This window comes from Phocoena phocoena, chromosome 7 (genome assembly GCF_963924675.1).
Source record: "Phocoena phocoena chromosome 7, mPhoPho1.1, whole genome shotgun sequence".
Taxonomy (NCBI): domain Eukaryota; kingdom Metazoa; phylum Chordata; class Mammalia; order Artiodactyla; family Phocoenidae; genus Phocoena; species Phocoena phocoena.
Genome location: NC_089225.1, coordinates 49,627,406 through 49,771,584, shown reverse-complemented (window position 1 = coordinate 49,771,584; position 144,179 = coordinate 49,627,406). Strand labels below are relative to the sequence as shown.

Here is a 144,179-nt window from a genome sequence, read left to right as displayed (position 1 = left end):
TCACATGGTCTATGCCCTTACTTTGTTTTTTCTTGATATTTCCTCAAATGTCACTTTCTCGGTCAAGCTTTTTCATTGCAACTGCCTGACTCTGATACTTCATAAGTGTCCTTTCCATGTATTATTCCTCTTTTGCACATATCCCTATCTAAAATACTACATATTTTACTTAATTCTCTGGTTTCATTTTTCTCTCCTCTGTTAAAATGTAAACCACAGAAGTGTGGGAGTTTTTGTTTGTTTTATTCATTTCTGTATCCCAGCACCTAGAATAGTGCTTGGCCAATAAGTAAATGAATGAATAAATAAATAACATAAAAAATGCTGAATAAATATTTATTGTGTTAAGGTACGATTTTGAAAAGATTTCCATTTGCAGTGATGAAAAAGTTCTGGAACTAGATACTGGTAATGACTATACAACATTTTGAATGTATTTAATGCTACTTTATTGTACAGTACAAGATGGTTAAAATGGTAAATGTTATGTGTATTTTACCACAACTAACACAATGTATATCATAAAGAAACCGTGACTCTTATACATATATAAAATAACCATATGTCAAAAATATTATTCAACTCATTGATTAGTGAGAGAAACTGAATTGAAGAAGTTATAACTGGTTCAAAAAGCATTTCAGAAAAAAAAAAGCATTTCAGAATATATATATGTTATATATATATATATACACATACACACACATACAAACATACATATATACACACACAATCAATAAATAAATGTCAGAATAAGGTTTCTAGGTGAGATGCAAACTTACTTAATAATCAACAGGATCCAAAAACTCATAACCTTTTAGGTTATATGTTCCATTAATCAGAATTTATTTGCATCTCTGTAGAAAGAAAATCTACAAGTTATCCTCTCTCCTATAGAGTTGAATATTGTCCAGACAGCAAGGGTATTGACAACAACCCAGGATCCTTCATATAAAGTTCACACTCTTTAAAACATTATGTCAATTGTATTTTACCTAGAAAAACCTAAGGAAGATGGATCAATTCTTCTGATTTGACGTTTCTCCCATGTTAACCAGGGAAGGCTGTGTATCTCATCAGATTTGATAACAGTTTTGAGCTAATTAAGAAATATGGAGCATATCAACCAACCTAAATATTTCTAGCATACCCCTTTTTATAAGAAAAACACCAAATTTATGGTTTTCCAGGAGTTCTCTAGGTAATTTCAAAAATAATTTTACTTGTGAAAAATATTGGGAAATTTTAATTTTTTTTTTTTAATTTAGGGTTGAAACTTGAAAGTCAAAAGTGAAGAGTTTATCAAAGAAGATTTGTAACTGGGTTATACTGTATTATGACTGACAGAGAAACAATACTCTATTACCTATTTAATTAAAGGCACCATAAAATATTTTATTTTATTGTCGTAGAAGGGAGAGACATTATTTTCTGGAAACAGCACATTCATAAGCAAAGAAATAAGTGTTTTTAATAATTGAGGACATGATAAAGTCAACATAAAAACAAACAATTATACTGGAAGAATACAAAGCCTCTGCTAATGGACACATTGTATAGAGGATAAAGAGTAACTCTGTACTATCCCGTGTTAAGACTCTAAGACAAATTTTCATTTTAACAGAGAGAAAGCATTAACATAATATTTACATTAATATAATAATTGACAGTAAAAGTTTAAACTCTTTTTTTTAAAAAAAAAGAAGTTGGGCTTCCCTGGTGGCGCAGTGGTTAAGAATCCGCCTGCTAATGCAGGGGACACGGGTTTGAGCCCTGGTCCGGGAAGATCCCATATGTCGTGGAGCAACTAAGCCCGTGTGCCACAACTACTGAGCTTGCGTGACACGACTACCGAAGCCCACGTGCCTAGAGCCTGTGCTCCACAACAAGAGAAGCCACCGCAATGAGAAGCCCGCCCACCACAAGGAAGAGTAGCCCCCGCTCACTGCAACTAGATAAAGCCGGCGCACAACAACAAAGAGCCAACGCAGCCAAAAATAAATAAATAAATAAAATAAGTTTAAACAAAAACCAAGAAGTTATATTTCTGTCATTATTGTTCCTAGTATAATTTCACCCACCCGTGTTAACTGTAATTTTTCACCGAAGTAATTTCTATTCATAGAGAATACCGAGAGGCAGACAAGTGAAAACTGTCATATACAAGTATGTCAGCACACAAGCAAAGCTTATAAGTACACATAACACAACGTTCTATAGACTCACCTTCTCACAGTAGCAAAATTGATGAACACATTGATAAACATTATTCAACATTGTTGCCATTCAATCGAGTATAAGACTAAGAAGCAAAAGTATATAATCTTAAATTTATCTTTAATGCATAGTCCATGTTTCAGGATTCAATCTTAAGTAATTACTATCTAGGTATGGAAAATTTATCCATTAATTACTTTTATTAAATATCAGACAAAGATTTTAAATTACCAAAGAACTCAGCAGTTGTAGTTAAGCTAAGAAATGCAAAACAATCACTGTTATATACAAGCCTCTGTCAGTATTGTGATTCAATTTAATTGAACTCAAATTTACATTTTTAATAAGCTTAAACATCAATAGAAATGCCAGCTTATTTGATCAGTAAGTCAGGAAAAGCAGTGCAGATTCACTTACTAGTCACTTACAAACCTAAATCTTGTAAAAAATAATTTGTACCTTTGTATTATAGTTCACACTGATAAATCAGAGAAAAATAGATATAGCATTTTTTCTTAAATCAAAATTATAAATCAGAGTGATTTGCTATAGATTCATTTTCATTTTGAGACTTAGATTCTTTAAATGTTTCTGAATTAACAATATCTGTAAGAAGGATTATTATTTTTGTGGGAGAGGGAACCACAACTTTTAAAGTATTAGAAGACAAGTTTATTTCCTGTGAATTTAAAAAATACATAATATCTGTAAGTACTTTTTTGTTCTTGAAAAATCAATCAAAACGGAACTCCATTAATTAAAGAGACATTATAATGTAACCTATTTACATCTGGCAAAGATAGGAAAATACTTCACACCTGTCAAACAGATGTAAATACTTTTAGGAATTACGGACACAGAAACATAAACACAGATAAAAAGGGAACTTACAGCTTCAGTTCTGCAACTTTGGCCATAGATCAAAAATAAAAAGAAGCACAAAACTCACCAGTTCAGAATCAAGGAGTTATTCTCCTTCCCAATAGGCACAAAATTTTAATTGTTTTAAGCTCACAAATAGACAAAGAAACAAAGACTGATGAATCAAGTTCTCTGCTATATTATCACCCAACAGAGGACAGATCATCATCCATAGAACAGAGATCTCTCACTAAACAAACTACAGAGCCAAATTTCTATCCATTGCTACCACTAATGGGGAATCAATTATCAACTGTGCATGAACTAAAAATAAAAACAGTAGAAACAAAACGAGAGAGACAAGTCAAAAAAGTTAAAATTCATTGCCATTTGAAATTTACTGTAAGCATGTCAAGAAAAGACATGCCTGAATTTAAACAGCCATGGGGTAATGTTGCCTACAATACAGTTTACTTGGCTCTGTCATGAGTCCACTTGGGCATCTCAATGAATGATCTCCAAAACAAAGGATAATTTTCAAAAGGTGAAAAACGTCATTCTCATACAATATAAAATGAACCCATCAAAGATTTTTATTTGATCATTAGTTAATAAAGAAATCAATAAGCATTATGACTGGTTCACAGATCCTTTAAGAAGCTAGGTAAACACAAGGATTTAAACAAAGAAATGTTAGAATAAGATTTCTGTGTTACATATGAAACTTCTTAGATCCAACAGGTCCACAGATGTTAATCTTTAGTCTTATCTGTTCTACTGACAGACATTAATTGTTTCTCAAGTAATCTACAAGTTAACATCTGATCCCTTCAGAATTGAAAAAGCCTAGTCAATAGTAAAGTCCAGCACTACACTGAAAGAATACCAATAATCTTTGTTGACTTTTTCGAATTTGAAATAATTTTTTGGCAGTTATACGTAATCAATTTCTGGATTTTATCAGGCCTCTATTTACTTACAGTAGTGCCAACTATCTGTATATTTACTGCTGGGTTGTCATTCACATAGCTTTAGCTCCTATTTAGCACAGAGTCCCAAGACCTTATGTAGAAGAAAAAAATCCCACAGGAGTTAAAGTATATTTGACACTCTATGGTGGTGAAACAGACTCACATCTTTTATAATATGGTCAGTTTATGAAACTATCAAAAATGTTGGTTCCAAAGCCAATTAGGCTTGTATTTAGGGAATCCTGAGTAGTTTGTCTAGATTCACACATGGTGTTTTTCATCATTTGGATAATGGCAAAACAAAATGAATGTGCTAAAAAATTGCTTCACAAGACAGGTTAAAATAATAGTTACGAGTTCTGTTATATTCAAGCTATAGAATTTCATTTCTAGAGTACATTTTTCCTGTAGTAATCTAACTTCAGGGATTTTGCTTAAATGACTATAGCTGCCATAAGATCTCAATGAAACCTTATGCAAGGATTAGATAAAATGAAAGAAATTATTCCAGATGATTACAGTTTTCAAATGGTCCATTCTTAGTATATATTTTCCTTATCATCATATCATTTATATTGATATTATCACTACATTACATGTTAAGTAATAATTTAGTTCAATTTATTGGACACTAATTACTTCTATTAATATTCTTAAGCCTACATTTTGTTCTAACACCAGCAAATATTGAACATTATAATGCTTAAAGACCTCTTTCTATTCTGTGTAATGAATTTATCTTTATCCAATTTCCTCTTATCCTTGGTCTTAATGTGAATATCATAGGAAAGTCTGATGTTTTTACCTTTGTTCTTGAAACAGTATGGAATCGTATGGGTACTTCCAACACACTGATCGCCACCTAATCCATAATATGTTTTCTCTTTCCAGTTAATAGGCTCTCACTCTACCTGGGGAATAAACTGAAAATACAATGGTCAGGCCCCAGCTGTATGACTCCTTTCTGGATAGACGCCCATACTTTATAACTTTCCTTATCCTCATCAAAAATGTATCTGATTTTGGTTTCAGAGAACATGTTTTTCAGAAGATATGTTAACAGTTGCTAATATGTTTATTCATTGTCTTTTCAAAAAAACACTTATTTAAATAAAGACCTCCTTTTGCCCAATGGAAAGGAGGACCTCTCATAGACTTTCAGGTTTATTAGTGTCAGGGCTGCTGTAACAAATTACCATTAACCGGGTGGTTTAAAAAACCAGAAATTTATTCTCGCAGTTCTGGACAGTAGAAGGTGTCAGCAGAACCATACTGTCTCTGAGGCTCTAAGGAAAACATTCCATGCCTTTCTTTTGCTTCTGGTGTTGCCAGCAATTCTTGGTGTTCCTTGACTTATTGATGTATCATTCTAAGCTCAGCTTCCACCATCACATGGCAGTCTCCCTGCGTGTCTTCTGTGTCTTTTCTCTTCTTCTTGTAAGGACACCAGTCAAATAGAATTAGGGCCCACCCTAATTCAGTGTGACCTTATCCTAACTTGATTACAGCCACAGTTATCCTAATTTCAAGTAAGATCACATTCACAGGTACCAGGGGTAGGACTTTGACACATATTTTGGGGGGACACGATTCAACCCACAATACTAGATGTTGCACCACAATCTTCCAATTCTTCCCAGATGGTTACAGAGGCTCTAGCCAAAAACATTGGCAGGCATGCAGTTTAAGTCATCATCAACTGTACTAGTCATGTTATAAGGTGATTATCTTTTCACATCTTTTTTGTGTGAATGTAGACATGCTTGGCTTTTGCTCTCAAAATTAAAGCCATAATGGTGAAGGAAAACTAAGGGAGTCATGCTGGTCTGCCTCATGCATCATCTGCAAAATTGGCAGCTCAATTCTGACTACACAATTTATGTTTCAGTGTTAGAAACTAGAAGCAGAATAAACATGGTTTGATTTGCAGTCAGCATACTATGGTTGTGACATTAGAGCATTAGAAAAAATACTGTTGGGAAGCATAAACTAAGAATATTTAATATGGAAGTCACTGATGCAGTCTTAGGAGAAACACTTTTTCAAACAACAGATGCATTTTATTGTTGCTTTTAACATTCACTACATTTTTCAGCAGTCTTTCCATATAAATATTAAAAATAACTTAAAGTAATTTATATGTAAATATATGTATATTAATTTATCACATGATTGTAAAGCTATTAGATACTGTTTTTAAGGGTACAGGAAAAATTAATTTGGGCCCGACTAATTCACATTTTTGATATTTTAATAAGAGTTCAGTTTAATTTTACTTTTGCTTTATAAGAAAATAATTTGCTAAGCATATTTATCTTGTGAAGAAATTACCCTGCTTATGTGACAAATCGTATACATATTCCAAGTAGCCTGGAAACATTTACATATGAATAATTAATACACTAATTATAAATCATTCTTAAGATGTTAGTTTAATCAAGTTTTCTAAGTTCCACTTCCACAAGTTTTCTAAAGTTCAGTGTACCTCAAGGCTGAATATAGCATGGTTGAGGGTATTATAAAAAGACACTTCTATATAAGAGAAAGCTTTTTAATCCATAATTTTACTTATTCAAATAAACCTGTCTTTTTTAAGATGAAGCAGTTTAGAAAATAATGTTTATTTTATTACATGCTATTCCTGATTGCTAATTTGTTCACATTCTGAGATAGAGAGTAAAATTTGAGTGCATTGATATTAAGATTGATGGTTTCTGCAAATGAATGAAAGATGGAACCTAGAATACTAGGGAGTTTTCCTTGTACAATGTGGAACCAAATTTGGTTCATTTGTTATTATAAAACTAATCAAGTAATGGCACCAGACTGAATTCTTTTAGCACAATGAGGGTACTGAAGATGTATTATGTCTAATACCGCTCAACAGGATTTAGGAGACTGGGGAGTCTCACTGAATCTATTACAGAAATTTACAGAGGAAAAATCTTAAGACATTCTGATTTTGTACCATGAGTCCTCATGGAGTCAAAGAGCTTGTGATGATTATAGAGAATTCATTCACAAAATGGCAGGAGGAAAACTGAGTTTGTGGTTCAGGTATTTCAGAGAGAAGCAGAGCAGATTACAGAACTAAGGCTCAGACAAATTGCACTGAATTTATGGTTGCTATTTCACGCAACCTTTGCCTATTTCCTCACCTGTGCATTCAGTATCTTCAAGTCTCAAGATCCATATTGGGCTTAAAAGACTTCAAACAATTTGGAGAAAATACCAACAACCAACACCACATTAGATTGGTCATGTATCAGCATGTTATTTTATGTCCACCTCACATAATTATATGAGGTCCATTTTAATGTGGTTATGTCACGTATTCCTCAGATTACACATTAGGAAGTTGATTAAATGTCTATTACCTGTATTTTATTTTTATTTATGCTTTTTTATTATTTTAATTTTATTTTTTTTATACAGCAGGTTCTTATTAGTTATCTATTTTATACATATTAGTGTATATATGTCAATCCCAATCTCCCTATTCATCCCACCACCACCACCCCCTCCAGGTTTCCCCCCTTGGGGTCTATAAGTTTGTTCTCTACATCTGTGCCTCGATTGTTGCCTTGCAAACTGGTTCATCTGTACCGTTTTTCTACATTCCACATATATGCACTAATACGCGATATTTGTTTTTCTCATTCTGACTTAATTCACTCTGTATGACATTCTCTAGGTCCATTCATGTCTCTCGAAATGACCCAATTTCGTTCCTTTTTATGGCTGAGTAATATTCCATTATATATATATGTACCACATTTTCTTTATCCATTCATCTATCAATGGGCATTTAGGTTGCGTCCGTGACCTGGCTATTGTAAATAGTGCTGCAATGAACATTGGGGTGCATCAGGATTTTTTTTTTTAACATCTTTATTGGAGTATAATTGCTTTACAATGGTGTGTTAGTTTCTGCTGTATAACAAAGTGAAGCAGCTATACGTATACATATATCCTCCATCCCCTCACCATTGCGTCTCCCTCCCACCCTCCCTATCCAACCCCTCTAGGTGGTCACAAAGCAAAAAGTTGATCTTCCTGTGCTATGCAACTGCTTCCCACTAGCTATCTATTTTACATTTGGTAGTGTATATATGCCCATGTGACTCTCTCACTTGGTCCCAGCTTACCCTTCCTCCACTGGGTCCTCAAGTTCATTCTCTACATCTGCATCTTTATTCCTGTCCTATCCCTAGGTTCTTCAGAACCTTTTTCTTTTTTCTTAAGATTCCATATATATGTGTTAGCATACAGTATTTGTTTTTCTCTTTCTGACTTACTTCACTCTGTATGACATTCTCTAGGTCCATCCACCTCACTAAAAAAAACTCAATTTCGTTTCTTTTTATGGTTGAGTAATATTCAATTGTATATATGTGCCACATCTTCTTTATCCATTCATCTGTTGATGGACACTTAGGTTGCTTCCATGTCCTGGCTACTATAAATAGAGCTGCAATGAACATTGTGGTACATGACTCTTTTTGAATTATGGTTTTCTCAGGGTATATGCCCAGTAGTGGGATTTCTGGGTCATACTGTAATTCTATTTTGAGGGTTTTTTTTTTTTTTTTTTTGCGGTACGCGGGCCTCTCACTGTTGTGGCCTCTCCCGTTGCGGAGCATAGGCTCCGTACGCGCAGGCTTAGCAGCCATGGCTCACAGGCCCAGCTGCTCTACAGCATGTGGGGTCTTCCAGGACCAGGGCACAAACCCATCTCCCCTGCATCGGCAGGCGGACTCTCAACCACTGCGCCACCAGGGAAGCCCATCCCAAAGTTTTTATAGCAAGATGCAAGGAGAAAAGAACAGAATCTTGGTCAGGTAATCAAGGCATGAGAAATTATATGCCACAGTTGATACATAACATGAATCTACTGGAAAAATTTTAAGCAGAACTAAGGTCATTAGGACAAAACAAAGGGAATATCATGGATGCCAAGTCTGAGTAGGCAAATGAAGGACAGCCTTCTAGAGTAGAAGGTCACAAGAAGACCATACAGTGTCATAGACAAGAATAAATTGGGGTTATGGAATGAAATATAGAGACATGAAAGCCAGAAACATTGAGATCTGTCACAAAAAATAGGGTATCAAGTAGGAGCATGTTGAAAGGGAACCCATTCCATGTACGAGGTATAAAGTAGGTAATTAATTACCAAGCTTAATTTCAGATACATAGGAAGGTCCTATACTATATAAAACAAAAAGAAAAAAAAAGACTCTTATTCACTGATTGTTGAAATAATATTTAACACCTCAATCATTTGGCTTAAAGTTTTGACCCTCTATAGAAGAGAAATCTGTTGTCAATTCTTTTCATCTTATCAAGGTGATGTTAGGATTTATGGTGAACCTCCAGTCTTCATACATCTGGAACCTATGAGTGAACCACTCTCTGGTTTATACACTGGTAGTTTCAACATACCTTTCTTCATATTATTTTTGTACTGTATACATGCTTCCATCATTTTGAAAGTAACAGTGAATTAATAATTGTGTGTATTCATGTCTTCCTCATCTGATACCCTCATTTAAAATCCCTAAAGGAAAGCATCATAACTTTTATTAATTCTTGATCCTCAAAATCTTGTATGGAATCTTATGTATGGTGGGCATTCAGTAATGGTTGACCTGAACTTTACTAAAGGTAATTTTGTGCAAGAAAAAAAGTGAGTTTCAGCCATGTAAATCATATATTATTAATTTTCCTTATCAACACACTGAGAATTTTTTTTTAATTTAAATAAGCTCTCCTCTCTAAGTTGGTTGCCATGTTTTAAATTTCACTGTCCTCACTACAGAAATGGTGTTAAGAATTTATGTTAAGAATCCAAATTATGTCTCTACTTCTGTCTGACTTACACTTTGTCCTTGTATATCACAACTTCCTTTTCTCTAGATCTAAATTCCAGATAATACTATCGATTTTTTTGTGTGTATAATGTAGAGAGGTGCCCTTTATCCATTTTTAGTAGGGCATGCTGTTTGAAATACTTTTCAAGTAAAGTAATATTTTTTGATGCAATATTGAATGAGCTACCATAAATCCTTTCTCAGATATTGTTGTGTAAACATATATATTTAAATATACATACATACAGAGTTTCACCTGTTCATCATTCAGATCAATAGATTCTATTTGGATGGGGTTTGGCAGACAATTTGTATCAATGGAGTAGAATGAAGCCAAATGTTTGTGTCCCTGGTCACATCAGCAAGTTGACTGAAGAAAACGAGTTCACGAATAAATGTGGTTTATAAAGGTGTCTAAGAAGGTTTTGTACAATTATAACATTTTATCATACAATTATAACATTTTATCAAGATACCAAAAGTCCTCACCAGGGAATGCTTGGTTTCATGTAACAGTTTCTTCAACTCTCATAAATGTTTCTCTTTTGGTCACTGCATTGTAATAAGATATTCTGATGTGGAAAAATTTAGATGAAATCAGATATGACATAATGATCTTATTTCAATCAGCCTACACTAGCTTTCTTTTTTAAAGTTCCTTTTCTCTGAGTAATATATTTTCTCTTCTTAAGAATATTTACCAATAGCTAGAAACGAACCTATTCCAGTCTGTACAGACCACAACCTTAAATCCTGGATTTTCTCAGCTTCTTTTGAGTAAGCAGCCTACTCCATGACCTTGCCACCTGCCACAGCCAACTGGACTAGGTGGACAGTCAACCAAAACTGGTCCAGTTGGAATGTGTCTCCAAGGAATGTGGAGTCACTACGCAGAGAGATTAGAAGATGCAGTCTCTGCTCTGAGAGACTCTTATGTGACTATCACTGAGCTATGAGGAAGAACTTGAACAAAGAAATCTGATGTGCCAGAAGAAAGATGAAAGAAGCTGACTCACAAAGAGAAGCAGGGATGAAATGAAATATGAATCCGGAAAGAGAGACAGAGAGCAAGAAATAAGGGTAATAGCTTTCTTAGTGTCTATTTTATGGTTCTTGTTCCCCTGACTAAATGCCATTAGGAATTAGGAAAGTTAGCATAATTATAATTGTTCTTCCTCACCAGAGCAGAATTCAAGCTCACGTTTGCACTGCCAACAACTAGGACTATACAGGCCTCATAGTGAGTACTCAAAAAATGGTTATTGATTTTTAAAACTATATATAATATATAAAGTTTTAAAGACATTAGTTTGTTTAGATGTTTTGGTTCCAAGGAATCAAAAAGATAATTTAGGATTCTCATAGCTCAGAGAATCATCACTGACAGAGTCCCTGATACGGGGTATGTGTTGGGCCAATGGTTTTACATTACCTTATTTTATCCTCCAACAAACCTGCGAGTTATGTGCTATTTCCAGCATTTTACAGAAGATGAAACTTAGACTTAAATAACTTTCCTAAGGTCATAGAGACACTAAGTGGTGAAGCCGGAATACAAATTCAGGTCTCCAACTACAGAACCCATGTTCTTTTCATATTTTATTTATGTAAAGTTGGTCAACTTTGTTTATATGTACCCAGTTTTTGACTAGGCTGTTCTTCCAGTGTAATGGTAGATTAAAACACTAAGCTAAAAACTACTGAAGATGGCTTAGAATATTTGTAATTCTAAACCTGTTAAATTAATAAAGTGAATGAAGTTGGGATTAAAGGACATATGAAGTCAAAACTAGCTAACTGCTCAAGAGTAAGAGAACTAAAATCACTCAAATGCCATAATTTAATACAGGAATCTATTTTGATTGTGCCTCATAGGGAGTAAAATGACATATTTTTAATATCTTTAATTTCAACATTATTACCTTTTATGAAGATAAAGTTAGCAACTTACTTGTTGAAAAAAATATGTACTTAGTATTTTCTAAACATATCAGGCACAAATGGATGGATAAATACCTTTATGACAAATAAATATCTGAAAAAGATGATTCATAGAAATGAATATTTTTACAGCATTATTGAAAAAATCCACACTCAAGTCACTACTACACATTTGAGTAGATGTTTCTTACTAATATTAAAATAGGTTTATCTCTCTGTCACCAAAATATTCATGCAAAATTACAGGTACTTCATTATTTTTAATGCACTTTCAAAATTTTATTTTTACAAGGGTTGGTGTGAAATTTCACTTTCAATGAAGAGACTGGCCCAAATTAATGACTCAGATAAAGTACATTCAATCCCTAAATTTGATTTTTACAAAATAAATATATGAAAATAAGTTCGACTAAGCTACTAAAATAAGTCTACTACACAATATTATTTGTAATTATGTCATTTAAAACTTTAAAAGTCTTGACTAGCAACTAGAAAATTAAAAATAATTTGCACAACTTGAGGAAAGTAATTTTTAACACATCACTTCTGAAAGATTTTAGAATAGAGACTAGAATATAATTATACACTTTAAGCCTTTGAGAAAATAATCTCTTTTACATGACTTTAAAAGAATCCTTTTTCTTGCAGTTATTTTTTGTTTTGTTTTTAATGAAAAAGGAGATTGAAAGACCAGTTCACTCTTCGAGACAACCTCTGTAGATCAAACAGATTTCAATTACAGAGAAAATCTGGAAAAAAGAAGGTTTTCTAAGTGCAGCAATCTTCAAAAATAAGATAAACATCTATGGAACCAAAAGTGGAATCAGATGTGAAAAGCAGGAAGCAGAGTTGAAGCTTCAGATCTCCTGGGCTTCACCTCCAGCAGCAAGCAGAGTAGATGGGGAGAAGAAGAGATTAAAAATGTCTCATAGAAGTAGGCATTAAATCCACGTTCACTATTTGAACCCAAGGCTACAAAGCAGGGCAAAGAAAAGTGGTACCTCTTCCCAAGGAAATGACATATAAAGAGGCATACCTAGAGACATGGGGAAGAAATTGAAAAATTGTCCCACTGAGAAGAGGAACCCAGCTCCTTGCTAGGCAATGACTCAATCTGAGGTTTCCCAGTATCCCCAAAAGATTAAAGTGCTAAATTGATAACATAAGACCTGGTCACATACACAGGACTATAATGGCCAAATTAAGAAACACAAAATTACAGACAAGGAAAACTGCATAGAAAGGGGATGGGAGGAAGCAAATGCCATCATAGACAGGCCTGCAAACTAAATTCTAAAACAAATGAGGAAAAAATGCTAATAGCAACAGCTTTAAAACATCAAAATTCAAGAGATCTGTCACTTCAGATATAGCACAAAATAATATTTCTAAGATGACCTTAAAATAAGTATGTTGCAGATTCTCAAAGGCATACGAGAAAGGAAATCATGAAACACAGGAGCAGGACAATATGAAAACAACTAGTTCCAAATATCAGGTATTAAAAAGGTAGTGACTGAAATTTTAAAAATTGGGGATTGTTTAGGTTGAAAAGGACATAGTCAAAAAAAGGACTAGAGTATTTCCTTATTATTGTAAAGAATGCACATAGGACATAGAAGAGCCAGTAAAATAGAGAGTAAAAATACAAAAAACAAGTTCAGAGACAGATGTCAAATGACAGATTTATTGACAGGTTCTAATATACCTATCATAGGAATGCACAAGAAAGACACTGAGGAAGTACTGGAGAAACAATACCCAAAGTTGTAAGGCTGAGACTATTCTAGTACAGTTAGAAAACCTGAATCTTCAATTGGAAAGTACACAAGGAACAACAAGCAGGATAAACAAGAATTAATCACCATACCAATGCATTGTAGTGACATAACAGTTGTAGTGCAGTAATAAGCAATAGTAACAATAAAAAAATTAGTGAAAGAATAAGTAATGAAAAAAGACCTTCACATTTAGAAATGTATCAGGGCAGACTCTCTTCTACCAGGCCCAATAACTTAAAATGTTCAATGTGTTCCTTTTTTAAATGTTTATTAAATAAAACAGTCAGAACTCCAAGTAGCAAACACCAAATATTAGGGTTTTTTTTCCTTCCTTTCTCCCCCCACTCCTTTTTTGTCTTTCTAATGGAGATCAGTTTGAAAGAATTGATCATACTTTACCACCATCGATCCTGCCAGTAATCTTTCGTATTTTATATTTTCCATTCTTTCAAGATCACTATTCTTATTCCCCTCATCCCATAGCTAATGTGATTGATCTATGCCCTTAAATATAAGGTTATAAAATATGTAGTATGTTTTGTGGATATTTCCAATTTACTTATATGGTATAAATCTCTATTTTTTACTTCTCTTATCCAAATCTATGATTAGAGGTCTTTTTGTGTTGCTGGAACATGCTCATTTATTCTTAATATTTCATAGTGAATTTTAGTAGATATCCACCGCATTTAAACATCCATCATATCTCTTACTGACGGACACTGAGGTTGCCACCAACTCCATCACCACAAACAATACCACGATCAATACCCTTGTCTTTATCTATGTATGGATGCTTCTTAGAATTTCTGTATGATATATATCATATAGATCATGTGATCATAGGATATTATTAATATTTAATTTAGAAAAAATTACTTTCCAGATTACTTTCCACTGTGAGTGAAAGTTAGCACTCCATACACATTCACCAACACTTTATATTTCCATCCTTTTGAAATATAATCTTTCTGACATGAGCAAAGTGATTTGTCACTGCTTTAATTTGTATTTATATGAGAGTTTCCCTGTGTACTGTTTAGTTGTGCAGAAGTCTGATCTATGGTAGTCTGTCTCTTCCATTTGTCCATTTTTTTCAATGGATTTTCAGTCTTTTCCTTGATTAACAAAAGTTATTGCTATATAACAGATAACAATCCCTTGTTAGTTTTATTTTTGTTGTTGTTGTTTTCTGTTTGTTTTTCATTTTTTTTGTTTTTTTGGCCACTCCATGTGGCACATGGGATCTTAGTTCCCCGACCAGGGATCAAACCCACATCCCTTGCATTGGAAGCATGGAGCCTTAACCACTGGACCGCCAGGGAAGTTCCCCTTGTTCTTTTTAAATTTAGCCAATAGCTTACCATTTATCAATGGTATCTTTCACTGACAGAAAATCTTACTGTTGATAACATCATAACAACTGGCTTTTTCATCTCATAGTTTGTGCTTTGAAGGTCTTGCAAAAATCTTTTCATACCTATGGCCCACAAATTATTCTACTAATTTTCTTCTAAATATAAGAAATAATTTTCTTCTACATAGAAGAACAGTAGAAGAATAACCTTGTGGTCTATGATACTTATGGTGCAAATTCCACATCATTTATCTATAACATATTTGAAATCTGCCTTTGTATCAGAGATAAGGAGTACCCATGCTTTATTTTTCTCCAATTAGAGAAGTTGTTTTCCCTCATATCTTTTAACGATTGATTTTGGTGCCATTTCATAATATATCATGTTTCCATAAATGCATGTATCTATTTCTAAAGTTTCTTTTCTGTTTGACTTATATATTTGTCTCTTCTGGCATAAGGATAATATTGGTTTTATAACTATAGCTTTGCAGAATGTCTTAAATCTGGTCAGTATTCTCATTTACCTTCTTAAAGTGAACCTAGCAACCTCTAGGTGTTTATTTAGTCTCCAACATAAATTTTTGAATGAATCTGTTCAGTTATACCACAGATCCAGCTTAATTATTTTTGAGATTACATTGGATTTGTAAAGTAATTTGGAGAAAATTGGTAATATTTGACACATTTAGTATGTTATGTCATTCCATGAATATGATATACCTTTTTATTCATTAAAAGTTGTTTAATAAACTTAATACAACAACCTTTTACTTTTTCTTTTATTTTTTTTCTGTGAGTGGCAGCAGTTTTAATAAGAAAGGGAGCTTACACATGAGGCTTGTCTTGGGCAACCACAAGGCAAGTAGATTTCTGCCCCCCACTTGCCAGAATCTTAAGAATTTAAATAGAGGCCTTAACAAGGTTCAGTCACATATACAGTCCAGATGGGCTCAATAACACATTACTCTGTCAAAGCTGCATCCTTGAACTGGCTTCTAGTATGAGAACAGAAGATGGAACATTTATTCCAAGGCAGGGGGTGGGGGGAGATGGTAAGGAGCTTGTGGGTCAAGAGGCATTCATGTCCTCTCAATAACTTCCTCCAACAATTACTGAGAGAAGAATAGAGTATAAAATATCCTATGACATATGGTATTTTTTAAAGATGTATATTTCATTAGAAAAAGCCTAAGTGTAAGCTCATCTTGCTGATTATCTCTGCATAGCATAATAATATCTGTTATTTTTGTGTGTGATTTACTAAATTTAAAATTTTTCTACAGTAAACATGCATTATTTCTGTAAGTAGACCAAACACACACACACACACACACACACACACACACACACAATTCATTTATTTGTTGGTTTGTTTATAACCAAGTCATAATCGAACAAAGATTTTTAACATGGCTAAACTGTAAAATGCTTATCCCCTGCATTCTTTGGGTTGATCCTCACAGGACCCCTATCTGGTACATAAGGCAAAAATTATTATCACACCACTTAATAAATGGGTGTTTATTAAGCACTTATTATGTTTTACACTCTGGGCTGAAACATAATAATGGACAAGATAGACATGGTCCAGGCCCTCATATAACTTACAGGTAAGGAAAAAAGTCCCACTGAGGGATTAAAATACTTATCTGAGGTCACGCAAGCAGAGTGCCAGGAGCCATGCTAGATTTCATGTCTTTTTTTTTTTTTTGCGGTACGCGGGCCTCTCACTGCTGCGGCCTCTCCCACTGCGGAGCACAGGATCCGGACGCGCAGGCCCAGCGGCCACGGCTCACGGGCCCATCCGCTCCGCGGCACGAACCCGCGTACCCTGCATCGGCAGGCGGACTCTTAACCACTGCGCCACCAGGGAAGCCTCATGTCTTCTTTAAATCACTTTACTACAAGTTTCAGGCGCACTTTTAAACAGTTTAGGAAATGATTATATTCGAAGAGTGAGGTTAAAATCTGGGTGTCGGGCTTCCCTGGTGGCGCAGTGGTTGGGAGTCTGCCTGCCGATGCAGGGGACACGGGTTCGTGCCCCGGTCCGGGAGGATCCCACGTGCCGCGGAGCGGCTGGGCCCGTGAGCCATGGCCACTGGGCCTGTGCATCCGGAGCCTGTGCTCTGCAGCGGAAGAGGCCGCAACGGTGAGAGGCCCGCGTACCGCAAAAAAAAAAAAAATGTGGGTGTCATTAATGCCAGGTAGATTTGAGGCTTTCACCAGTGGAAAATGAGCCATGATAGATTCCTGAACACGGGAGTAACTTTAACTGACTGAAAGGAAATTAGTTTACCATTGGTATAGGACCTTCTTTTCTTTAGCTGAGGAAACCTCCCGGCTGATTACATTTTCTCTAGTGTCCTCTTGCTCTCTGTTTCAATTCAGCTTTGATTCCATTGCCATAATTATATTTTTAAAATACAATTCTGGTCATGCCATTTAACTTTTGTAAAAGCCTTCCATATGCCCCAACAATAGTAGGCTAAAATTTATAGTAATAATATTTACAGTTTGGCTCCAGTATATCTGTATAGTTTTGCATCCATTCGTCTACACAGCCATGTGCTCTAAACTCTGTTCACTCCAATCTGCTTATCTTGTCCCAACAAGTTCTGAGTTTTATTTATGCAAATTTGTTTAATACATTTAATACAACTATTTTCTTAATAAAATTACATATTCTTGCCAAGTTAGCTCCTGTTTTATAGCTTTTGTTGACTTTAAGTTGATTTAGTAAGTATTGCTGGATTTAAACATATATTAAATATAACATATTTATACACTATATAAATATGTCATACACTTATATACATATATTATATGTATCATATGTACCATATATGAGGTGGAAGGCTTCACGGAGGAATTAGTGTTCTTCTAGGAAGAGACACCAGGGAGCTTGTTTGCTCTCACTCTGCCATACGAGGCCCCAGCAAAAAGGCAGTTATCTGCAAGCCAGAAGAGAGCCCTCAATGGAGAACTTGGACTTCCCAGTGTCCAGAATGGTAAGAAATAAATTCCTGTTTAAGTCTATGGTTACAGTAGCCTGAGCTGACTAATATAAATTTGATACCAAGAAGTAAGGTGCTGCTACAACAAATATCTATAAATGTGGAAGCAGCTTTGGAACTGGGTAATGGGTAAAGACCTGCCTGATGAGTTCTGAGCTATACGCTAGAAATACGGACATTAAGAGTGATTCTGAGGAGCTCAGGAAAATAAAAAAAAAAGAAGAGAGCTGGAGAGAAAACTTCCATCTTGTTAGAAAATACATAGATAGGGCTTCCCTAGTGGCGCAGTGGTTGAGAGTCTGCCTGCAGATGCGGGGGACACGGGTTCATGCCCCGGTCTGGGAAGATCCCACATGCTGCGGAGCAGCTGGGCCCGTGAGCCATGGCCGCTGAGCCTGCGCATCCAGAGCCTGTACTCCGCAACGGGAGAGGCCACAGCAGTGAGAGGCCCGTGTACCGCAAAAAAAAAAAAAAAGAAAGAAAAGAAAATACATAGATAATCATAAGCAGAATACTGGCAAAAATATGGATGTTAAAGGCCATTTTGAGGTCTCAGATGGAAATGAGGAACATGCTATTAGAAACCAAAGGAAAGGTAATCCTTGTTATAAAGCAGCAAAGAACTTGGCTGAATGTGTTTGTGTGCTAGTGTTTTGTAGAAGGTAAAACTTGCAAGTGATGAAACTGGATATTTAGCTGAGGACATTGCTAAGCAAAACATTGAAGGAGCAGCTTGTTTCCTCTTGCCTCCTTATAGTAAAATTCAAGAAGAGATGAACTGAAGAAGGAATTGTTAAGCAAAAAGGAAACAAACTTTAAAGATCTGGAAAATTCTCAGCCTGTCCATATTTCAAAAAATGAGAAAGTGTATTCAGAAGATAACACCAAGGATATGGCTGGACCATCACTTGATAAAGAGATTATGAGATTATATAAGCAGAAACACTGCCAGCTTGAATAGAAGGGGATCAAGACAGGATGAAATAAAGAAAGGTTATTGGACTCCTTAGATTCTACATGACAGGACAATAAAGATTTTCGGCTGCAAACATGCACTATTCTTCAAGAAAAGAAAAGAATGACAGTGAAAGAAAACAAGCTTATAGGTACAGAGAAGAACAGATTGGTGGTTGCTGGAGGCTGGGGGTGGGGGTGGGTGATGGTGGACAGAATGGGTGAATGGGGTCAAAATGTACAAACTTCCAGTATGGGCTTCCCTGGTGGCGCAGTGGTTGAGAGTGCGCCTGCCAATGCTGGCGGTGCAGGTTCAGGCCCTAGTCCAGGAGGATCCCGTGTGCCGCAGAGCGGCTGGGCCCATGAGCCATGGCTGCTGAGGCCCGTGTACCTGGAGCCCATGCTCCACAGCGGAAGGGGCCACCGTGGTGAGGGGCCAGCGCACCGCAACGAAGAGTAGCCCCCCCACTCGCCACAACTAGAGAAAGCCCACACGCAGCGAGGACCCAATGCAGCCAAAAATAAATAAATAAAATTTTTAAATAAAATAAATAAGTCATGAGGGTGTAATGTACAGCATGGTAACTACAGTTAACACTGTATTGCATACTTTAAAGTTGCTAAGAGAGTAGATCTTAAAATTTTTCATCACAATAAAAAAAAATTTTGTAATTGCAGATGCTGAGGGATCTTAACTAGACTTACTGTGGTGATCATTTCACTATATATACAAATATCAAATCATGTTGTACACCTGAAACTAATATTATCTTGTATATCAGTTATACCTCAATTTAAAAAAAAGGAAAGAATGGCCCTGCATACAATTCAGAGATCATTAAGGCCACCACTTCGGTTTCAACAGGCCGTATGGCTCCCAACTGAAGCTGTGGGGCTGGGGTCACCCAGAACCTTCAAGGCTAGATGCTCACCTGGAAGAGCCTTGGGGAAATGGCCTCCACCTGACAGAGTTTTGAGAGCATGACCCCTGCCCTGCACAGCTGCAGGAGCAGAACTGTTGCCTCAATGATTCCAGAAGGATTATTCTGAGACATAATCTGATGGAATTCACCATGCTAGTTTTTGACCTGCTTGTGACTCATCACCGCTTCCTTCTTTCCTACTTCTGCCTTTTGGAATGGGGGTGTCTGTACTATGCTCGTCCCACAATTGTATTTTGGAAGCACAGAGCTTGTCTGGTTTCAAACTTTACAGCTGGAGAGGAATTTTTGCCTCAGATAAATCATACCTCGATTAACACTCATATCTGATTTTCTATTTAGATGAGACTTTCGACTTTGAATTTAGAATTAATTCTCAAAAGATTTAAAGCTTAGGGCTACTGGAGTGGTGTGAATATATTTTGCATGTGAGAATGGCATGAATTTTGTGGAGCCAGGAGTGGAACAGTGTGGACTGAACCGTGTCTTTCCAAAATTCACATGTTGAAGTCCAAACCACAAATGTGATGGCAGCTGGAGGTGGAGACAGATTTCAATGAGGTCATGAAGGTGTGACCCTTATGATTAAGGCCCTTATAAGAGACATCAGAGAGCTTGCTTCCTCTCTCTCCACCATGTGAGAACAGTGAGAAGGTAGCCTTCTGCAACCCAGGAAGAGAGCCTTTACCAGGGAACTGAATCCTCATAGTGGACTTCCCAACCTCCAGAAATGTGAGAAATAAAAGCGTGTTGTTTAAGCCACTCAGTCTATGGTATTTTGTTACGACACCCAGTGCTCATTAATACAAGTTTTGTCCAAGTTTCTTTGTATTTCCTTCTTTGTTTGTATTTCTTTCTTTATTTTGTCCAAGTTTCTCTGTATATCTTTTATTTATATTTTTTCCATTTTTCCTTTCCTGCCCTGCACTTGACAGATCAGATTTCCTTTGATGGGTTTAAATTCATACATCCTTCAATTTTTTTCTGGTTGCTGCCTCTCCTTTCATTTTTTAAAAATTTAACAATATATCTTCCTGAAATACAGAATAGATACTTAAATATATTCTACCTTCCATGGTACCCAAGCCCTTCCATGGCCTTCTCCCCCAACAAGTTCTTTTTTTCACTAGACTTAAAAAAAAAATGCATAACAGACTAATAAAGAACTATTCTTAAAGAAAACATAGGAGCATATATTTATGGTCTTAGGATAGGGAAAAATACTCTTAAGCCAGTTCCTCTCCCCAAAATGTGAGTAATGCTAACTTTTTGCATTATTTTAGATAGTCAATGAACCAGAGTCAAGTACCAGTTGAGTGGTTTCTTTTTCTCACTGTTTTGAAATTTAGATAACCAGGTCTGAAAGAATCAACTGAAGCTTTACTCAGACAGAAACCATGTCTTATTTTGGCCAATTTCTAAACCATTTTGGCCTTGAAGTTTTGGAGACTAATAAGCAAATTCTGAACTCCATCTCAAGTTAATTCATACTCTGCGGAGCTCAGACTCCTGGCAGCAGTTCCACCTGAGCAGAGAGAGCAAATAAGCTTACCCTTCCCCCTCTATTTCAACCTCCGCGTCCTCAGGCATACACGGGTTTTGGGGGGTTTGCAGCAGGCAAGTCGTAGTGTACTGAAAATCACTCTGGGAGCTTCCGGGTTGGTGAACAGAGCGGAGATTCGGGAGGAGGGGCATGCCTGGGGAGTACCTGGGACATCCTGCCCCTTCCCACACACCTCGCCCTGCCTCACGTATCTCTTCACCGGGCTGCTGATTCTTAATATGCTCAAGGACTCACCTTGCCGCAGAAGAACTTCTTTCTGGAATAGGCATGGCCTCCTTCTCTCCATCTGAGCTTTGGACCCACTGTCAGAGAGGATAGGCGGAGATGCTGCAGAGCCTCCGGGCGCCAGGCCATCTCCCAAGCAGGAGCTACAACTCCCAGGGGCGGCTGCAGACGGCCGCTGACGCCGGCGACGCGCCTGCGCAGTGGCCGAGGCTGCGGTTGAGGTTCCCGCCAATTCTCTGGGCCATCCGGCCTGGGACGAGTGCAGCGCTCTGTGGAGGCGTTGGACGCCGCCCAGCTGCCCAAGCTGCTTAAGCTTTATTACCAGAGGCTCTTTCCATGGGCCCAGTACTGTCGCTGGCTCAACTTTGGTGGAGTGATAAAGAATTACTTTCGGCACCGTGAGTATTCATTTACGTTGGAAGGATATTTACGTTCACTACCAATCCTTCAACAACCAGAGTGATCTGGAAAAGAGGATGTAGACAAATGTTCTAAGTGCTGGGCTCTCATGACATCGGTCATATGCACCATCGACAGAGACCTGAAGGAGGATTTGGGATTTTTTTTTTTTTTTTTTGCGGTACGCGGGCCTCTCACTGTTGTGGCCTCTCCCGTTGCGGAGCACGGGCTCCGGAAGCACAGGCTCAGCAGCCATGGCTCACGGGCCCAGCCGCTCTGCGGCATGTGGGATCTTCCCGGACCGGGGCACAAACCCGTGTCCCCTGCATCGGCAGGCGGGCTCTCAACCACTGCGCCACCAGGGAAGCCCGAGGATTTGGGATTTAAGCATCGTCTCTGGGTATATTCTGGAAGGAGAGGTGTTCATTGCTGGGTCTGGGATGAATCCTAAAATTGCCCTCTGAAGTACTTTCTGGGGTAGTTGAGTATTTGAGGCTTGTTAAGGGTGGCCAAGACGTTACAAAGAAAGTTCACCTAAGTGAAAAAATTAACCCTTTTGTCAGAAAATCTATAAACATAATAAAAAATACATTGACGAATATGTCTTGATCAAGATATACTTGAAAATAAAGCTGGAATAAGATTGTAGGCCTTGTTTCTGAAACAATTCATGATGAACATCAACAAAGCTTCCAAAATCATCACCGTTCGCTTCAGGGTTGGGAGCATTTGAAGAAGGTAGCCAGAAGGTGTCAGAATAACATCGAAAATGACAAATGTGGACCCTGGCTGTAGTGAGAGAGCGCGCTCCAGTACTGTTTTCCACAGCTGGATATCAGTGTTAGCAAAGGAATCAACCATTGACTGAAGAGGCCTTTTAGTGGTCAACCTAAACCAGATTGCACTGTGCTTACTGATTTACAGAAAGTAGATCAGTTTGATCCATTTACTGTACCAACCATAAGTGCCATGTGCCATGAATTGGATACTATTTCCACTAGTGAATAGGAAAAAGAGAAGGAAGCTGAATCTGGTATTAAGCATAGAATCAGAGATTATAAGAAGACCAGCCTAGCTCCTTATGTAAAAGTTTCTGAACAGTTTCTTGAAAGTTTAAGTAAATCAACAAAAGGAGAAATTGAGAAGAGTGATTTACAAAAACACTTCTGAAGATAACAACTCCCTTAAAACCAGTGTGGCTATCTTCTACCTTCAACCAAGAATCAAATACTTCAAGATCCATTTAATAAATATGGCAGAGCCACATATGCATTTTATGCTCAAAGCAATCTTTTTTTTTTAAAGAAATAATTATGTTGAAAAGATTCCTGAGACCACCAAAGGAGAGTGTCAAGTTTCCTGGAAGGAGCCATAATGGGAAGAATAAGTGGATTGCAGATAAATTTGTAAAATTTAATATTGTACAAAGATAATACTAAGATTTCTGATATGAATACACAGTTCTCCTGGTTGCCATATACAGAGGTAAGTGAGCAGTAATATGTCTAAAACTTTAATCTCAGTTCACTGGATACACCCTCCATATTTCTGGAATGGATGTTCTAGGTGAATGAGGGCTTTGTCCTTAAGTCTTAGACACTTAAGTTAATTGTATGTGGAGCGTGTCACTTCCTAATTTTGCTCACTAATATTTTTATTGGTCAGAGCATAGCCCACTGACCATCTTTTAAAAGTTATTTTGAACTAGACATCTAAACCTACCAAAACTTCAAAAGATATGAGTTACTAGATTACAATATTAGGGTCCAGTAGAGTATTTTTTACAGCTATTGCAATTGTAGCTCCTAACTTCTTCCCTCAGAGAACAATTGGATTAGTCTACCTTAAAGAAGCAGCTTAGAAAAAATAACCAACTTCATTTCACCAACATAAAACTTGTTGTATTTGTTAAAACACTTGGACTTTCCATATATCTAGATACTTAAACTGAATTTTAAAGGTTTTGTTTCTTCCATGTTTGATTTTGTGTGATACATTTTGAAGTGTCAGATTTATTTTGCTTGGTTTTACAACCAATCTGAACAAAGCAGTTGTTCTGGTTTACATTCTATCTTCTGAGAAACATTGAGAAACCGGCTTTTGGGCTAGTGCTTTCCGTGACAATGAAATTTTTCTTTCCTTTAACATTGTTTTCTCTATAGGCACACAGTCTTTTTTTTTTTTTTTTTAATCTTTTGGTTTATATACAACAGATGCTATAATGTAGTCAACACATTTAAATGCCTTGCATTTCTTTCTTTTCTAATTTTTTTAAAGAAATATTAAAGACTGTACAAAAACCATATACTCTGGATTGTAGTCTGTATATGAGAATCAAGAAAGTGGCTCAGTAAGAAACAATCTAAATTAGAGTTTATCTGGGAGAAAAACCCAGATCAGTGTTCCTTATGAGAAGCATTGAGGTTTTAGTCCCACCTACTGTCCTAAACATGGAATCACATCTTGGAAATAAATTTTTTTTTTTTTTTTTTTTTTTTTTTTTTTTCTGTACACGGGCCTCTCACTGTTGTGGCCTCTCCCGTTGCGGAGCACAGGCTTCGGACGCACAGTCTCAGTGGTCATGGCTCACGGGCCCAACCGCTCCGCGGCATGTGGGATCTTCGCGGACCGCAGCATGAACCCGCATCCCCTGCATCAGCAGGCGGACTCTCAATCACTGCGCCACCAGGGAAGCCCGGAAATAAAATCTTATATGTCATGGGCAAGACTCAAAGACTAGGCAGCTAGCATGAGGCTGGGCACTGACTCAAACCAGGTACAGTCAAAGGGATGTTTCTTGGTGTTTCTTCATTACTATCCTGAAAAACAACCATGCTAAAGAAGCTATTCTTAGATCTAAGGAATTTGCCAAATATTTACAGGGCCAGTCTATAGAAGTACTCACTGATATATCAACTTTAAAAAATAGGAAGGTTTGATATGATAGAAACCCTGATCTGGTAGAAATAAGAATGGATGGTGATGGCAGTCAGGTGGCAGTAACACCTGGGAATAAGAAAGTTCATACACATCTAAGGGTAATTTTACATATACATGAATGAGGTCATATTGTGTGGTTTTTTTTCTTTCTTTTAGTGCAAGTGGAAGATTTTAATACACCCATATTGGATTTGGATTGAGATAGTACACAAAAAACAGGTAAAGACATACAGGCTATAAATAGTGCAATTGGTATATCTGATTACATAACTATGGCTATATGTGAGGGGTCTTAAATTCACCAAATCAAGAATAATCTTTTGGAAATTTAAAAAAAATCGTGCACTTAGCTAAAATGAATATCTTAAATCCAAAAAATAAAATATTTATATATCATATTCTCATAATATAATAAAACTAGAAAGAATTTTAATATCATAGTTATTGGGGAGTTAAGCAGCACACCCATCTCTTGAATCAAAGGAAACAGAGAAATAAAATTATTAACTAAAAATCAATGAAAAGGAGAATACTTTATAACTGAACCTAGGGGTTACAGAAAAAGCAAGATTGAGGAAAGATTGTACCCTCACAATACTTTTTTATTATTAAAAAAAGATGAAAAATAGAGGAGTTGGTATTTACCTTAAGCTATTAGAAAAAGAATGACAATCTCAAATAAGGAAGAGAATTAGTAAAGGTGAAAAGGACTAATTTGCTTAAAAACATTTTATTAAGAAAAAATAATATAAAACAAAAACATGCCTATTTGTGTCTGGTTGGAGTGGCCAAACACAGTATTATTTCAAAGTCATTGCAGCAAAGTTTTCAAAGTCTGACTGCCTCATAAACCCAAATCAGAGGCATTTTCACATTTTTAATCATTACCTTTATCAAAATGTATCAATGCTCTAATTTTGAATTGCCGTGTTTCTTACCACCCAAGTTGGGCCCATTTTGATGTTTCACATATTCCTGCATAGGGGTTAGGAGTGATTGCCAAACATTTTTTGTATAGGGCGCCAAAGTAAATATCTTCGACTTTGTGAGCTGGTGGTGTCTGGCATCTGTCTCAACCACTCAACCTGCCATTGTTGCTCAAAAGCAGCCATAATCAATATATAAATGAAAACAATGTGGCTGTTTTCCAATACAAATTTGTTTATAAGTAAAAAAAGAGGGATTTGGGGATGAATTTGGCCTATGGACTGTGTTTGCTGACTCTGGGTTAGAGTTACTGATTTCAATAAGTGAACAGGAACCATTTATATGCATGTGAATATATAAGCAAGTTCAATTCACAAAGAAGAAGATATTCAGTTGAGAATAATAATAGTGATAATAATAATTACAATTACTGTTATAGTTATCATTCTGGTGGGGCCCTTCTATAGGTCAGGCCCTTTATATAGTGTTTTACATGTAATTTCTCGCTTAATATCCACATCAACCTGTGAAGTAGGTACTGATATCATTGTGCTATGGCAGATGAAGAAATAGGGGTCTAGACACTTAATATATTTATCCAATGTTCTAGCTGAAAGGTAGTAGTTTGATATTTAAAGTCAGCTCTGCTGAGTCCAAGTTCTAAACAGCTCCACAGAAATACTTGGAAGTCAGGGTGTCATATACCTGACAAGTCAGGGTATTTTTCCTGGGTGCAGGGAGCTATTTCTCCATGTTCATTTTTCTATGAAGGAACTTTCACTGCATTTCTCAGGAAGGAACACTTCATCACATCCTCCTTTCCCACCCTATTCCAGTATTGAGCTCTCCCCATGGTAGAAGAAGTGAGCATTCTGATTGAGTCTGCCCTTCCCTGAATCACATAATCATGAGGTTAGGACCCAGGCATTATGATTTAGGCAGCATGAACCCAATTACCTCTTGTCTTTTGGGAGAGAACAGTGTCTAGGAAAAGCTAATGCTTGTTCTTGTAAATTCCATGGAGTATGCAGAAGAAGCAGGGCTTCTTTTAGGCCCAGCTCATCCACCTGCAATGAGACAGACAGGTCAGTGACCTGAGGGTCTCAAGTCCTAGGATCAAAATAAAGGTAGAAAGACCCTGCTATACTCTTCACTCCAGCTTTACTGGTAAAAATTCTGAGCCTATTTTAATACTTACTTGCTTTTTGTCTGACTTAAATTGGTTAAGTTCCCAAAGATGGGAAGAATGATTAATTAGGCTCCCTCAAACCTCTTGACAATAGGAACCATAGAGATTACAATACATGTCTGAGACTACTTAAGAACAAGTCCGGATTGTTTCTGGAATGTTATCATCTACCTAGAGTGTACCCAAAGGCAGAGTAACTCTAAAATCTGCTGATTTTCTCTCCATTTGACAACTCTTTAAGAAAGTTTCTTAAATAATTGCCTATAATGAAGTTAATGGAAAATGAACAAATTACAGCCTGATAATGAAATGGGCTAGAACTGAACCTAATGAGACAATATGAAATTGCAAAAGACTGTGGAATGAATTACAAGGGTCAGTGGTCATCATTACGTAGATGAACTGTTTGACATGATGAAGTTCAACTGTGAAGTGATGATTGATGCAAGAAGAAGTATGTAAGAGGAAGGATAGTCACCAGCCTCTGTTTTCATGGAGTTTTAATGTTCATCCTTAATGTAAGAAGAATTTAATTCAGGCCCAAAGATAAAGTCTTTAACTGAAAAAATGGTGGCAAGGCCAATAAGTTACTGAGCTGAGGAAAAAACTCATTTGTCTATGACATTTTAAATGGCTTCTTCTTTTAGATTCTAGAGATATTACCTAAGCCTATGACTCAGGACACTCATCAGAACTATGCTTTCATGCAATCAAACAGAAATAACAGATTCTCTTGGCATCATTTAGTGAGATCACAGCCTGTCAGTTTGCACTCTGCACCTACTGGGAAAGCAAAACTTTGTTTGGGTTGTGAGAATTCTCCCTGAGCAAGTGTAACTGAGGAGAGAGGGATGTCTGGCAGGTAGAAAGTTTTTTCTTAAATTACTTTGAGGACTAAAACTCGTTAATCACACATCATTTAAGAAGCACAGTCAGAAGATACTTTGGAATTATTCCTGGTTTATCTACATAGCATCAGTAATAATATATAAAGAATATAGGTATTTTTCCCCAGTCTGTTGTGTTTGAGTATAAGATTATACCAAGATATGAATTCTTCCCACTGTTATTTAAATATAAATTCAATCAGCCTCGGAAAGCTTCTGACCAGCAGATAGATAGCATAGATGTACAACAAATGGGAAAAGATAAACATGTATTAATTGGAAATAATGAAGAAATTGAGTTTTGGATTATGGGTAAATTAATGAAAGACTGTACTATAGTGGAAAATATACTACTTGAAATGTAAGTTATAGTTTAGGATATGGATGAAGGGAGTAATTAACACAGAGGAAAATGTAAACATTGCTTCTAGAAAAGTTTGTTTCAAACAATATAATTCCAGAATGCCTTTTATGTAATAAAGTTTATATATAAAAATGATATATGCTTGGATTTATATCATTAGTTCTCAGGAGCTAATGTTTTTTTTTCCTCTGATAATCTTAAACAATGGAATAAAAAAATTGGTACTTTATAGATTAAGCACATAACATGTTTTTACATCTACTTTGCCTCTCTCCCTTCTCTCACTATCAATCTTTTACTCCTCCAGGGGTAATCCAGTTTTGAAAAACTAAGATACTATATTGAAGCCACTTAAAGCATCTCTGAAAACAAAACAAAACTGAATGACGTTAACTTTATAATGTTCCAAGAATTAATTTGTCTCTGTCCTCAGCAATAGCAAAATAATTGACTCTTGAGGTGAGTCAATACTAGTCCTTTTGCTCCTTTGCTAACCTTGAAATTTAAAAAAATAATAAGTTATGGGTATACTGTAGGGGTATTACATTCCTATTGCTGTTGTAGCAAATTATCACAAACACAGTGGCTTAAAACAATACAAATTCATTACCTTATAGTATGGAAGGTCAGAAACCTTAAAATCCAGGTGTCATAGGGGCTACATGTTTTCTGGAGGCTATAGAGAGAAATCTGTTTCCTTGCCTTTTCCAGCTTCTAGAGCCCTCCTGCACTCTTTGGCTTATGGCCCCTCATTCCATCTTCAAAACTATCTCTGACTCTGATATCCCTGACGCCCTCTTATAAGGACCCTTGTGATTACATTGGACCCACTCAGGTAATCCAGGATAGTCTCCCTAATCAGAGGATCCTTAACTATCACATTTTCAAAGTCTCTTTTGCCAGGCAAGTTAACATTGATATTCTGAGGATTGGGATATGGACATCTTTGGCAGGAGAGGAGAAAGATAGTGTTCTGTCTACTTCAGTAGCATTTACAAACCTGAGTCTAAATTTAATGTGGTCTAGGGAAGAGAAAGAAAAGAATACAGATGAAAAAGAAAAAGACCTTTTTGGAAACAGTTTAAGTTCCTTCCTTATCACTAAAACTATAATACAATGAAAGAGGTTAATATAATCCCTATGGGATATTAAATAGGAAATAAGTTCTGTTAAGGCAGAAGCTGGTCTTTTTTTGGAGAGTAATTTTTAAAATTTGGACTGTAATGTATTTAAACAATTTATAGATGTGAATTGCCTTCCCTTCCCCATTATCTGCCTTATCTGTCCTTCTGCAGATATGTAAATGGAAGTCAGAGAAAAAATAGAAAAAAAACTTCACATTCAAGAAATTTTATAAAAAGTATCTATTTGACCAGCTTCATGATTATATTCTAGTCCAAGTCCTACCATTTCCTATGTAAATGATTATGTGTCTAGTTACTGGTGTTTCTTCAAGGCTATTTCCTACAATCTATCCTACAGATTATTCTTCTTAACACAAGCTGCTTGTACATCATTTTGTTGCTTCAACACCTTAAGTCATACCGCTTGACAGACTGATTCATCGGTTAATCATTCTTTCATTCATTAGTTCATTCTACTGATATTTTATTGGCCATTTTCTAGAGTTTATGCTAGACACTGGATGGGGGTGTGTGTGTGTGACAAGCACAAAATAATATAAATGCGTGAGCTTTTACAGCCTTTTCCAAGCTCACCACCACTGAGAATTATTTTGTTACTTGAGGGAGACAGTAGCCTACTGCTTACTGATAGACAGTGGACGCAGATTTTCTAAGTTCAGACAGGGCTCAACCATTTATCATCCCTCTGATCTTGATAGATTACTAACTCCTTTGTGCCTCATATCTTTTCTCAATAAAATGAGAATTGTTTTAGCCTTTACATAGTGGGGTTTTTGAAGTTTGAGCCAATCCATGTAAAGTACTGAAATCAGCACCTGACACATTAAGAAGCCCTTAGTAGATGTTAACCATTAATATTTCCCAGTCCTCACTTATTTCTTTAAGGATTTCCTACTAACCAGAGATCCCCACACTTATCCTAATAGTGAGTAAAAGGAAAAGCTGGAGAAGAAGAGAGGCTAGTGGGATTTGCTACGGCTAAATCACAGGATTTCTCTTGGGAGAGAGAAGAGGAAAGGGAAAAGAAACAGATGACTAGGAGGTATAAGAAATATTGAAAGTGAAAAAAATGGGGAAATTATTTTTAAGAACATGCCTTAGTAAGATACTGAAGTTTGAGAATTGTTAAGAGAATATAGTAGAGACTAAAATTGCTTTTATTTAAGGCTGCCAGATCATTTTTTCATTCATTTCCATTCAACAAATTATTAATGAGCCAACACTATGTGTCATATCCTGTGCTAGATGGTCATGATAGTCATGAAGAGAAAAAACAAACTAGGTTTCTGTCTGCATTTAGTTTTTGTAGAAGCAGGATGACAAACATTGAATAATCAGACATGCAGATGTTAAATTATTAATGTTGTAATTGCTACAATTGTAAAAGTAGAGCAGCTTAATATACTCAGGATTGTCAATGAAGCTTTCCCTGGAATCCGAAGGATGAGTAAGTGAAGTAGTATAGCCTTTTCTAGGAACTAAAGGAAGAAGTGTGGCTGAGGTGCATTCAGTGAGGTGGTGCTTGGAGTGAAAGGAGACTGAATGGGTAGAAAGATGTCAGACCATGTGGGGTCCTGAGGATCTTAATAATGATTTTGATCTTGTCTTTAGGAGAAATGGGTTGATATAATCACTTTTACATTGTGAGAGGGTTTTTCTTCAGAGACTGCTTGGAATAGAAGAGGATATATGAATAGGCCAGTAGGTGGCTATTGCATTAGTACTGGTTAGAGCTGATAGTGGCTAGGAACAGCATAGTGATGTCATAAATGTGGAGAGTATATGGATTTAAAAGCTGTTTAAAAGTGTTTCCATAGGTTTCACTAATAATGAAGGAGTGGGTGGAGGATCAATAAGAAAGTGTCACGGATGACTCCTAATTTCTGGCTTGAGTAACTAGTTGGACAGACAGCAGCTGTTTCCTGGGAAGACTGGAGGGGACTAGAAACTGTGTAAGATTTATTTTTGACTCACTGAAAACTCTCTCCTCAAAATGAATGCAGAGTTTATCTAGAATTAAAATCATCACCCTAGAGATGAGTCAAGAGTACTGATTAACTACGAACATATGATATTGAAATTTACTGTTGAAAGGCATGCAAGCTGACCAGACTAGAGTTGTGATTTGGAGGAAAAAGTTGTTTATCCAATCAGAAGATATAAAATATTCTTCACAATGGTTTTTTTATTTTTTTTTTTTGGTTTGTTTGTTTTCATTTTACAGAGAAATCCAGGGAAACTTCTCTGTAAGATTGCAAACTAAACAAAATTTTCAACCCAACCTGCATGAAAACCCAATTTCTAAACAGTAGGACTCTTCTTGGCTGGAAGGTGATGGTCATTATTATACATGCCTGAATGAATTTAAATCCCTTGCATTGCCTTTCTGGCTGAGGCTGAAGACTTTGGCTACTGCTATAAAATTTGAAAATAGTAAGGGTTGTTTTCTACCAGAAACTGAAGAAGTTCTGTGCAAAGAAGAGGAGAATATGACTTTGTTTAAAAGAACAATATTCTCTTGTTACAGATGAGAGATGGAAACCATTGAAGAAACACAAAAATGCTGTCAATTGTGTGAAGGGTCAGGCACTAGTAGACAATATTTCAGCAGAGGATGACCTCATTACACTAGAGGTAGTGCAGTAACTTGGATTCACATGCAGAATTTATAACAACTCTTTTAACAAGAAGGGTAGAAATAATCTGCCTATGGGTTTAAAGAGAAGAAGTTCTACTCTGAGTGACAAGTCAAAGAGCCAGTATTTGGAAGATCGCTACAAGTTGAACAAGATGAAGGAATCTTTCTTCAAGAAGAGGTCTGTCTTAATCACACACCTAGCACACGTCTTGATTACTTGGTAAAGTCAGTGAAGAGCAAAGAGAAAAAGGAAGATAATTGTGGCAGGATTCTAGGACTTAGAAAAAAGAAGCAGGCAGATTTGAGGAACTAGATGTCATGCAGGTGAACCTTAACTTCTTGAAGAAAGACATCCCAAGCCCCTCATGGGCTATTTTGCCAATCCCCTCTAAGATCAGCAGAGCAAGCCTACGGCAGAACTGAAGAAAACATTACTTACAATATTTGTTTCTGAAATCAAGGTTGATTACAAAATGGATTACTATGACCACTTAAAGACCCATGCCCTTACATTTCCCAGAACCCTCCTTGAAAAATGAATGATTTTATTATTAATCTGCTGAGTACACTTGCACATTTCAATCTGGTAGCTATATGAGTGTTCAAAAACATGTGAGTAATGTGTTATGAGCACAAAGGAGTGATTCACCCTGTCTGGACAACTTATACAAGTTAGCCCCAAGGCTAACTTTTTAAAAAAATTTTTTTAATTGTGGTAAAAAAAACACAAAATTTTTAATTTTTTTTAAATTAAAAAAAATTTTAATTGTGGTAAAAAAACGTAAAATTTACTATCTTAATAATTTTTAAGTGTATAGGTCAGTAGTGTTAAGTATATTCACATTGTTGCACAAACAGATCTCGAACATTTTCATCTTGCAAAACTCAAGCTCTATAACTCATTAAACAACAACTCTCCATTTCCCCCTTCCCTCAGCCCTTGGCAACCACCATTCTACTTTCTGTTTTTATGAATTTAATTACTTTAGGTACTCATATAAGTGGAATCATACAGTATCTGTCTTTTTGTGACTGGCTTATTTCACTTAGCATAATGTCCTTAAGATTCATCCATGTTGTAGCATGCTTAAGGATTTCCTTCCTTTTTAAGACTGAATAATATTCCATAGTATATATGTACAACATTTGGTTTATCCTTTTATCTGTTGATAAACATTTGGGTTGCTTCCACTTCTTGGCTATTGTGAATAGCACTGCAGTGAACACAGGAGTGCAAATATCTTTTTAAGATCCTGCTTTCGATTCTTTTGGATACATACCAAGAAATGGGATTGCTGGATCATATGGCAGTTCTATTTTTAATTTTTTGAGAAACCACCATACTGTTTTCCATAGCAGTTGAACTACTTTACAATCTCACTGACAGTGCAAAAGGATTCCAATTTCTCCAAGGAGTGTTTTTAAAAGTAGATTTTTTATTTTATATTTATTAAAGGTTAATATATATATATTAATATTGCACATATATTAATATATCTATAGAAGAGTACATATGTAAGTGTATACCTCAGTGAATTTTCATAACATGGTTATAGTACGACCATACAATCAACACATAGATAAAAATATAGAAAATACTAGCACCCAAGAAGTTCCCTCTGTGCCCCATCTCTGCCACTTTCCTCCAAAAAAACCATTATCCTGACTTTTATCACCATAAATTATTTTGGCAGATTGCAGTATTTTATAGCAATAGAATCCTAAAGCATGTACTCTTTTGTATATATCTTCTTTAGCTGAATATTATGATTTTGAGATTTCATCCAAATTGCTGTATACAGCAGTGATTGGAATATACCATAATATGTATCCATTTGTACTACCTTGATAAAGTATTCATTTAAGGTAGAGACTCAATAAATCAAGGATCCACTGTGTAATCTCTGGGAAATTCATCCTTCCTCCTCCCAAAATAATAACACAATCTATACTTAATAAAAGGAAAAATAGAAATATTAAAAATGCATTTGATTAATTCATAATAAGTCAAGAAAGAAGGAAAAGGAAATGAGCAAAAGGGAAAAATGGAAAAAAGTAAGCTGATAGATCTAGATCCAAATATACCAGTGATACCATTAAAAGATGAAGATGTTCATTCTGGATCAAAATAGATCTAACTATTTTCTGATTACAATAAACATACTTTAAATGTAAGAAAGGTTGAAAGTAAAATATAAAAGATTATGCCATGCAATATCAACCAAAAGAAAGAATGTGTAGTTTTACTAAGGTAATACAAAAATACTTTAAAGCAAAAAGCATCACTAGAAATCAAGATGATATTTCATAATGATAAAAGGTTGAACATACTGAGGAGATATCACAATATTATATCTTTGTATACCCAAAATATAGCTTTAAAATATAGAGAGCAAATATTGACAACATCATATGAAAAATCCACAAATCCACAATCATAATAGGATATTTTGCCATACCTCTTTCACTAACTCATAAAAGAAAGCCACAAAAATCAGGAAGCATATAACGTATTTGAACAACACTGTTAACAAAAATGACTGACATATAGAACATTCTACCCATTAACAACAGAATACACTTTTCCCCCAAGCGCACATGAAACATTTAACAAAATAGACCATGTCTTGAATCATAAAGCCCAAGGTTTAAATATCATACAGAATATTTATCTGACCACAATGAAATTAAGCAAGTAGAAAATAAGAAATAACAACACAACAACAAAAAGAGATCTCTAACTTTAGTGATTAAATAACACACTTCTAAATAGCCCATTGGACAAATTGTGAAGAAAATCAGGCAATATTTTGAGCTAAATGAAAAATGAAAACAAACAGAAATTTATAGAATGCAGCTAAAGTGGTGCTATGTGAAATTTATAGACTTAAATGCATATTGTGGAAAGAAGAAAGCCTAAACATTAAAAATTGGAGAGGCCTTCCTTGGTGGCCTTCCTTGGTGGTTGAGAGTCCGCCTGCTGATGCAGGGGACATGGGTTCGTGCCCCGGTCCGGGAAGATCCCACATCCCACATGCCACGGAGTGGCTGGGCCCGTGAGCCATGGCTGCTGAGCCTACGCATCCGGAGCCTGTGCTCCGCAGCAGGAGAGGCCACAGCAGTGAAAGGCCCGCGCTATGGCAAAAAAAAAAGAATTGGAGAATCCATCTAAAGAAGCTAGGAAATAACAGCAAATCAAACCAAAATACAAGAGAAGAAAATAAAGATAATATGCACAAACAATGAAATAGAAAACGAATTAACAATAGAGGACTCAACAGAACTAAATTTAGTTCTTTAAAAAGACTAAGAAAAAAATTTTTTAAATAACAAAACTGATCAAGAAAAAATGAAATTACCAAATCAAGAATTTAAAAAATGGAACATCATTACATATTCTAGTATACAAAGATAAGAGCGAGTATAATGGACAACTCTGTTCCAGTAAGTTAAACATTTAGATGAAGTAGACAAATTTCTTAAAAATGTAATTTTCCAAATTTGTCTTGGGAAGAAATGGAAAATGTGAATAATTCTATACTTATTTAAAAATTTGAATAAGGCATTAAAGCCATGGTTTCTCATGTGAACTTTTCTAGATGTATACATAAACTCTTTCAGAAAATAGAAAAGTGATTGCTGGTATAAGGTCAGCATAACCATGGATCCAATATCTGACAAGGATATTATAAGAAGGACAAATTGTATACTAATGTCTCTCATGATCATAGATGCAAAAACCCTAAACAAAATATTAGCGTATCAAATCCAATAATAAGTAAAAAGGATAATATACCATGATCATACTGATATATCTTCAAGAATGGAAAGCTGATGGGACATTAGTAAAGCATTTTATTCTAGACTCCCTTTTCCAAGGCGGGGCTCCTTCTCAGCTGAATTCTGAATGATTTGCCTCTTTTGCTTCTTGATTTTTCCAATTTCCTCTTTTTATATTATCATATTTCCTTTCCCTTGCCTTTCAGAAGTCTTCTTAATCTTAAAGTCTGTAACTGTGCCTACCAACCACAATTCCAAATCTCCTTTAGGAATACTCAGGCAGCCTTGAGTAAACAGTTTCGGGCATACAACTCTCCCTGTTGGAGCAATTTCTGAGTTCCCTAACTCAGCCTGTTCTAGTGAAGTATATTTCTGTATGGCTTCCTATGTTCCCTCCAACTGCAGCTGAACAAACTCATAAACCTTTTGAAACTTGCATTAGGACTGAAATTATGTTATAAAAACTGCCCAGCCAGCTACATTGTCTTCAGTAGGGTTACATAGAAAACAGAATCTGAAGTAAAAGCTTATGTGCCTGCTTTTTATTGGTGATTGCAACACCACAGGAGCTGAGGTCTGAGGTACCGCAGTCACCCTAAAGCAACTATACTCCGATAAATTTTTTTTAAAAAAAAGCATGAACAAATAGCTTTTGCTTCAGGTTCTGAGTTTTTAAAGGGGGAGAACAGATATACAGGAGTGAGGCAGCCACAGCTTTGTAACAAGGATAAGTTTTTGCTTTGGCTTGCTGGATGTTTTCATAGAAGCAGTATGGAGCTGCTGCATCTCAAATAGTCCAAACCAGGAGGACATTGAGAGAGAATTTATTCTGGTTCCCTCTGACCCCTTATCTCTCATTGGTCAAAGATTTCCCCATGGGGGATTAATTTGCCTTCACTTCTAGGTGTCTCACCTGACTGTCTTAGCTCCCATCAGGAAGCCAAATTCCTCCACCTGTTGCATGGAACTTTTTTTGAGTCAGAGGTAGTGGGATGATTAAGCATCACAGAATTTAGCATTAGGTTGTTCTGCTATAGTTGGGACAAGGTCCACCTAAAGTCAGTGGATTTACAGTAGCTGGGACCAAAGAATTGGTCTAGGAACTGTAGGTGAGCTTGAGATCTGTGGTGACAGTAAGCGGTACCCCATATATGCATATAGCCTGACTCTGCCTGTTAAACTCCAGAAGTACATTCCATGCTTCCAGTGTTGCCTTTCTAATGAACAAAATTATTTGCTGATCTATAATTTGATGCTCAAGAACACTGTTAGATAGACTCTGTTTTCTTGCCTATTCCATACTACTACATTTTTAAAATCTGAGACATACCTCCTAGCAGAGCACCTTCAAGTTAATATCCCCAAGTAATTTATCATTCAAAAAACAAATCACACATTGAAATTCAGAATGTATTAATAAGACCGATGCTAATAGCAAGATTTATCAAAACCAGAAATTCTACCCCAACACATTTGGTTTCATATTTTATAGCACTTCTTAGAGTACACTGGCTAGTTTTGTTAACCTATCTTGAGTGCCCTATGCACTTCTCAGACACTGTAAAACTTGGTGTGGTGACTAAAACTGGATAAAGTTTATATGATTATAAATAATAGTCTCTGTAAAATGAAATACCTTTAAAAAAGAGTGGAAACAGAGAATCGGTAGTTAGAAGTAAGGAATAAAAATGACCAATATGCTAGTTGGTTTTCATGTTGTTTAACGCTTCTCTTTTACAGACAAGTTACAATGGAACTAGAAATTATGTTATTACATAAGAGATGGCTACTTCTGTTCCTTTTAGCATCTCCATTAACTGTGTTTAGAAAATGGATTAGAATTTAACTTGTCACTGATGGCTCTTAGTAAAGCTGGGAAAGAGTTGCTTTTTAACACTTTCCATGCAGCAGTCCCAGTGGGCCTGTGAAGAGTATTATATTTTTCCAACACTTGGCATAATATTCTAAGAAGATGCCAATGCTTAGCCAAAACAGTTACATTAGGAAAAGTGAATGTCTGAAAGAAGCCAGTGCCACTTTTCTTGGGTAAGCAGAGCACCCCTAGAAGGGAGCTTGCCTCGTGCTGGGCAGTGATGTGTGCGGGCAGCTGATGGTGAGTAAAGGGTACTGAGTAAAGAAGCTGGCTCCTCCACCTTTTACAAACCAAATACCTGATGCTCACATGTACAAAATAACTCCATTTTTATATTCATGATCCCTGCCAAACTAGTATATCCCACTACTTTAGTATATCTACACTTGTAATCTGGGCTGCAGTTAAAATGTTGATCCCTATACCTCACTCCATATCTATTAAATTTGCAATAATTTCTTTAAGCTATTTTTTTTTCATGTAAACCAAAGTTTGGGGACTATAAATTGGCTTAGAATATAGAGGTTAAGAGGTTATCCCCTAGGGGTTAAGAACATGGACCCTGGATTAAGTCTACCTGGACTCATTATGTATGTTGAGATGATAATCTTACTTCCTTTATGAGCCTTTAGCTCAGCATATTATGTGTGCTGAATGATGCTGGCTGTAACGACAATTGTCAAAGCATAGCTCCATACTGTCAGTGCCTTTGCTCCTTGTGTGTTACCTTTTAATAAGTTTGTTTCCACTTTAATAATACCCTGAATGACCATTTTAAATGGATTTCAAACCTGCAGAATTGGGAGTGTTTTTAACTGAAAAAAAAAATTAGTATTCTGCATTTTTCTGGAGTCAAGGGCCTATTTATTATAGTCTAGTTACATCTCTACACATGGGAAAGCATAGAATTACTTAAATAGAAACATCATTGTTCAGCTCTGTTAAATGTCAGAGGAACATAGACTGAGTTGTCCCCAAATAACTGGGACTCAGTAAGCAGTTCAGGATTCTTTGAAGTTTCAAAACAAGTGAAGAATAACTTAGGTGGAAGGAAACTGGGTGAGGAATGAGGAGCCCTACTAAAAAGAGAATCTGGGCTATTTTCAAGCAAACAAATTATTGGAGAGTACAATATACTACATTATTCACAAACTCCATTATGCCTCTGACTTCAATAAGTAATTGACCCTCCATAAAATGAAAACCTACCATAAGTTTCAGTCTGAGCTGAAGAATGTATTGTATATAATGTTCTCAATAAAATTTTCAACTCTAAATGATTTTAACTGATTTAAAGTAAAATGAAACCGTGGTGTTTTAGATGCAATTGTGAGTTCTCAGATAATCACAATATTCTTAGTCTCAAGGTCCCCAAAACTCCAAGAAATGCCTAAGCAGTAATATATTTCTTACTTATCTTCACACTGTAAATGCATTTTGTTATCCTTCCCTGCTCTTGGACTATTGAAAATCATTACCATTGCAGCAAAACTAATTTTTGTGCCATTACAAATACCGACATTTATTCTTAATGACTACAAGGGTGGAAGCCAAAAAGCAATTGCAATAGATTATACACAGAAAGTTCTTTTAGTCACAATTATGGTATTTGTGTAAATTTTAAAATCTGTAATTGTGGATGTCTCAAAAGACAAATTCTCAATGATCATTAAAATACAAATAATTTCCTAAAACAAATGTTTTTCTAAAACAAGATCTGGAACTTGCAACTAATTCTGGCCCTCAAAATGTTGTTCTTTTCCTAGATCCCAATGTAAATGGTCACCTTTTGGCAGCTACCCTCCCCCAAAATGTAGCAAAAATTTCCTTGCATTCTGAGTCCTTGAAACAAATTATCTTATTAAAATAAAGTTTGAGCACTGATTTCATATAAACTCCCTACGGTCTACCTAGAATTTCAAATGTGGTTCTCTTCTGAAGCACTTTGGTGCTATTATGTTTTACTGAACTGATTGTAAAATCTTCTAATGGCCTTCCTGCCAGCTTACTTGTTTCTCTCTCTTCTTTCCTTACCTTTCCCTTTGCCTGGGTTACGGGAGACTCAGGTATTTAATCAGGAAGAGAATGGGTTCTGAGTTTGTTTTTGTTTTCTCTTTATAAATCAATCCCTATTTCTAAACAAACTTAGCCTGTAGAAAGATAAGCTCCTTGCTCTTATACCTCATGGCCAAATTTCTTATAGAAATTGACAAATTGACTACTATGGGGTTATTGGAATTGCAACATTGGTCAAAGCTTAGCCACCACTTCTGATGGGAAGTGTTTTTGATCCTTGCCATCTAGATTCGGAACAATTTTTCTTGATCCTCCATAGTACCTTGTATTTGTTCTTTTAATGCAGTTGTATCACATTGTACTGTAAATCCTAACTATTTATCTGTAGTCTCTATTAGGCTATAATTTTCATAAGGGAAAGAAGGGTCTGCCTTGCGCTTGGTACAAAATCTGGCACAAAATTTACCAATATTTGTGTATAAAATTAATAATGCCATCCCTGTCTGCTTGACTTTAAGGCAATTGAGAAGGTAACTAAGAAGGAAACAGAAGGAAAAGTCCTGAGTGGTGGGCAGGACATTTAACATCATTATTTACACTGTTAGCTTAAATGTCCCTTGTGAAATACATCTTAACTTCTACAATGAGAGATTTGAACTAGAGATCATTGGCAGCTCTGAATGTCTAATAATAATTTTTCTGTTCCTTACAGTTAATTTGAAAAGGAGGGGCAAAGGCAAGCTAAGTGAATGTGCAGTCTTGCAAATGTGCATGGATGTATTATTAATGAGAGGAAGGGAGGAGGAAAGGAGCAGGGGAAGCAAAGAGAAGAGAGAGCAGACACAGACTTTGAAATTTGGATTTGGGGCAGGAATTATTTCATATATAGCAATTGAATCAGCTCAGACATGCCAGGTATAATTATTAATCTCACAAAAATCACAGCTGAAATGAAAATAGATCTGAACCAACACCCTACCTCTGATAAAAAAAAAAAAAGCTTGAATAAAACAATGGGAAAGTTGGGTAGGAGGTAGACTGTGTAGCATATAAGGCTTAATTTGACCACCAGGGGGCAATAGGGTATTTTCTTATTTAAAATATAATGTATCTAAAGGAAAAACTTAATTTAAAATTGTTTTTCAATCAGTCACTTTTATTCAATGCCCACTGTGTGCAGACCCTTGAAAAATATGTTGAGGAAATTCCTTAAGAAATAATGTACACCGTTCATAGGCATTTAAATTGGAATAATTATTAAATCCATCATCAGTTCTATGTTACCTCATTTAAGTCAATGACTCCTAATTCAATTTAAACCAATATGAATGCCTCTTATAACAGCAATCCATAATTTCTTTTTTTTAAATTGAGATATCATTGGCATATAACATTATGTTAGTTCCAGGTGTACAACAATGATTCAATATATGTATATATTGTGAAATGTTTACCACAATAAATCTAGTTAACATCCATCACCACAAACAGTTACAATTTTTTTTCTTCATGAGAACTTTCATGATCTACTCTCTTAGCAACTAAACTATAATTCCTTAAGTGACATTCTACTTTCTTTGTGCAAATGCTCTCTGAATAAATGCCAATAACTAAGGGCTGATTCTCTTCTCCAGTATTCAAACTGCTTCTGCTTCAAATCATAAAAAGGAAAATCTTTGGGGTTTATGTTTTCAGGAAATCATGATCTTTTTCATGTGGAGGAGCACAATCAAAATTTAGACCTGGAAGTAGAAAGAATCATTGAAACCAGCTGTTCTGACCCCCTTTTTTTTCAAATGAAGCAACTGAGAAGAAAAATGTCTTCTCCAAGATCACACTATTTTCTAGCGCTGTACTGCCCGGTGTGGTAGCCACTAGCCACACATCATTTTTTGAGTTTAAATCAATTTTAAGAGAATAAAAATTTGTAAAGCCATTCCTCAATTTCACTAGCCGTATTTCAAATGCTCAATAGCGCCATATAGCTGATGACTATTGTATTAGGCAGATATGGAACATTTCTATCACTGCAGAGAATTCTTTTGGAGAGCTCTGGATTACAGAAAGAGCTGGAATAAAACCAGGTCTCTTGAGATGATGGGCCAGAGAAATTGAATTAGAAAAGTGTGGGATGAGCAAACACAAAGAAAACTATAGCTTCCAGAAGGAAATAATACAGCAGAGGTGTTAGGCAGATGGAAACTGAAAAGGGTCCATTAATTCTGACATTTAGCAAATCATTTTTCACAGTTCTATACAGTGCCTGCTCACTTCCCAGAATCCTAACGTAACATGATTTTCCAGAGAGGGAAGGCAATTGTAACAAAATGAAATTACTGAATTATAAGACATGATAATACATAATTTCAGTTAATCGGCATTGAAACGTACAATTTTAATTTTTGTCGTGTAAACTTTGCAAAATACTTGTGAAAATATACACTGAAAGAAAGGTAAACTAATAGAGCAACTTATGGGGACAGCCACCACAGCCTGTGTGTCCTTTGCACAGTACTTTATTCATATAAGAAGCTCTAATAGTGACTCTGACAAGAGTATGTCAGTGGGAAATTCCAGAGTAGAATGAAAAAACGAATGGGGAGGAAGTGAGACATCACGTAGAAGCTGTTCTTTTAAGGTGGTAGAGAAAAGAAAGAAAGAACGGTAGCCTACGGAAGACCAGGAGTTTGTTTCCCTGCACTGTCTACTTTAAGATTAACAAATGACCTTCAGACTTGTTCACAAATCTTATGAAACTAAGTGTAAAACTTTCTAGGTTTATGCATATGTACTTTTTTCTGTAAATGGAATGTGTAGCATATCTACAGTTTAGTCTAATGAGAGAATTTGAGGATAAAGAAAAAGCAGAAAACTGAGCAAAGTCCCTGAGGAAGGAGATAACAAAAGGAATCAGGAAGAGAGGGGAAAAGTAGATCTTAAGGAAGAGTAAAAAAGTCTCAATTTGGTCATCTTAGGGAAGAAAGGCTGTATATGCAGAGACAGTCTTGAATAATCATATTGAGAAGTCCTGCAAAACTGTTTACAGAGCTTTAAATTTCTTCTTGGTTTCACCTAGGGGTTCTCCAAATATTTTTGCCTCTACACAGAGAAATGTTTCTGTTAAACAATGTATTACATTTCATGGCAAATGTCTAAAAACACTAATTGTAAACTAATTTATCAACAAATACTAATTAAGCACTTAATATAAGCTGATAACACTCGGTACTATGTTTTAATTTCTTACATATGTTTACTTGTACCAAGGCCAGAACTATGCAAAGAAAGACCACATGCAGTATGACTTTAATAATTTATACATTTAGTACACTTGGGAATCTTACCATTCTTTCCTACTCATCTTGCATAATTTATTTTCTGCCTTTCTCTAGCGTGTACAAAATCCTCATTATACTTTACATTAAGTAGCCACAGTTCCTAGGAAGCCTGTCTGCTTACAATGTGATACTATTTCCTTTAACCACTCTATATTTATTCTATTCTAAAGTAGGTGTCTGGAAATTGCGTTCTTGTTGTTATTGTTCTGATTGTTCCTTAATAATCTGTAATAAAAAATCTAGTAACAATAAAACATAACATTTATTAAGTAGTAACTGTAAGTCAATGGGCTTTATATACATTGTAGCATTTAATCACCCCAATGACTTTAGACATTGGTACATTATTATTTTGTTTTACAGATAACATATAGGACAGTTCTTGAATCTCCAGAGCTCATACTGAGACACCGTGGTAAGAACAATACATTCACTGACCCCTTGGGTGTTACATTCTGAGAAGAAGATATAAATTAAACAAGTAGTGACATAATTAATCACTAAATTAGAACCCCATAGCTGGGGTAATTAACTTGATCTGGTAGAAGGCAGCAGAGGGTTTCCTAAGGATTTTTAAAATAAACCGTTGAAGGGAAAATAAAGCAAGAGGCAAAATGGCTTGACAAACATTGGAGAAGAATCTGACTCAGAAAGAAGAATGAAACAATAGTTAATTCTTTCAGTTTTCTATAACATGGTTGAAGGGAAAAAAAGTTAATTTATTTGCCATTCATGAACATTTCAGAATGTTGGATTTAGATGATTAGGTATTTACCTTAGCTGATGTTTGTTATGCATTAGAAGAGATGGTGTTGGCAAGATATGAACCCTCCTGTACTATTGGTTCATTCAAGATTTGCTTCCTCCGTCACCTGTAATACTGGGGGCATGGGGAGGTCGGGGTCCTGAAGGACAATTACATTCTGTTTCTGGAAGGGATGCAGTTACTTCTGGAAGAGAGTTGCCGGCAGAGGGGATGTTGACTCAAAGTAAAACACACAACTTAAGAGTTGTGAGTTTAAGTTTTATTCAGGGATCTTAGGGAGGACGATAGCCCAGGAGACAACTACTCAGTAGCTCTGAGGAAATTGCTCCCAAGAGGTAGAGAAGAAGCCAGTTTACATAAGATTTTTGGCTAGGGAATACATGCAGTCAAGCACACATTTTGGTAAAAGATTACTGCTAGTCACAAAGAACAGATATCTCAAGTTAATGATTTTAGTGCTTTTTGATGTATGGGAAGATGCAAGAATCTGGGTTCATTAAAATTCTTCCTGAGATATACATCTAACTATCTGTGGGACCTGTTTACCCAAAGCACAGAGTGCCTCATCCTGGTTTTCACCCTGAATTCCTCTCAGGGTGTGTTGTTGGTCAGAGACTGCAGTGGCTAACAACTTAATCCTTGTAGAACCTGGTGGTGAACAACACACTTTGTTTTTCTTTGTTTACAGGGGTTTACAAGATGGAGCCTGCAGGTAGACTTCCTTGAATGTGAGAATGGAGTTTGGAAGGATGTGTAGGTCAATTTCTCAGGCTATCGCTATAAATGCAGTATTCACTTAAGAGAAGAGCCAATTGAATATTGGGTGACTATGTGGAAATTTCTCTCATTTCAGGTGATGTGAAAAGATAGGGATGCCAGCCATCTCTTTGCAGAGTCATCTCTTGAATAGTTGTTTTGTGAAATCTCTCACTCCAAGTCTGTCTTTTCTTCAGATGGGATAAAGGGATAAAGCAGCAGTCAGGGGGAGAGGTGGGACATTATTTATATCTTCATATTGGTATGATGACTTCCTGGGAAATTATGTATTAACTTTATTTTCAATTAATTTTATGTTTTATTAAAGTAAAACATAAACATGGATTAAAAAGTTAAATATTCCTAAAAGGCATGTATCAAAACTCTCTCATTTTCTTGACTTTAGGCAGGCAACCCTTTAAATCATTTTAGCTGTTTCATCTATAATCTTCTTCCAAATTTACAAATAGTATGTGGATACTGCTTTTTTTTTTGATTCATCAATTTTAGATATTATGTATCACATTTCTACTATGGGAAATTAGCATTTTCCCTCTCTCTCACGCCCTTGCCCATGCAAACATCCTGCCAATGTTGCTATATGACACTGACTAGACCCACATTGGTTGCTTTGATAATAAGATTCTGCTAAGTCAAGGAGAGTACCATAATCATATTTCCTTATATATATGTGATTTTGTTTTTTCTTGGGTTAATATTTAAATAACTTTTAAATTTTCTTATTTTTTTAACTGTTGACTAAATGTTCTCGTACTCTTCAAAATTTCTGTAGACTACCACATGTACCTCCACCTCCAGTCTGAACTGGTCCTCTTGGGGCCTGCAGTGTATCTCTCATTCTGGCGCTTTGTTCTATTTTGAAACCCTGTTTATTAGATCCCAGGCACATTTTTGTATTGTTCTTTCCTTGGAAAAATCACATTTTCCAATAATTTCTTAAGTAAGAATACATTGATGGAAAATAAAGTTTTGAAAACTCCCATGTCTGAAAATTATTTATATACTTTTCTTATATTTACTGATGGCTTAGCTGTGTCTAAAATACTAGATTGGAGTTCATTCTTCTCTAGACATTTGAAACTTACCACCCATTGCCTTCTGGATTCCAATGCAGCAACTGATAAATCCTATATAATTTATAGCCCAGTTCTTTGTTGTGTTGTGCTTTTAATCTACAGATTTTATTAGAATTTCACTAGTTTTTCCACCAATGTCACATTTCTGATTCAGGATACAATCCAGAATTCCACATTATACATACTTGTCAAGCCTCCTTGGTCTCTATATTCTATGACAATCCCTTGGTCTTTCTTTGCCTTTAGTGACTTTGACACCTTTGATGAGTATGGACCAGTTATCTTGTAGATTACCCCTCTATTTGAGTTTTGTGTGTTCTCCTGACTAAATTGAATTTATGAATTTGGGGGCAAAATATTACATGTCTTATTATTGGTGATGTTAATTTTGATCATTTCATTATGTTGGCCTCTGTCAGGATACTCCACTGTAAAGTTGCTAGTTTTTCTTTTGTAATTAATACCTATTTTGTGACTAGATTCTTTGAGAATATGGGAATATCCTGTTTCTCATTATAATAATACTTTATTTCTTATACAGCACTTGGGGATTTATAAACAATTTTTTGAAAAGATAATACAGAGAGTCCTATATAACTTCCCCCAGCCCCACAAACATACACACACACACAGTTGCCCCTACTATTTACATCTTACATTAGTATGGCACATTTGTTACCATTAATGAACCAATGTTGATATAGTTATTAACTAAAGTCCATAGTTAATCCAAATGTCTTTAGTTTTTAACTTAATGTCCTTTTTTTCTGTTCCAGGATCTCATCCAACTTACCATATTTACGTTTAGTTGTCATATCCTTAGGCTTCTTTTGGATGTGACAGTTTCTTAGACTTTTCCTTGTTTTGATGTCCTAAACAGTTTTGAGGAGTACTGGTCAGGTAAATTGTAGGTTGTTCCTCTATTGGAATTTGTCTGATGTTTTCCTCTTAGTCTGCAGGTATGAGATTTGGGAGGAAGATCACAGAGATAAAGTGCTATTTCCATCAAGTCATTTCAAGAGTGCCTACTATCAGCATGATTTATGACGGTTGATGTTGACCTTGATCACCTGGCTGAGGTAGGATTGTCAGGTTTCTACACTGTAAAGTTACTCTTTTTCCCCTTTTCCATACTGTACACTTTGGAAGGAAGAATCTATGTGTAACCCATACTTAAGGGGTAAGGAATAATGCTCCCTCTCCTTCAGTATGGAGAATCTATATAAATTATTTAAAATTCTTCTGCATGGGAGATTTGTCTCTTCTCCCACATTTATTAATTTATTGAATCATCATGAGTATGGACTCATGGATATTTTATACTTTGGGTTATAATCCAGCACTACTTTACTTATTTTGTAGCTCAAATTGTTCCAGATTCGGTCATTATTGGCTTTCAGTTGGCTCTCATGTCCCTTTGTTTTGACATACCCCCATTACTGTGAAGTTTTTTTGAGCTTTCTTACTTTCTGGCACTGCAAGATGCTCCAGACTCATCTTATATTTTTCCTGCCCCAGACCTACAATCAACCATCTCTCAAAGGAATCCTGGTTGATCTTATTGGAGAATGATATTACACCCAAGATTTGGGCAAATGGTATGTAACTCAATTTTCTTCAGTCTGGGAGCTTTAAAATCTTATCTTTATCTAAAAATTCTAACATTTCATGGTGATTTTCTTTGTTGAGGACCTATTTCCACTTAAACTGCTTGGCCCTTTCTGGGCCCATTCACTTGGGAGACTTGGGTCCTTCAATTCTGAGAAATTTTCTTGTATTATTTATTTGATGATTTATGCTCACTTGCTCTCTATTCTGTCTTTCTGGAAACTGAAGGTTGGACCTTTGGAATTTAGTCTCTTATTTTATCTTTAATATGCTGTTGTCTCTTTCTTTGTGTATACTGGGTCATTTCCACAATTTTATTATACAAACTCTTCCATCATCATCATCATCATCATCATCATCATCATCATCTATCATAGATTAAGATTCCAAGAGCTCTTTCATATATTGTTCCTTTAAAAGAGTACATCCTATCTTTGTTCCATGGATATATCACTCACTCTTATTTCCCACATTAATTATATTTTCTTTGAATTTTCTTCTGTGCCTTACTCTGTCTCTACCTTCACAAAGTTACTCTGTTCAATAGACTTGTTTCAGTTCCTCTCTCCCATGATGAAATCATTCCTCACATGTCCAGTGATTCTTGTTTAGTGATCACTAAGTAAATAACCAGATACACTATACATTTATACATGTGTTTGAGGGTTGGGGAAGTAAATCTTGTGGACTAGAAGACTTTATTCTAGGATGATCCAGTAATCAGTTAACTATTTTGTTGAAGACATGAATATACCAGTATCAATGGGTCTGTCCTGGGATAGGTCAGATTTTCCAGGAGAAGATCCCAGAATCTCCCTTCTGAAATATAAAATCTGACTACCAGAATACTGGGTGTTGATTAAGGGAAATTACCTGGAGCAAAGGGGAGAGAGTCTCATCATTTAGAATACAAACTTTTATTAAAGGTCTTCTTTTCAGTCTAGCACCTCTCTGTATTCTTCTCTGTGTTTAATAATCCAGATTTCAAGACTTTACAATCCAAATCTTCTAGAGAATGTATTTCCTACCATGAGTTGAGGAAGGGACAGTTAGCAGGGTGGGCTAGATTTAGACCTCTGGTGGCCTACAGATTTTCAGACAACTTCCTGTTTTCAGCACACAACCTAGCCCAGTTGCAAGATAACCAGGTCTCCCTAATTCCTGAGATTTTCCTAGCTGCCTGCAGAGATGATTATCTTGACTTTCACCAGTATTACTCTTGATAGGCAAGAAATCTAATGCATTTGAGGAAACAAATTAGAATCTAATACTGTAACTGTTCAAATGGTTGTTCTTCAATCTGAATTTCTTGCCTGGTAATTCTAATTTAGGTGGGGAGAAATGTTTATTGATAAATTTAGTTTTGCTTTTGTAAGTTCTTAAATCTTTAGAAGTTACACATTTTTCTTCTAATTTGCTGTGTGGTGAGGGCATCCAGTCTAATTAGAATGTCAATTGCAGATGCAGACAGGGCATGGCAGAAGTTGCTGATCATCCCCCAATATTCATTCTTACTTTTCTACATTAGTAGAAACCTCAACTTTTGGCTCACAGACTAGACATCAGAATAAACTCGACATTCCCCAGCCTTCCTTGCAGCCAGTTGTGTCTATGGGGTTAAGTTTTGGCCAACATGATATGAACTCAAGAATGTGTAAAGTAAAACTTTTGGATTGTAACCTTTATGGAATGGGCATGAACTCCATTTTCTCTATTCCCTTTTACTGCTATCTGGACTACAAATGTGTTGGTGAGCCATCTTGAATCATGCAAACAATTGTATAACACAGTAGAGATGGCAGATCAACAAAATTGAAAGAGCCTGATTTGGTGATATTTTGTAGCCCTGAACTCCTTATGCCTAGGTTATTAGGTTTGAGAGAAATAGATTTCTGCCATGCTTAAGCTACAATTTTTTTAGCTTTCTGTTACAGCAGTCAAATCCTACTTTTACATATGGCACACATATATTCAACTGTTTCACATGTGGGCACACAAATTATAATGGAACATTCAGATAAATGACAACAAATTGTGATTTTGTATTTTTCTCTGTTTTGTGTTTATTATTTTACTTGAAAATATTCTGGATTTCTGCCAAGACTGATTAGAAATTACTTGATAGATGAATGTTGGATTCAAAATTGCAAAATGCAATGCATTGTGATCAGGAACATTTTGAACACAAACTCCAGATGTGTCTACGATTTGTCTAATCTGATTCTTGGTACCACAGAAAACTATGAAATAAATATAGGCACAAAAGGGTCCACCTTATACTATATGAATGTGTTTTCCAAATGAGAAGTTTGACATATGGTTCCTTGCTGATTTCCTATATTTAATTTGGCTTTTCACTGATAGTCTTTGTTGACTATGCCTACCTTTGGAATATTTTGGGGAAGAGTCAAACTGGGACATTATGTACATATGCATATATTCCAAGGAATCTGAGAAATTGGAACTGGTTTAGTAATTTATCAACTGATAATTAAAGCTCTAAAAGAATTTTTGTCCACTTTTTTATACAGGACCTCAATTGACTCTTACCATCTATGGCCTGTTCCTTCAATTCTGAGAATCCTTAAGAATCAAGACATTTATTTGGTTCCTCTGCAACTGTTTAAACAACTTTTTACAGTTTTATTCACTGTCCAAATTCTTATAGTTCTGGAAATTGGGACAGAATTGAAGACTGTGGCAAGGTTTTCTTGGAACAGTTCTAGGTAATTCAAACATATAGTCAGAACCATAAGTAGAATGCTATACAAACAAAAATAATGATAAGAAACTGATTTTGGCTTTGCAGCACTGTCTTTTTTTTTCTGGCTGCATTGTTCTTCGTTGCTGCTCATGGGCTTTCTCTAGTGCGGCAAGTGGGGGCTTCTCTTCTTTGCGGTGCACAGGGTTCTCATTGCGGTGGCTTCTCTTGTTGCAGAGCATGGGCTCTAGGCTCACAGGCTTCAGTAGTTGCAGCACACGGGCTCAGTAGTTACAGCACGTGGGCTCTAGGGCATGTGAGCTTCAGTAGTTGTGGTGTGCAGGCTCAGTAGTTGTGGCTCACGGGCTCTAGAGCACAGGCTCAGTAGTTGTGGAGCACAGGCTTAGTTGCTCCATGGCATGTGGGATCTTCCCAGACCAGGGATCAAACCCGTGTCCCCTGCATTGGCAGGTGGGTTCTTAACCACTGCACCACCAGGGAAGTCCCTGAAGTACTGTTTTGATGTAGGTAGGTGAGGATGATAAAAACTGAAAAGAAAGTATTATTGATGGAATGTTCGTGTCCTCCTCCAAAAAAAAAAAAAAATCATACGTTGAAACTCTACTCCCCAATGTGATAGCATTAGGAGACAAGGCCTTTGGGAAGTGATTAGGATTAGATGAGGTCTTAAGGGTGGAGCCCTCATGAATGGGTTTAGTGACTTTATAAGAATCATAAGAGACTTTTCTTCTTCTCTCAGTTCTTCACCATGGGAGGATACAATGATAAACCTGCAATCTGCAATCCAGAAGAGGGCTCTCACCACAACCTGACTATGCTGTCACCTTCCAGCCGCCAAAATTGTGAGAAATAATTTTCTGTTATTTATAAGCTGCCAAGTTTCTGTTATTTATAAGCCACCAGTTAGCAGCCCTAACTGACTAAGACAAAAAGGATCATAAGCATTTGCTTGTGATATTATACATGACATGTGGAAAGTTAACTACCATTTGCTAAAGAAGATACGGTCTTTTTAAAAAAATTTTTTTCCTTGTGATGAGAACTCTTAGGATTTATTCTTTTTTAAAATTTATTTATTTATTTAGTTTTGGCTGTGTTGGGTCTTCATTGCTGTGCGTGGGCTTTCTCTAGTTGGAGCGAGCAGGGGCTACTCTTTGTTGCGTTATGCGGACTTCACTGCAGTGGCTTCTCTTGTTGCAGAACGTGGGCTCTAGGTGCACGGGCTTCAGTAGTTGTGGCACGCGGGCTCAGTAGTTGTGGCTTACGGGATCCAGAGCGCAGGCTCAGTAGTTGTGGCGCACGGGCTTAGTTCCTCCACAGCATGTGGGATCTTCCTGGACCAGGGCTCGAACCTGTGTCCTCTGCATTAGCAGGCGGATTCTCAACCACTGCACCACCAGGGACATCCCAATATGAAGTCTTAAAAATCATAAAATTCAAGTGATTCAGAAACATGTTTCTACAATACATTTTATTTTATATTCATCCTTAAAAATATCTAGGCCTGGATTTTGACAACAATCCCACACCAATGTTTATTTCTTAGTATTGTAGAATAAGGTTATAGTTTTTTGGTTGTTTCTTGTTTTGTTTTAATGCTGAGTGTTTTATTTCGCTGAGTGCCTTGGCATTCCCTATAGACAAAATTGGACTTTCTTATTTGTACCACTTCTTTTCAGACAGACCTGTGCTTTGTATCAAGATTCTGCAGCCAGAGGAAATTTTCACATCTGTGTATACAGAAGCATTAAAGTATATAAGTATCATAGATGAAGCAGAATAAAAGCAGATCAACAAACAATTTTCATGTTCTTCATATTACATGTGCCCTATGATCTGTTTCTTTTTTTTTTAGAAGATGTTGGGGGTAGGAGTTAATTAATTTATTTATTTATTTTTGCTGTGTTGGGTCTTCGTTTCTGTGCGAGGGCTTTCTCTAGTTGTGGCAAGCGGGGTCCACTCTTCATCGCGGTGCACGGGCCTCACTATTGCGGCCTATCTTGTTGCGGAACACAGGCTCCAGACGCGCAGGCTCAGTAGTTGTGGCTCATGGGCCTAGTTGCTCCGCGGCATGTGGGATCCTCCCAGACCAGGGCTCGAACCCGTGTCCCCTGCATTGGCAGGCAGATTCTCAACCACTGCGCCACCAGGGAAGCCCCCTATGATCTGTTTCTATGGTGAATCACCACATTCTTCCAAGAAGCACACGTGGACTGGGGGCATGCTTGGTGTTCATTCCTTTAACAAATTTACTGGGTATCTACTATATTACAACCTCTGTTCTAAGCACCTTATAACAGGGGATAAACAAGTCTCCCTTGTCATGTAGCATGCATTCTGGTGGTACAAGACAGAAAAAAAAAACAAAAAAAAAAACACCAACTGACGTTTAGCAGGTCAGATAAACGTTACAGAGAAAAACAAGCAGTTGCTAGCTATGACAAGATTCAAAATGTGAGTGTGGGAATTAGTAGCTGAGGTAGAGTGGAAAAAAATCATCTATTAGGGAGGAAAGTAGAAACTAGGCTACTGAAATGGTTATCGGTACCAAATGAATGAGAAAGTTGTTAAGAGTAGAAAGTTGTAAGAGTCCAGATGGAAGGGAAGACTGTCGACCAGAAAATAAATCCTTAATAAATAAGAATATTTATAAAGTCAGAAGATGAATGCTAGACCAGTAGAAGGAAAGGATGATACAGCTAGTGGACATACGTTCAAAGGAAGGTATGTTTTTGATTTGTTTGTATTTTGGGAGAATTGTTTTAAGGTTTTACTGACCTCGGATGTGGTGATATGGAGTCAGAATCAAAACACCAGACCCGTCCACACACCTGACACTGATATATTTGAGGTTAGAAATAAACAACTTCTACTTAAGCAGGCTGCAAGGGAAATAATTCCTCCAGGGGCTTATCTGGTTCAAGTGTAGTGTGATAGAAAAAGTTTCTCTTGACGAGGTAGGGCAAGCAGGTCTAGAGCTTCTGCCTCCTGGGTACATACTTAGGAAACACAGCTTAAAATATATGATTATAAGGTTCTTAAGGCAGAAGCATGGAAAACAAACAGCAAGTGACCCCTCTTACCCATACACTTCCCCAGCCGGGCAACCCAAAAGGGTCTCATAAGCTCTTATTAGGATCATAATAATTGCTAAAATTTGTCAGATTAATTTAGTAATATTATCTAATAGTAGTGACAAAATATTTGCTCCAGAATAAAAACAACAAAAAATTATTGTCCAACTCAGAAGGTTAATCCAATATCATTGGTTTCCCTTCCATTTACCACTTGTTTCTATTTTTGGTTTGCACAATGTCTTGGGATTAGTTACCTGTTATAGTTGTTCATTATACAAAGCAGAATTTCTCTTTATTTATGTCAGATATCTTATTTAAACTTTAAAATATTTGATATTTTTAAGTTTGTTAACTTTATATTATGTTATTTCTATTATGTTTGTACAGAAAGATGCATAGAATTTTACTGGGTATGAAGGAATGCTCCAAGAAAAGTCCTATGCAATAGACAATCCACTTGTAGGGTTACCTCAAAGTGTGAGCAAGAGAAGCTGGAAATCCACACATTGTCTATTAAAAATAGATCAAGGAGGGGCTTCTCTGGTAGCGCAGTAGTTAAGAGTCTGCTGGCCAATGCAGGGGACACAGGTTCGAGCCCTGGTCTGGGAAGATCCCACATGCTGCGGAGTAACTAAGCCCGTTACTCCGCAGCTACTGAGCCTGCTCTCTAGAGCCTGTGAGCCACAACTACTGAGCCTGCGTGCCACAGCTACTGAAGCCAGTGCGCCTAGAGCCCATGCTCCGCAACAAAGAGAAGCCACCACAATGAGAAGCCCGTGCACCACAACAAAGAGTAGCCCCCGCTCGCCGCAACTAGAGAAAGCCCACGCACAGCAATGAAGACACAGCACAGCCAAAAATAAAAATAAATAAATTTATTTTAAAAACTAGATCAAGTGGATGTTTGACTACAAAATAACGATTATTAATTTTTAGGTATGATAATTGAATTGGGTTGTATTTTTTAGAAGTTCTTATCATTCAGAGACATATATGCTGATTTTTCTTTTGGATAAAATGATATGATATCTGAACTAGTTTTAAGTTAACCCAAGGTGAGAGGATGGGTATAGACAAAATAAAATTGGCTACATGTTGACAATAGTTGAGGCTGAGTGATGAGTACATAGGAGTTTATTATAGTTTCTTTGTATTTTTGTATATATTTGAAATTTTTCATAACAAATGTTATGATTTAAACAAACAAACAAAATACATGTAACAAGACCTTTTCTGTGAATCATGGATGAAACATGCTGTTTCTGACATGGTTTGCACAGAACTAATGTTAGCTTAGTTCTACTTTATTCTTCTGTCCGATGCCTTGGAATGTAAAATTTGAGCCTTTTATAAATATACATGATTTCTTTTCCCTTTTCCTCATTTTTATTGTCTTTCTGACATGTGTTGTAGGGATCCTTTTTTTTTTTTTTTTTGCGGTGCGCGGGCCTCTCACTGTTGTGGTCTCTCCCGTTGCGGAGCACAGGCTCCGGACGCGCAGGCTCAGCAGCCATGGCTCACGGGCCCAGCCGCTCCGCGGCATGTGGGATCTTCCCGGACCGGGGCACGAACCCGTCCGTGTCCCCTGCATCGGCAGGCGGATTCTCAACCACTGCGCCACCAGGGAAGCCCAGGGATCCTTATTTTTGAACAGAATCGGATTATAAAATGAATGTTCTATGATGTAACAAAATTTTCCAAACTCCCTTTGGGAAAGAAGGTCAAACACTTCCTTCTTTCACCCCCAAACCACCCTGTTGTGCACTAGTTTTCCAAGATATGCATAACTGTTCCTCTTTGTGTCTCAAATCGCCAGAGTGGGAAAGAAATCCCGAGTGAGAAGGTATAGTGGCTCCAATCCATTCTTTCCTAAACATCTGCACCCCCCCACACACATACACCCACACACACACCCACACGCACCTACAGCACTGTCCAGATTTGAATGCTGCAGGCTAATAATTGCCTCTCACGGCCTCCATGGGGGCAACTAGGCAAGGAGGGAGAGCGAGCTCCTAGACCTAAAGACCTGAGTTTGCTGCCTTCTTCTCTTCCTCTCCCGCTCCTGTCCCTCCTGTTTACGACTCTTCCCCCACCCCCAGCTGCATCCCATCTGCATCCCCGCTCTTCCTCTATTCTCCATTCCTTCCCGCTCCTGCAGTCTTCTCCCCGCTCCCCTCCTCCCCCATCCCGCTCCTCTCGCCCCCTCCCTTCCCAGGCAGCTAGTAGAGGGACACCGCAGCCGCCGCTGTCTCCGTCAACATCACCCCGCCCACGCCCGGTCTGGAGGCCGAAGTCGCGCACCATCCTGGGGAGGAGGGCGGGGGACAGGGTGGCGTGGCTGGGAGAGGGGAGGGAGGAGTGAGAAGGACTCAGAAACAGCTTCCAGGCGGCGGGCGGAGCTCCACTGCGCACCTGGGCAGGAGGGGTCTTTGGGTCAGCGGCTGAGCAGCCGCCCCAGAAACTCTTTCCAGCCGACAATTCGGTGGGGTCCGTTTACTGCTGAGCTGTCGTGGCCTGGGTGGCATCCGCTGGTGAGGGCCGACGCCAGCCTAGCAACACCTGCTGAGCAACGAGAGCTCAGGAGACCAGAGGTCCTGGAGGAAAGAGAAGCCCAGGAGGAGAAAGGGGCTGCAAGGAAGCCCAGCTTCGCTTTAGGTGCTGGTGGAGACCCGTCACATGGTAGCAAGTAAGTGCCTTTTTCTTGCTGAGTGCCCAGTCCTGGGATGGTGATAGCTGTCATCTGCTGCCAGCCTTTCCCACCCACCCTGCCTGCCTCACCCCATACACACCCTTAGGGTCCCCAGTAGGAAATTCTGGACTTGAATTAAGAGAGCTACTTCAAGAGCAGCAACTGTCTGTGAATGTTTGCTCTGCACTGTATGTATGTGTGGTCAGTTTTCTCATCCCACCAGGTAAGCTTGTGAAAGCAAGATGCTCTGTTAGTGTAAAATTTCTAAAAACTCTATATGGCAATGACTTTTAGGTTACATGACACAATGATAGAACAGAAGGAATAAAAGCTTATGCGAGATGGAGTATACTTCTAAGGAATCTTACCTTCTACGCCAAGTAACTTAGTGATTTCAAGATTGATGCTTTTCATGTAAGAATCAACAGATAAAATTAGCGGCACAGATGTGATGGGAAATGATGTGCCAGTTTAAACAGTTGGGCATTTTGGTATTGTTTGGATCAACAGGTTTTTGGTTTTGTTTTTCCATTGTTTAGTTCTGTAATATGCATACCTTCTGAAGGTTTTCTTTTAAAAGTGATCATTGTGACTGTAGTTATATGTTGCTTCCAATATTTAGGATATCGGTCTAAGAAGGACAAATGATGAACACATGTGGAATGACACACTGATGGGTTCCTTTCATTAATGGAAATGATGGAGTCAAGTTTGGATATTGGCCAGAAAAATCTCTTGAAATGAAGAGGAGTTTGGGTGGTGCTTTTTGTGGATATTTTTTTCCTGGCTATTGGGTACTCTATAGCAAAATATAAGGAAGCTAGGCCCTATGATAAACAGAGTCCTGAGCACCATACCTGCTATAACCAGCCCTAATTAAAGTTTCTATAATCCAGCCTCTAGTTTTACAAGTAAAGAAGATAAGGACCACGAGGAATAATTTGATGATGGTACCTGGCTAATCAATGATGAGCTGGAATTCCAATGAAGAAAACTTTGAATTTTATATGATAAAATGATTTCTGTTTTTGTGAAATTGCAGTTATTGAACTTTTGATTAAGCTTTATTTTTCTTATCTGTAAATGACATAAAAAACTTACAGATCCTGACAAGGACCAAATGACAGAGATTACATGAAGGGTTTTGTAAAGGTAATACCATGGGTAACTATTGCTTATATAAGGAATTGTTCTGTATTTTTATCCACTTCACTCTCTAGCTCTCATTTAAAGTCCACTTCATTATAAGAATAAAAGAGGTTTTGACAGACCTCACTAGAATGCACTAGAGGAAGTGAAATTCAAATCCATGTCATGATCTACTGCCACCAGTACAATTTAAAGTATATTCTAACCTGTGAGCCTCCATCCTCACAAAATTGTGTACTTTGGTTAACAATTCATATTTAAACCTTTTGAATATTCTCATAATATACTTTACTCTCTTTCTCTTTTTAGTTTTAAATTTTGTTTTAGGTATATGCTCTTACTTCCTTGGGATGAAACCATCAGTATATTGGATATTGCTGAATTTATTTGATCCACTAATTAACATAGGAGAAATCAAAGTTTAGGCATAAATATGCTACTCTTGTCTTCTGGGATTTATTAAAATTCTGCACTGAGAGGAGAGGTACTGTGAGCTCCCTTTTTACCATCAATGTGTATAAAGCAATAAGAGAAGAACCTAAAATTGGATGTAGGCTCAGGAAAAGGAACCAACAGATTCCAAAGGACATGATACACATGTTGCTGTGTGTCAGTCTCTACTGCAGAGGGGGCCGAAGAGCTAAGCACCTAGGAACTGGGCATTCTGTCTCACAGCCTCCTGTGGGAAAGGCTCTGGGAGGGTAGTTGATTTACACTCCCACTAATTTTGCACAGGTAGGATGAATACAGGTCTAAAGCACACTGAAAATGGAAACAACAGTATTGTGCTCAATCCCTCACTTAGGGAAGAAGTATCCCAATATGCCCCAGGCCTAGATCTCATTATGACAGTATCTGTAACACAACTGGGGTATTCAGAGACTGACCCACAACCCTAAACTTACCACCATAGACTCTTTCTTGAAAGCTTATGGTAGAGGCATTAGCATAAGAGAGACAGTCTTGATACCTGGAAGTCTGGTCCCATTATTTCTACTAACCCATATCGCGACTGGTCCATTGTAAGAGGACATCTGTAAACTCTGCCCACCCTGACTAGCTATCAGTAATGCACAGTCACCCACCACCATATGACACTAACTTGTATGGACAGATCTCATTTTTCCCTGAGTTGGTCCCCTTCTTTTCTATTAATGTGGGCTAACCAAGGCCATGCAAGCAAGGTCTCACCTCTGCAACACTGAAAAAGGAAACCTTTAAGGCTGAAGAGAAAGTTTTCATTGGAGAGCTTCTAGGGATGTTTCTTCAGCTCTTCTGTATCTCTTTGCCCAGCTGGGATCATGATTTCCATGTGTTTGTTCATTTATTGTTATTTATAAACCAGGCTTATTCTGGTCATGCGCTATGCTGATAGGGGAACCCCCGTGTCTGGCTAACAGGTATCCCTATTGTATACACAGAATTTCTGACTGGATTGACTCAGCTTTTGCTGACTGAGGATAGCCAACTTTGTTGACAGTTTTGATTGTGGTGACAGCCAGGTGCCAGACTGACTGTATCAGCATCAAACAGGAGCTTGACGAAAATGTTGAAGCCCCACCCAAGGAAATTCTGATTTTAAAAGTCAGAGATTAGTCCAGGACACTTGGTTTTAAACTGGAATGTAAGAAGATGCTGATTTGAGGGCCATAGTCCCTGGTTGAATATATAGTGTTGAATGGAATATTCCTTCCCTTCTGCTTTAAATGCCAGAGTGAGTCTCCCCATCCACCAGCTTCTCATTCTCTGAGTTCTCCCAGAGGCTGCATGGTCTAAGAACCTAATTATAGGCTATAATTTTGGCACTGGTCCATATCCTGCCTCACCCTAATATGTTTAAAGGCTCCTCTCTAGTTGCTCTTACTCTCCAATTTGAGAAAAACCTGGTGTCTGTGTATTTAGTTCCACATTTGAAAAGCTAGAGTACTTTTGGGGGTGGTACAAGTAGATCCTGGAAAAACAGACCAACTGTTTAGATGATCGGGAGCAGAGGTAAATAGCCAATTCTAAGAGGCGTCTAGGGTTCCAGTGAATATGCCAGTCCCGGAATTTTTTTTTAATTTAGCATTCCACAGATTCAGTGTCATCTAAAGCCATAGGCCAGAAGGTCTCAGGATTGCTGATGAACATAGAAGTTACATGCATAACAAGCTCCCTTTTGTGTTACTCTAGCAGAGGCAAGAATACATTCCTCTGTCTTGAGCTCTTAAGTGGCTTCTGGCCAGATTCCTCTGGTCAAGGGTCTGACTGACTTGGGTCACAAGAATAGTTAGTTCTGGAAAGATGCTGGCCTTTCCCCAACATGCTTATTTTGGTGGGCTGGACAGGCACAGCTTGGAAGTTATTATCATATCCATAGAAACAAGGGACCCTGCTTGTGAACCATGAGGTTGCCATAGGGAAGCTCAAGGGGGCATACTTAAAACCCAGGCAACTTTCCTTCATGTTCTAGAAGCCTTCTCTGCCTCCATTGCCAGTCATAATGGTTCACCCTAGTGAGACTCCATCTCCCATAGACTTACCGTCCTGCATCTTGTCAAGGCATTCAAACATGCACTGACCTTTCCTTGGGCTCATTCTTCGAAATGAATGTGAAAAGAGACCAGGTGCTAAGACTTTGTCACGTGACACTCTTGTCCGGATTTCTTCTCCTCAGTATAAGTCGTACTACTCTGTATGTGTGACATGAACTCCTCCCCCCTAGAAATATGACACAAAGACCTCAGATCCTGATTATGTTAATGAACCATCACTAGAATTTGAGTTTACGAGATTTGGGGGGAGTTCAGTTCTCAAAGGATAACTTTTTACTTGGGGAGAGATAGCACCTGTCCCTTTGGATTTTTGCTGATACTTGTTTATTTCGAAGGCTGCTTTCTGAGTTTTTGAATATAGAAGAATGCCTGGAATAAAAAAATTATTAAGGAATAAAATCAAAGTAAAATGGCAATGCATGCTTATGTTTTTGAGAAAATTATTAATTTACAGTTTTCTTCTGCAGAATGACATATTCTAGGAACATGTTGGCTGAAATTGTCACAGTGAGGGAGTTGAGTCCAGAATTAAGTGGATATATAGAAGCCAAAATTGGCTGACCTGGTTGCAGAACACAGCTGCAGGCAGAATCCAGGTCCAGGGACAAAGGAGAAAAAGTCAATTAAGCCAGGTGAGATAAACTGCATACCAGAGAGAAGTAAAAGTGTAGGAGTCAGATAATCAAAGCTAAACAGGAAGTAAGCAGTTGAAGTGAAAAAATAATCCAGAAGCAGAAAACCAGGTAGGTTGAAGTCAAGGGGAACAGACACTGCAAAATTCCAGGTGGATTGGCATTATTCTGGTCAATCTGTCCTTTATTCCCAAGCCTTCAGTATGTAAATTTTCTATTTTTGGATTTTAGTAATACAGATACGTGGTAAATTATGTTCAAGTAGTATAGAAATACTAACCAGAAAGCAACAGAGTCCTCTGACACCTTTTCAGTCCCTCTGTCTAGATATAGCAGTTTACTTCCTTTCAGAGGGAAAACGCCTTGCATGTGCTAGCATATAGGCCACTGTGTGTATAATCCTCATAAAACATTTTATTCAAAGCCACTCTTTGAATGCAGTGCAAGCTGTTCTCAACATTTTGTTTTTCACTAAATAATTTATTTGGAGAATCATTCCATATGAACACAGAACTCAAACTTTAGCAAAATATTCATAGGGCAGTTTAATTGCAGGGTGAAAGAGTTCATGCAACTTTATTTTAGGAAGTATTGCCAAGCAGTCCTTCAGAAAAAAATGCATTTATTTACATTCTTTCCTGAACTATGAGAGAGGGCCCATTACTTCCATTCCTAGCCTGCCAAAGACTGCATCCATTGAGAAGAGTCTGAAGTATGTCTCTAGAGATTTACTGTTAAGATTATTGGTTGTTTTAATCTTATTTATATCTTTCAAAATTTCGTGAGACATCTTTCCTTATGCTTCCTAAAAGAAAATGATAATATTTTTGTATCCTTCATAAGAAAAAAGCAATATATATAATATAATTTGAGTTCTAAACCCTGGAGAAGAAAAAATTATAGAGAACACTTGGTGAAAAGGCTTTGCATCAGAGAATTTAGCTGTGAGTCATTACAGAATTGGGTAAGATGAAATATAAGCCATAATATATCTATGTAGTGCAGTCAAGAGGCTCCAATGAACAAAAATATAATCTAAATTGGTTACTTCACTAAAGCAGGTATGGTTCCTACATTCTCAACAATATAGATTCCAGTTAATCATCACATTAGCTCTGTCTCTGTCAGTTATGCACGCAGTACCTTCTAGTCTCCAAATGTTTATCAGCCTTGTTATTACTATCATTACTTTTTTTTTTTTTTTGCAATTATCTGAATGTAATTGGTACAAGAGGCTTGTTGCATTGTCCATGTCCAATAGAGAGTATAATTGTTTCAAAATAGCTTGGAAACTAAGTAAGAAGTCATTTTACCCTTTATTTCCTATTTCCTGTCAGAGTGAAATTGACATTTGCTAAGTTATCCTTACCCTATGGATCTACTGTCCTAATTTTTGCTTCATTTTTCTTAACTTATATTATCTTGCTCTATGGCCTACACCTTTGTATACTACCCCAAACCTTTTGGTAAATGTATTAAGAGAATAAATATTTATTATCTGTTATAATAAGTGAACATTTCATAATTCTCTTTGGCAAAGCTACACTAGCATCTGTTTCTCACATCTAAGATCAACTCCAGCTTCCCAGAATGCATATAGGTTGATTATTTAGATGCTGTAGTTTTAATTCCCTAAGGTGGGAAAAATGAAAGTGAGAAGGCGATGACTGCTCTGGGGAGTCACCTCCTACATGTGCAGAATCTATCTGCACAGTTTGACTGCATTACTGGCAGGCTGTGCTCTAGGAATCAAACTGAGGGGCAAGGGAAGCAATAAGGAATGGGAGAAGGAGGGAGAGGAAAAACATCGACTTCCGGCATCCCCTTTCTTCCCTGACCTTCTTCATCTCTAAGAAATACAGCTGCAGTTGCTGATAGAGAATGCTATCTATACACACAGCCTCTTCCCGGAAACTAAACTACAGAGAGGCCGAGCACTGGCCCACTGATTGAGTGGCTGTGTCATTCATCATCTAACACAGAGGTTTTTGAAAAGGAAAGAGAATGCCGTTAATAATTAATTCTCAGCAACAGGCATAAACCCAAACTGTCCCCCAGAATGCTGTGACTTATGGTCATGCTACTTAACTATGAGATTGAGTGGGTTGGAAACAAAAGGAAAGAGTGGAAGGAAAAAGCTAGATTCATTATCTTGAGGGAACTGGGAGCAACAGGATAAGGTGGATATCCCAGTTGCATTTTTCATTTCAAACTTTAGACCTGTTTTGCACCAGAACCTCTGTGGCAGAATGGCAACATCTGGTAAGGTCAAGGCACCCACGGAATAAGGAAAATTGTAGAGCTGAGGGAGATAAGGTGCCCAGAGAGGTGAAAAGAATGTGATCTTTTGGAGAAGTGATATTCTAAAGCGAGTGTTTGCAATTCTGGTATAAGCTTCGTCTCTCATACTTAGGATATCAGATAAGAGAAACAACGAAAGAAAATGTAATGATGTCTCTGCTTGCTTTTTGAAGGTGGTTGAATGAAACATGGCTATCAGCCAAAGGAATCTTTCTGTCTAGCAGGCTGCATTAGATTTATCCCAAGGGACCCCAGCCCAAGATACTCTGAAATTGTCTGTCTGGGTTGGGCTGCCAACTCCTAGATATTCAACATTAGCGCCAGGAGATTTCTAACATGCAGTCAAGAGCTGGTATAATTCAAATCAGTTGTACTGAGAGGGTTTTCTTTCCCTACAACTCTCAGTACCAGGATATTGATCAGGGGGCCACACCCTCTTCCCTTCTCCCTCCTCTCAGAGGCCCCAGGATTCATAAACTGCAGATTTGACACTATCACATCTAGTCAGCTGCCCAAGGTCTAGTACAATGTCGAAGGTTTTGTGCCTATCTCAAGCTAACCCAGAGCCAGAGTAGGTGCTAATGGTTGGTCTTTTATGACAACTGGTTCAGAGCTCTTCCATCTGACTGCAGATTTAGGAAATGGTTTGTGGTCCTATGAGCTTAGCTCCACTGCTCAGAAGCTGGGCAACAGTGAAGATCTGAGAAAATTCACAGTCTCTCTGCAGATTAAGAGGATGCTTAAGGAGGTCACCTCTTTGTGAAGAATGGTCCCCAAGAGCTCCAAGGTATAGTTCCAGTTCTGGATTTTTTAAACAGATGTTGAGATCAGGTCTTACATCTCAGGGGAACCAGTTGCATCAAGGACATTAGGACTGAAGATAACTTGTAGAATCACGTTGCGTGACAGAGCCCCTTTGCATTCCTCTGGGAAGTGGCAAAGAGTACTTTTCTTTCACTTGTTAACCCCAAATGAGGCCACTGGCCAGAAATTTTTGGCCAAGGATCTGACAGATTCTTGGGTTCACGAGAAATACAATTCTAGGAAGATCCTGGCTCCTTTAAAACTTGTTTATTTTTTTCAGAGTAACAGGGATAATTCAGAAATCCTAGAGGCCAATTTCACAAAGCAGTAGAAGTTTTGAGAACATCTAGAGAAACTGGGAACATTGAGAGGTTTGGAATGTTGAGTTAGACCACTTTCCCAGACTCACCAGTAGGGAATCAACACATTTGTTGTCTTAGAATATTCAAGTAGGACTATTTAAGGCAGAATCAGCTTTACCTTTTGTGTTCCTGGCAACCTGGCTTTCTACTGTCTTTATCACTGTCATAGCGGCATTTGTTAGTCAGGTGGGAGACCCTCATTGGGATCCTATCCCCAGTGATCTGCATCCCTTCCTAATATTTCAACTGCCACTAAGCTTCCTGTTCATTGTTCTTAGAAAATTTGCAATCAGATGCAGATAGACTTTGTTATCTGACACTGGTTATGATCTTCTAATCCTATTGTGTATGTTGACTGTGTCATTCTGAATCTTAATGTCCTGACTGCTCCCTCCCTCAAGAAGAGGAGGGAAAATCTGACTAACACTGTAGAATCCAGGCCCACCAGTGTTGGAAATGATTTTAATTTCAGTCTCTGTTGATCTTGAAACTTAATAATTTTCAGAGATGACCAAGATAACTTGGTTCTTATTTGTTTACAAGTCTGTCTCCCATTGTCCTTAAATCCAGTGACTATATTTTATTACTATTTCCAGCACTGATACCTAGCACGGTGCTTGACACTTAATATATGCTCCACAAATGATTGCTAAATAAATGAATGTCCAAAGCAAAAACCATGGTTCAACTTATGGCCCTATATTATATATCAAACTGCAATATTTATATATATTTTAAAAATATATCTGAAATTAAAATGCTAAAATATAGAATTATAAATAAAAATAAGTGTATATGATTATAAATATATTTTTGAGAAACTTATTTTATAACCACTTTCTGCAAGATAGCATATTCCAGTAATGTGTTCCAAGGGGTCTCAGATGGGTTTTAGGACATCTCAGGAAGGATAGAGTTGAGCAATCAGGAAATCTGAAGCCACCAGAAAGTCCAGAACTGGGACCCAAAGTAGGTCAATCCTAAGTTAGTCACACATAGTGAGGAGCGTTAGCCAAAACTGGCTAAACCCTGGGCAGAATACAATTGCAGAAAATGTAAAGACAAGAGCCCAAAATCAAAAGTCATTTAAGTCAGAAAGAGTAAAACAATCTCAGGGGCAAGAAAAAAAGTTGGAATAAAGAAAATGTTAGCACACTGGAGTAAAGAGATGCAAATACAAGAAGAATCCAAGAATATATATTAGTTATGTAGTAAATGGAGTGAAGCCTGAGCCAGTTTTTGGAGGCTAGAACGTATATACCCACAGGAGTACGATGGCTGTTTTCATCAGATGTTTGATCTGTCCCGATAGCTGCCTTTCAATCAGTCCTCCCACGTAGAAATATTTCTACCTGTGGGACTTTAAATGGTCAGGCGATAAATGTGACTTGTTTTGGATTATACTTATAATATAAAGAAATATCATCAGCTTCTTCTAAACCTGACAGGAATCTTGGAATCTAAGAGAAGTACATTCTGCCTATTAACCCGGGAGTCATTATTCATCAATCTCAACCCTTTAAGATATATCTCAGGACAAGAAAATAATGGTTGATTATTTTTTTTCATTGAAGGTCTTGGACTGCCACTCATGGCCTATTATTATGGTGTTTACACTTAGCAAGTTAGAGGCAGTTGTTAGAAGAAGAAGCAGATAGAAGCAAGAAACTTGAAAGCAGTAAAAATAAAATCTAAAAATCTGATGATATCATGGACATTTTACAAATGTGACAATCAACAAAAGCTTCTCAAGGGGGAAACTCTGTATAGATCCCTTTGTGTAATGAACTTGCACTTTGGCTCAGAAGGTGCCTGGGTCCTGCAATGCCTGTCCAGGACTCCTGTGCCCATGAGAAAACTATGCCAGGCATTTTCTCAAAGCATCAGGCCTCTGCATGCTCTTCTCAGCAAGTTTCATGGCAATCACTGCAATCTTTACCAAGTATCTCTGATATGACATTGTAAATTATAAGGAATCAATATACTGGGTACATGTAAAAATTTTTTTTTCCTGGGAATCAAGATGGATGTGTGGGACAAAATTGAGGCAATGCAAAGGTGGGTTTCATTGTAATTATTGCAGTAATGATTTTAATATTATTCAATTTCAATAAACTATCCTGTTTTAGATAGTGGAAAATAAATAAATAAATAAAAGTCTGGAGCTTCCCTGGTGGCGCAGTGGTTGAGAGTCCGCCTGCCGATGCAGGGGACACGGGTTCGTGCCCCGGTCCGGGAAGACCCCACATGCCGCGGAGCAGCTGGGCCCGTGAGCCATGGCCGCTGAGCCTGCGTGTCCGGAGCCTGTGCTCCGCAACGGGAGAGGCCACAACAGTGAGAGGCCCGCGTACCGCAAAAAAACAAAAACAAAAACAAAAGTCTGATGATAAATGAGATACAAATAAATAAAGCAGAAGAAAATGTAAAAAGCAGAACTCTTTGAGTTTTAAAAATTATTTAAGGGTCTTCCCTGGTGGCGCAGTGGTTGAGTCCACCTGCAGATGCAGGGGACACAGGTTCACACTCCGGTCCGGGAAGATCCCACATGCTGCGGAGCGGCTGTGCTCGTGAGCCATGGCCTCTGAGCCTGCGCGTCCGGGAGAGGCCACAACAGTGAGAGGCCCGCGTACCGCAAAAAAAAAAAAAAAAAAAAATTATTTAAGTATGTCACAGTATTGCAGCTGATTATTGTAATTGAATATTACTTTGACTTATCAGTAAGAAATTAAATTATATTTTGCATATTACCGTTATAAATTCCGAGAAATAAGGCAGTAATTTTAATTAAAAAGATTGTTAAACAAAAAAGTATTATGCTTTAAAGGATTAAAAATAACAACTAGTACTTACTGAGTGTGTAATACCTGGCAAGCACTGTTCTAGGTGCTTTATATTTATTAACTCATTCAGTGCTCATATTACCCTATGAAGTAAGTACTCTTATTCTCATTTTACAGTTGAGGAAAATGAGGCATGGAGAGGTTAAGTGCCTTGCTCAAGGTCACAGTTACAAAGTTCTAAAGCCCAGATTTGAATTCCGACAAGAGCTCCAAAACCAAACTTTTTTTTCAAATATTTATTATAAAATATTTCAAACATGTAGAAAAATTGACAGAACTGTACAATAGACACCCATACATTCAACACCTAGAATCTTCAATTGTAATTTTATAATATTTACTTTATCACATGTCTGTCTATGCATTACTCAAACCATCAATTAATTCTTCTTATTTTTTGATGCCTTTCAAAATAAGTTGCAAATACCATTAGGCCTCACCCATAAACACTTAATAGTTCATATAGTTAACTAGAATTCAGTATTTGTTTATGGGCTTTTTAAAGGTAAAGCCAAGTAAAATCCACAAACCTTAAGGGTATCATTTTATCAGTTTTGACAAACATATATACCTGTGTGCTCCAAACCTTCAGGATGTTGAACATTACTGTCACCTGAGAAAGTTCCATCATTCCTCCAATCTCCCAGTCAGTTCCTACTTCACTCCTAGAAATTAATTTTGTCTGTTCTAGCATTTCATATGAAATGGATCATGCAGTTTGTAATCTTTGGTGTAAGGCTTCTTTCACTTGGCATAATGTTTTTGGACTCTCATTTTTATGTGCATCAGTAGTTCATTCATTTTTATCACAGGATTGTATTCTGTTGTATAAATATACCACAGTTTTTATTTTTCTATCTAGTCTATGGATGGACAACTGGGCTGCTTCCAATTTGGGGTAATTATGCTTTATATTTTTTATACTCTCCTACATGTTTATCATTTCTCTTTCTCTTCATTCCTTCCTAGAGATCTAAATTTCCATCTGAAACATTTGAAAATATATTTTGCCTTCATTCTTGAAGGGTAATTTTAGTGTATGTGTAATCCCAGCCTTACATTTTTTTTTTCTTTCAACAGTTTAAAGATTGTTACATTGTCTTCTGGTTTCTGTTCTTTTAAGACTAGAAGAACAGTGATTATTGTTACCATTGTTTCCTAATATATTATTTTTTAAAGTGCTTTTACTATTTTGACCATAATATACCTTGTTAATATTTAACTGATATGATTTAAAACATTAATTAGTAGCGATATATAAAATAATTTGCTTTCTAAACTATTTTTTTCCATCAAAAAGGTTACGTTTTAGGTAGATCCTTTTCAATAGGCTGTCATTGAAATCAGTCTATAAAGAATTCCACACATTTTGCAAATGTACATAATCGTTTTTATTCTTTTCAGCTATTTATATATCATATAACTATATAACCATATATAGTATGTATATATACACACACTCATATATACACATATATTTAAGTGTATATATAAAACATATACAAACATATACAGTTTAATTTTCTTTATTAAGCTCCAGGTCCAAATTTCCAATTAATCTCTGAATTTTTACTTTTGGATATTTCAGATGGACCTCAAAGCCCCAAAATACAAAACATTATCTCTCCCTCCTATAATCTCTAAACTGGTACTTCTCCATATTCCATATTCTCTATGTGATATGGTAGTCAGTCATAAAATCCAGATGTTATAGACCTCACTGTCAGAACCTGTGATCTATGTACATAGTTAGAAATCAACTATTATTTTTTTAATTTATAAAGATATTAAGAATCACATCATTTTCTAGTTAACACTTGTCTCTATTTTCAAAATAATTCTATGTGCATATACTTTAAAATATATATATTTTAGCAGCTGTACTTGAAATACATGTTAACTGCTTCTATTCTTAGCTATCAAAATACTACTCTGAACAATCTTGTGCATGTGAATTGGTTTGAGATGTACCCATGAAGTAAGTTCCTGTTGCTCAAATTGCAGGGGTAAGGTATATACATTTTAATTTAGAGAACTAGTATCAGATTACCTTCTAAGAAATTTGTACGAATTTAACTCTACCAAAAAAGTTTATTAGAGTGCTTTATTTCCTCACATCCTAGGCAGGACTTTGCTTTATTAAACTAGGGCTTCCATTTTAAATTATTATAAACATGTTTACTTATGATTTCTTTTATAAGTTTCATAGTTTGGTGTTTTTATAAATTTTATTTTGATTTGAATCATTGAGCCATCTAACTTTTATCTGGATATAAGTGGATGGAGCCAAGGATAATGGGAACTGCCTAATTCTGATCCTTCATATATATACTACACAAGGAATACAGTCCAATAAAAGAAAAACAAATAAAACTACACAAAACCCACACCATCAGCATAACTAGAAGGCAGAGAATGCCCAAACTTCAAAATGCCTGTAAAGGAAAGTAAAACCAAATTAATTTGCACCCTCTCTGTCATACTCCAAGTCTTTATAGAAAATTGGGTATCAATTTTATTTTAAATGACTGACAGAAAGAGAATGTTCCCCCTAATTGTGAAAATGCTGGGGAAAAAAGCATTTCCACATATTTCCTTGTATAAGCTATTTAATAACCTCTATATTCCCATTCTGATCTGAAACTACAGTTTTTATGTAGATTCTATATTATACTAATGCTTCAAATTATACTTAATGACAGTAACAAAATCAGTCTCAGGGGAATGAAATCACGTGATAGATTAAAACTCAACTCTTAATAATCTTAAATCTGGGCGTCCACAGAAAAAATGGGGGAGGGGTAATGGGGGGACGAACTAAGTCACAGCCAATATCATATGACAGAACCAGTCCAGCTGACATTAATAATACCTCCGCTAAAACCACCAAAAATATAGCTCTAGTCACTGCTACTGACTCCATTGCTACTATTGCGCCCTCAACTGCTGAAAAGTTGAAGCTTCTGACTCTCTTGCAAATAGGGATTCTCCACTGCCTCTCTTATTTTGTGTCATTAAATTCATATTAGAAATCTTGAGCTAATGTCTTTGATTGGCTCAGCCAAAGTCATGTGGTCACTTCCTAGATCCATAAGATCCTGGAAAAGTCATTATCTGATCCTTTTCACTTGTATTGCAGGAGGTCTCCCACCATGATTCATACAGTAACAAATTCCCTAAATCTATGTACAGGGTCACCATGCTAGGCAGCACCTCCTCCTTCCAAATTAATGTCCACTATGCTTGCTCACCTTCTATTTTACAAAATTTTACAAAATATTTGATTTTGACAACACTTACACAAAGAAAATTTCTAGACAATCCCATCTGACATCAACCTGTTAGCTACTCAGCGAAGCAAGTTATCCTAGTAAGCCCATTGGTTTTTGGATATCTCTAAAGTAGCCATACAGAGGTATCAATTGCTTACACTTGTCTTAAAATTTTACAGCTTGTAAGCACTTTTGTGGTATAGTTTAGAGGTACCCAAATTTAGATTTAGACACAACTGCGCTAGCATCTATCTTCACTACCTATCTAGCTGTACAATGATAAAGTCATGAAACTCATCAGTCTCTCTCTCCTCATTTGTAAAATGGTGATCACAAGGGTAATACATGAAAATATGACGTAATAGAGTTAGAAACATCTAGTCGAGTGCCTTGAAATGGTACTCACTCAGGAAGTGTAACGATAACTATAATTGCCATATTTATTACAGTAAATATTGGCTCATACTCAATTGCTTAAAGTCTGTTTTAAGGAGAATATTTTTTTTTCTAAGAATGCACCTCTTAATAGCACTTCTGAATGCTTCAGAGAGGAAGACTAAAGAATTCTGTCTGGTGAGAGCCATGTGGCTGACAAGGTCTTGGTGCTCTGGCCAGATGTCAGGCCTGAGCCTCGGAGGTGGGAGAACTGAGTTCAGGACATTGGACCACCAGAGACCTCCCAACCCATGTAATATCAATCAGTGAGAGGTCTCCCAGAGATCTCTGTCTCAACGCTAAGACCCAGCTCCACTCAATGACCAGCAAGCTCCAGTACTGGGCACCCCATGCCAAACAACTAGCAAGACAGGAACATAACCACACTCATTAGCAGAGAGGCTGCCTAAAATCATAATAAGTTCACAAACACACCAAAGCACACTACTGGGCTCAGTCCTGCCCACCAGAAAGATAAGATCCAGCCTCATCCACCAGAACGCAGGCACCAGTCCCCTCCACCAGGAAGCCTACACAAGCCACTGAACCAAACTTACCCACTGGGGGAAGACACCAAAAACAACAGGAATTACAAACCTGCAGCCTGCAAAAAGGAGACCCCAAACACAGTAAGTTAAGCAAAATAAGAAGTAACAGGAATAGGCAGCAGATGAAGGAGCAAGGTAAAAACCCACCAGACCAAACAAATGAAGAGAAAATAGCAGTCTACCTAAAAAAGAATTCAGAACAATGATAGTAAAGATGATCCAAAATCTTTTAATTAGAATGGAGAAAATAAAAGAAATGTTTAACAAGGACCTAGAAGAACTAAAGAGCAAACAAACAATGATGAACAGCACAATAAATGAAATTAAAAATTCTCTAGAAGGGATCAATAGCAGAATAACTGAGCCAGAAGAAAGGATAAGTGACCTGGAAGATAAAATAGTGGAAATAGCTACTGAAGAGAAGAATAAAGAAAAAAGAATGAAAAGAATTGAGGACAGTCTCAGAGACCACTGGGACAACATTAAATGCACCAACATCTGAATTCTAGGGATCCCAGAAGAAGAAGAGAAAAAGAAAGGGGCTGAGAAAATATTTGAACAGATTATAGTTGAAAACTTCCCTAGCATGGGAAAGGAAATAGTAAATCAAGTCCAGGAGTGCAGAGAGTCCCAAAGAGGATAAATCCGAGGAGAAACATGCCAAGACACATATTAATCAAACTATCAAAAATTAAATACAAGAAAAAATATTAAAAGCAAATAACATACAAGGGAATCCCCATAAGGTTAACAGCAAATCTTTCAGCAGAAACTCTGCAAGCCAAAAGGGAGTGGCAGGACATGTTTAAAGTGATTAAAAGGACATGATTAAAAGGAAAAACCTACAACCAAGATTACTCTACCAGCAAGGATCTCATTCAGATTTGACAGAGAAATTTAAACCTTTACAGAGAAGCAAAAGCTAAAGGAATTCAGCACCATGAAACCAGTTTTACAACAAATGCTAAAGGAACTTCTCTAGGCAGGAGACACAAGAGAAGAAAAAGACCTACAATAACAAACCCCTCAAAATTAAGAAAATGGTAATAGGAACACACATATCGATAACTACTTTAAATGTAAATGGATTAAATGCTCCAACCAAAAGACATAGACTAGCTGAATGGTTACAGAAACAAGACCTGTATATATGCTGTCTACAAGAGACCCACTGCAGACCTAGGGACACATACAGACTGAAAGTGAAAGGATGGAAAAAAATATTCCATGCAAATAGAAATCAAAAGGAAGCTGGAGTAGCAATTCTCATATCAGACAAAATAGATTTAAAATAAAGACTATTACAAGAGACCAAGAAGGACACTACATAATGATCAAGGAATCATTCCAAGAAGAAGATATAACAATTGTAAATATTTATGCACCCAACATAGGAGCAACTCAATACGCAAGGCAAATGCTAACAGCCATAAAAGGGGAAATTTACAGTAACACAAACATAGTAGGGGCTTTAACACCCCACTTCCATCAATGGACAGATTATCCAAAATGAAAATAAATAAGGAAACACAAGCTTTAAATGACACATTAAACAAGATGGACTTAACTGATATTTATAGGACATTCCATCCAAAAACAACAGAATACATTTCCTTCTCAAGTGCTCATGGAACATTCTCCAGGATAGATCATATCTCGGGTCACAAATCAAGCCTTGGTAAATTTAAGAAAATTGAAATCGTATCAAGCATCTTTTCCAACCACAGTGCTATGAGACTAGATATCAATTATAGGAAAAAAACTGTAAAAAATACAAACACATGGAGACTAAACAATATGCTACTAAATAACCAAGAGATCACTGAAGACATCAAAGAGGAAATCAAAAAATACCTAGAAAAAATTACAATGAAAAAATGACAGCGCAAAACCTATGGGATGCAGCAAAAGCAGCTCTAAGAGGGAAGTTTATAGCAATACAATCCTACCTCTAAAAACAAGAAAAATCTCAAATAAACAACCTAACCATACACCTAAAGCAATTGAAGAAAGAAGACCAAAAAATACCCCAAAGTTAGCAGAAGGAAAGAAAACATAAAGTTAGAGCAGAAATAAATGAAAAAGAAATGAAGAAAACAATAACAAATATCAATACAACTTAAAGCTGGTTCTTTGAGAAGATAAACAAAATTGATAAGCCATTAGCCAGACTCTAAGAAAAAAAGTGAAAACTCTCAAATCAACAGAATTAGAAATGAAAAAGGAGAAGTAACAACTGACACTGAAGAAATACAAAGGATCATGAGAGATTACTATAAGCAACTATATGCTAATAAAATGGACAACCTGGAAGAAATGGACAAATACTGAGAAAAGCACAACCTTCTGAGACTGAACCAGGAAGAAATAGAAAATATAAACAGACAAATCACAAGCACTGAAATTGAGACTGTGATTAAAAATCTTCCAACAAACAAAAGCCCAGGACCAGATGGATTCACAGGCGAATTCTATCAAACATTTAGAGAAGAGCTGACACCTATTCTTCTCAAACACTTCCAAAATATAGCAGAGGGAGGAGCACTCCCAAACTCATTCTATGAGGCCACCATCACCCTGATACCAAAATCAGAAAAAGATGTCACAAAAAAAGAATACTACAGGCCAATACCACTGATAACATAGATGTGAAAATCCTCAATAAAATACTAGCAAACAGAATCCAGCAGCACATTAAAAGGATCATACACCATGATCAAGTGTATTCCTTTTATCCCAGGAATGCAAGGATTCTTCAATATAGGCAAATCAATCAATGTGATACACCATAATAACAAATTGAAGGATAAAAACCATATGAACATCTCAATAGATGCAGAAAAAGCTTTTCACAAAATTCAACACCAATTTATGATAAAAACTTTCCAGAAAGTAGGCATAGAGGGAACTTACCTCAAAAGAATAAAGGCCATATATGACAAACCCACAGCTAACATCGTTCTCAACTGTTAAAAACTGAAATAATTTCCATTAAGATCAGGAACAAGACAAGGTTGCCCACTCTCACCACTATTATTCAACATAGTCTTGGAAGTTTTAGCCACAGCATTCAGAGAAGAAAAATAAATTAAAGGAATCCAAATCGGAAAAGAAGAAGTAATACTGTCACTGTTTGCAGATGACATGATGCTATACACAGAGAATCCTAAAGATGCTACCAGAAAACTATGACAGCTAATCAATGAATCTGGTAAAGTAGCAGGATACAAAATTAATGCAGAGAAATCTCTTTCATTCCTATACACTAATGGTGAAAAATCTGAAAGTGAAATTAAGGAAACACTCCTATTTACCATTGCAACAAAAAGAATAAAATACCTAGGTATAAACCTACTTAAGGAGAAAAAAACCTGTATGCAGAAAACTATAAGACACTGATGAAAGAAACTAAACATGATACAAAAAGATGGAGAGATATACCATGTTCTTGGATTGGAAGAATCAACATTGTGAAAAGGACTGTACTACCCAAAGCAATCAACAGATTCAATGCAATCCCTATCAAACTACCAATGGCATTTTTCACAGAACTAGAATAAAAAATTTCACAATTTGTATGGAAATACAAAATGCCCTGAATAGCCAAAGCAATCTTGAGGGAAAAAAAAGGAGCTGGAGGAATCAGGCTCCCAGACTTCAGAGTATACTACAAAGCTACAGTAATCAAGACACTATGGTACTGGCACAAAAACAGAAATAGATCAATGGAACAGGATAGAAAGCACAGAGATATACCCATGCACATAGGGTCACCTTACCTTTGATAAAGGAGGCAAGACTATACAATGGAGAAAAGACAGCCACTTCAATAAGTGCTGCTGGGAAAAGTGGGCATCTGCCTGTAAAAGAATGAAATTAGAACACTCCCTAACACCATATACAGAAATAAACTGCAAATGGATTAAAGACCTAAATGTAAGACTAGAGACTATAAAACTCTTAGAGGAAAACTTAGGCAGAGTACTCTATGACATAAATCACAGCAAGATCCTTTTTGATCCACCTCCTAGGGAAATGGAAATAAAAATAAAAATAAACAAATGGGACCTAATGAAACTTAAAAGCTTTTGCACAGCAAAGGAAACCATAAACAAGATGAAAAAACAACCCTCAGAATGGGAGAAAATATTTGTAAATGAAGCAACTGACAAAGGATTAATCTCCAAAATATACAAGCAGCTCATGCAGCTCAATATGAAAAAGCAAACAACACAATCCAAAAAAGGACAGAAGACCTAAATAGACATTTCTCCAAAGAAGATATACAGATTGCCAACAAACACGTGAAAGGGTGCTCAACATCACTAATCATGAGAGAAATACAAATCAAAACAGTGAAGTATTACCTCACACCGATCAGAATGGCCATCATCAAAAAATCTAGAAACAATAAAGGCTGGAGAGGTTGTGGAGAAAAGGGAACCCTCGTGCACTGTTGGTGGGCATGTAAATTGATACAGCCACTATGGAGAACAGTATGGTGGTTCCTTAAGAAACTGAAAATAGAACTACCATAGGACCCAGTAATCCCACTACTGGGCATAAACCCTGAGAAAAGCATAATTCAAAAAGAGTCATGTACCACAATGTTCATTGCAGCACTATTTACAATAGCCAGGACATGGAAACAACCTAAGTGTCCATCAACAGATGAATGGATAAAGAAGATGCGGCACATATATACAATGGAATATTGCTCAGCCATAAAAAGAAATGAAATTGAGTTATTTGTCATGAGATGGATGGACCTAGAGTCTGTCATACAGAGTGAAGTAAGTCAGAAAGAGAAAAGCAAATACCATACGCTAACATATATATGGAATCAAAATAAAAGTGTTTCTGAAGAACATAGGGGCAGGACGGGAATAAAGACACATATGTAGAGAATGGAGTTGAGGACACAGCAAGAGGGAAGGATAAGCTGGGAAGATGTGAGAGTGTGGCACTGACATATGTACACTACCAACCGTAAAACAGATAGCTAGTGGGAACCAGCCGCATAGCACAGGGAGATCAGCTTGATGCTTTGTGACCACCTAGAGGGGTGGGTTAGGGAGCGTGGAGGGAGATGCAAGAGGAAGGGGATATGAGGATATATGTATAGCTGATTCACTTTGTTATACAGCAGAAACTAACACAACAATGTAAAGCAATTATACTCCAATAAAGCTGTTAAAAAAAAAAAAGATCTTTTCTCCATACTGATGCTGGTACTGCTCCTTTCATCTAATGACCAAGAGAAATGGCTTGCACTTTAATCAACAATATAAAATATTATTACACTTGGAATTTGTTAGAGTCCAAACCTGAGTTGACTTTGATACAGTTTTTGCCAAAATCTTACTTCAGCTATTCAGTTTTTAGAAAGGTGGTCTAATGGCTAGATTAACTTTTAATCTTTCTATATTTTTCAGGCATTAGTGCTATATTAAGATCACTCACCAGAAAACATAGGGCCTGCACCATATTTCATAAATTCCCCACAGAAATGCTTTTACTGAATTATGATTTAATGATTAATAATTTACAATCTGCACTCAGCCATCTAAAAGTCAGATGCAAGCCAGTTTTATCTGATTAAGTGCTTGCATTTCTCTGTCATACCACAGAAGACAAGGCCCACTACACATTTATTCACCTAGTCAACAACTGGAATAGTTTCATTCAACATCAAAATCATGACTAAAGAAGTCTTTGGGGACAGCTGACTGGATTGGGAGAGAGAATTAGCACTGATAAAGTCAGTACTGTGTAGCAAGCTTTCTGTATATGGTCTGTTTTAATGTTTGTGACCCAGTGTGATATATGAGGGGTTCCAAAATTTACCCAGGCTATGTTATAAAGATCTCTTAGCTAGTAGGTGGCAGACTGAGTAATCAAAGACTGTTGTGCTGTGAAATGATAACAGAAAGAAAAAGAAGATTATATTTGGACTATACAGTAAGAAGACTGGCTGGCAAATTAAATTTTGAGGTTTCAATGGATGGTGTTCAAAAATGTTTTCATTAATGCAATAAGGTTGCAACCTCCCTTTGTATCTACTTTTAAGGACACTATTTTTTACACACAAAAAATAATGATTTTTAGCAGTTAGAATGGATCACTAAAAATATAAAAAAGCACTTTTACTGTAATATGAAGAGATATATGTTAAAAATGCTTTTGATTTTGTTAATTCAATTATTGTTAATTCAGTGCTGCATACGTTTAGTTTAGCTAATATTTAGCCTAAACGTTTAGGTCATGTGATACTCTGAATATTCAAAGATTTTAGGATTGCAAAGTTCTAAAAATACAAGGTCGCCATCAATCATATTTGGATCCATTTAAATTATTCTGTTAATAAGTCCATGCTTCCACATTGCTAGTCAGAGGGAAGGATTAATGTCCAAGTCAACTTATTCCATTTTTCAATGGCTATTTAGAAAGTGCTTTATTATCTTGAGCCAAATCTATTCTGGCTTCAGCTCATTGCTCCTAGTTCATCTTATTTTTTTAAAGTAATACTTAAATCTAATTTCTCTTCTACATAAAATCATTCAGATACTTGGAAACAATAATGTTCTACTTCAGTCTCTTCTGCTTCAACTAATATATCCTCTATTATTTTAACTGGTCTGTAGATGGCATGATTTGAGTTTTATCATATGCTGATCCCATTTGAAGACCCTCCAGTTGACATGCATGCCTTTTAAGAGTGGTCATGGAATACAGAAGAAGAGAGAGAAATTGCCTCATTCATCTTCCTTCAATACCAATAAAGGTTATATTAGCTTTCTTGGCAGACACAAGTCAGTATTGATTTATATTGCACTTACTATTAAGTAAACCCCCTTGGCAGTTTTCTCTGCTGTAAAAACGTACTGACTGCACTTGTGCAGATAGGTTGTTTTGGTCCAAATTTCAAAACCTTACATGTATTCCTACTATACTATTATTCTGTTAGATTCAACCAATCATTCTAAGATATAAAATCATATCACAGTTAAAATTTTATGTTTAGGGCTTCTCTGGTGGCGCAGTGGTTAAGAATCTGCCTGCCAATGCAGGGGACATGGGTTGGAGCCCTGGTCCAGGAAGATCCCACATGCCGCGGAGCAACTAAGCCTGTGCGCCACAACTACTGAGCCTGCGCTCTAGAGCCCACGAGCCACAACTACTGAGCCCGAGTGCCACAACTACTGAAGCCTGCATTCCTAGAGCCCGTGCTCTGCAATGAGAAGCCCCCCAATGAGACCAACGCACCGCAACGAAGAGTAGCCCCCGCTCTCCGCTACTAGAGAAAAGCCCGTGCACAGCAACAAAGACCCAACACAGCCAAAAAATTAAAATAAATTAATTAATTTTAAAAAATTTATGTGTAGTTTGAACCTATTATGTGCCAATCACCGCACTAGGCATTTTCATTCATATTATTTTATTCCCGAGTAGGAACCCCAATTTTATGATTGACAGGTTCAAGAATATAAGTAATTTAACTGAGACCTCTAAGAATATTAATAACAGAATTTAGGATTTGATTGTAAGTCTAATTCCAAAGTTTGTGATTTCGTTTATACTAGTCTATAACCATGAATTGTTAAGAATCTATTCAAGGAACTACATGTAAGGAGTACAATTTTGAAAGCTCATTAAATATTTTAAGGGAAGAAGATTATATATGTAAGTAAGAGCAAACTTCAGTTGTCTGTAGCTTGTCTCCATAAATTGTACTTATTCAAAGCATTTTGACTCCCCTCAATAGAATTTGATATGTGAGGTATTCCTATACATGCATTTGTATGTGTGTATGGTGTATATAAATAATTCTTACTAATCCTTTAATAAGTGTTAGTTTTGTGCATGATATTGAAGCGAGATATTTGAAAAATAAGTAAATTTTATGATGAGGAATTGTTAGTTTTTATTAGTCTGGAAAGAGAGTTCCAAATAGATATATGCTGACATTCCTATTCCATATTTCTCTCTTTAAAACTGCTTCACACCCATCCTTGCAGCATCCCTTGAGGGTCTTGGGCATAAGCTGCCATTGCTATTGTGAAAATGTCCCTCTCTCTGGTCACAAATAACTGAACCAAGAGGAAATAAATCCATAGGCTGGGCTAGTCAATTAGAGTATCTTTTAATTTACATTTTTGGAGGTAGAGGTTATAGGCATATGGTGGGAACTTAAACTGAAATATCAAAGTTGAGGCAGGCGATGGCATTTTGTTCTACGTGCATTCTTAGAAGTAAGCATAGGAAGCCATTCTTTAGATAGAATGCAGTAGAAATTAAAAGAAAAGAAAAGCCGAGAAAACTGTGATGCCATGAACGGCATAAGGAGTTACCCTAGTAATTATTTTCCATTTTTATTTTTCAGGGTACAGAAATGGACTATGTGTCCTCTCCTTGGATGTCTACGAGACTGCCATTTGTGTATTTTAAATATCTCTCACACATCTCTTATTTAACCTATTAGGAGTCTGATTCTCACAATGATTGGTACTCCATTATGATTAGCAAACATATTTTTTCTTACTTTCCATTAATAGCAAGTAATGGATTCAACTATTAAACAACTCAATTTTACCCAGTAGTGGAAAATTCTGGATTAGCATATATGTGTGTATACATATGTGTGTGATTTCTGTCTTAGGAAAATATTATAGAAGAAATTCAGCTAAGACCAACACTATTACAGACAAAATATACATATAGAAAATGCTACAGTATCAAGTACAAAATTTCTTATCCTTAATTGCAATAATAAAATTACAAAGGAGGTTAAGGAGAATGTATAAAGAATAATCAGTCAGTTGTCACTGAGCAGGATCATTTGAAGTGTAGGTTTTGACAGAAATTGGACTGGGAAAAATCAGCAAAAGAACATAATTTTATGAGAGGAAAGAACCAGGTTCATAAATGGAGAATTGATGCATGAAATTGTATTTAATGAAGACTAATTGAGTGACCCATAGGACGACTTGAAGTAGATAAAGACTAGAATTGAGAGAGACCTGTAAAGACTACTAGAGCAATCCAGAGATAGAATTACAAAGATGACTATCTTGATGTAGGTATATGAACAGTGGATAATATTTAAATACCTAATGGAAAATAATTGTAAGAAAATTATTTTTTTCAGAGGAATTAATGACAAAGAAAAACATTTCATGAGTAATTTTCAAGGCAATAAATTTATATGTGTGTTTTTGTTTTTACAATGGCTAGAAGGTAAAAGAGTGATTCTAGTCTTGGGGAAAAACAACAAACTTTGTTTTTACTTGTTAAATTGCGTTATTGGTGGATTGCCACATAGATGACTGAGGGAAGGGAGTGTTTGGGGAAATGTACTTGGTAAATACCCATGTACGGTAGTTAAAATTCTGTGTTTGCCTATGTATGTACCAAAAAGATGGATATAACTAGGGGAAAAGCAGAACTTTAAAGGATATCAAAGTTAAAATTTCAGAGGAAAAACTAAGTCAAAGGAATTAATCAGAGCTATAGGAAGAGATAAAGAAGAGGGGGCCCCCAGAGCCAATGAAAACTGAGTTTAGAGAAGGAAAGTCTAGTCAGTAGTTAAATACAGCTGAGAGTGAAATAATTGGATTTGGCCTTCCAACAATCTCTAGCCACTTTAGAACTCTTTCATTACAAGGGAGAAACTGAAAGGCAGATTTCAGTAAAAGAAAGAAGATTCAATGGATGAATAAATGAAATAGAATGAGTTATTTGTGAAATTACAAATTAAGTCTAATATTAAGTGAAACAAAACCAAGTTTAATGACTCAGATTTCTCTAAAACTCAGGAATTTTCTTTGAATGCTTTTATTCAGTTTGCTCTTCTCTTTTATTCCTATCCTAGACTTTTAAAATTTTAAATTTTTCTTTATATACACAAATCTTATCTAGAACTGAAGAAAATACTTTTCAGGTGCAAAACTGGAAATGGCTTCCCCAGAACGTAAGGGCCTTGTCCCCTTCACCAGAGAGTCTCTTGAAGTTATGGAACAGCATAGTGCTAAAAAACACAGTGAGGAACACAAAGAAGATTTAAAGCCAAACACTGACTTGGAAGCTGGAAAAGAGCTGCCATTTGTTTATGGAAATCTTCCTAGAGCAATGGTGTCAGAGCCATTGGAAGATGTGGACCCATACTTCAAGAATAAAATGGTAAGGATTAATTAAACTTATGACTATATTTTTATTCATTTTCCAGACATGTGAAAAATGTAATTGAGATAGGATGAAAGAAGATGGAAGAGTAAGTGAAGAGGTAATTTTAAGTTATAGAAAACTGGATAAGAAATTTCACACATATTTGAGATTTTTATCAAAACCGAATATTTGCCTGGTAGGTTAGTTTGTTTAGGGTTACTGTACTTTGTATGTAACAGGCTATACTGTTATGCCTTGATGTAAATGATTTCTTTTATGTGAGCATAATGATTGGCTACTTAAGATTACTGATTTTAAAATAACTATCATATAAAATTTCCATACTATGTACAGCAATTTCAACTGTTCAACTTGATGAGCTTACTCGGTAGTTAGGAAAATAAAGCCAATGTATATTTCATTCATAAATTTTATTCATTCATACAGTCACAGCCTATCTATCCAGAGAATGACTTGAGGAACTTACTAAATATTTTGAACAATCCAAAAAGAAGCACAAAGTGATAAAAATAAAAATAATTATGCTTAGAAAAGCCAGAGATCTGTGTAGACTGACAAAGCTGGAAGAGTCTCTACTAAGAAAATAGAATTTGAGTTATAGCTTGGAGAACACTTCACATTTTTACAAGGCAAAGGGAAGCTCTTCAATGAACAGTCAGTCAATAGCAGATATTAATTCTGGAATAGGGAAGAGACAGGCTGATGATAGAACTAGAACCCTGTAGCTGTGTTGCAAATTGTGAGAAATACGATGAGATAACAGAGATGGCAGCATGGCTTTAATGTGGTGGCCAAAGTACTGGTGTAATGAGTGCAGTGTTTAAGTAAGATTAATCTAGAGATTCCTAAATTACTATTGCATGGAAGAGATAGGGTCAGAAAGATGAAATTAGAGAGAAAACAATTGAGGCCTGAAGTCAAGAGGTCTGGATTATCGGAGTGTCTTGGAGAGAGGTAACACACCCGAGAAGAAATAGCAGGATTTGAAGACTGATTAATAATGCCAAGGTTTCCAGCTTGAAAGAAGTGCTTCTGACAAAAATGAAGTAACTATAAAGAAAGATCAAATTTGGGAGAGATGAGGATTAGTCCCGTTGTAGACAAATGTAATTTGATATTCTTGTAGAGTGTTCAGTGATTTTACCAAATGGGTGAAATGGAAATGAATCACTTTCTAGACAGAAAGCAAAGTGAGCATTTTGTATAATCACAACTCTTTTGAATACTTTGCATGGTGGAAGCGTATTGACAATTTACAGTATAAATGTATATATTAACAAAAGATTCCAGTATCTCTGGTAGCCTCCATGGGCATTATGCATCATTCGCTATAAAACACCTGTAAAACCTTAAGAACATTTTAGTGAAAATGTAAGTCCTCATCTCAATTATCTCCGCTTTCACTTTTGCTACGCTTAAGTCATTAACAGTTGATATAACAGTAACCTTAAAGGTAACTCTATTATAGCAGAGTTCTGAGTTCTTTGTAGTGTTTACAGACATGGCAGACAAATCTAGGTGTGTTACTGAAGACAAAATCAAAGATTTTGAAAAAACAAAAACGGTAAGGATACCTTAGTATAAAAAGTATTGTTATTAGTGATAACACAAAGATACTAAAATTTTAAATTATATTTAGTTTGCTCTGTTAAAGATGGCATACAAATAAATAATTCTAAAATGAAATGAACAATTTCAGCACTTAAATATTAACTAGAAAATTATTCTATCTGGATCTACTCATTCCTTCACAAAGACATAAGTTGGTTGGCTACATCCTGTGTGAAGTTTGAAATTGTTTTGGAAAATACATGGAAAGCACATTTTAAACAATCAGATTTATTTTATTTGGCCCTTTTTACTTTCTTTTTGCTTTTAAAATGGAAAGAGGGACAATAACTACAATCAGGCCAAAATACACACAAATTGTATGTTGGAAAAGTGTTCCATTGAGGAGAATCAGAGCACGGTTTGTTTTCCATTTAGAATAGGTATTCATAAAATATCAATGAATATATATTTGTATATATAGACAAATATAAATACCAATGTATAGTCACATATACACCTCTGTATAATTATATATTAAATATATATTTTAGTATATTATAATATATTTTATCACATTGCATTATACACTATACATTACTGTTACATTATACTCTATATAATGTTTACTATGTGTAATATAGTTATGCACACACCACAACAAATGAATTTTCCAAATGGGTATGTATATATAATAAAAGTGCACATATGTATGTGTGTATATACTTATGTGTGTGTGTGTATATATATATACAGACATACACACATACATATACACTTTTACTGTGTATCCATATTTTACACACATATACACACATATACATAAGTCCTTTTTAAAATGTTTCTGATTTTTCCCTTTTTTGCTTTTATATTTCTATATGCCAACATATTAGTTTTACATGATATAAACTTCTGTTTTAAATATGTTTATGTCGGGGCTTCCCTGGTGGCGCAGTGGTTGAGAGTTCGCCTGCCGATGCGGGGGACACGGGTTCGTGCCCCGGTTCGGGAGGATCCCACATGCCGCGGAGCTGCTGGGCCCATGAACCATGGCCGCTGAGCCTGCGCGTCCAGAGCCTGTGCTCTGCAACGGGAGATGTCACAACAGTGAGAGGCCCGTGTACCTCAAAAAAAAAAAAAAAAAAAAAAAAAAAAAATATATATATATATATATATATGTTTATGTTATTGATAATTTACAAGTGGGGTTTTATACCGTAGGTAATTACTAATGATTAATGTAATGTCTGAGTGCATTCGGTCACTTTTACTACTATAATCCCATACCTTATTTGCTTCAAAATAAAATTAACTTATTTTACATTCATTGAATTTTAGTATGCTTAAATGCATACCCATGAGCCATCTGGATATAGATTTCTTTCTATTACATTAGTTTTGCAGGAAGACTTGAGGATTGGTGTGTGGCAAACAGTTTTCTTAGGTAGAACATTGTTTAAAAAAAAGTGGTAGATAAGGCTAAATATAAGTAAAAATAGTTTAAAAAAAACTTTCCATTTGATTTAGTCTGTAAAAGGATATCAAAATGTAAGAAGTATAACTGTTAGACTTCATGACAAATGATCATTGGCAATACGCTTCATAATTGATGAGATCATAATTCTCAGTTCTAATTTCAGTTGATGTTCTTTATTTTCATTTCACTTGATGTTCTTCTTTTCCTCTTACAGACTTTCATAGTATTAAATAAAAAGAGAACAGTATTCAGATTCAGTGCCAGCTGGTGTACCTTGTCTCCTTTCAATTCAGTTAGAAGAACAGCCATTAAGATTTTGGTACATCCATATCCTTTTCTGTTGGTTTTAAACTGTACTAATATCAAATGCAACTATTCTATTCAGATATTGCTGCAGTCTTTTTCTCTTTTTAATTTTCATTTTAGGTCATACTGAAATCTTGATTATAACTGCACTGTGTTCCATATTTGAAAGTACATTTAAAATATATTTTCTAGGGACTTCCCTGGTGGTCCAGCAGTTAAGACTCCGTACTTCCACTGCAGGGGGCTCGGGTTCGGTCCCTGGTCGGGGAACTAAGATCCCACATGCCTCGTGGCCAAAAAAATATATATATATTGTTTTCTTTTCTAGTACACACAACAGTAGTAAATGTTAACAAATCTTAGTAATCCTCATTGTTTTCAATATGAGGAGTATATTTTTTTGACATTTGAGAAACTATGTGATCTCATATGTGTAAATACATATAAACAGATTATAGAAACATGTATTTCCAATATTATTTTTATTAACATTATTCCTTGACAATAACTTACCTTTTTCCGACTGTTAATTTTAATTAGCATCTTGATTGACTGCATATTTATGTCCATGACTGATTTGCCAAAATGGGGGCCAGCATTACAGTAAGTTATATAATTTTATTATGTATAATTGCATATATAATTTATTTTATATTTAATACATTGTGTTACAGTACATTATATATTACATAATATAACAAATTAATATTTTTAATATATAATATACATTGTACATAATATAATATTTATACACATGCCACAATTAATTGATAGTCAAATTTCATGGTTAATGCTGTAAGACATAGCCCACTCTAGAAGCCCTAACTAAAGCCCTATCCTATGGTCGTCTGGTTGATTGGTTGGTTGGTTGCTTGGTTGCCAGATAATTATCCTCGACATAGTTCTTCAGAGTTGATGATGTATTAGTCTCACTTTTAATATGAAAAGTTATTATATGAAAACTTTTCTGCAGGAATACTTTGCTTGGAATTTATACATTTGAAATACTTGTAAAACTCATTGCAAGAGGCATCTGGGCAGGATCTTTTTATTTCTTTGGTGATCCATGGAACTGGCTCGATTTCAGTGTAACTTTGTTTGAGTGAGTATTTCTTTTAAGTTGCAAACATCTTAATACCTTGCTAAGAAAATGCTCTTCATAAAGAAACATTGAAGATGATAAAGTTTTCTGCCTGCAAAAATTCTGTGAGTAAAGAATAATTCATAAATCATAGCCATATGAGCTCTCTCAGGCAGCTCCAACTGAACTAGTCCTTAGAATATGCATTCAAAATGAAAGGAGTGGGATATTATCTCTGTAATCTACCCGAAGCAAAAACAATAGAGATTGAATTTTTGCATTTGAAGTGATTATTTTCAGTGAACAGAAAATCTCCTGGGAGTTTAAGAGAGGATCCTGGCGTATTTGATTCTTCTCTAATCTACATTGCTTAAAAACAGTAAATATTCTAGTTATCAGAATAAGACAGTTTATACGCACACATTTTTCTAGAATGATACATTAAGTTCTAATAATTTACATGTGTATTGATTTATTTAATCCTTCTACTTAGTGTACTCTATTTTATGGCTAAAGAAATTGTCACTGGCATCAAACTTCTGTTAAAATAATTTAAAATAATACTCTATTTGTGGACTTGGGGTCAATGTTTTTGAAAAAGAAATAACCTTTATAAAGAACATAATTAGTTTCTGCCATGTTGTAAGCAGTCAAAAAATAGTAGCTAATATCATTGAAATTATTATCGCTACTACTTCTACTATTACTATTATTATTTCTGCTCTTGCCATTGCTATTAGCTAACACTTAGGTAACACAGCTAACATTTAGCCCTTAGTATGTGCCAGATGCTTTGCCATGAACTTTACATATATTAACTTATTTAATCCCCCCAAATCCTCAGAATTAGGAAGTATTATTATCCTTACTTTACGTTTGAGGAAACTAAGGCAAGAAAGATTAAGTAATTTAAATAGTGGAGCCTGTATTTCTACATGGTCAGTCTGGCTACAGAGTCTGTATCGTTAACCACTATTCACCTTTACTTCTGCTGTCATCACCATCACCATTGTCATCATCATCATCACCTCATCACCATCATTATCATCACCAGAAGTTTAAATACTTAAATTTTATTCCTTTAAAAAACTGTGGATTTCCTTATTTTTAACTATTTCTTCACCAATTAGATTCAAAGTATTTATGAACATAATATAGAGTATTTGATATGGAATTATGACTACTCAGAGTGTCAAGCTTTTATAAACTCTCATAATTTGTTTGTAGATTAATATTTACTTGGATACCTTGCACTATAGCAGTCTTTCCCTTCCAAACAATTATAAAACTGTTTGCAAAATGCAATAATGAAAGCAAGTGAAACATTTGGATATATGGTTTTAAAAATAAGTTTCAAATAGTATAAAGAGCCAATATGACTTCTAAATGACTCCAATTTAATCCCACAGGCATATATCAAGATATTCACCTCCAAACTTCATTTCAATATTTCGAATTACAAGAAATTTGAGAATTTTGAAAATTATTCCTTTAAACCAAGGTAAGAAAAGGCATTGAGTTCTTCATTTTGTTTCATGTACTTCCGTGTATTCATCTGAACACCCCTATTATTGCTTGAAGAAATGTTAAATTGAACAGTGTTTTAGCTTTGGAATAAATGAATTATCTGATTTTCAAATTTATTTCAGTCACTCCTGGAACGGCAAGAAAGAAATATCACATTTTTTACTAATTTGAAGTGGGTTCAATGCTTTGATAATAAAATATAGAGCTCAATCAAAATATATTATTTTTCTATTTTTTTCTTTTTTACTTATTCTTATGTCTTAAATATGAACTTATAAAATTGTCCTTAGGGCTTCCCTGGTGGTGCAGTGGTTGGGAGTCCGCCTGCTGATGCGGGGGGCGCGGGTTCGTGCCCCGGTCTGGGAGGATCCCACATGCCGCGGAACGGCTGGGCCCGTGAGCCATGGCCGCTGAGCCTGCGCGTCCGGAGCCTGTGCTCCGCGGTGGGAGAGGCCACAGCGGTGAGAGGCCCGCGTACAGCAAAAAAAAAAAAAAAAAAAATTGTCCTTAGACTTCTGAGAGAGATAGCAGTTTAGACAGATATCTAATCTGTCCTCTTCTTTTCCTCACTGTGTCTAAAAACCAGTTGAAATGAACAAAGCAATATAAAATAAGATAAATTTCCTTTTGCTGTCAGTGCTTGGATAGGATGCATTCCACATGCCACAAAGTTTAAGAAGGTTCTGCTAAATAAAGTGGAGCTGTGACCACATTGATGGGAGAAGCTGACAACTAATTTACACCTCCCATTCCTGAAAGAGTCTTAGAGAAGCCTACCAATACCTTCTGATTTGTTGTTCTGAATGAGTAAAAACAATCAGCTAGGAAAACTTGACCCTGAGTTTTTTTTTGGCTTCTATGAGTCAGAGGTATTATGAAATATTTGAACGAATAAACCCACAGGCAAGTGTGATAATACCAAAAATAAGATCTACAGGCAACTTTCATCCACTGGAACACCATGAAAAAGGCCAGATATATTGCATACTCTGTACTTTGAGAACAGGCTGGGCAAAACAGCAAAAAAAGATTGGAGAAATATGGTAATGGATGCCTAACCTTGTGGATATACTGAAAGATTAAATAGTACACATTAAACAGGTGAATTGTATGGTTTATAAATTATATCTCTTATTTTTCTTCTAATACATTGGCAATGATATTTTTTTAAAATGTCCTAGCTTTAGTGAAGGCCTGACTATATATTTATAGTCTCTGGTTTATGCATTGGTTCAACATCTCAACAATTTGAACGTATGAACCAATACTTAAATATGGTCATATATTTTGATACAGAAATTCCATTTCTAATGTAATACTTTAAAAAGACTTGCATATGGCAAAAAAAAATTAGTAGTATTATTCCAGGTGGCAAAAGTAGCTATAAATATATATTTCGGTATGATAGCAATTAAAATTGTATATTTACTCTGGATATCACATTTCTTTAACGACAGGAATAACTTTATTTCAACCCTATTCTATTACACTCAAGAAATCTAATCATCTGAGGAGGTCATTTAAAAAATAGATTTTCAGTTCTCACAATGATATATGAAATAGGTATCACTATACCCATTTAAAAAATAATAAAACAAGCATAGAAATGTTGGTAACTTGCTCAACGTCACAGAGCTAGTATATTCTCATCCATTGTTGAGCTGAGTAGCTATTAGGATCATAAATTTAAACAGACCAACAAATAAAAAAGGAGCAAGGGAAAAAGAGAAGGAAGGAAGGAGGGAACTAACGAAGGAAGGATGGAAAGAAGGAAGGAAGCAAGGGAGGAAGGAAGGCTTATAGTAGTTTCATCAATGAAATTTAATTATGCGGTTTTTGTTGTTGTATCTTCTTGTTTTCTATGTTTTCAAAATTGAGCATGTATTATTTAATAATTAGAAAAATGAATGTTCTTAAATAAATCTAGCTTTAAAGTTGAATTCTCGATTAGTAAGTATTCTGATATAAATACAGCCACATACAATCACAGTTATGTGTTATTCTCATTTCTAATCATTAAAAGTTTTTCATGTTTTACTTAATCAGCTCTAAAACTTGAGTTCTTAAAAAGTTAATGAGATAGCCACTATGGAGAACAGTATGGAGGTTCCTTAAAAAACTAAAAATAGAACTACCATATGAACCAGCAAGCCCACTACTGGGCATATACCCTGAGAAAACCATAATTCAAAAAGAGTCATGTACCAAAATGTTCACTGCAGCTCTATTTACAATAGCCAGGACATGGAAGTAACCTAAGTGTCCATCAACAGATGAATGGATAAAGAAGATGTGGCACATATATACAATGGAATATTACTGGGCCATAAAAAGAAATGAAATTGAGTTATTTGTAGTGAGGTGGATGGACCTAGAGTCTGTCATACAGAGTGAAGTAAGTCAGAAAGAGAAAAACAAATACCATATGCTAACACATATATGGAATCTAAGAAAAAAAAATCGTCATGAAGAACCTAGGGGCAAGATGGGAATAAAGACACAGACCTGCTAGAGAATGGACTTGAGGATATGGGGAGGGGGAAGGGTAAGCTGTGACAAAGTGAGAGAGTGGCATGGACATATATACACTACCAAAAGTAAAATAGATAGCTAGTGGGAAGCAGCCGCATAGCACAGGGAGATCAGCTCAGTGGTTTGTGACCACCTAGAGGGGTGGGATAGGGAGGGTGGGAGGGAGGGAGATGCAAGAGGGAAGAGATACGGGGATATATGTATATGTATAACTGATTCACTTTGTTATAAAGCAGAAACTAACACACCATTGTAAAGCAATTATACTCCAATAAAGATGTTTAAAAAAAAAGTTAATGAAAGAATGTATAGAATACTGCTATTTCAAGCTATTTCTTGTTTCAACATTTGCAACCCATGTTGATTTTTAACTCTACGCCTTTACCTATGCTTATAAATAATGGTGATTAGTATGAAAAGCAATAGCTAAGAGAGAAGGCCTCTTCTTTATGTAGTAAAGAGAAGCAAACAAATAACTAATTTAAAAATACTAAGTTATGTCTAAATTATTGCCAGGTGTAATAAATTAGCAATCATACAGAAACCTCAAAGTTAAGGGTTTTATTCATTTTAGTCATTGGACCTAGATAATGGTGAATTAAATTATAAAACACAAAACTATTGATTTCGATGGCATCTGCATTTGCCATGGGAGAAGTTTGCTAATCCTGCTTTACTAAGATATTTTATTTTATCGAAAACAAACCTTTCTCTTTTCAGGTCTGAAGTCTTTTGTAGGGATCCTGATCCATTGTTTGAAGAAACTCACTGGGGTCATTATCCTAACTCTCTTCTTTCTGAGCATATTTTCTCTGATTGGGATGGTGCTCTTCATGGGCAACCTGAAGCATAAATGTTTGCGATGGCCCCAAGACAATGAAACTGAAACACTGCACAACAGAACTGGAAACCCTTATTATATTCGAGGTAAGAATCCCTTGCATCTATATCAAAAAAATTAAAACTTTTCTTACTGGAAAAACATTCTTCACAGAAATATTGAACATTCAATTTCAGAACAAATTTGACTTCAGAACAACCTTCATATAAATGCCATAACTATGCTCAAGTACTAATTTGGATCAGTTTCCTTTATCAGGATAATAAAGTTCCAAGTCTTCAGACAGTTAAATCAGGGAAACCTAAGTTTGGAATTGCTAACTTGCAAGTTTTATCCTTTCATAAATAAATAAATATGACCAAAGTCTTAATTGCAATTTTATCAGAGTACAATCCTCATGATACTACCTTTCTTCGATAAAGTTGTTTAAAATTTAAATGTAATTATACACATTAGAAACTTTGGGGTGATCATATAAATCAAAAAATGACCTACAATATAGAAATTCTTACTATTGTTGTATTTCAATTGCTGCTGCTCATTTTAAATGCTTTGAGTTATACTTTGATGAATAATGAAAATATTTTAGGCTAACAGAAATAATGTCAAACAAGTATTGCTTAGCCCTTATACATAAGTAATTCACATGCCTGATCACATATCTTCACCATAATCCTGCAGAAAAGACATGAATAACCCGTTACCAACAGGGAAACAGAAGTAAAGAGAAATTTTGTGAATGTTCTAGCATACTATAACCACTCGGTGGCAAAACTAGGATTCTAGCCAAACTCCATCTGGCTTTAAAACCCATTCCATTTTCACCAGGCCATACTCTCTTATTAGATTTTTCCCTCATATTAAAATCATCAGCTCCTTTCTGACAGTATTTAGAAAAAACCAAAAGCATATTGTTCAACTAATAAAAATAAAATATTGTTTAACCTTAAGTAGTCCTTCTACCTTAATTTTATTTATACTTTGGATTTAATAAGTTCTAAAACAAATCTTAATAAATTTTACTCTTTGGTTTATCCCATAATATGATATGATGCAAGTAATGCAAAATTATTAGTATATATGTGAAATGTTTCCTTATTATGTAGGTCTATTTCATGGTCTTAATTCTAGTGATAAGAACAATAGGAGATGGATGTTAAATCTTAGATTCCAAATGAAATCCCCTTTAGCTTCTTTGATGTTGTAATAAAAATATGCTAATTACTAAAAATTTTGCTACTTCACTGGTTATTGCTAAGAAAATAGAGTCCAAGTTCTTTTCTTTGTTAAAGTATGTATATTATAATGAAATCATTTTAAAGATTATCACTTTAATATTTGTCCAATTCTAGTCATTCCATTTTCTCAAATAGCATGTTAGGAATTGCTGGAAATATATTTGCAAAACATTATTTAATTTCCATGTCGTAGTCCTTGTATTTAGAAGAACACTTGGGAGTGCTCAGTTCTAATGTCAAATTTCATTTGGTTTTTGACAGTCACTCAAAAGTTTTGATTAATGGTTCCTAACTATGATTTTTAAATTCTTCTAAAATTATTTTAGGTGACAAATTAAAGTGACATTTTCTGAGATTGGTGTAATTCAATTTTGTATACACACACACACACACACACACACTCACCAGGACTGATCTCATGGGTTTGATTTGTGTGATTTGAATTCAGAACCTAAAAAGCAATGCTACTAAACCTATATGTTCCCAACCCTGGTAACTGATATCTATAAATACACAATTTACATTTTGATTGATAGCAGATAAAAATACCTGGATGAATTCTATGGGCTATGACTCAGATTAGCTCAGATTATGATTGAAACTAGGTGATATCAGGACAAGTAATTAGGCGGCACTGGACACTCATTGTAGAAAAATAAGCTGCAAAGTGGGAAGAGAATGGAAATTAAACCCAGAGGCAGAAAGCTCTGGTCTTCTGTTCAGGAAGATCATCAGGAATAAATCCTGGAAGGAATAATCCTCAATTTTCAAATAGATTAGTCTTGGGAATTTTTCTTTCAGGGTCTGGTCATACCTGGCTGGAGTAGGTGGATTGCCAGAGGTCTTTTGGCCTGTACACTGGATGCTAGGACAGCCTCCTAGATTTAAAAGAAAAGCGGGGGAGTCAGGCTCTATGCTCCTTCCTTCTCACTATACAGAAGTATGTTCATCTGTACAGATTTAACTGGGTTTCAGATATGCTGTCCACTCAAGATTAGATATGGAATATCATTTCTTTCCTATTTTTCAGAAACAGAAAACTTTTATTATTTGGAAGGAGAAAGGTATGCTCTTCTTTGTGGCAACAGAACAGATGCTGGGTAAGTGGTATTAATGTTTTCTTCTATTGTAACCAGAAGTGAGGTCTGGCTGTTCAACACTCAAAAGCCGGTAAAAAGGCCAGGTTGGTGGAAAGGAAAGTTTGCTTTATTTTGGGTGCCAGCAACCATGAGCAGGAGATGGGGTGGGGAGAGGGCGGAAGCCTGTGTCCAATGGACGACTCTGACCCCACCGCCCTGACAATCAGGGAGCAAGAGCTTTTATAGATGGAGGGAGGGGACTACAGGCAGGAACAGCGCAGTCAGCTCTGACAGACATCTTGACATTGGTCATCGGTGGTCTGACCAGCATCATCTTGATTGTTTAAAGTACAGTTAATCTTCAGTTCCAGGGTCGGTTTGTTCCCATTTCCTTGAGGCCAGTTCTTGGAATTATGGCAGCTCATGTCACGGCTACAGTCTGGTGTTCATGTAGTTAACTTCTTCCACCTGGTGGAGACTTCAGCATCTATAGACAGCTCACAGGATATGGCTCAGAATATTATCTGTAGCCCTTGAGAAGGAACTAAAGGTCCTTGACTATGTTTAATGACTAAACTATTATTATTTGGTCTCCTTTGACTGTTTTCCTTTGTTTCTACTTTTTCTCACTTCTCTGATTAAACTTATTCTTTGGTTAAAGTTTTTCCACAGACAAAAGTCAGGATGAGAACATGGGAGAGCAAGGACCATAGGGTCCTGCTCCGTTTCAGTATCCCTGATCGATAGTATTTATTTAATGATTATTGCTTTTATTAATGGTTCCCATTTGATTACATAATCTCATTTTACCATCAAAACCATGCTGAGAAGTGTACAATATGGAATACTATTAATCTGATTTTACAGAAAAAAGTATAATGGATAGACTAGCTAAATGGTTTATTCAAGGTCAAGAAGTTAGTAAATGGAAGAGCTGGGACTTAAATAAGAATCTGATTTTCTGTTTTCAGTGTGCCCCAGAGCTAATAGGAATTATCAAGAAAGAAAATATAATCTGTTCTTCAGCCCGAAGACTTTGAAGAAAAAAAAATTAAAGATATGATGTTATTTCACTTATTTTATGGCTTGTATGTCTTTAATGAATATAATTTACATTAATCACAAGCTGATTGCTCTTAAAAACAGTACTTATAAATAATTCTTCAGTGAGATGACAAAACTCTCAAGTTTTATTGTCCTATAATTTCAGATGAAGAGATAAGAAGGTAGAAATAGAGTGCTTCTCAGCAGTACTATGACTCAATTCCTTATGTTACTTCCCTAAGCCAGGATGACTTGACATCCATTTGTAAACTCAGCTCTTTCTTAGAGGCTCTGGGCACAGATTGACAAAAAAGCACACGGGAGAGGGGAACATGAGTTATGTAGTTTAGTTGTATTAAGGTGATTTAGACATATTGTTGCTTACTCAACTCTTTTTGCCACCCTACTTCTGGGCTTCCTTTCTGTTTTCAAGTCCAGATTGTGATTTCGTCGCATCGTTTCTGCCCCATCCTACTCGAGCTAACCCTTTCAATGGACATTCCAAATTAAATTTGACCTGAAATGCATGTTGGAGATATCTGGTCATGGATAGAAAGAATCACAATGATATAGTATGTCAAGGTCAGAAGAGAGAGTCATACAGCGTTTCACCTGCAGCCATCATACTTTGCTGCATGGTAAACTATCCTAAAAGTTGGTGCTTTAAGACAAGAACAAAAATTCATTTGTTCGGGCTTCCCTGGTGGCGCAGTGGTTGAGAGTCCGCCTTCCAATTCAGGGGACACGGGTTCGTGCCCCGGTCCGGGAAGATCCCACATGCCGCGGAGCGGCTGGGCCCGTGAGCCATGGCCGCTGAGCCTGCGCGGTCCGGAGCCTGTGCCCCGCAATGGGAGAGGCCACAACAGTGAGAGGCCCGCGTATTACAAAAAAAAAAAAAAAAAAAAAAAATCATTTGTTCAGATTCTGTAGGTCAGCAATTTAACAAGCCTCAACACACAAGTAAGTACTTTTTAAACCTTTGTTTGCATCACAATTGTTAACAAGTATGCAAAACAAGTCACATGGCCAAAGTTCCAATAATGTAGGAGGAACTACAGAAAGTTGTGGATGGAGGAAGCATGATTTATTGGGCCACTACTGTCATAATGGACCACAACACCCAAGCCCCAGTAGGTAAAAGTATGAAGACTCCATGAAAGGAAATGAAATAAATATTTAATCATCTTTCTACCAAACTGCCAGTTCTGCTTATAAATTATTGATAATAAAATTTTTCTCACCCTTGAATAATGGGATGTAAGGATTTGAGATGATATCACTTAAAAATTAAACCCTAAACTACTACAGTTTTATTTTTATCAGTGTTATTTTCTGTCAGTTATACTTTCACTTTGATACTGGGTAGTAAAGAAATCTTTAACAAAAGGCTTAGCAAAAACCATTTGTGAGGCCCTGTTGTCTTTTAGTTTAATTAACACTGTTCACTTATATCAACTTAAAATCTAACTCATATGCAGCTTTTTCCGCCGGGAATTTTTTGGGAGAAGACTATTTCCTGTGGAAGAGGGAGCCGTTTATTATTCATGGGCAGATGTTATATATTTATGATTTGACCATAATCTGAAAGTCACCTAAGAGTAAACAGTTTTTCTTTTCTGTGTCTTAATTAGTCAGTGTCCTGAAGGATATGTGTGTGTAAAAGCTGGTGTAAATCCTGATTATGGCTACACAAATTTTGACACTTTTGGCTGGACCTTATTAGCCTTATTTCGGTTAATGATGCAGGATTACCCTGAAGCACTTTATCACCAGGTAAGAACACAGAGAATCTGCACTGCACAGAAAAATGGTGCCATGCTCCTCCTTTCTGAAATAATGATCAAATATAATACACTGTATTAAATTTTTATGTGAAGAAGAATTTGAGGACAGAAGAAAAGAGGACGAGAATTACCTAATGTCAAACTGTATGTTAAAACTGAGCCCAAGTCTGTGTTCTTATGTATGGTATTGATATCTTATTTAATCTTTGAAACAATCCTACAAGGATATAAATATGTATATGCGCTTTTTTATGAAGACCCTAAGATCAGAGCATTTAGGTAATCTCCCCAAAGTTAAAACACATGTATCTGCCAGAGATCACTATACTGCTCTGTGCTCTCAGACATTTGACATTAACTAAGTAAAGAGCATTTCTAACTACTAATTCTTTAGACAAAAAAACTGAACCTATGAGATTACCATGTATTAAGAAATTATTTGTTGAATGCCCACAATGTACTCCTTCTCTTTAATTCTCTATTTCTTCTCATTCTCCTTTAATATTCAATCAGGCTCCAGTTGTAATAGCAGAAAGCCTGCTGTTATGAGACTTGAAATCAAAATGCTGAGAGTCCTCCTTTATAACTGATGATTTGGGTGCCATAGTGTCTCAGAAGGATATAATACGTGCTCATTAAAATAGAAATTCAATTTTTCTTTTAAGAAAAGTTCCAGTATAGTGGAATATGCAGTGTCATTTCAGCAGCATAGTTAATATGGAAGGATATTAGATAAAATAAGTAAATTACTTTAAATTCCAAAAGTATTTACAGTTGAAGAAGAGCACTCTTTTTAAACACACACACCATACTTTTTATGATTGAATAAATTATGGTGTGTGTGTATGTGTGTTTACAGGCCATTAATAATGATAAGGATAATATAATATATTTTTGGCACAAAGATTCATAATATATTATTAAATGAAAATCAAGTAAACCAAACATGCTTGTAGTATAATTATATTTCTAGTAAAAGTACATGAAAATACTACAAGTGACTTTTTCTTTATGCAAACTATATTTTTCTAATTTTGTAAGAGTAGTTATATTGTTATTTCCCAAAATTTTGACAAGCATCAATGCCTCCTCCACAACACTGTAAACTTCTTATTTCTAAAATAATCTCATCATGTTATTCTCCTTCTAACAATCCTTCAGTGATTTCCAAATTTCTGTGAGATGAAGTTCAAAGTCCATATGCATTGTCCATAGTGCCCTTTAAAATCTAGTCTCAGCATTTGTTGCCAGATTCATTTCCCAAAAATATCCCAATATATACTCTCTGCTTTATTTGAGTCAAAAAGATTTGCTGTTTCCTAAATGACCTTTGCCTGTAATTTCTTGTTTCAGTGTGTACAAATTCAAGTTTCTTCCATCTTCAGTCTCATGTCTCAGATTTTTGCCTCCAAGCTATATTTCTTTTTTGAGCTTTTCCCCAACCTCTTCTTTTAGAGCTGGACATATTCTACATCAGAATTCCATGGTACCCTGTAATTGCCTCAGGTAGTGGTTATTTTAATTGCTTGTTCAGCATTTCCTCCCACTACCTAAGAAGAAGTATTTTGTCTTATTTTAATTTTTGTATTCTCAGCATCTAACACAGAAATGTTTGATGAAATTTTAATAAACAAAAATATAAGTAAATATTCATGGGTTATGTTACTTTATATAATAGTGAATGTCTTGCCTTTTTTTTTACAGCTTTCAAAGTGCGTTAGCTAATTTTCTTGGTAACATTGGTCTAAAGGAAATCCTCTCATACAACCAGTGAAATGAGAAATCAGTTTGGGAGTGCCCTGGTGCTGGAGTCTTACAGGACCTTCATCATTATTGTACTCTAAATTTTTATTGACTAGTGTAGATAAGGTTTGCTTTGATTTGGACTTGGTTTTTACTCTGAGCATTGCCCTACGGAACTAAACTGACTGTGGCTAGGGAAATTTGGTAATTATTCCCAAAGAGTACAGCTCACGTTTTAGAGGATATCATTCTCCGTTTGTTCAACAAATATTTATTTGACCCAAGTACTCTTTGATACAGCATCAGTACGGAAATGAACAAAGCAGATTGTCAATTCTCATGGAATGGAGTTATGTTTAGCAATGGTTAACGTAATGCATACTTGCCATGAGCTAAGATCTTCTCATACATTGTTTCATTTGATTTTCATAACAAATCTATGACAAAGGGGTATAATTAGCCCCTATTTCCTGCTAAAATATAATAGAACTAGAATTTGTATACTTTTCCATTCTAATAAGATTGTATACTTTTATTCTCCATCAGCTTCATATAGGGGAAAGAGCAAAAGTTTTGAATTCAGGCATTCCCCCACAGTTGTGAGATCTTTGCCTATCTAATTTTCATCTCTTTTCTATGTGGTAAACACCACACGAATGTTTTGCCCAGAATTAATAAAATAATAACCATAAAGTATTTATTAATATACATGTCCTGCAGTGTACTCCATGATATCTATTACTAACTCCTGAATATACTGTAAATGACAGCCATTTAGTAGGGGAAAAATATTTAACCACATCCTAAATAGCTGACTCACTGAGATAATCAAGTTTATTAAAAATACCTTTAAAGAAAAACATACTATAGATTAATAAGAAATTATTTCGGACTAAATGTTAGAAGGTCGTATTAATTTGTAAACATTCTTAACTCTGTTATATCAACACAGTATTTTCTGTAAATACCTGTCTATTGATTCAAATGAATACTTAAAAATTAAAACTATTCCCATTTGTTTTCTTGAAATTTGTTCATATACTTTTAATCAATGAAGATAAATCAGTGGACTATATTTTGAATTTGTCATATCTACTTATAAATTTAAAAGTTTTCTGATATATCTTAGGTAATTATTATGAAATAAAAGCTAGTCAATGCGCAGTTTGGAAATCTACAGTTTTGTATTTTTCTATCCACAAATGGCTTCATATAAGTGAATGATATGACTTTCCTTTGTGATTTGTCTAGAGGTTCATCAACAAAGCAGGTATTCCGACAGATATAGAAATATTCCTGTTCCTCACCCCTTTGAATAGAACTGATTTTGTACCTCGTTGTGATGTTTCCATAAAGTTCAGAGGAAAGTAATCTCCAAACAGTCATTCTTTGACTTTATTACACTTCGTATAGTTAAAGATTCTACTTCAAAGTAAATAATCTTTCATATTCAGACTGTCCAGCTTTCTTTATTGAAAGATGACAGTTTTTTCCTTTCAACATGTTTACTCTGTTAATGAAGACATAAAAGTCAGATGTTCAGCCTGAATTAATTAAATTACTAAATTCTTCCCTGGTTTTGTACCATGTATTTTGTACCTTACATATATGTCTAAATTGAAGAGCTTTCATTTATTTCTCCAGGTAGAGCCAGTACTTAAGCTGTCTTGTGATTACATTCCACTTATAACTAAATTATTTTCATAACAAAATTTCATTTTTCATTTTAAAATAACAGATTGCAGGAAGACAAATAACGTTTCCTCTCTGTCCTGTTTTCCACCTTTCCTTAGATCCTTTATGCTTCTGGGAAGGTCTACATGATATTTTTTGTTGTGATAAGTTTTTGGTTTGCCTTTTATATGGCAAGTTTGTTCTTAGGCATACTTGCTATCTCCTATGAAGAAGAAAAGCAGAGAGCTGCTGAAAAAGCTAAGAAGATTGAGCTGGAGCTTCAGCAGGCTTTAACGGAACTTCAAGAAGGAAATAAAGCAGCAGAGGTACAGATTTTTTAAATGCTTTTTTGGAGTCAGAGTTTATCTTCTTGGAGCATATTGTCTTCTAATAGATGCTCAATATCTGTGTGTGGTACATAATAAGATCATAAGTGATTTTAATAGGAGGGCTCACTTTTGCTACATAACATTCTTTCCTGAGTGTGGTGTGGTAAGAGTGACCAACATGTTTAAGATTTTGTTTTTGCTCCAAAATGCATACTACTACTGCTGATAAACTATGGATATATTATACATTTTTTTGAACTTGACTTCTCTTAATGCAGGTATAATTTATTAATTTAAACTTGCTTCAGACAGCACATCAGAATTAGCTTTGGAAAATTTCAGTGTTCAACTCAAAAGTGACAGTGCCTTCCATAATTTAGAAATCAGAAAGTACTAAAAGCATGGATCGAAGTATAGTACTGAAGTTGTAAAAAGAGGAAAAAATTTTACTTTATTGACTTTCTAACTCGTTCAAGAGGAAATGCACTGTGCATCCTGACCTAAGGAGTTATTTTACCTGTGGAATAATTAAATCCATGATCAGTAAAATTTAATACAGTTTTACTCTAATTTTCAATGACCTTAGTGTTGTGTTTGAATATATTTTCAGATGTTTAGCCTCATAGCAAAAGATTTTGCCCACGAATCTAAAAGTATTGACAGAAGTAACATTAAAGAAGTAGAAAATTATCTTTAAAAATCTAAATTGTGCCATAAGTGTGCAGAAAAGAAGAACAGGACCTAGGAAAGCAACCAGAAGTAGCTTTCTTATATACCACAGGACCTAGCTAGCTCACACCTCCTCTTAGGTTTAGAGAGGGATAGGTTTAGCTCAGTCTCCTAATATCCCTACCCAGAAGCTGTCAAGGTGTGCAGTGGGCAGAAGCCAAAGCAGCCTAAGGGGGACGGAACCCATGCCTCTTCTGAGGTGTTGCTCCCTTCCTCTGTGTTGTGAGAAGTCCCCCTGCCAAGAAGCTTGTTCTTTGGAGGGTGTTTGGCCCAAAGTGATCACAAGCAAGTCCAGTGCTCCCACCCCACTGGCCTAGTTACAGGACCCTCACTTGCGGGAGGGGGGCCATGCCCTGCCTTCTTTTCCATCCTTCTGGAATATTTATTTTTGCACTCTTAACACTTGCTAATAAAGATTGTCTACATGGGAAAAATACTCGAACTATATTTTCTAGTAGATGTAAAAAGGACAGATTGCCGGAGCAAACAAAAGATAGAAAGGAGCTATATCCAGAATCCTCTCACAAAAAAAGATAAAAAGAGCTGAGGAAAAGTAAAGGGCAAAAGATTCACTCCGGCATGTGTAGTATGACTGGCTAAGAAGTTCATTAATACCAAAGGCCCCTGCTGGGCCAAAAAGAGGAAAATGCTAACTTCCCTGTTATATAACCCTTTCGTTAAGTTGTCATCAGTAAAGAAGCTCTAGAAAAGTCATTCCACTACAAAGTGGGGTCTGAATGATATGATATAGGATCATACCAAATGACAAGTTATTGATAGATATGTGTATCTATGAGGTTTCAATGCATACAATTGAAAAATGAATCAATTACAGACTGTATGAAGAAAACATGTATAAAAAGAAGCTATCAAACATAGCCATCATATCACCCATGAGGAAGTCACAGAAGAACAAATTACAAAAGCTTTCTGTCTCTAGAAATGAGTCTGAGGTCCTTCACATTGAATGATTGTAGTCTGAATGATATGTTGAATGTGTAATTTGTTTTGAAGTGGCATTTCAAATCTCAAGGGCTACACACAAATGCATTCAAGAGCACAATACTTCTCTTATTCCAGATGAGATGCCCTATTAGCTCTGCTTATGAAGAACTTAGATTATTCCCTAATTTCCCAATATCTCCATTCCTTTGGCTATTTGGATCACATAAAGCCTTTCTGGTTTTAATTAAAATCTTTCAATTATAAAAGATTTCTGTTCCTGGAAGAGTACTAGAACATTTTGTCATGCAAAAGTTTTCTGGGAAAATGAGAATAAAAGTTATTTTCACAAGATGTACTTTCTTTTCCTTTCTTATTTATAAGAAAACACTGGACAGTGAAGAATTTAAAATGGAACATACTGAGGACCCTTTAGGTGACCGACCTGATTTAACCCTAGACAGATTCTAATTCCAATGTTGGAATTACTGGGAAATTACATATGTGTTTCATATTCTCACATTATAAGAAAACAGTAGATCATATTGGCTAAAATCAGAGTTTCGCAGTCAGATAAATATAGATTTAAGTCCATTTTAGCCACTTAATAGATGTATGATATTTGCCAAGTCTGTTAACCTTTCTAAACTTCAGCTTCTTTATCTGTAAGGTGTGTATTATAATATCACACCTTACATGTAATATAATATGTGTCATAGGTTGTTGTGAGATTCAAATTAAATAAACGTTTGTAAAGCACTTAGCACTGCTTAGAATATACTAAGCAACTGAAAAAATGGTAATGGCTAATTATAGGAAAGACAAGAAGACAACTGCAAGAAGGTACTGTCGTCCATATGGAGAATACTTGTCAATATAAAATTCTTTAAGTCTTTGACTATGTCCCCCTTTTAGGGATAATTAAAGTAATAATAATAATATTGATAATAAGAGTATATAATGTTTATTGAGTGTCAACTATGTGCCAGACACATAATTAGTGTCTTAACAAATTCTCAAATTTAATCTTTATTGAGAAGTTCCAGTTACAAAGTTTGATCTATATTTATTGGTAATTGATTTCTCAACACTGAGAAAGAGAACCCATTTTTCATCACTTTACCATCATTGTTCTGGAGAATCAACACTGAAACAATATTATTTCATCAGTTACACAGTTGGTAAGTGAAACTTTCCTATGAATTGTCAGTTATTGGCAAAACCTTAGAAAAGAATGATTTATACAACTGTAGGAATATAAATATTAAAAAAAATTTTGCCCATCTAAACTGATATCCTTACAGTTCATCTGTATAATTAAACATTATTGACAATATTCTGTATGTTAGGCATTGTATTAAGCATTGGAGATTTTAAAATTAATAAATATAAATACAGTGTCTATCATCATGAAGCTAATGGTCTAATGGGGAGATAAACTATAAAAATAAATGGTAACTTTAGGACCCCCAGACATTATGTTTCCTGATGTTATGAAATAGGAAACATAAAACACCACAACATATTCTTGCCAAAATCCATGCTAAGTCTAATATGCCTCTAGATCTAACCATCTTTTTCCAGAGACTATAGGAGAGAGAAGAATGCATTAAATTAAACTAAAAAGACATAATCTGCCAAATTAAGAATGTGGAAAATTCTACAATATAAGTGATTCAGTGTCTTTAACAAATCACACAGGCTAAATAAACTTAAAAGCATGATAATCAGTAGAACTGCAAACCAAAAAAAAAATGTATATCATTTTGTATTTTGATTGGAACAAGTCAACTATAATAGAATGTTTCTGAGAAATGAAAGAAAATTGAGCATGGTCTGGGTCTTGGATAATATAAAGGAATTAATAATTTTGCTGACTGTGATAATGGTGTTGTGGTTATCTTTTTAAAAAGCTTATTCTGAAATTTTATGATATTTGAAATTTGATTTAAAATACTTCAGGAAAAAAGTAGGGTGAGTAATACATGAAAAATGGAAAGTATAATGTCATTAATGGTTGAAGCAACCTATTGGGTACCTGGTGAGTATTATTCTCCACTAAAAAATTAAATGAAAATATGGGGAGTGCTATAAAAGTGAGAAACTTAGTGCTTTGAAAACTTGTAATAAAGAATTTCTCTGAGTCAGAAAAGGTTTTTATTGAGGACTTGGCACTTGAACTGAGATCTGAAGAATGAGTCCGTTCTCTCTGACAGGACGGAACAAGATGAGTCAGAGGATTAAAAAGGCCAGTGGGGTTGCAGTAGAGAGAGGAAGTCTGGGTCCAAGATGAACACTTCAGGTGTTCATTGCTAAATGCCAGGAGTATGACTGGGTTCTTCCTTTTTCATATCTCCCCTCCAGAGAAAATTGAAACCAGCAGTGAGAAGAATCCTAGCCCGTTCTTCCAGTTTAATTTTAATGCTGGATTGTCTAAAATTCAGGCATATATCCTTTTTAGCTCTTAAACTTCCAAAAAGAAGATTTTTGAGTCATAATCCTTTCAATTTACATTGTAAACTAGGTGTATCCTTAGGAGTTGGCCAACGTATGGGCACTTATTGAGAAGTTCAATTGAGATAATTACTAGACTGATATGTGGTTTGTTCATTTTGTATCCTAAAACACATCCGTAGTTCAAGCCAAATCAGTAATGAGCATTGACTGTCTCAACAATAACGTTATCACTCTCCCTGCTCCACTGCTCCCCCCCATCACAGATGATGATCTTAACTGGATTGCTCTTTGTTGTAAATTCATCAAACATTGTCACCGTCACTACCAGAAGCAGCTCTATGAGAAGTAATTCCTCAGTATTAAGAATATAGTGGAAGATATTGTTCACGATATGACAAAGTATCATCTTTATGAAGAAACACCTGGGAAATTCCTATCAGACTTTAATAACAAAAATTATAGTTCTGTTGGTTTTTAACTCATGGAAATTTGGAATTATATAAATGATCACATATTTTATGTAGCCTTGTAAGTCAGCAAAGAAAATACTTTCTGGAATAAGCATTGGTTTAAATAAATAAATTAGCTTCACATCCTGAGCTTTTGCTTACTTTTTCAGTTTAAAAAAAAAAAGTGAGGCAACAGAGATCTGTAGACCTAAAGAATCTGTCATTTTCCTGATGGAACTCAGTATGTAGTACAGTTGGTTTTTACCTCCTCTAGCTCTAGTATTTAAATTAGAAGGACTTGACTCCTACTGAGTGAGATGAATATGATGATTCCCTTTATATCTACTCTGGGACTTCAGATAGACCACAGCAGAACCTGCCAGCCAGGGTGTTCTGGGTATGGGTATCAGTGAGCCTCAACCATGAATCCCCTCAGTGTTAGGGCAGCAGCAGGCCCATGCCAGTTATCTCTATTCAAAAGCTGCCTCACCTATTTAAATTTATTTACTATTTATTTCACCTATTAGGCTCACCTATTTACCAAATTAACAAGCATACAAATATTATTATTCTTTGTGTGTGCCAAGTGTAAAAACTGTTGGGGGCTCTATGGTGCAATGTCATCTACCCATTGCCAGTTTCTTACTGTTTAAATTCAAATACAAAATTTATACATGGTCACTAGAAACATCTGGGGCCATACTTGTGATAATCATGAATGTGTAGAACTTGTAACATCTGCATCGAAGCCGAGGAGTTTTGAGTGCCTTTCCAATGCAAGGGTTCTTTTTAACTCGGTAACCACATCAGCAAAACAGAGGTTGTCTTAAAATCGTTACTCAAGAGTCATGAGGGACAGAAAGAAGTGATTCGTTTTTGGAAGTATCAAATATGTTCTAACCAAAAATATCCTTTAAAATTCATTCTATTACCTGATATTACATGAGACATGTTTCATCATCTCAACACCAAATAATTGATTTTATCAAGAAAGTTTACAAAGTCATAGTTAACATATCCTCAAGTAAAAAATGTAAGGTGTTAGAGAAATGTAAGGTGTTATTGTCTGGTAGCATGTTTGCCAACTGCATATTCCACAATAATTCTAAACTGTACGCTGAATTCTTTGTCAAATATGGGTAATACCACTATCATTCTCTGATTTTCTCCTTTTATAGTTGACCTTATAATATAAAATGATTTTGTTGAGTTGCAAGTAGTACACATTCATTTTCCAAAAAATCCTAAGTCAGTTTAATAATATCTATAGTGTAAAGAGTGGCAAATTATGGAACACAGAAAGGCTTTTGGAAGTAAGAATCAGCATTTTAAAGAAGGTTATAAGCCGTCTTATAGTTATTGTCTTAGATATACAAAGGGGAGAAGCCAGTATTAGACTCATCAAATTTCTTTTTAGACCAAGACTACAGAAATAGAAATGAAGAAAAGATCATCAACTTCTATGATTACTTCTTTGGATATGTTGGATGATGCTACCATCAGACATAAAGAAGGTAAAGTAAAAAATATTTAGACACTATGGAAGGTACCATTCATATGATTCACTTTTTTAAAATTTTATTTATTTATTTATTTATTGGCTGTGTTGGTTCTTTGTTGCTGCCCGCGGGCTTTCTCTAGTTGCAGCAAGCGGGGGCTACTCTTCGTTGTGGTGCTCGAGCTTCTCATTATGGTGGCTTCTCTTTGTTGCGGAGCATGGGCTCTAGGTGCGCAGCCTTCAGTAGTTGTGGCACAGAGGCTCAGTAGTTGTGGCACATGGGCTTAGTTGCTCTGTGGCATGTGGGATCTTCCCAGACCAGGGCTCAAACCCGTGTCTCCTGCATTGGCAGGAGGATTCTTAACCACGGCGCCACCAGGGAAGTCCCCATATGATTCACTTTTAAGGAAATCCTCCAATTTCTTCAGAATTTTAGATGATAATAACTAAAATTTAAGGAATAACATGAGACTATTAGGGTAAACAATACTTTAAAATTTCATAAGCATAGTGTTTTAAACACTGGAAAAGGAACCAAAGAGTACCAAGGTATTTTCTTTGTTTAAAACTGAAAACAACATGAAGTATTACCTTGTAACTAAAAATACAGTTTGGTGTATATAACATTAACCTATTAAGGTCCTTTTTATACTTGTCTCTGCTTTTTAAATATATATAACTAGTAATCATTATTATAGACAATATTGAAAGACATTATTTTGTCAAGCATGTAAATCTAAAATTATAAATATACTCTCAGTTATATTCCATATTTTTTTTTCTTGAGAGGTACTCCTATGTTTTGATTCTAATACATAATTTGTCTCATTTTCATTTGTCTAACTTGAAAGCAGGAACAAAATAGAAGAAATTTACTTTGCTCAGATTTTTATTAATACAAAATATTTCTATTTGCTAATATAAAATCAGAAGTCTAGTTTCAAACCTCCCTTTGCATGCAAAAGTCAAAAATTTCTACTAGTTAGAGCTTAAATAAACAATTAGCTAATGCATAACTTTTCTATTCTTTCATTTCAGAACTTAGAAAATCCAGGAAGAGATGCCCATTTTGTTGGTATAGATTTGCTAAAACTTTCTTGATCTGGAATTGTTCTCCTTGTTGGTTAAAGTTGAAAGAGTTTGTCCATATGATTATAATGGACCCATTTACCGATCTTTTCCTTACCATATGCATAATTCTAAATGTACATTTTTTGGCCTTAGAACACTACCCAATGAGTTTAGAAACCAACAATATTCTCAACATTGAAAACCAGGTAAGGCTCTCATTGTACATTATTTTCTTTTGCAATTTCAACTTTTCTTTAGTCATCATTATCCCTGCTATTTTATTTTATAACTCCAAATTGTTGCAAATGCATTATATGAGTATGAGATGAAGTACTATGTTCATGCTTTCTCACCTCACCTCCCCCAGCCCTGCTTTGTAAATATTCTTATCATTGAATAGATTTATAGCTAGAGTCCGTTTAAATTTAATACTTCTGGCTAGCTGCATGGCAGTCAGGTTAAGTAGAAATTATTTATTTCCTCTCCCTTCTCAAATATCCCCTCTTTTGGTATGGTAGCCCCTAGATCAAGGTAGGGCAGAGGTGAAATAACAGACACAAGTCCTTCACTGACACCTGAATTTTGAATTCTGTTACAACTGCACCTAATCTTAGACTGGAGCTTATCCTTTTGGCAAGGTATTTTTGAGATTCGCCCATCTTTTCTTTCCACATACAATACAAAAGACAAAGATTTCTATGAGTTTAAAAACAAGTCACATTCAAGCAAATATATATTGTTTAATTTCGTTTGCTTTTATTGTTGTTTAGTTGCTTGATACCAATACAAACAGCCAACTGCTACCAATTTTGAACTATACATTTACTTGATACCAAAACAGTAATTTAGTTAGTTCTTCCAATGTAGTTTTCAAAGGACAATTTCCATGGGTTTGCTTTTTTTCTGGATCATATATACTTTTGGAAAATTTCTTTTACAGTTTTAAAAATTAAATATCTTAATATGTACTCTTTAGCCCAAAAGGAACTATTGAAAATGAAAAGATTTTCACTCTCAAATATTCTTTTGTTTTCTTCCAGGATGACTTTTATTAAAGTAATTGAAGATTACACGATGTTTGACATTAGATTGTCAAACAAAACCTATGAGCCTGTACTTGTAATGCAGACTCTGAAACTAATCAGATCTTGACAGAGGAAATATGAAAAAGGTGGCAGTGAAAATTTACAGTTTCTGCGTGTGAGGGTTCTGATAGAGCTACTGGAATCATATTCTCATCTCTATGTTTTGTTCTATTTAGGTGTTTATTGGAATTTTCACAGCAGAAATGATTTTTAAAATAATTGCCATGCATCCATATGGGTATTTCCAAGTAGGCTGGAACATTTATGATAGCCTAATTGTGTTCCATGGTTTAGTAGAACTTTATGTAACACATTGTCATGGACTGGCTGTTTTTCGATCATTCAGGGTGGTAAGTAGAATCCAAGACCTAAATTTTATTTTATAAAAATTCATCTCAGTTTCCTCAGACATGAAGTGGGAAGAATAGTAATACCTATCCTTTTGGTATACTGGAGGTAGTAAATGAACTAATTCATATGTAACAAGCTTAGAAAGTAACCCAGAAAAGAGTAAGTAGTCTCCAATGCTGTTGCTTGGCTCAGGCATTAAAGGAAATATGCCATATATACAGCAAATTTGAGATACAGTTTCAGAAAGCAGGGTCAGGAATACTGGGTCAGTTTTGTGAAGCAGAATAATAAAGAGTCCCAGAAGCTGAATACCAGTGTGTAACTAAAGAATCAGGTGAGTGTTTCTAAATGTAGGGTAGAAAACTTTGTAAAAGAAGAACGGTCAGGCCAATAAAATGTCATTAGAAAATTATCAAGTCAGAATCACTATATGCCTGCAATGTAGGTGGTAGTAAAAGCATCAGAAAACTAGGCAAAGAAATAATGTTATTAGAATGATATTTATAGAAATGTTGGGCATTTGATAAATAATATATTGTCTCATTCTTGGTAACAAGTTGAAGGAATGTAGCAGATATCAAGACCAATTAAGTAGATTTGATCTTATCCAAATAATTCTTCAGAATCCTATCTTAAATCTTTATCCATAGGCTTGTCTAATGAGTAAGAGAATAATATAAAAGCTGTATTTATCAAATTTATGGATGAAACAAGACTGGGAAATACAGACAATGTAATAAAAGGTAGTATCAAAATATCTGAAAGACTAGTAATGGACTGAATCTAAGATGATGACGTTTATTTATTTATTTTTTTGGCTGTGTTGGGTCTTCGTTTCTGTGCGAGGGCTTTCTCTAGTTGCGGCAAGCAGGGACTACTCTTCATCACGGTGTGTGGGCCTTTCTCTATAGCGGCCTCTCTAGTTGCGGAGCACAAACTCCAGACGCGCAGGCTCAGTAGTTGTGGCTCACGGGCCTAATTGCTCCGCGGCATGTGGGATCTTCTCAAACCAGGGCTCGAACCCGTGTCCCCTGCATTGGCAGGCAGATTCTCAACCACTGCGCCACCAGGGAAGCCCTAAGATGATTAAGTTTTACATGGATAAATGTTAAGTCCTACCCCTGAGTCCAGAAAGCCAACTATATACCAGAAAAAGTTGAGGAGGGTATAGCACATATAAAAATAATATATGGATTTTAGATGACCCAAATATTAAGGTGATTTTGTGCCATATAAATAAAAATTTTTTAATCTGGTGAAAAGAAGTGAAATATTCAGACTAAGCCTAGCATGTTATGTTTGGTCTTCCATGTTATTTTTAAAGGTAAATACACAATAGAACTGTCAATGGAATTCACTGGAAACTGAAGACTTTTCCAGCATCATCTATATGTCAAAATGTGGGAAAATATTCAATACACTGTGAAAAACAAAACAAAGAATGGATACTTGCTTTACCAGATATTAAAACATAAAACTAGAATAATTATAATAGTATAATATTGAATGGGAATTGACAGATCAATAGAAGAAAATATACATGGATTTACAGTAATAAAGTATAGAATATGTAAGATGTATTAAGAATTATACATAAACTGAATTTTCAGTGCTTAGTATTTAATAATGCTCAAAACTGAATATTACTTTAAAGACTACATATGTATATGTGTATAATGCTGATAAAATTTTTTAATGTACATCGTAATGAATAGTGACCAGATTTTTTGTTGTTTTTTTCTTATTCTGGGTTTTACATTGCTCTATCAGTTGCGAATTTTCAAATTGGGGAGATATTGGCCAACTTTCAAGATTTTGCTGCTGACTCTTGGTAACTCAATCATGGCCCTGAAAGACTTGGTCCTGCTGTTGTTCACATTCATATTCTTTTCTGCTGTGCTTGGCCTGAAGCTGTTTGGTTCAAATTACAAAATATACGTCTGCAACATAGATGAAGACTGTCAACTTCCACGCTGGCACATGCATGACTTCCTCCACTCCTTCCTGAATGTATTCCGGATTCTCTGTGGAGAGTGGATAGAAACTTTATGGGATTGCTTTAAGGTAGCAGGCCAATTCAGTTGTATTCCTTTTTACATGATGGTGATTTTAGTTGGAAACTTATTGGTAAGTAATCCATGCTTTAAAATTTTCCTTGAAAAACTGATGTATTGTAGTCTGGCATTTTCACAATGTGGACTTATGGAAGCCAGTGGTCTATAACTGTGCTGTCTGATATGGTGGCCTCTAGCCACATGTGGCCATTGATCAGTTAAAATATGAGTGGTCCACTTTGAGATGTGTCATAAGTGTAAAATACCCACTAAATTTGAAGTCTTACCTCCCAAAAAAGAATGTAAATGATTTCATTAATAATTTTTATATCGAATGTATTTTAATTATAATATTTTGATACATTTAGTTGAATAAAATATATTCGTAAAATTAATTTCACCTGTTTTTGTTTACACTTTTAGTGTGCCTACTGGAAAATTGCATATGTGATATGCATCGTATCTCCATTGGATAGCACTGGTTATAACCTGCTACTCAAAGTAGCTTTGGCTTTATGGGAGATAGTTATTAATGAAGGCTCTCAGATTCCATCCCAGACCTGTGGAATCAGAATCTATATTTTAACAATATCCCCAAGTGATCTGTATGCACATTAAATTTTAAGAAGCACTTAAATGTAGCACTGGTTGTCAAATTTGACTGCACGTTGGAATTACCAGGGGAACTAATAAAAATAAATTAATGTCTTGGATTCATTCCAGAGATTCTGATTTTATTGGTATGTGGACATAACCTGGTCATCACGATGTTTTTTTAAATCCTCATTTGATTAAATTGTGCAGCAAAGTTGGAAAACCACTGATCTATAAAACTGTTATGCGTTAACTGAGAGGAAATACTTTCACTTTTAAATTTCCAGTAATTGTAGTGATATTACCCTTTACTTCTTCAAGAAAAAAATGGCTTATAAGGCAAAATTGTTCTTACAGGAAAAAAAAGAGATTCAATATTTACTTTTTATTCCTAAGTCATAGAGGTCAAGCACATCTCCCAAAAAGTGGGGAAAAAAAATCACAGGTTAGACTCCATTGTATCAGCACACTTCCTCATTGCTTCTGTTTACCCTGGGCATACTCCTGTCATATGCACACATTGACATTATGTTTAATTGTTCATGTACTTGTCTATCTTCCTTATTAAACTGTAGGCTCCATGAAGGAAGGGATCATGAGTCCTCCTATTAATCTTTTAGGAGACTAAGCTATTTTTAATTCAGAGCGCACTTAAACAAAGCAGTAGCATTTTATAGTGTTATAAAGTTCTTTCTTTAGATCACAGTTCCAGAGCATTTTGAACTTGATTTTCAGCCTTTTAATGCTCTTATCGTATATGTATATATGCATATATATATACGTATATATACGTGTATATATATATATATATATATATATATATGGGGGGAAGTGTGTGTGTGTCTAAGATATAAGAAATCTTACATTGTAAGCTCTTAAATATACAGTTGCTGTAGCATAATTTTTCCTTCTCCAAATCCTGACACAAAAATCTATTCTCTCATTCATTCCATACTTAATTAATTTTTCAACAAATATTTTTATCATGTACTTTGTGCCTAGCATTGTGCTGGTTGTCTATTTAAGAGAAAACATGGTTTCTACTCATATGAAGCTTATAGTCATGAAATTCTTACTAAACACCCTTTTCATTTTTCTCACTGTGGACAATACTTAACCAAACAAAGGAAAAAGAAACAACCAACTACCTTAAATTATACTTGGTCTTTCCCTTTGTCCTTTGAGAATGATAGAGATGCTAATAGTCTAGTTCCTACAAGGGCCATGGAGCTCCTGCCCAGATTATCTGTAAGTAAGCCTTAATATCAAAATGGGACACTAGTGGGAGAAAATCAAACTATTCTGGGGATATTGGCATTCAATTACGGTCTTTTCAGTTTTTTTTTTTTCCCATTGAGATTCTGTAACTGTAGGTTATAGAAAATATATGTTAGTTGTTCAGATGATCTTACCTGCAAGAAATTTCCAATGCTGAGCCATCTTATACCCTCTGTTTTATTGCTACACCAAAACTATGGTTACGATTAAGATGATTTATTTGATGACTTTATTAACTGCAAAAATATTTTGATTTTTCCATGAGTGAGTCTCATTTGAGCTTTCTCTATTCCTAAGTGTTAAAAAATATCTGGGTATTGAGAAGTAAAAGTAATTCATTAGAAATGAACACGATTTGGTGGGTACTTCATAATATTTTAGGTGTATATGTGCATGAGAAACAGTAATTATCAGAGTGCTTGAGAATTCACCTCTTCGCATAGATCCAAAATTCTGAAAGATATTTTAACAAATGAACGCTGCAGATCTTCATATACTTAGCTATTTTATTTTATGTACACATAAATTTTCAGTATAAGTATTTTTAAAAGTAGATCTTAATATATGAAGAAATCAGAAATACAAGCAGGAAAATGTTATGTAAGTTATATACATATTATTACACATAATGTGTAACATTTGAACCTTTCCCTTTAAAAATAGTAGGTAAAGCATAAAGTAAATTAAGTCTTCAAAAACTCAAATATCTGAAGAGAGGAGAGAAAACTGCCAGAATAGGCAAAATGCTCAAATTGCTACTTTAAGTCTAAGAGAATAATCAATATAAATCTCCAACACTAGAATCTAAAATTATAATCTATACCCTACAACAACAAACAAAATAAAAATCTGATTCTCTGGAAAATGTACATGCCTTGATCTTATTTCTCAGTGATAGTAAAGGTCGAAATACACACTATCCTCAAATTCAAAATAGCTTGCAAATATTAGGAATGATTCTTCCATCACTCATCTCTTTCTTATTTGACCAAATTTATTATCACAGAGAATCAATTAACCTACCCAATCCCTGTGCTTGCACCTCACAAGGAAAGTTAGATGTGGGCTTCAGAACCAGGGATAGCTCTCTCCCCATGAGATTCCTCATGGGTTTGCAGACCCATGAAGATGTCATTACACATCTTCCTGGGTTAGGGCTAAAGTGAAGTCAGCCACCTGGAGTAGCAATTCATTTTCTCACTTTGGGAGAGTTAGCCTGGCTTAGTGAGAAAAACAAACTTTGGAATAAGACAGACTTATGTTCAACCTGTGTGATCTTTGATACTTAGCATCTGTAAGCTTTGTGGTTCTCATCTGTAAAAGAGAAAAAATGATATTTCATAGAATATTGTGACCTTGAGATGAGTTCTGGCTATACAAGCCACTAACACAGCACCTGGCCCACTGTAGATGAGCAAAAACTGAATAGCCTAAATAACATTGTAGTGTGTATGCTGTTTTCAAATCTCAGGTCCGCTTTTTTAGAAGATTATTTTGTCATTGTTGTTTGAAAGGAAACAGAAAAATGAGATGCATTTAACCTCATTGACTTCCTCATTCAGATACTTTACCTGTTTCTGGCATTGGTCAGCTCATTTAGTTCATACAAGGCTGCAACAACTGAAGAGAATGATGAAGCAAAAAATCTCCAGCGTGCAATGGCGAGGATTAAAAAAGGAATAAATTATGTGCTTTCTAAAATATTATGCAAAACCCAAAATGTTCCAGAGGAAACAATGGACAATGTAAGTGACATATATGTTAAAGAGAATATTTCTGACCATACTCTCTCTGAATTGAGCAACACCCAAGATTTCCTCAAGGATAAGGAAAAAAGCAGTGGCACAGAGAAAAACACAATGACCGAAAATGGGAGTCAGTCACTTAACCCCAGTCCCAGTGTCTCAGAAACTGTACCGATTGCGTCAGAAGAATCTGATATAGAAAATCTGAACAATAAGGAGATTCAGAGCAAGTCAGGTGATGGAAGCAACAAAGAAGTAAGTTGTTTTAATATCATGATTTCTTATTGTTGATTGATGGCATTGTTGATAAGGAAGTGAAGCAGTGCTGAAGTTCCCGAGTTAGATTACCCATTCAATCCTAGCTATAGCATTCCTTGCTCCTGATTTTCTGCTGCTGATCAAGTTTCTTAAACTTTCTAAGCTTCAGTTTCCTCGTCTGTAAATGAGGATAAACTTGTATCTATTTCTTAGAGGAGATAGAAAAGAAAGATTGAGAAAAATAGTTCAATAGTACATAGAATAATGCCCATATATAGTAAGCACTTAGTAAACATCAGATAATATAATTATAATAGTCTGTCCATTAATAAGCAAGCAGCATGGGGTGATGAAAAGTATATTGAAGAAAACTACATTTAAAAAATCTGTGTGTGTTATTGGAGAAATCACCAAACTCTCCTGGACTTTATCATGTTTAAAATATAAGATGGGACTAGAAGAGTGCTAAGTTACTTTCTTGCTTGCTAAAATTTTAAGATTCTTGTCAGTTCATTTCTGCAACGTATTATAGCATATATAATTGAGTTGGACTAAAAGAACAAAGGAAAAAACCACCAGTTTGAATTGTGAACATTTTGCAACTTTATAAACACAGGGTGGTGGGGGAGAAGGGTCATATTCAAAGAAGGGCAGATACTGCTGTTCACTTAGCTTTTAAAATGTATACCCTATGGGATACAGTCTTACTGTCTTCATTTGCAAGCAGCATAATGTGTTAGTAGGAGCTATCATTTAATTCAAAGCTACATCTATAGAGATCACATCTGCACTGCGAGCCACTTGCATTGGACCTCACTAGAGAATCGTTTTAGTTCATTCACTGGCATGGGGAAGGGCAGAGAATATCTTTTTCCAGGTCCCCATAGTCTCTGACACCATCTTATCTCCTAGACCTCTTCTGGCTTGGCAGCTGCTCTCTGCAATAACTTATCAAATTGGCCTTCTAAAAGGAATTGTTTCAATTATTCAAAGTCCTTCCAGTTTCTAGTGCAGGCATCTTTGTTTCCGAGAATCATTTTCACTCCTTGTCACACCCCATATTCTCAGGTTCATTTTCCTTTAATTAATACCATTGTTAGAAAATGAAAAGTATTCTTCTCCAGCACACTTCTATATCTTCACTTAAATATTTATGAATATTTATAGAGTGCTAGCTGATTTTATTTAAATTATAACAACACTATAAGGCATGTACTACCATCCATTTCTCAGTAAAATTACTATTTATCATAGCACATCATGTGGAAATGGGAAACTTCTTGCCAATCTCATTAGAAAGTTGGAGATACGAAAATACATAGGAAAGATGGAAATTAATATAACTGTAAATGTTGAAGTTTCAGAAGTTGTCATTTAAGCTGCATAATTATTTGGTCTTGTTGATTAGTTAACTACTCAAAGAAGATTTATTCATTTATATATTTATAACACTTTCCAGATTATGTAGCCCAAGAGTGCTTAGGATGTTGATATACCAAAAGCTAAAGATGAAATATAAAATTACATGTGATCTGATAATTCAGAGATTCATACTCTCTTTGGTATTTAAACTTTCATATTTTATTACAAATATATAACTATATAAATTTCATAAAAGCATAAAATTTAAATCAGATTTTGAAACTTGTTTTTTCATAATGTAGCAATATATATTGGCCATTAAATAATCTTTTACTAAAATGATTTATAATTTTGAATCTTAATTGATTTATTTATAAATTTAGAATAAAAGTACTCACACAGTTTTGGGAAAATGTCATCAAAAAATTTATGTGCAAGGGTTTTCCAAACTCTAATAAAGCATTTAAATATAAAATGTATAATTTTCAATCATTGAATGCTCAAACATGATATAATATTAACTTATTTATTGTCTACTCCCAAATCAGTGCATTGCTATACCCTTATTTTATCAATAATAAAGAGAATACAAAGGGAAATGAAATAATTTTTCAAAAGATTTGCTTATTTAAGAGTAATATCCAGCTGTATATTTTATTTTTTTAATTGAGCACCATGATGTCTTACAATTGACCGTATATGGTTTAAAGCAAACAAAACTTCTAATTTTATTTCCTTGATGCTTACTGTGCAAAAGACAAAGAGGTAGAACAAAATATTTATAATTTTCTTTTTTGTATACTCTACCTAGATCTTTCCTTTCAGAAATTTGAGATAGCCTGCACATCTTTTAGGAGAACAGTGTTATTAACTATATGTTAATTTTAATCTAAAAATCATTTTATCTTAAGTTAATTTTTTAAATATTTTTTAAAACTTCAATTCCCAGAGATATGTATACATTTTAATATCAATTATGAAATTGGCCTGAAGTCTTTTACACCTGACAGTAGTCTTTCTGTACATAATTTTTCTTTTTTCTGAAAATAAAATAAATTTTAACTACAGTGAGTAAATGAAAGTTTAATCACAACTTTCTTGGTGGGATTTTACTTTTCAGAAGGTAAAGCAGTCTAGCTCATCTGAATGCAGTACGGTTGATATTGCTATCTCTGAAGAAGAAGAAATGGTCTATGAACATGGAAAGCCAAAGCGTCTTAAAAATGGTAAGAAAAAAATTAATTCCTTTGAAAATTGTATTGAAATTAGACTAAATTTCTCTTAACCTAAATAATACTATTGAATATACTTTTAATTTTAAAGAGTTTATTAATCTGACTAAGGAATACACACACATGAACATGTTTGTGTGCATGCACATGTACACATGCCCATATGAATCCTGATAGAAACTTATAATAAATATCTAAGAAAAAGTCAGTATTTGGAAAAGAGAGGAAGGGCCTACTTCCTAGGGAGTCTAATGAAGTAGTTAAGAGTGTTGGTTCTGAAATCAGACAGCGTGAGTTCGTATGCCAGCCCACCATTTACTAGCTTTTACTTACCCTCTCTCTGGCTCATTTCCTAACATGTAAAATGAGAATAATAATAAGACTTCATGGGATTATTAAAAAGATTAAATTAGTGTACGTGTGTATGTTTTTATAACTCGTGGAATGGGGTCAATATTTAAAATACTCATAGGAAAACAAATCACGTGATGGTCATGTATTTTTATATACCACATGAATATTAAGAAATGTATGGGGCTTCTGTCAGTTGACCGACTCACTAGATATGTAGCATGCAACCCTCAATGACTTATAATTCAAGTTAGTTTCCTAACAAATAACTGTAGGTTCTGAACATTTGAAATCACTGGACATCATCAAAATGGTAATTGCTAAATGTTCAAATTCCTATATTCAAAAATAAGAATACGCTCTCGGTAGCTTGAGTTATAGCACTTGTATCATACAAGACCAGGGAGGAAACGTTTTCTATATTTTTCCGACCAAAGATGTATAAATTGACTCTAGGTAAAATTCTATAAAATTCTAAAATGTGTTGACTTTAAACTCCACCCACCTCCATTCTTCATTCTCTTACCTATTAATCATACCCTTCTCAAGCCTCACGTTTTCCTTATGCTAACTCTCTTGACGAGAAGGTAAAATTCAACCTCATACACAAGTATCCTACCCACAAATTACTCCATAATCCAAGCTTAGCTCCTTAAATAGTCTCAATCAAAATTTCCATTCCCATGCCACCTAAGAGCTGGTATCAATTTAACTTACTTAACTGATATTATATCTCTTATCATGTCATAAATATTTGTATATTTAAATGGAAATGCTTGTTATGCCATGTGAATCTTCAGAGAATGACTTTTCAGGCATTATACAAAAATGTAGTCATCAGAAGATGGTGTGTGTGTGTCTTGTGTGTATGTGTGTGTGTGTGTTGTAGGAGTGGGGGTGAGTTCTATTCTCAGACTCTGTCCAGCAGGGTAAGAGGATGTTCTAAGGCATCTCTTCCTTTCACAATTTCTTTCCTCCTACTGTTACCAAACTCACAAGCTAAGTTTTTTCTTTTTTTCCTCAGTGATTGCAGTGGTCACTACAATAGAGGTAAAAATCAAATATTTATGTCAGAAACCACCTATATTAGACTCTGTAAATAAATACTTGCCAAAACATTTGGAATGTTTACTTTTTCATGAGTTTTCTAGATTTCTGTTCTTAATAGTTTCATTCTTGACAGGTTATGGACAAAGATCTTCATCTGCTCAAATCAGTAGAGACTCCAGGAAAAGAAAAATTTGGCAGAACATAGGGAAAACTTGCTGCAAGATAGTAGAAAACAGTTGTTTTAAGTGTTTCATTGGCCTTGTCACTCTGCTCAGCACGGGTGCTCTGGTAAGTGAGAGTTCATATTTTTATGGAAAAAAAATGCCTCATGAGTCTCCATTCATGAAGTCACCATGCCAAATCATTTTTCCCCAGAATACTTATTAGAGCACAAAATTTCATATTATAGGATTTTAGTTTTGGAAGACATACATTACAGTTTCTCAGAGAGTCTGTATATGCCTCATTCAATATTAAATAGATAATATAATTTCAAAATATATGAATGATAGCAGGAAAAACGAATGTTAATAAATACCCAATTTTTCTTATTTTAATAAAGTTTAATAAAATGCACATATTGTACTAGTACTTTGTTACCCGTTCCATTGGAAAGAGAAATAGTGCATTTACTTTTTTATAAAATTAATTAATTAATTTTTGGCTGCATTGGGTCTTTGTTGCTGCACGTGGGCTTTCTCTCTAGTTGCGGCGAGCAGGGGTTACTCTTCATTGCAAAGCGTGGGCTTCTCATTGCAGTGGCTTCTCTTTGTTGCGGGCTCTAGGCGCATGGGCTCAGGAGTTGTGTCTCGAGGGCTCTAGAGCACAGGCTCAGCAGTTGTGACGCATGGGCTTAGTCGCTCCGCGGCAAGTGGGATCTTCCTGGACCAGGGCCCGAACCCGTGTCTCCTGCATTGGCAGGAGGATTCTTAACCACTGTGCCACCAGGGAAGTCCCTGCACATACTTTTAAGAACCTTTGAACTGCAAATATATTTACCCATTGGCCCAAGAATCTTAATTCAGGGAAATTATTTTAAAATCTTCACACATATTAAATGCATTTACAAGGCTATGCACTGAAGAATTTTTTGTAATAGCAAAAGATTGAAAAACAAAAAGAAACCATATTAGGTGACTGTTTAAATATGCTATGGTACAGTCATCCAATGGGATACTGTGCAGTTACCTAGAAAATACAAGAGCTGTCTGCATGCTGATATTGCAATTCCCCAAGATATGGTAATAAGTGAAAAAAAGAAAGAATAAAGTGTACAGCATGCTACATTTTATGTAAGAAAGGGAGAAAAATAGAACGCATATTGATATTTGCTTGTGTTTGATTAAAGAAGATCAAAGAATGATACACAAGAAATAATTAATCATGAGATGCACAAAACAGAGAAGATGGAGTCATGGTTCGGAACCAGACTTTGTACTGCAAATATTTCTAAAGTAAACTTTATACTGACATTTAGCACACATACTGAAAAGCATGAAAATCTTAAGTGTATAGCATAAAAGATTTTCACCAAGTGTATGTACCTATGTAACCATCACTTGGCTTGAGAAATAGAATGCTACCAGGGCTCCAGAACCATACTCTGACCCTAACAGTTACTTCTTCATTCCATGTGGATAGCCAGTATGTGGACTTCAACTGCCACAGATTGGTTTTGCCTATTTTTTAATGTTTTAATTGAAATAGAGACTTCTGTATATCTTTTTATATTATTTCACATTATATACCTATTTAGTAAGTAAATACATGTAATGAATAAAGTCATTTAAAATAACTTTGGATAATATTTATAATCTGCTTTTATAAACACTTTTACTCCATAATTCGTTCAATTGAGTCAGCAATTCTCTTATTTTATATTTACTTTTATTTAATAGGTTTTTAAGAGTCACACCACTATTTACCAAAGATTATTTTCATCCTTGTTTAATCTTTGACCTCAAATACACTTTGAAACAAGTCTGCCTGAGGTTATTGATATTTTATTGCCTTTTTTACAGTGATAAAAAATACTATGAAATTGCTTTGAATGACATTATCAGAATTTGCTTCCTTCACATTAAAATTGAGGTTGATCTATTAAAACCAAGAAACTTTAGAAAAACATTATAATTTTATCTCATATTCATGTGTTTCCAATGGTTGATCTGACAAGCTCTGTGACTTTTTCATGTAATAGCAGCATGGATTTCTGAAAACGCAGGTTTGGGGGGTTTTGTTTCTTTGTTTGTTTATCTCTGCTCCTTTAATCTCAATAGCATATATCTATGAGATGGCTATGTGGAATTAGAGACAAGAACCAGGTCAGATGTGACTAAAGATTCCACCTCTTGAGTTTGATTAATTGATTTGAGAGAGGCTTTTCAGATCACTAATTAGAACACAATTTGGAGGTTCTGGAATCAATGAATGATGTCTGCTACAGGCATGGGATCAGAAAACAGATGTGGATTGTGTGAATAAATCCAAACCAAGTGAACAAGCCCTTGAGACTACAACCTATGACAATGCTCACCATCTAGAGATGGGATTTCATTCCCCTCTGTGCCAAAAGAGCTTATAGAAATTACATGTACACTAATCCTTAAATTTTTTACCCACAGGCTTTTGAAGATATATATATTGATCAGAGGAAGACCATTAAAATCTTATTAGAATATGCTGACATGATCTTCACTTACATCTTTATTCTGGAAATGCTTCTAAAGTGGATGGCATACGGTTTTAAAGCCTATTTCACTAATGGCTGGTACCAACTAGACTTCATGGTTGTTATTGTACGTATTTTAAAGAAAAAATTGAAAGGCTATTTGATTTACTCTTCCTTCTTTACTCTGACTTACTCTTCCATTTACTTATGTCTTTCTTTTCCCTCTCTATATACATTTTCAGTCACCAACATCCCATATTTCTTCATATGTAATGTTTCACATCCATCCTTTTCTTTTCATTCTAAAATTTTAACAGTTCAGTACTTAACTCCTGATTCTTCTAATCATTGCCTATAAACCTGCTGCTAATTAGAATAGCCTTATTGCAGAATATCTTGAAAATATCAGCATTCTAAAATATTTAGATTGGTTCTACCTTTAAATCATACATTTAAAATTAGACTACTTATCATAACCTTCACCAGTACCACACTGATCCAAGCTACCAGAACTGCCCATTTGTATCACTGCAGTAGATTCCAAGCTGAGATCCTTGCTTCCACCACTGCACGCCTTTGTTCTACTCTCCACATAGCAACCACATATGTTGTACTGTTGTAAAATGAAACTCAGCTCAAGTCACTTTTCTTGAAATCCTCCAATAAACACCCCTCACTCATAGTAAAAGCTACAGTCTTTGCAATCAAAGGTCTACAAGTCTCTACATGATCCAGTCTTATGTCCTGCTACTCCCCCTTTCCCCCATCCTGGTCTATATACTGCTCCACCAGCACCGGAATTCTTGAAGTTCAAAAACCATGCCAAAATTACTTCTATCTTAGTGCCTTTGCACTTATTCTTCCTTCCACCTGAAATTTTTGCTGGCTTACCTCATTTATGTCTGCTGAAAAGAAAGTGTTGAAGTTAGGTCTTTATGCATTACCATATTTAAAACTGCAACCACTACAATACTCCTTTGTGCTTTCTCTGCTTTCTTCATTTCCTATTAATATTATATGGGGTTGGCCAAAAAGTTCCTTCGGTTTTAAGTAAAAATAAAAGACACATTTTTCATTTTCACCAAGAACTTTATTGAACAACATATTCACCCTTCTGTTCCACTACTTTCTGCCGTTTTTCAGCCAACTTCATAATTTCATCTTCCCAAAACGTTTTATCTTTTTGAGCAAAGAACTGTTCTAGGTGCCTTTTACAGTCTTCCAGGGAACTGAAATATTTTCCATTAAGAGAATTTTGTAAAGACCAAAATAAATGGAAATCCAAAGTTGCAGTGTCTGGTGAATATAGCGGATGAATCAGAACTTCCCAGCCAAACCATAATAGTTTTTGTCTGTGTGGTCTTGCATTAAACTCATGGAAGATTATGCGTTTTTTGTTGACTAATTCCGGATGCTTTTTGCTGAGTGCTGCTTTCAGTTGGTCTAATTGGGAGGAGTACTTGTTGGAATTAATCGTTTCGTTTCTCAGAAGGAGCTCATAATAGAGGACTCCCTTCCAATCCCACCATATACACAACATCACCTTCTTTGGATGAAGACTGGCCTTTGGTGTGGTTGGTGGTGGTTCATTTCACTTGCCCCACGATCTCCTCCATTCCACGTTATTGTACAGTAGCCACTTTTCATCGTCTGTCACAATTTTTTTTAAAAAACAGAATGTCTTCATTACATTTAAGTAGAGAATCGCATGCAGAAATACGGTCAAGAAGGTTTTTTTCGCTTAACTTATGTGGAACCCAAACATCAAAGTGATTCACATAACCAAGCTGGTGCAAATGATTTTCAGTGTTTGATTTGGATATTTTGAGTATGCCAGCTATCTCCCACATGGTATAACGCTGATTGTTCTCAATTAATGTCTCAATTTGACACTATCAACTTCATCTGGTCTACCCAACCATGAAGCATCATCCAGCGAGAAATCTCCAGCACTCAAAACACTTTTGACACATTTGACCAGTCACAGCACCTTCTTCAAAAACTGCTAAATCTTTTTTTGCATTTCAGTTGCGTTTTTACCTTTCTTGAAATAAGAAAGCATAATATGCTGAAACTGTTGCTTCTTTTTTTCCATCTTCAATATTAAAATGGTTACACAAAAATTCACCAATTTTGATAAGTTTTTAAAAAATGCACACAGATATGACCGCTGTCACAATACAATCTAATAAAATTGTTTCAAATGAAGTTAAAGACAACTAAGTGCTACTAGAGCCATCTTACCGAAAAAACCAAACAAACCTTTTGGCCAGCCCAATATAATTTACTCACTGATTTTGCTTACTGAAAGATAAGCTCCATTAAGGCAAAATAGTTTCTCAGTTTGGTTCTCTTCTTATCCTATACAATTGTTATCCTAGAACAATTCATGTCACATATTAGGTGCTCAATAATTTTTGTTGAATGCACAAATGTCTCCCTATTCTATAAACAATGATTGAAGCTTCTCAGTCTTTAAATAATGACTTACAATATCTGACCTTTGTCTTCTAAATTAATTCTTGCAATTAACCTTCTACTTCAACCAAACCATACTACACCTGCAACCCACCTTCCTGTTTCCTTGTATTGTTCTTTTGAGTCCACATCCCTCCATGCTTATATAAATGATACCCTTACTTCAAAGTCCACTTCAAGATAATCTCTTTAGCATGGGGTAAAAGAGAGTAATTTTTTTCATTTATATTGCCTTGAAAATACAGAAAATATGAAGGTACAACAAAAGTTAATCATAACTATACCACCTTGCTCAATCTCCGTTAATTTTTTAGAATTTGAATCATATTTGTACATATATGTTTAGTTTAAAAAATCACCTTAGAATCTTGCTATATTTTTTGGTAATTAGTACTTGGACTTAACAGTATTCATTTCCTTCTTTATGCCTCTTCTCTGAAATCCTATTTTTTATATCATCTTAACCATCTTCATATTTAGATTCATATGTAAATATATTCTGAATTTTGTTTTAATGAATACATTGTGTACTATTACTATATTGCAAATAATCATGTAACTGATTCTTAATTTAATTTAAAAATAAAAAGTGGATATAAATATTAAGCCTTGACCATAAAGAATCTCAAATATACAAACTTTTGTTTATCTTGATAGCATATATTCCTATTACCAGAAAATAGTTTTATCTTTCTTTAAGTGATTTTAACACAGAATGATTTTCTTATATCTTTCTGTAGGTCATCATTAAGATATATTGAAATGTATATTAAAATATTTCATAAATTTCTTAGTAGGCTTTGACTGTATCTTTTCCATAATAAAAGTTTTTTACACATTGTTTTGATTAAAGTTAAAATTAAATTCTATTCACTTTTTTGATATACCCAGGTGTTTTGTCTTAGCTTAATAGGCAAATCTCAGGAAGAATTAAAACCACTTATTTCCATTAAATTCCTTCGAGCACTCAGAGTTCTATCTCAATTTGAAAGAATGAAGGTAAGAGAAAAGTTTCTAATCTATAGGTTTTTATTTAAGATTTAAGATCTCCATAAATTAGCAATCATGTTGTCTTCACATTTGTATCTTTAACAATATTAATACAAAAGTCTTACATATTACTAATTAAAAATACAGAAGAAAGGTTTATTAGTTATGCTTATTAACATTTTAGGCCTTTATTGCTCATAAGATATGAAAACTAATAAAGATAAGCAAAAAATTAATAGTTGAGAGAGAAAAAAGTAATAACCCACTGATACATAGAAGTATTAATGAAATGATGTCCATGTTAAAAATATAACTGATAGAAAATGAAATGTTGATCAGTTAGCTAACTTTTTAAAATTATAAGGACATCATACACACTTATTAATTTACCAAATGAAATAACAGTTTGAGTTTTAAAATAAATTCACTTTTAAGTCACACATCACAAATTACGAATTCTTGCCAGTCTTCTCTCTCTCACTCCCATGTTAAAACTTCTTCTGAACAATGTGAGGGAAACTAATAGGTTGCACCATATAAAATGGCCAATGTTCAATCTTTGGGCCTATAATGGAAGTCCCATATGACTCAACCTAGAAGAAAAAACAGAGTCTATGACCACCACAATTAGTATAATTATATAGCTATACAGTGATCAATTATATGCAGAAATGGGAGAGTAGTATTTTACCTTTTATTTTGTAATCATACATTTATATTCCTTGCATTTGTCATTTACATGGATTATTTAACATTAGCCTGCCTCTTTGACTAATACTATGGAATATCATATATCCAATGTAGGTGGAAGCAATAAGAAACTTATTTATGTTTAAGCTGAATTGTTTTTATAGTTGATACATTGTATGTTACATTTAAACTGCCATTCATTAAGAAACTCAATACTTAAATTCCTTCCACTTGGTTAAAAAATAGATATTTAGGGCTTCCCTGGTGGCGCAGTGGTTGAGAGTCCGCCTGCCGATGCAGGGGACACGGGTTCGTGCCCTGGTCCGGGAAGATCCCACATGCTGCAGAGCAGCTGGGCCCGTGAGCCATGGCCACTGAGCCTGCGCGTCCGGAGCCTGCGTGTCCGGAGCCTGTGCTCCGCAACGGGAGAGGCCACAACAGTGAGAGGCCCGCGTACCGCAAAAAAAAAAAAAAAAAAAAAAACAAAAACAAAAAAATAGATATTTATTTTTATTTCAAAATTTGAGTGATTATTATAAATCTAAACAGAAATATAAGTAATTTAAAAAATGTGTTTTACCTAAAACATACTTCCAAAATTTTAATAGTACCATCTTTTTATGATTCAATATAATATGATTATGTGATACACAGTTGTGTATATATGTGTATATGTTTTAAGTATGTTAATTATATTTTAATATATATGCAAATGCATGATTGACAATATTTTTGTAATTAATATGAATCTGTGACTGGTCAACCTATTCTCCAAATACATTTGATGTGCTAATGTTGGGAAAGAAACATTTGATCATGTAGCAAATACAGAAAAATTCCAGTTATCATACACCTAGAAAACAAAAATTTTGAATATTAATTGTAATTTACATTATGACTTACGAAACACTTTATTAACAACGTTATGGAAGTCCACAAGGTGGTGATATTCCCCAGTGCTTTTAAACCAAAATAAGGAGGAAAATAAGCTGAAAAGGAGAAAATGATTGAAAAGATCTGTAAGATTCAGGAATGACAATACAGCCAAATTTCTAGCATAAATTCAGTTTAGTGATAAGATAATTTCATAGTATATTCTAGGGCTATAAACTACACATGGCCTATTAAAACATAAGGGCTGTGGGTAAGGGAAATGGAGAAATGTTGATCAAAGGGTCCAAACTTTCATTTATAAGATGAATAAGTTCTGGGGATCTAGTGTACAGTATGGTGACTACAGTTAGTAATACTGCATTGTATACTCGAAATTTTCTAAGAGAGTAGATCTTAAATGTTTCTCACCACATACCCGAAAAGATAATTATGTGAAGTGACGGATGTGTTAATTAGCTTGATTGTAGGAATCATTTCACAATTTATACATATATCAGGACATCACCTTGTACATCTTAAATTTACACAATTTTTGTAAATTATACATAAATAAAGCAAAACACGTACAGATATACACTAACACACAGAAATTAGATAATGAATGTAACTAGACTACTTTTCCTTATTTTAAAAAACGTTCTGGCATAATATCAGCGTTTCTTTTTCCTAATAAATTTAGATACAAAGAGGAAAAAAAAGTGTCAAAATCAGCAAGTTTTCTGCCCTTGATTCACAGAAAAGTAGGAAGCGATTTGCTAGGGAAGCTGCCTCTCAGAAATCAAGTGCTGTACTATTTGATGCCATTCATTAATTAGAACGGCAATGAGACAGTAGCCATGGACAATTCGAGGTCAGGTAAATAATTATGTTTAGGTCAAGGTCAGATCCAGATCTTAATCTTCATCTCATCCTCTGGAAGTTCTGTAGCTGAATTAACTGAGTATATAAGGAAGCTAAGTGATTACAAAATTAATGTTTTATGTATTTAATAAGCTTCAGGTGCTCTTACTATTTAAATATTTGTTTCAACCATATCTATTGCTTTTATTCTTACATTTGTGTGTATTTTCTAATAGACATAGCATTTTTTTCATCAGAAGCATCAGTGGGCCTTTCAAAGTATCTAAATGTCAACAAAGGATCTGTGACTTAGTTTTAGAAGTAAAACTGAATGTAATTAAAAGCATAATTAAAAATCAAAATATTAATTCAAGGACAGAAATCTAAGGAATATAAGAAAGAAAGTATAGGCACAAGGCTCCGTATCCAGTAATGGCTGAGGGAAGGGAAGGTTAGAATGGTAGAAAACAGAAGGGTCCCTCAGGGAAAAAAAGAGAGAGAGAGAAATGAGGTTGGGGAAAAGGAGTCAAAGTATAAATGATAAAGGAAAGATAAAGAGGTAGCAAAGATTGAAAATATTTTATTGGGTATAGCCACTGTTTTACATTCACCATAACAGCTTTAGTGGACTGATAAGAATAAAATTCTGAATGTATCAATAATATTTAAAGAATGAAGGAACTGAGGAAATGGAGACCGTGATCATAGATTATTGTTATATTTAAGTTTAGGTGGTAGATTCATTTCCCAAATGTCCCACTCTGGAGTAGGTCACTAGAGACAGTGGTTCAGAGAGGAGATCTATGATTTTGAGAGGCACAGCTGCACATTCAGTGTTTCTTGACACAATCTCTTGCCTTGGCTTCAAGAATGTACAATCTCTACAATCTCTTGGTCTTCCTCTTATTTTCCCTCCACTTCTTCACCATCTCCTTTATAGGCTAATCCTCCCTGAAGTTAGAATCCCCAAGATTAGATCCAGGCTTATTTCACTCTCATTTTATATGCTTTCTAAATAATCTCATACATATACACAGGTTCAGTTGTCTTGCCCATTTCTGGCACAATAGAGAAAATGGAAAAACGAGTTAAATAAGTGAAATAATTATGTATTCTAGTATTTATACCAATCAGCCCTGTTGTCTTTTAATATTTTTAGTACAAAAATTTTGAGAATATCTGGATTTTTAATATATATATATTTTAACATCTTTATTGGAGTATAATTGCTTTACAATGGTGTGTTAGTTTCTGCTTTATAACAAAGTGAATCAGCTATATGCATAAATATATCCCCATATCTCCTCCCTCTTCAACCTCCCTCCCACCTTCTCTATCCCACCCCTCTAGGTGGTCACAAAGCACCGAGCTGACCTCCCTGTGCTCTGCGGCTGCTTCCCATTAGCTATCTATTTTACATTTGGTAGTGTATATATGTCCATGCCACTCTCTCACTTTGTCCCAGCTTACCCTTACCCCTCCCCGTGTCCTCAAGTCTGTTCTCTATGTCTATGTCTTTATTCCTGTCCTGCCCCTAGGTTCATCAGAAACTTTTTTTTTTTTTTTTTAGATTCCATATATATGTGTTAGTGTATGGTATTTGTTTTTCTCTTTCTGACTTACATCACTCTGTATGACAGACTCTAGGTCCATCCAGCACACTACAAATAACGCAGTTTCGTTTCTTTTTATGGCTGAGTAATATTCCATTGTATATATGTGCCACATCTTCTTTATCCATTCATCTGTCGATGGACACTTCAGTTGCTTCCGTGTCCTGGCTATTGTAAATGGTGCTGCAATGAACATTGTAGTACATGACTCTTTTTTGAATTGTGGTTTTCTCAGGGTATATGCCCAGTAGTGGGATTGCTGGGTCCTATGGTAGTTCTATTTTTAGTTTTTTAAGGAACTTCCATACTGTTCTCCATAGTGGCTGTATCAATTTACATTCCACCAACAATGCAAGATGTTGCCCTTTTCTCCACACCCTCTCCAGCCTTTATTGTTTGTAGATTTTTGATGATGGCCATTCTGATTGGTGTGAGGTGATACCTCATTGTAGTCTTGATTTGCATTTCTCTCATGATTAGTGATGTTGAGCATCCTTTCATGTGTTTGTTGGCAATTTGTGTACCTTCTTTGCAGAAATGTCTATTTAGATCTTCTGCCCATTTTTGGATTGGGTTGTTTGTTTTTTTGATATTGAGCTGCATGAGCTGCTTGTATATTTTGGAGATTAATCCCTTGTCAGTTGCTTCACTTGCAAATATTTTCTCCCATTCTGAGGGTTGCCTTTTGTCTTGTTTATGGTTTCCTTTGCTGTGCAAAAACTTTGTTTCATTAGGTCCCATTTGTTTATTTTTGTTTTTATTTCTGTTTCTCTAGGAGGTGGGTCAAAAAGGATCTTGCTGTGATTTATGTCATAGAGTGTTCTGCCTATGTTTTCCTCCAAGAGTTTTAGTATCCAGCCTTACATTTAGGTCTTTAATCCATTTTGAGTTTATTTTTGTGTATGGTGTTAGGGAGTGTTCTAATTTCATTATTTTACATGTAGCTATCCAGTTTTCTCAGCACCACTTATTGAAGAGGCTGTCTTTGCTCCATTGTATATTCTTGACTCCTTTATCAAAGATAAGGTGACCCTATGTGCGTGGGATTATCTCTGGGCTTTCTACCCTGTCCCATTGATCTATATTTCTGTTTTTGAGCCAGTACAATACTGTCTTGATTACAGTAACTTTGTAGTATAGTCTGAAATCTGGGAGCCTGATTCCTCCAGCTCCATTTTTGTTTCTCAAGATTGCTTTGGCTGTTCGGGGTCTTTTGTGTTTCCATACAAATTGTGAAGTTTTTTGTTCTCATTCTGTGAAAAATGCCAATGGTAGTTTGATAGTGTTTGCAGTGAATCTGTAGATTGCTTTGGGTAGTGGAGTCATTTTCACAATCTTGATTCTTCCAATCCAACAACATAGTATATCTCTCCATCTGTTTGTACCATCTTTAATTTCTTTCATTGACATCTATAGTTTTCTGCATACAGGTCTTTTGTCTCCTTAGGTAGGTTTATTCCTAGGTATTTTATCTTTTCGTTGCAATGGTAAATGGGAGTGTTTCTGTAATTTCTCTTTCAGATTTTTCATCATTAGTGTATAGGAATGAAAGAGATTTCTGTGCATTAATTTGGTATCCTGCTACTTTACCAAATTCATTGATTAGCTCTAGAAGTTTTCTGGTAGCATCTTTAGGATTCTCTATGTATAGTATCATGTCACCTGCAAACAGTGACAGTTTTGCTTCTTCTTTTCCCATTTGAATCCCTTTTATTTCTTTTTATTCTTTGATTGCTGTGGCTAAAACTTCAAAAACGTTGAATAATAATGGTGAGAGTGGGCAACATTGTCTTTTTCCTGAACTTAGAGGAAATGCTTCCAGTTTTTCACCTTTGTAAACAATGTTTGCTGTGGGTTGGTCATATAATGGCCTTTATTATGTTGAGGTAAGTTCCCTCTATGTCTACTTTCTGGAGGATTTTCATCATAAATGGGTGTTGAATTTTGTCGAAAATTTTTTCTGCATCCATTGAGATTATCATATTGTTTTTCTCCTTCAGTTTGTTAATGTCGTGTCACATTGATTGATTTGTGTATATTGAAGAATCCTTGCATTCCTGGGATAAACCCCACTTCATCATGGTGTATGATCCCTTTAATGTGCTGTTGGATTCTGTTTGCTAGTGTTTTGTTGAGGAATTTTGCATCTATGTTCATCAGTGATACTGGCCTGTAGGTTTTTTTTGTGTGTGTGACTTCCTTGTCTGGTGTTGGTATCAGGGTGATGGTGGCCTCATAGAATGAAGTTGGGAGTGTTCCTCCCTCTGCTATATTTTGGAAAACTTTGAGAAGGATAGCTGTTAGCTCTTCTCTAAATGTTTGATAGAATTTGCCTGTGAAACTGTCTGGTCCTGGGCTTTGGTTATTGGAAGATTTTTAAACAGTTTCAATTTCAATGCTTGTGATTGGTCTCTTCATATTTTCTATTTCTTCCTGGTTGAGTCTTGGAAGGTTGTGCTTTTCTAAGAATTTGTCCATTTCTTCCAGGTTGTTCATTTTATTGACATATATTTGCTTGTAGTAATCTCTTATGATCATTTGTATTTCTGTTGTTACTTGTCCTTTTTCATTTCTAATTCTGCTGATTTGAGTCTTTTCCCTTTTTTCTTGATGAGTCTGGCTAATGGTTTATCAATTTTGTTTATCTTCTCAAAGAACCAGCTTTAAGTTTTATTGGTCTTTGCCATTGTGTCCTTCATTTCTTTTTCATTTATTTCTGCTGATTTTTATGATTTCTTTCCTTCTGCTAACTTTGGGGTTTTTTTGTTCTTCTTTCTCTAATTGCTTTAGTTGTAAGGTTAAGTTGTTTATTTGAGATTTTTCTTGTTTCTTGAAGTAGGATTATATTGCTGTAAACTTCCCTCTTAGAACTGCGTTAGCTGCATCGCATAGGTTTTGGGCTGTTGTGTGTTCATTGTCATTTGTTTATAGGTATTTTTTGATTTCCTCTTGATTTCTTCACTGATCTCTTGGTTATTTAGTACTCTATTGTTTAGCCTCCATGTGTTTGTATTTTTTTCCTGTAATTGATATCTAGTCTCATAGCATTGTGGTTGGAAAAGATACTTGACACGATTTCAATTTTCTTAAATTTACCAAGGCTTGATATGTGACCCAAGATATGATCTATCCTGGAGAATGTTCCATGAGCACTTGAAAAGAAAGTGTATTCTATTGTTTTTGGATGGAATATCCTATAAATAGCAATTAAGTCTATCTTGTTTAATGTCTCATTTAAAGCTTGTGTTTCCTTATTTTCATTTTGGATGATCTGTCCATTGGTGAATGTGGGGTGTTATAGTCCCCTACTATGATTGTGTTACTGTCGATTTCCCCTTTTATGGCTGTTAGCATTTGCCTTGCATATTGAGGTGCTCCTATGTTGGGTGCATAAGTATTTACAATTGTTATATCTTCTTCTTGGATTGATCCCTTGATCATTATGTAGTGTCCTTCTTTGTCTCTTGGAATAGTCTTTATTTTAAAGTCTATTTTGTCTGATATGAGAATTACTACTTCAGCTTTCTTTTGATTTCCATTTGCATGGAATATCTTTTTCCATCCCCTCACTTTCAGTCTGTATGTGTCCCTAGGTCTGAAGTGGGTCTCTTGTAGACAGCATATGTACAAGTCTTGTTTTTGTATCCGTTCAGCCAGCCTATGTCTTTTGGTTGGAGCATTTAATCCTTTTACATTTAAGGTAATTATTGATATGTATGTTCTTATTACCATTTTCTTAATTGTTTTGGGTTTGTTTGTTTGTTTTTTGTTTTTTTGAGGTATGCGGGCCTCTCACTGTTGTGGCCTCTCCTGTTGTGGAGCACAGGCTCCAGATGCGCAGGCTCAGCGGCCATGGCTCATGGGCCTAGCCACTCCGTGGCATGTGGGATCTTCCCAGACCAGGGCACCAACCTGTGTCCCCTGCATCGGCAGGCGGACTCTCAACCAGTGCGCCACCAGGGAAGCCCTGTATTTAATTTTTGATAGTTTGATTAATATGTGTCTTGGCATGTTTCTCCTTGGATTTATCCTATATGGTACTCTCTGCACTTTCTGGACTTGAATGACAATTTCGTTCCCTGTATTAAGGAAGTTTTCAACTATAATCTCTTCAAATATTTTCTCAGTCACTTTCTTTCTTTCTTCTTCTTCTAGGACCCCTATAATTCAAATGTTGGTGCATTTAATTTTGTCCCAGAAGTATCCATGACTGTCCTCAATTCTTTTCATTCTTTTTTCTTTATTCTGCTCTGTAGTTATTTCCACTATTTTATATTCCAGGTTACTTATCCATTCTTCTGCCTCAGTGATTCTGCTATTGATTCTTTCTAGAGAATTTGTAATTTCATTTATTGTGTTGTTCATCACTGTTTGTTTGCTCTTTAGTTCTTCTAGGTCCTTGTTAAACGTTTCTTGTATTTTCTCTATTCTATTTCCAAGATTTTGGATCATCTTTACTATCTTTACTCTGAATTCTTTTTCAGGTAGACTGCCTATTTCCTCTTCATTTGTTTTGTCTGGTGGGTTTTTACTTTGCTCCTTCATCTGCTGAGTATTTCTCTGTCTTCTCATTTTGCTTAACTTACTGTGTTTGGGGTCTCCTTTTCACAGGGTTCAGGTTTGTAGGTCCTGTTGTTTTTGATGTCTACCCCAAGTGGGTGAGGTTGGTTCAGTGGATTGTGTAGGCTTCCTGATGGAGGGAACTGGTGCCTGTGTTTTGGTGGATGAGGCTGGATCTTGTCTTTCTGGTGGGCAGAAACACATCTGTTGTTGTGTTTTGGGGTTTCTGTGAACTTATTATGATTTTAGGCAGCCTCTCTGCTAATGGGTGGGGTTGTGTTTCTGTCTTGCTAGTTGTTTGGCATGTGGTGTCCAGCAGTGGAGCTTGCTGGTCGTTGAGTGGAGCTGGGTCTTAGCGTTGAGATGGAGATCTTTGGGAGACATCTCACCAACTGATATTACATGGGGCCAGGAGGTCTCTGGTAGTCCATTGTCCTGAACTTAGCTCTCCCACTTCCAATGCTCAGGCCTGACACCCCGCCAGAGCACCACGACCCTGTCAGCCACACTGTATTCAAAATGTGATCTTAAGACCAGCACATGGTTATCATGTGGCAGCTTGTTAAAACTCGAACATTTCAATCTTTCTTTTCTTCTCTTTTCTTTTCTTTTCATTTCTTCTCTTCTCTTCTCTTCTTTTCTTCTCTTCTCTCTCTCTCTTTCTTTCATCAACCACTCTGATTGTTTTAGTTCTACTGCAGGCATTTTACTCCTCACATTTAATAAACCAGGGCCTTGCTTCTTCCCTTCCAAGGGTCGTGTTGTGTGAAGCTGTGCTGGGCTGACCTGGTTGGGGTTCAGAAGCCCTCAGGACCTATTATATTCTTCCAGCCTCTCTCTAATTCTTAGAAATCCAGCCCCCTCAACCTGTCTGCCACTCCCTCAAGGCAGGCCTATCTTCTAAAGCTAAGACATTTCCTTTCTCCTCCACAGTTAAAACTTTCCAGAAAGATCAGCAGTCCAAGGCTGGTATCATCTAATTAGCCAGCACTGAAATTGCTCAGGCAGGAGGCAGCAGGACCATCTGGGCAGGTGTGGGTGGTGAGGTAACTTGGGGTGCGCTGAGGCTGACACTAGAGCGCAGGCTCATGGCCTTTAATGTATATTTTTAATTGAAATTTGTTTTTTAGGTTATTCGACTACCAGATGTGATCTATTAAATCTTTAAAGATGGCCTTTTTTGTTGTTATTTCAATATGCCATTACATTAATTAATATTTCCAATTTAATTAAAACACTTTCACATTTCTTACCTAAAGTTTACATGTTTGTTTTTTATATGCCAGGTGGTAGTGAGAGCTTTGGTAAAAACAACTTTACCCACATTGAATGTGTTACTGGTCTGCCTTATGATCTGGCTGGCTTTTAGCATCATAGGAGTACACTTATTTGCTGGCACATTCTATGAATGCATTGACCCAACAAGTGGAGAAAGGTTTCCTATATCTGAAGTCATGAATAGAAACCAATGTGAAAGCCTTGTGTTTAATGAATCCATGCCATGGGAGAATGCAAAACTGAACTTTGATAATGTTGGAATCAGTTTCCTTTCACTGCTTCAAGTAGTAAGTACATGTTTGAATTTGTGAATTACATGTTCATTCATATTGTATGTGAACATAAAGGACAAAATGTGGGTGCTTAATAAAGTTGGTTTTAAATTATTTTAGCAATTATTAGTTAGTAGATACATGTTATGGGACATACTATACTAAGCTCATTTAGAAAGACAAAAGTGAAATATAGTCCTTGCTCTGTTGGGAGAAGGAAGTGGAAATAAAGGTAGGACTAACGGAGGAAATGACAGGTACTGGCCAAAGCTATTTCCTCCACCACTGATGAGATAATAGGTTCACAACTTTTGATCTAACTCAGATTACTGCTATTTTGTTTCTACTTAGTGCTTTGAGGAATGGCTACTTGGTCCCCCAATATCTAGCAGATATAAGGTGGTGAATAATTCCTGTCTTACCTCTGTCATAGTAAAGCACATATATAGCAGTTACAACTAACTATGACACTTGGGCAGCATGTATTTATTTACCATTTATCTATCTATCTAACCAGTGCTCTCTCTCTCTCTTTTTATTAATACTATCTTAAAATATTTTAAGTTATTAACTACAATTAAGCTAAGTAGTTTTAAATAGTTGTTAATAGACAGTATAAATGTAAAAATGAAAGTGGTAAAGATCTCAATTACACAGTATATTGAAGTGTGGTCAGCCTTACTAATCAAATGCTTTACTGTATTAATAACAGATTGAGTTTTAATTTTTATTTGCCACAAAGCATAAGATTTCCATAAAAATTAAATACATGCCATTTTTACAGGCCACATTTAATGGATGGATCACTATTATGAATTCAGCAGTTGATTCTATTGGTGTAAGTACAATATAATCCTAGAGCCACTGTTAAGGTTCACACAAAGTCATTTTTGCAATTCAAGGACAGGACACAAGCAATAATTGAGTAATTAACATGGTAAAAGCAAATGCTTATGCTAGATAGAAATTAAATACATTTCAGATTGAATATTTCATGAACAATGAACTCCTTCCAGGATTATATACAATGGTTGAGGCCAAACAGACCCATTTGAAGGATTATCATAACAATGATTAAACCAATGCAATAAACTTTAAAATTCAAATAAAAGCCATGATATCTCTTCACCAAAGACCAAGGAGGAAATATTGCCTCAAGTATCACTGTTGTATTTTTTTTGTCATAAATTATTTTCTAAGTCTTAAAAGGTCAGTATAAATATTTTGCTTATTTTCTCACTTTTTATTTTATTTTTAAAAACAATTTTTTCAGAGAAACTTTAGATCTACAGCAAAATTGAGAGGGAGGTACAGAGATTTCCCATATACCCCTGCTCTCACACATGCACACCTCCCCATTATTGACATTCCTCACCACAGTGCTACATTTTTTACCAAAGACGAACCTACATTGACACATCATAATCACCCAATGTTCATAGTTCATAGGGTTCACTCAGTGTTGTACATTCTATGGGTTTAGACAAATGTATAATAACATATACCCTTCGTTATAATATCATACAGAGTATTTTCACTGCCCTAAAAATCCTCTATGTTCTGCCTTATTTTGCTTATTTTTTAACTTAACTTTTAGGTAGATATGCAGCCTAATTTTGAAGACAACATCTACATGTATTGTTACTTTATTGACTTCATTATCATTGGATTATTTCTTCCTCTGAGTATGTTGATTGGTGCTATTATTGCTAATTTCAACAAACATAAAGTAAAGATAAGTATAAATATTCTTTGTTCATCAATGTCCAAGGGGAAAAAAATGTCCTGCTTCAAATAATTGGTTTTGGATTCAGTTTAATATTGTTTTTATTTGGTACTTATCTTTAAAAAAATGATTGATGTTCCTGCAGATTGATGGATATTGCTGAAATGTTCACTTTTACATTGTTTTCTATATTTAAAAAAGCACAGACAAGATTAAAGGTTGAAAATTACAAATGTTTCTGTATATAGGTTTGTAAATAATGACATGCTGAAAAATAACATTGTTATGCATCTGCACAAATATCTGAAGATGTTCAAGAAAAATAAACCACACTTTTTTACTCTCTGATATACTCAAAGCTTTGAGTCATAACCAGCAGAGACATCTTTGTCAGTTGAAATAGCTTTTCCTGCTAGAAGTAGAGTCATAAATCCTAACTACATGACCTAAATAGGAGTGCTCGAAACAAATAAGAGAGAATTCAGAGGCAGAATTGAACAACCCATGTTTGGTGCCGTCTCCACACAAAGACTCCCTTCAGGGCTTCTATTAATACAAATGTCTCAAAAGTCATATAAGTTCACTTATTTTAACCTCAGGCCCTACTTTCTATTAGGTGTAGGAATGCCTTATAGTAAATCAAAGAAAAGAAGAGTTTAATCTTGAAATTCCATCTTTGGCCATGTCATCAAAGTTTAACCACATGCAGAATCTGGTAAACAAACCACTCTGAGTCTGCACTAATTAGATGGGATTAGAAAGATCAGTGGTCAAATGAAATATTCGTTGGATTGGATGCTTCATCTTCCTAGGGATTTCAACCTAATGGGATGATATCCTAGGATTCTGGACTTCAAACTGATGACCCCTATCAATTTTAAGTGAGCAAGTCCTGCCATGGGCAGTAACAATTCCTAATTCCTAGATTAACACATTAAATGTTCACCTCTTATTCACTTTGCATATTCTGTATAAGATACTGAAATTAGCACTAGAAACACAAAGATGAATAATCCCTAGAAGGTTCAATGAAGAGGTAAGCAATGGTGCTTTTTGAATAATAGTGAAAAGTATCTTCTAATAGTATTTGGAAAATTAAGTAACGTATGAACATATAAAAACACATATATGACCAATTATATTTTTTCCTGATTATTAAAAGGTACAAACCAGCTTTACCTTTAGCTTTTTAGTTCAACTTTTCTTAGTCACCTTTCCAGATATCCTCTGCTGTTTCTCCTTTGTCTCTAACAAGAGGTCGGCCTCAGTAACTAAAAAGTTAAAATACGGTTGACTACCCACAGGAAAGTTCATCAAAAGATAATTATCAATCATTTCCAGTGTATACTCTGTTTTGTATGAATTTTTGTGCAGAAGGTCAGACATGTTTAAACTTGATTTAGTTCATTGCAGTTAATCCTTTTTTAAAGGATTAAATCAATAGTTGCCAAGCTTTCGAAAACGCATATTAATGTAAGATGAAATTTGGATTAAATATGATTTTAATATCTTTTTCTTTCATTTATTTACCTGGGAGGCTCAAATATCTTTATAACAGTAAAACAGAAGAAACAATACCATGCACTGAAGAAGCTGATGTGTGAAGTCTCTCAAAAACCAGTACCTCGCCCAGGAGTAAGGAAATATCTAGATTTTTTTTTAAGTTCTGAAAAAGTTTCCTTTATATATTCTCTCTTACAAATGAAGATGTGTTTTTAAAATTCTTAACAACAAATGCTTTTGACAAAATTTTTAAAATATAGTCTTTGAAAGAGCTTTTGATGGTCTTTCTGTTTGCTTTTACTCTGTGCTATAGTTACTGCTTGGTAAAAACCGTCTTCAGTTATTTTCCTATTTATGCTGGGAGGGAAGCTGTAAATCTAAAGACAATATGTCTGTATAAATATCTTATTAATAAAAATATTACACCTTTTTTCTTTACACACAGAACAAGTTCCAAGGATTTGTCTTTGACTTGATAACAAATCAAGTTTTTAATGTCATCATCATGGTTCTTATATTTTTCCAAGCAATAACCATTATGATACAAAGTGATGAACAGAACCCCAAAATTGACATTGCTGTCTACTGGATTAACTCAGTTTTTGTTACACTGTACACTGGAGAATGTGTACTAAAGCTCATCGTTTTCCATTATAACTATTTCACCAATGGATGGAATGTTTTTGATTTTATGGTGGTTGTTTTCTCTATTACAGGTAAGATTTTGTTTAGTCAAATTTTCATTTGTAATAATATTAATTCAGGCAAGCTCTTCGAGTAAACATCTCCTGAGATATAGTCTCTTAATAAGCAAAACAGGTAGAGATCCTTTTTATTTCCAGCAGGAATGCCTTACATTTTTACATTCATACATGTACACATGCCTGACAGATATAAGATATTAAAAATACTTTCTGAATTAATACATAGACTTTACTTCACAGACCACCAGATAAATGCTTAATTATATCAGTATATCACATACATTATTTTTCTAAGATAACACTAGAAGGATCTTTATGTCTTAGCATGCTATAACCTTTCAAACTCATTATTGTTCCCTTTCCTCTAAGCTCTAAAACTGTTTGCTACTTTCACAACACTAGAGTTTTAGGGTTTAATGAATTTGTTACAAGTTTTCTCTTACTCTGGAGATCCCAGTCCTTTATTTAACAAATATACTTGATTACCCTCTTTGTGAATATATATTATGCTGTGTGCAAAGAGTTCAGTTACAAACAAAGTAGGCATAATTCCTGTATATACATAGTTTATAATCTATCAAGGGATGCAGATAATTAAACAGTACATGTTAATGTTGTGCTATTAAGGTTATGATAAGGGAAGAAGCATGGGGTGCCACAACAGCACAACAGAGCGAGGAGCACCTAATCAGTAAGCAGAGATCAGAGAAAACTTCACGGAAGAAGCAAAAATCTAAATAGAGACCCATTGGATAAGGAGGTAGCCAAGAATCTAAGATAAAAGTGTTTTAGGCAGAGAAAAGTTTGTTTATTGTCTGCCTCCCATAAGACACATACTAGAAAGTTATCTCCATAAGAGTAGAAACAATATTTAATGTTATTGTCAAGTACTATTCTATGCAGTCAGTAGTGAAAAATGTAGATAAACTGCTCAGTTGTGCTCCCAGAAAATTCATTCATCAGCTGGTAGTAGAAGCAGTGCAGCTAATATTGATAGACAAGTACAAGAAGCTTGCTAGAAAAGTATGTAAAGTCAGCAAAGGGCTGATAGGAAGAAAACAGAGGAAAACAGAATTAAAGAGCCCCATGAGATTGAAATGAGAGTTACTGAATCAGACATCTAGAAGGAGAGGAAATTGCAGTCCGAGATAAAGATGTTTGAATTTGAGATCTCAGAAGGTCAGGTATCCTGGGTGCAGAATGTGGCCATAGATGGGTGTGTCTACAGTAAAATGATGGAGATTATTAAAATTTAAGAAAGCCAAATACTGGAGGGCTAGCCTTTCAATGGGTTGTTGATGGTAGGTGCTGGGGTGGAAAGGGTGACAGTGAGCCATGTACCAAAGTCTCCAATGAATATGATTGAGGGAGAATGAATAGATCATAGAACCAAGGAATGGTAGGAGATGGTATAGTTGAATGTCATGGTCCACAAACTCAAAAATTTCTTTTTTGTTTATAAAATTAATGTGAAGGAAAAGTATCTGAAAAACACATTGGAAAGAGGGAAAGATGCTTGCTTGTTCCATCTTTCTACCCTGAGAAATGTGGAATGGGAAAGAGTGAGTTATCTGTGTTTGAGAGTGTTGCAAGGGGAATAGTGTCCTCAAGATAGAGTCAGATTTTAGATAAGAAAGGAAGTGAAGAAAATTTAGTGATGAAGAAGTAAAAATGTGTTTGTAATTAAGTAGGGAAACCTCCTGCATAATGGAAAGGTTTGAGAGATTGAGGAGAAATGAAAATTTGAGTCAGAGTAGAAAGTTCACTAAAGCACTGTGGAAATGAGGGTATATGTAAGATAGAACGTCAGAGAGAATGCCATCATTGGCAGTGACCAAATTAACAGAAATGTGAGACATGATCCTTCCAGATTCAGCAAACATACCATCTCATTTAGAAGTTTCATGGGATTTTCCCCTTCTCCACCTTCTCAACTCAGGATGAACCACACCCTCTCCAGTACTTTCAGAGAGCATCCCTTACATTTTTTATGGTAATTATAATTTCACCTTGCTCTATAGTTATATATCTCCCTCTCATAGTGCCATCATCCTCCCACCATTGCCAGAAAGAAAAGTTCTTGGCGAAGACTCATTTATTCAATTCACATTTAAAGCTCCTAAGGTCCCAGATACTATTTATGAAGTCAATAAATCAAATTATAATCTGTGATCACTGAATACAAAATATTTTTTAAACTATGTTTATCCACTAGGTCTTTCTGCCTTGCATTATAGTTAGTTTAAATATCTACCTCTACTCCCTAGATTATAGGGTCTTTGAGGATAGGAGTCATGTCACTCATCTCCGCATATTTTCTTGACACCTTTATGAGGTATCCAATAAAGGTTGGGTCGAATTAAATTTCTTGATCTAACTGCAATCAGGAAAAAAAAATATGACTACTGTCCTATATTATGAATTCATGCCATCTGTGACTCCAGAAGTGCTTGATCTGTAATACTCTGAAAATGATGGTAGAAATAATTATCTTCCAAATTTTGTTAGACACTCTGAGCATTGCCACAATTAGTATTTGGCTAACCCAGACTTTCAATATGTGCTAAATGTTATACGGGAAAGATTAATTACCTTAACATATAGAAGAAAACCAAAGAAATGTAAAATAATTTATATTCCTCTAAATAATTGTATTGCCTGCTTTATCTTTTCCTACACCAAGGACTATTTCTGCCTCTGATGGTGGGATATTACCTTGTACCTCCTTCCCTTGTGCAACTGATACTTCTCTCACGGATCATCCACATCCTGCGTCCTGAGAAAGGACCAAAGGTGTTCCATGATCTGCTGCTTCCTTTGGTGCTGTCCCTCCCCGCATTGTTGAACATCGGTCTCCTCATCTTCCTGATCATGTTCATCTACGCCATCTTTGGAATGTACAATTTTGCCTATGTTAAAAAGGAAGCTGGAATTAATGATGTGTCCAACTTTGAAACCTTTGGCAGCAGTATGCTCTGTCTTTTCCAAGTTACAATATTTGCTGGTTGGGACGGGATGCTCAATGCAATTTTCAACAGTAAATGGTCTGACTGTGATCCTGATAAAATTAACCCTGGGACTCAGGTTAGAGGAGACTGTGGTAACCCCTTTGTTGGGATTGTTTATTTTGTCAGTTACATCCTCATATCATGGCTGATCATTGTAAACATGTACATTGTTGTTGTCATGGAGTTTTTAAATATTGCTTCTAAAAAAAAAGCCAAGACATTGAGTGAAGATGATTTTAGGAAATTTTTTCAGGTATGGAAGAGGTTTGATCCTGATAGAACCCAGTATATAGACTCTAGCAAGCTTTCAGATTTTGCAGCTGCTCTTCATCCTCCTCTTTTCATGGCAAAACCAAACAAGGGCCAGATCGTTGCCATGGATCTTCCCATGGCTGTCGGGGACCGAGTTCATTGCCTTGACATCCTACTCGCTTTAACAAAGCGAGTTATGAGTCAAGATGTAAGCATGGAGAAAGTTCTTTCAGAGATGGAATCTGGATTTATGTTAGCCAACCCTTTTAAAGTCACATATGAGCCAATTACAACTACTCTGAAACGAAAACAAGAGGTAGTCTCAGCAACCATCATTCAGCGTGCTTATAAAAGTTACCGTTTGAGGCAAAATGACAAGAAAACATCAGATATTCATATGATAGATGGGGACGTGGAAGTTCAGGCTATCAAAGAAGGTTCATATTTTGACAAAACTGAGGGAAAGTCAACCATTTAAAGCCAGATCTAATCCCACTCACTACCTTTTCACCTTCTTTACATATTCCCCAAATGTTAAAAGTTTAGATCAGAAATAAAAGCAAAGATCAGAGAAACTAAAGATTTCACTTAAAAATCAATTGTTTACAACCCATGGAAGATAAGCTTGTGCTCACAAGATCCCACGTCCAATTCACTTTTACCCCTGTATATTCAGTCTGACCAAGACAACCCCTTGCTATTACTGCAGAGTTAAATTGGGCTAAAACTGTTGTTTAATAATCCAATACTTGTTTTCTCTATATGGCTTATATGGTGTGTGCTTCTTCTGGAGGGTTGGGGGAGGTAGTAGCAGAAATTAGTAGCCAAAGGAGCTTACTTATACATTTTATGTCTACTTTAACTTGATGGGATTCAAGTCACTACTAATGGGACTTAATTACAAATAACCAAGTACTTTCTTAAAGTGGGATGGTATTTAAAAAAATAGTACAGGGCTTCCCTGGTGGCGCAGTGGTTGGGAGTCCGCCTGCCGATGCAGGGGACATGGGTTCGTGCCCCAGTCCGGGAGGATCCCACATGCCGCGGAGCGGCTGGGCCTGTGGGCCAAGGCCGCCGAGCCTGCGCTCCGCATCGGGAGAGGCCACAGCAGTGAGAGGCCCGCATACCGCAAAAAAAAAAAAATAGTACAATGCTACAGGCCATTAAATCATAAACTTGCCTAGACCAATGCCAATCAGGGGAAGAGGAAAGGCAGTTCTTAGAAAGTGTCTCTGAGATTAATCAAAGAGACTCTTGGGCTGATTCAAACCACTTTTGAAAAAGATTGATTAGAGCCTAGGTTTTGTTTTTGATTGTTTTGGTTTTATTTATTTTTGGTTTGTGAATTAATGTTGTTTCATTGTTCTTGGATTCCTGGTTTCTCAGCTTTTTGGCTAGTTCCAGCTAAGGACCATTCTCTCTTTAAGAGAATGAGTTCCTAGAACAATCAGCATAAAGGGAGCTACAGTTATAGCCTACACTTTCTAATTTTTCTCATTTCGTGTTGGGAAACTGTGGCCACTTTGTAGTACTTTTCACTGCACTTCATGGATTTTTATAACTTTCAGAAAGAAAATGATCACTAAAACTGTGTGGACTCTGAACTAGGAGATCAAAGTGTGAGTTTGCTGTTCGTGGTGTTTTATAACATTAGTGTATGCAACTTAGTTTCCACGTTCACATTTATCTTTCCAAGTTTTCTGTTTTGTTTTGTGTTTATTTCATCACATACATAATTACTATGTAAAATGTTTTATGTTTGAAAAACTTTAAAATCCTAAGCATTAATTTTCACTAGTAAGATAGGCACAAATTGTTGTTTTGATGTAATCATAAAATGCAGTCTCTTGCATCCCTGTAGTTTGAGATTCAGATATTTATTCTATTTGTGTGATGATTGATTTCAGTGTGCCTACAAAGCCCTAAAGGATTCAGAAGGAAAATATGTATACTGATGACTTAATGAAAAGCTTTAAATATGACGTTCAATATCACTTAAATATCAGTAATTGTATTTTATTATGAATGCATGATCTTGATTGAGCCTTAACTATTATAATCTATTTCTGCTCCTCAGAAATGTATTAACCTGACCAAGATGCCTTTGGGGGATCCCCTAAGCAAATGTAATTTCAGAGTTCTGTTTCTTACTATAAATGTCGCTTCCCTCTCTCCTCCTGTTCTCCATCATGTGATGGGGACCAGTGAGGAATCAGTGTTAATTTGGTGACATGGTGACAGCTGGTGCTTTATTTAAGCTTCTCAATTTTCTATTTCTTGGAAATGCTTTAATGTGGAAACTGCTTCAAATATTTAAACTGAATCTAAGCTTGCTTCTGTATATTCTATAAAGACTATGAACTGATTTTAGTTCGAAAATGACATCTTTTAATTGTAAATCACGTTTGCCGCTAACCTTCCGAAAGCTATGTAAAGAATTATTTTTAACAAATCTTACAAAATATTTTACTTTTTAGATACTAAAGAAAATAGTAAATACAACTTGTTAATCAAGGTAAGCTTTGGTTCTTTTTCTTTCGTAAATTAGGTTGGCAACTTTGTGTAATAAGAACTTTTTAAAATGAGCCTTACTTTAAAGCTTATTCATTCAGGTTCAAAGTTCAAAACTGGAAATATTTTTGCTTCGTTTGGATTAACTTAATTTTGTAAAATAAATATTAGTAAGCTTACCAGAGATCCTTACAAACCGAAAAATGTAAAAAGCACTCCTCTTAGCAAAATCTGAAGTTTACTAGATATATCTTCATATTTTTAGAAGTTGCTATACGGAAGATAATGCTGAAATTAAATTTATTGTTATGCTAATATTTATCAATACCTGCTTCTTTAAAATTTTTCTTTCTGCTTCTTTAATAAATATAATTCACTTTAATATGGTTTTTAAAATGTTGGAAATAGCTACCATTTATTGAGCAGACTGTTAAACCCAGCCTTGTGCTAAGTATTTACCATGCATGAACTCAGCATTCACAACTCATGAAGCAATGATAAC

At 35.6% G+C, this 144,179-nt stretch overlaps 1 protein-coding gene and 1 pseudogene across 1 annotated transcript; both read left to right on the top strand.

Annotated features, from left to right (window-relative positions):
* The first annotated feature begins 17,979 nt into the window (after positions 1-17,979).
* LOC136125369 (DNA primase small subunit-like) lies at positions 17,980-23,271 on the top strand (annotated as a pseudogene).
* Positions 23,272-80,747: 57,476 nt separating this feature from the next.
* Positions 80,748-141,644, top strand: SCN7A (sodium voltage-gated channel alpha subunit 7). The gene is made up of 24 exons (XM_065880268.1): positions 80,748-80,972; positions 84,218-84,330; positions 84,823-84,912; positions 85,283-85,411; positions 86,800-86,891; positions 90,170-90,376; positions 92,559-92,628; positions 95,283-95,424; positions 98,972-99,178; positions 105,176-105,272; positions 106,295-106,533; positions 107,589-107,762; positions 109,534-109,890; positions 113,252-113,689; positions 116,175-116,280; positions 117,821-117,975; positions 120,312-120,485; positions 123,728-123,835; positions 133,710-133,988; positions 134,758-134,815; positions 135,575-135,708; positions 137,230-137,334; positions 137,648-137,918; positions 140,590-141,644. The coding sequence occupies exons 1-24, from the start codon at positions 80,748-80,750 to the stop codon at positions 141,642-141,644; spliced, it is 5,025 nt and encodes a 1,674-aa protein (XP_065736340.1).
* Positions 141,645-144,179: the final 2,535 nt, after the last annotated feature.

Bases quoted from the DNA above. Each gene is read 5' to 3' on its own strand.
- SCN7A (XM_065880268.1), top strand. From the start codon at position 80,748: ATGGCTTCCCCAGAACGTAAGGGCCTTGTCCCCTTCACCAGAGAGTCT. The intron at 85,412-86,799 runs GTGAGTATTTCT...TTAATCCCACAG, and splicing joins TTCAGTGTAACTTTGTTTGA to GCATATATCAAGATATTCAC. The intron at 92,629-95,282 runs GTAAGTGGTATT...TGTCTTAATTAG, and splicing joins GGCAACAGAACAGATGCTGG to TCAGTGTCCTGAAGGATATG.